The sequence below is a fragment of the Mustela putorius genome, unplaced genomic scaffold (assembly GCF_011764305.1).
Source record: "Mustela putorius furo isolate JIRA1106 unplaced genomic scaffold, ASM1176430v1.1 tig00003834_pilon_pilon_pilon, whole genome shotgun sequence".
NCBI lineage: Eukaryota > Metazoa > Chordata > Mammalia > Carnivora > Mustelidae > Mustela > Mustela putorius.
In genome coordinates, this window is record NW_025421987.1 from 97,209,269 (window position 1) to 97,341,646 (window position 132,378).

Below are 132,378 nucleotides of genomic sequence, written 5' to 3' on the forward strand. Positions count from 1 at the left end.
GCCTATTTGGGGGGTCATGTATTCTGCTCCCCCTCAGAATGAAGAGGAAACAGACATTCCTACTCTGTTTTAGTCTCCCCCCCCCCCCCCAAAATAGCGCTTAGCACTATGGCTTCCCCTGGTCGAATGCTTTGTCAAAACTTGAGCTCCCGGGCACCTGGGTGGCTCAGTGGTTTAAGCCGCTGCCTTCGGCTCAGGTCGTGATCTCAGGGTCCTGGGATCGAGTCCCGCATCGGGCTCTCTGCTCAGCAGGGAGCCTGCTTCCCTCTCTCTCTCTGCCTGCCTCTCTGCCTACTTGTGATCTTTCTCTGTCAAATAAATAAATAAAATCTTAAAAAAAAAAAAAACAACAAAACTTGAGCTCCTTTCCTCGTTCTTACACACTGCACAATGAGATACCAAAGTCACCAGCTTAGAGCGATTATCCTAAAGGCTCTTGGACCTAGTTTTTTCAGTATCTTGAAACTGGGAAAATGGCACAGGATAACCGTTACTAATCTGTTCCTGGGAATATATCCCTCTTGTGATGAACTAAACTTCTGATTTAAAAATACGTTTCCTGAGAATTTACCTAACATGAACAATCCTTGATAAACTGATGAAATAAATGTCTTTTGAGATTTGAGTAAAGGTCCTAGGTTTGGTCAGAGGAAGAGGGGAAAAAAAAAAAGATAGGGTCCTTGCCTTAAAAAAGTCCAAAGTCCAGTTGGGGCAGAAAGACATAGAAAGAAATAATTGTAAAATAATACGAGAAAGGTCTTAACATTAATTAACAAAGTGATATTAGCATTTAGACATTACCAACTGAGATTTTAAGGATGAATGGGAAATTCGCCGGGTGGGGGCGGGGCAGAGAATACAACCCAGGAAGAGCAAATTGTGTGTCATAGCTTGGAAGTATTTCGGCAGAAAGATCAGTCTCTCTCCTTGAAAAACTGATGACCAGACTTTGTATAGAAGGAACCCCCAACTAGCACACTGCCTGGCACACCGAGTGAGCATTTCCCATTAGGTTACCATAGTGAATGCGTGTCAAGGAAGCGGGTTCTGAAAATTCGGTACGAGAGGTTCGAGAGGTTCGTAGGAAACGATCAGAGATCGCCAGGGCTTTATGAAGCGCAACCGATTTCAAGCCACCCTTTGGCCAAACGCTTCACTTCCTCACTTCTCTCAGAACTGCACGTGCTAGCTTTTGCTTAATGTGTTACTCGAACTGCTGAAAGTTTTTTAATTTATAGCACCCGGAACTTTCCGGGTAAAAAAGTGGAAACGACAAGCCAGGAGGGACATAGGCTCGGACTATGTCAGACTAGGTCACACCGCGGTCTCCGATTTCTTCTAATTCAGTTTTTCTCTAGGCCTTCGCCCGCCGGAATGGTTCCAGTGTCTACTCTGCTCTTCCCCTTCTCTCCCTCAGTCAGTTCTCCCGGGTTTCCGGATCTCCAGGGCTAGCAGCTAATCCGTTCCTAAGTAGGAAAGCCTAGCCGCCTCCGTCCCGGGCGGAGAGCTTCGCGGACCTCAGTCCCCGCGAACCGCCGCGGGGCCGGGAGGCGGGGCGGGGCGGGGCGGGGCGGGGCGGGGCGGGGCGCGTTGCGCGACGGCGCAAGCGCATTGGAGCCGCCGAGCCAAACTGCAGCCATGGAGCAGGCACCTCGGGATCCCGAGCGGCAATTGCAGCCTGCGCCCCTAGAGCCGCTGGGCCACCTCGATGCGGGGCTTCAGTCTGCGGTCGGTGAGGAAGCTGAGGTGGCCCGAGACGAGAGCCCCGGGGAAGGCACGGTGAGGAGAAGGGGCGGCAGAGGCCACTGGGCCTGGTGTCGGGGCCTAGCGGGCCGGACTGGTTGGGTTGGGCTGGGCTGGCGGGGCCCGGTGGGCTCGGCCGGAAAGGCCCCACAGTGAGGGGACGGCAGGGTGGAAGGGCCGGGCTACAGGTGCAGTGAGGGGGAGGCTCGGTGGAGAAAGGGGTTGGGGGGGCGAATCCCTGAGGCTGCGGGACCAAGGGAAGGGCCGGGAGGGCGGCAGCGAAGGGAGCGGGGGGATGTGCGGGTGCGGTCCGATGGGCGTGGAGGTGGGAGCCCTGGACCCGCCCGGCTGGAGCAGGTGTGGTGTTCAGAGGTCGGGGGACCTGGAGGTTTGGACCAGAAGAGGAACACTGTTGTTCCTGGCTGTCTGGTGAGGGGTTGTGCAGAGGCGATGGCCGAACGGAGGCGCCGTGGAGGGTGGGCATTGGTGCTGGAGAAGGAAGGGAATGGGGGACTTGAGGAACTAGTTGGGGGTTTAAAAGGGTGGTTGGCTTGGTGCCACGATCAGGAAATTGAAAAGTGTTGGATTCAAGAAAAGGCAAAATAAAAGAAAATTTAAACTCCGTATTTGTAGTTTCTTCACTTGGAGGCAGTACCCTATTTCCCAGTTGAGGTTTGTCAGCTATATCCCATGCGCCTACCTGCCTTGTGAAGCCCCCGGTAATTAGTGATTTTCATTGCTTGAGAGGAGAGAATGCATCATTTTATATATGTAATTGTTTTCATTCCAAAGTGTTTTCACGCATAATGCAAGATAGTAGACCGGGGTAAAAGGAAGGGTTTCAAAAACCAGCGCGCCACATGAGACCATTCTACCCTAGAGTGTGCATTGATCATCCATTTTGCTTCTTTTTTTTCTGGAGCAGGAGTTAGTGCTAATATAAAACTGCCCATTCTTATGGTATATGGATATAGAAAAGTTAAAGTTGTTTGCTGCATGTACCTAGAAAGACTTTTTCAAGTTTAGACACCAGATAATTGGGAACTTCATACACAATAGTTGAAAGCGTCAGCTTCTTAGGGAAATGTCGAGATACACAGAGTAGCATGAAGACTTTTTGGGATGAGTTTTAAGTTTCTCATTCAATTTTTTCCGAAATGTAGAATTATTTGTGTAAAGGTCAGGATCTCATATTAAATGTGAAGAAGTGTGTGTATTCTTAGTTCATAAATTTGGCTCTTATGATTTGCTCTTTATGCAGGTTTCCATCTGTGACTTAGTTTTTGTGTTCGCCTTTAAAAAAAAAACTTATTGTCAAGTATGTCATCACAAAAGAATAAATATCTCACAAAATAATTGAAACCCTCACACGTTCTGGGTTATCGCTTACTCCCTCCACCACAGACGTAACCTTTGTCCTGCATTTTGCATTAACAATTCTTTTGCTTTTCTTATAATTTTACCATATGTATCTGTAATCGATATGTTGTTTTACTTGATTTTGAAATTTACGTAAGTGATATAATTTTACTATGACTTCCTCTCTTAGCTCAGTATATTTTTGGGATTCATCCAAAATGTGGCTTAATTCTCTTATATTCATGACTCTGTAGTCTGCCATTTTATAGATATTCTACAGTTGATTTCTTCTTGTGTTTACAGACATTGGGGTTATTATAAGATCCTTGCTTATTTCTAAAAAATTGCTATCATTAACTTCTTCCATATCTCTTAGTGCAAATGTCTAATACAAATTTAGGTGTGGGGTTGCTGGATTGTAGGGTATTAGCACATTCAATGCTAGTGGGTGGTGCCAGATTGCCTTCCAAAGTAATTTTGCCAATTTATTTTCCCATCACAATTTTTTTCTGTCTTTAGCAACACTTAATATTTTCAGACTTTAAAATATTTGCTAATCTCTTGGGTATATGTTAAAGCAGTTTTAGATTGTTTCAAAAGGCAAGGATCATAGCTTTTGTAGACAACATCATGAGTTTAATTTTGATTTGATGATGATGATAAAAATTTTCGTGGGCACCTCGCTGGCTTGTCCGTAGATAAGCGACTCTTGATCTCATGATTGTAAGTTTGAGCCTCATGTTGGGTGTAGAGATTACTTTAAAAAAAACTTTTAAAAAATTTGATTTTGGTAATTTTTTTGTGAAAGCCTTTAGATAATTAACTAATAGGAAGTCACAACTTTAGTATAAACTCCATTTATCTTAATTTAAAAGTGATTATAAATACCTTGTTGAAAAAAACCTATGTGTATTCAGTGTAAGATAGTTGAAAACCCAAAGATGCCATCATACAGTAAAAGTCATATTACCATTCATCAGTGACCAAACTTACTGGGTTTCCTAAAACAGCTTCCTAATTTTGTGGTTCTAGAGACACAAGCCATTTGGACAAATATTTTCAGTCTCAGTTATTTCAGAATCATGAGTATAAACATACATATTCAAATGTACTCTGTATATTGCCTATTCTCTTCCAAAAGCCCCTAGCTTATCCTTTGAGGGCCATCTACTCCCTTTCCCTCTTTTTTCTTTTATTAAGATTTTATTTTTAAGTAATCTCCACACCCAAGGTGGAGCTTAGACTCGTGACCCCGAGCTCAAGAGTTGTCATATACTATACCAACTAAGCCAGCCAGGCACCCCTACCTTTCCCTCTTTCTATCCCCTCTTTTTTTCCAGTCCATTTTCAATTGAGAAGTATTGTGGTAACCATAACCATGTTGTTACTGGTATTGATAGGAACGTGGTCTGAGCAGAAAGGTAAGTTAGATTTGTGGTTTGTGGGTGCTATGCGCAGTAAGCTCTACTTTTCATTTAATTCTGTAAATTAACCCCAAAAGATGGGGTTCCAGAAGAAGTAATTTTGCCAAGGTCACAGGCTAGTCAGTGGAATGGCTGGGATTTGAGCCCAGGTCCTCCTGGCTTTGAAATCAGTGCTCTTTCCAGTAAGCTATGCTGCTTCCATCAAAAAAAAAAAGTTAAAAATAGACTTGTTAATTGCTCCAATACTGTATTTAAATTTCTTAGTTTAAGTTGCAATTTTAAGAAGAAAAAAAGTATAAGAAATGTGTTGATTTATCAAGCACTTTTTCACCACAAAAATATCTGTGCCGATGGAGTGTAGAGATGCAGAAAACTTGCCTCATCAGCCTTATTCTTGACTGCAGATTTAGGCTGAGAGTCACTTGTACCATTTGCCCTACACCCAGGGGTAATTGAAGCAAGCACGGACTCACAAAACTCCTTTGGTTTTAAACATCACTAATTGGGATTCTTTAAATTCTGCTCTCAGCTCTTTCTTTTGTGGTCTCTTATTTTTCTTTCTGTGAGTCTTCAGTCCTTTTCCATTGTTTGATGAGAAATCTCTTTTTTCCTTTCATACTTTTTCACCTGTAGGGAAGAATGCATTCCTTTTTTCCCCCCTTAGTATTGTCAGTTCTATGTAAAATAATTTAGAAAATGGAAAAAATGAGAGAGGAATCCAATCTCCAAGAAAGTAGCAATTAGTCCTGGCCCAAGAAAGATGAAATAGCAAGGGAATGGAAGCAAGAGAACTTTTTAGACTGGAAGATCCCACTGAGTTGGTAATTGTTTGTCCAGAGAAAAACCCTTGCCTGCAGGAGTCAGGAGTGATTTTTCAGGGAGCACGCTCTAGGCCTGGGAGGACTGGTGGGGGCGAAGAGTTCATGGACAACTGGTGCTTACTGCTTAGCAATCTGTGTACTCCGTGACAACTTCACTGATTGGCAGCAGAGAACTGAGTAGAGTAGGCTGACACTGTGGGCAAGTTTTGAAGCTTTTGTGGGTGAGAATAACATGAAAAAGGAAAAGGAAATGTATAGGCATAGTTACAGAATGTATCAGTTTAGAAGCAGGTGATTAAATCACATTCAAGTACTTTTTCCTCATTTTTCTGCCTCAGCAGCTCGCAGAGTTTTTTAAAGGTGACTCAGTACAAAATCCATTTTCTACAATCTAACCAGCATACATATCCTTCCATACATAAATGTTGTTCGAGGAGGCAATACTTAATCATTACTTCATGTAGTACTCTCTGACATTCTTCTATTTATTATTAAAAAGAAATATTGATCACAAACCACCAAACTGATTTCATGAACCATGCATATGTTGTGACTCAGTGTGGAAAACTGTTCAAATTTATATATTTTATTTTTAAATAAAAATGTTTTCTGAATTACTGTTTTATTTTTGAAATATATATTTTATAGATAAAAAGTGTAAGAAAACAGGTCATGTATTAGAACTGTATTTTTCTTATTTATAACTGAAGTAAGCTTCACTCCTAGGCCTCATTATTTAACTTAATACCTGTTACTGTTGACTGTTGTAGACATATCCCCCTAAGAAAAGTAAACTCTTTGGGTAGCTCTTAAACTTCAGATCTTTAGGGGCGCCTGGGTGGCTCAGTGGGTTAAGCCTCTGCCTTCAGCTCAGGTCATGATCCCAGGGTCCTGGGATCGATCCCCCCATCAGGCTCTGCTCAGCGGGAAGCCTGCTTCTTCCTCTCTCTTCTGCCTGCCTCTCTGACTACTTGTGATCTCTCTCTGTCAAATAAATAAATAAAATCTTAAAAAAAAAAAAAAAACAACCCTTCAGATCTTTGACCTATACATAAGCATCAAGTGTAGAAAAAAAGATCGTAAGGAAGTATACCAAGAGTGGTATATTAACAGTGGTTAGTGCTGGGTTGTGGGATATAGGTGATTTATACTTACTTAATTTGACCTACAGTTTTCAGTTTTTATATACTAAACATGTATTACTTTCACAATAAAAAAAAACTTAAAACTGCAAATAATAGGGAATAGGGAATACTTGAGCTCCTGCTCTACACCAGGCAACTTTTAGAACTCTACCTGCATTAACTCAGTAAATGTTCTGATAACATTATGAGGTAAGTACTCTAATCCCCATTTTTCAGATGAGGAAACTGAGGCAGAGAGATTAAAAAATTTGCCCAGAGTTACACAGTTAATCTGTGGCAGAGATGGGATACAGATTCTGGCAAACTGGTTTTTATTTTTATTTTTAAAGATTTTATTTATTTATTTGACAGACATCACAAGTAGGCAGAGAGGCAGGCAGAGAGGGAGGAAGGGAGACAGGCTCCTTGCTGAGCAGAGAGCCCAATGCAAGGCTCCATCCCAGGACCCTGGGATCATGACCTGAACTGAAGGCAGAGGCTTTAACCCACTGAGCGCCCTCGGCACCCCTGGTAAACTGGTTTTTAATCTGAGGGTGAATTGATCCTACAAATTTTAATTACAAACTTTTATTTTTTCCTGATTTCCAGTTATTTTATGTTTTCTTGCTTGCTTACTTGGCCTCATGCTACACTGATTTCTTTTCTTTTTTTTTTAAGATTTTATTTATTTATTTGACAGAGATCACAAGTAGGCAGAGAGGCAGGCAGAGAGAGAGACAGAGAGGGAAGCAGGCTCCCTGCTGAGCAGAGAGCCTGATGTGGTGCTCAGTCCTAGGGCCCTGGGATCATAACCTGAGCTGAAAGCAGAGGCTTTAATCCACTGAGCCACCCAGGTGCCCCTACCCTGATTTCTTTTGACTTCTGTTTACTTTATTTGTATTTGTGTTTGTCCCATGATGTGATTGTTTTGTGGTGTTTTAAGTCTTTCTCTTATTTACCATAGGGAATTTAAAACATTTGCATTATCCTAACTGGCTTTATTTTTAGTTGATTTTCTTCTGTGAGGTTTTATACTTTCTTATTTTGGTTTCTATTTTTGCCTTTTTTTTTTTTTTTTTTTGTGGACAATAATTTCTTCGGTTTTATCCTCTGTAATGATTTGGAAAGCATGTATCTTTGTTTTTTCCTTCCCCCAAACATAACTGAAACAAAAATTATTTATGTAAATATAAATAAGAATTTTTTGAAATAATCTCATTTACAGAAATGATATTAAATTTTATAAGCAGGGGCAGTATGAAGATCCTTTTTCCCATGAACTATTTGAGAGTGAACTGCCATCATGATATGCCCTCATCTCATTCCCAGAACTTTCACTGTGAGGGGTGCCTGACCGGCTCAGTCAGTAGAGCCTGCAGCTCTTGATTCTGGGGTCATGAGTTTCAGCCCCACGTTGGGTATAGAGATTACTTAAAAACCTTCAGTATTTAGGGGCAAAAAGGATATTGTCCTATGTAACCACAATACTACCATCAAAATCAGGAAGATAACATTGATAAATGACTGCTGTCTCATCCTTAAACTTTGTTTAAATTTTGCCAGTTGTACCAGTACTGTTCCTCAGAACAAAATGATCCAATCCAGATTATATAATTAAATGTAACACATGCATGATCCAGATGCATGTGTTGCATTTAATTATATTGTCTCTTTAGTCTCCTTCAATTTGGCAGAGTTTCTCAGTCTTTACTTTGGTGACTTAGATTCTTCTGATGATTAGAAAGCAATTATTTTGTAGAATGCCCTCAGTTTAGGTTTGCCTGATGTTTCCTTATGATTAAGTTCAGGTTATGCATCTTTGGCAGAAATTGCCACTAAAGTGATCCTATGGTCTAGTTCACACATGATTTGTTTTTGCCCAGTACTTTGGAATCACATTTTCTGCCAGTCTTCAATATCAAGTTACTCTTTTTCCTTTTGTAATTAATATTTTGTGGGACCTACTTTGGGATTGAAAATATCTTGTTCTTCATCAGACTTTCTATTTGTCTTTTCAGTATGGACTCATGGATTTTATTTTTTAAAAACTTTATTTTTTTCTTTTTTTAAAATTATTGACATATAATGTATTATTTGTTTCAGGGGTACAGGTCTTACACAATACACAGCACTCACCACAACACATACCCTCTCTAGTGTCCATCACCCAGCTATCCTATACCCCCACCTCCCTCCACTCCAGCAACCCTCAGTTTGTTTCCAGAGATTGAGTCTCTTGTGGTTTGTCTCCCTCTCTAGTTTCGTCTTGTTTCATTTTTTCCTCTCTTCCCCTGTGATCCTCTGTCTTGTTTTTCAAGTTCCACATATCAGTGAGATCATGTAATTGTCTCTTTCTGACTTACTTCACATAGCACAATACCCTCTGGTTCCATCCATGTCGTTGTAAATGGCAAGACTTCAGTTTTTTGATGGCTGCATAATATTCTTGTGTGTGTGTGTGTGTGTGTGTGTGTGTGTGTGTCTGTGTGTGTGTACACACACATATATATACACCACACCTTTATCCATTCATCTGTTGATGGACATCTGGTTTCTTTCAGTAGTTTGGCTGTTGTGGATATTGCTGTTATAAACATTGGGGTGCAGGTGCCCCTTCCGATCACTACACTTGTATCTTTGGGGTAAATACCCAGTATTGTGGTTGTTGGGTCGTAGGGTAGCTCTGTTTTCAGCTTTTTGAGGAATCTCCACACTCTTTCCAGAGTGGCTGTACCAGCTTGCATTCCCACCAACAGTGTAGGAGAGTTCCCCTTTCTCTGCATCATCTATCATTTCCTAACTTTTTAATTAGACCCATTCTGACTGGTGTGAGGTGGTATCTCATTGTATTTTTGATTTCTGTTTCCCGGATGCTTAGTGATGTTGAGCTTTTGTCATGTATCTGTTGGCTATTTGGATGTCTTTTTTGCAGAAATGTCTGTTCATGTCTTCTGTCCAATTCTTGATTGGATTATTTGTTCTTTGGGTGTTGAGTTTAATAAGTTCTTTATAAATTTTGGATCCTAGCCCTTTATCTGATATGTTATTTGCAAATAACTTCTCCCATTCTGTTGGTTGTCTTTTGGTTTTGTTGACTGTTTCCTTTCCTTGCTTATCTTGATGAAGTCCCAATACTTCGTTTTTGCCCTTGTTTCCCTTACCTTTGGTGAGGTGTCTGGGAAGAAGTTGCTATGGCTGAGGTGGAAGTGGTTGCTGCCTGTGTCTCCTCAAGGATTTTGATGGATTTCTGTCTAACATTGAGGTCTTTCATCCATTTTGGGTCTGTTTTTGTGCATGGTGTAAAGAAATGGTCCAGTTTCGTTCTTCTGCATGTGGCTGTCCAATTTTCCCAACACCATTTGTTGAAGAGATTGTCTTTTTTCCATTGAACATTCTTTCCTGCTTTGTCAAAGATTAGTTGACCATAGAGTTGAGGGTCTATTTCTGGGCTCTCTATTCTGTTCCATTCATCTATGTGTCTTTTTTTTTTTGTAGCAGTACCATGCTGTCTTGATGATTACAGCTTTGTAATAGAGCTTGAAGTCTGGAATTGTGATGCCACCAGCTTTGGCTTTCTGTTTCAACATTCTTTTGGCTATTTGGGGTCTTTTCTGGCTCCATATAAATTGTAGGATTATTTGTTCCATTTCTGTGAAAAAAGTTGATGGTATTTTGATGGGGATTGCATTGAATGTGTAGATCATTCTAGGTAGCATAGATATTTTAACAATATTTGTTCTTCCAATCCATGAGCATGGAATGTTTTCCATTTCTTTTTGTGTTCCTCAATTTCTTTCATGAGTACTTTATAGTTTTCTGAGTACAGATTCTTTGCCTCTTTGGCTAGATTTATTCCTAGGTATCTTACGGTTTTGGGCACGGTTGTAAATGGGATCAACTCCTTAATTTCTCTTTCTTTTGTCTTGTTGTTGATGTATAGAAATGCAATTGATTTCTGTGCATTGATTTTATACCCTGACACTTTACTGAATTCCTGTATGAGTTTTAGCAGTTTGGGGGTAGAGTTTCTGGGTTTTCCACATAAAGTTTCATATTATCTGCAGAGTGAGAGTTTGACTTCTTTGCTGATTCGGATGCCTTTTATTTCTTTTTGTTGTCTGATTGCTGAGGCTAGGACTTCTGGTATTACATTAAACAGCAGTGGTGATAGTGAACATCCCTGCCATGATCCTGACCTTAGGGGAAAAGATCTTGGTTTTCCCCATTGAGAATGATATTTGCTGTGGGTTTTTCATAGATGGCTTTGATATATTGGAGTAGGTACCCTCTATCCCCAAACTGTGAAGAGTTTTGATCAAGAAAGGATGCTGTATTTGTCATTGTCAAATGCTTTCTCTGCATCTGTTGAAAGGTTCATATGGTTCTTGTTCTTTCTTTTATTAATGTGGCTGGTTTGTTTATGTTGAACAACCCTTGCAGCCCAGGAATAAATCCCACTTGGTGGTGATGAATAATCCTTTTAATGTACTGTTGGATCCCATTGCCTAGTATTTTGCATCTATATTCATCAAGGATATTGGTCTGTAATTCTTCTTTTTGGTGGGATCTTTGTCAGGTTTTGAGAGCAAGGTCATGCTGGCCTCATAAAATGAGTTTGGAAGTTCCCCTTCCACTTCTGTTTTTTGGAAGAGTTTCAGGAGAACACGTATTAATCCTTCTTTAAGTGTTAGGTAGAATTCCCCTGGGAAGTCATCTGACACTGGGCTCTTGTTTGTTGGGAGGTACTTGATTACTGCTTCAGTTTCCTTGCTTGTTATGAGTCTATTCAGGTTTTCAGTTTCTTCCTGGTTCAGTTTTGGTAGTTTATACATCTCTAGGAATGTATCCGTTTCTTCCGTATTGTCTTGGCATGAATAACTTTATTAAGGTGTAATTTATATACCATAAAATTCACTTCTTTTAAGTATCTAATTAAATAATTTTTAGTAAAATTACAGAGTTTTGTACCCATCACCACAATCCAGTTTTATTTTTTTATTTTATTTTTTTTAAAGATTTTATTTATCTATTTGACAGACATAGATCACAAGCAAGCAGAGAGGCAGGCAGAGAGAGATGTGAAAGCAGGCTCCCCGCTGAGCAGAGGGCCTGATGTGGTGCTCAATCCCAGGACCCTGAGATCATGACCTGAGCTGAAGGCAGAGGCTTAACCCAATGAGCCACGTAGGTGCCCCAGCACAATCCAGTTTTAGAATATTTCTATCATCCCCCCAAATCACTACTGATTGGGGAGTACAGTTTAATCCCAGAACCTCAAGATCATGACCTGAGCTGAAGTCATGCTTAACGGACTGAGCTACCCAGGAGTTCCCCAGGTGCCTCTCTCTTAGGGTCTCTTGAATAGTAAGTTTTTAATTTTGATGGAGGTCTGGTATATCACTTTTTTTCCTTTTTGGATTGTGCTTTTAGTATTATATCTAAGAACTCTTTGCATATCCTAAGATCACAAAGATTTTACTCCTGTGTTTTTTCTAGAAATTTCTTTCTTAGCTCTATATCTGGGCCATTTTGAGTTAATTTCTGTCTGCAGTGTGAGTAAAGGGTCTAAATCTTTTTGGGGGGTCATGTGGACATTTAGTGGTTTTAGCACCATATGTTGAAAAGACTCTATTCTCTATTGACTTGCCTTGGTGTGTTTGTTTATTTCATTGTTTCAAATCAGTTGACCTTAAAAAAAAGAAAAGTCAATTGATCTTAAATGTAAGGGTTTATCTCTGGATTCTCAGTTCTGTTCCATTCATCTCTCTTCTTTCTGCCAATACAACACTGTCTTAATTACTTTTACTTTTTGGTAAGTTTTGAAATTGGGTCCTATAACTTGTCCAAAATTGTTTTGGCTATTCTAGGCCCTTTGTATTTCCATATAAGATTTAGGAATAGCTTATTAGTTTCTACAAAAAATCCTGCTTGATTAATTATTTTTGAAGGACCAGTATATTAATATGTTTAAATATTTTCAAGCATGTTCTATGCATGATTCTCCTTTGTCATTTGAAATTTATTGTAAAGTCTAAAGCAGATTTGATATTTATTCTTTTGTAGGGGTGTTATTTCTTATTTTTCTGCCTTAATCTTGTTGGAGTGTTTAGCTTTTCCAGTTCATTATACATGGACCACATGCCTTTCAGTTTGAAGGGTTATAATTTTTTTCCAGTCCAGGAAAGATTTGTTTGTTTGTTTGTTTTTAATCTTTATTTTTTAATTTTTTTTTATAAACATATAATGTATTTTTATCCCCAGGGGTACAGGTTTGTGAGTTGCCAGGTTTACACACTTCACAGCACTCACCATAGCACATACCCTCCCCAATGTCCATAATCCAACTCCCTCTCCTGACCCTCCTCCCCCCAGCAACCCTCAGTTTGTTTTGTGAGATTTAAATAATACAGATAGGGACACCTGGGTGGCTCTGTTGGTTAAATGTGTGCTTTTGGCTCAGGTCATGATCCCAGGGTCCTAGGATTGAGTCTTGCATCAGGCTCCTTGCTCAGTGGGGAGCCTGCTTCTCCCCACACCTGGTCTGCTTGCTGTTTCCCCTGCTTGTGCATACGTGCTCTCTCTCTGACAAATAAAATCTTTAAAAATAAATAAATTAGGGCGCCTGGGTGGCTCAGTGGGTTAAGCCGCTGCCTTCGGCTCGGGTCATGATCTCAGAGTCCTGGGATCGAGTCCCGCATCGGGCTCTCTGCTCAGCGGAGAGCCTGCTTCCCTCTCTCTCTCTCTGCCTGCCTCTCCATCTACTTGTGATTTCTCTCTGTCAAATAAATAAATAAAATATTAAAAAAAAAAAAAAAAAAAAAGAAACTTTAAAAATAAATAAATTATACAGGTGATTATTGTTTCTGTTCTTTTTCTTCTAATTTCTTCTTTAAGGACTAACATTGTTTAAATGTTGGTTCTTTGGGTTTTTTAAAACCATATTTCATCATTTTTACCCTTTTTGGTCTTTTTTCCCTCAGCATTCTACAGAAGCTTTGTAACTATGTTATGTTCTTACTGATTTGATTTCTTGCAGTGTGTTTTACTGTCCAATGATATCTTATATTTTTTCTTTGCATTGTTTCTTTTCCAGTTAGCTCCACGTTCATCTCAATTGGCCTGTTTTTTTTTCCTATAATTCTCAATATAACAATAAGTGTAATTTATTTTCTTTAGTGTTTGATTTAATAAATAAGATTAAATAAGTCAAATCCCATAAACACTAACTCTTTTCATCTATAATCCTAAAAGTTATATTAAGGTTAGTTTTTAGTTTTTAGTCTTAGAGTGACTCCATGCGGGCTGAGAATTCTTCATGCAAGCAGTGAAGGCACTGGGTTTCATCTGTCTTTCCATCCCTAATGATTGACATGGTAGATACTCAAGACATATTTATTGAATTAATAGTTGCTTTTGTCACTTTATCTCCTTTTGTGCTTTTACTATTTCTTAGTGGTTTGCAACATTTTTAAAACTTTAGATTATATTCATTTTATTATTTTTATTTTTATTTTTTTATTTTATTATTATTTTTTTAAGATTTTTGTTTATTTGACAAAGAGATGACAAGCAGGCAGAGAGAGAGGAGGAAGCAGGCTCCCTGCTGAGCAGAGGAGCTTGATCCCAGGACCCTGAGATAATGACCCGAGCCGAAGGCAGCGGCTTAACCCACTGAGCCACTCAGGCGCCCCGATTATATTTCATTTTAGATAATAGATTATATTCATCTTTGAGTTGGAAATAATTTCATTAGCCTTTTAAATATGTTCTTCTTCTACATTTATTTAATCCTAGATAGTAAGTCTGAATTCAGGTAGAAAGTTGTGATTGACAAATCATGCATCTATGTTTGGGATGTTACTCCTTTGTTCTTTCTTTAATGATATTCTTTACTCTGATGAGAAGTTGGCTTTGAAGACATGTCAACTAGTCTGTCTCTCAAACATGTCCCTGGGCTCATCTTCTAGTCAAGTCAGTCCATCTCTAAATTTGCTCAATGTATCCTTTTAACAATTGTGCTTCCAGTTGGGTTATTCTTGGTACTCTTTGTGTTTTACTGAGAGGATAAACAATTTTATATCATCTTCCAAGTACTTCTGGTATTATTGTTGTGTTCCTTTTTTCATTCTTTAGTTTTTATGATAGCTGGTTTTCTTCTTTTTTTTTTTTTTCCTCCTTTGGATGGTAGGAGGGTAAATTCATGACTCAGATGCATTATCTTTTTGGCTGGGGATCTGATTTGCTCTATTAGTCATGTGTTTCCAGTATTGGAATTTTTCACTGGCATAGATGGTGGTAAATCAAAGTGTTTGGCTATGGGCCAAAATTAGAATTATATGTGTGTGTGTGTGTGTGTGTGTGAGAACCACTGAGGGCTTCATAATCTTAATTTTGGGTGATTTGTGCTTATTTCTTGAACTTTATTTTGGTTGAAGTATTTCCTTATTTTTTTCTCTCAGTAGCTAAACATACAACTTATACTTTATAAAAATGTTTTACTTGACAACTGAGTGTTTCTGTTTTTATTGACTAATAATTCTATTCCATTGGGTTAGCTCTTAGTTCTCTGCCCTTTTTACCATCTTTTAGCATTTTTCTTCAGCATTTTAGGGGTACTTCCCAAATTTAGTCATCATTTTAGGGGTACTTCTTAAATTTAGCATTTTAGGGGTACTTCCTAAATTTAGTCATCATTTACTTTTTTGCTATACCACATAGTCTTTTCTCTTCTCATAGCACCAAGGTTTAATTTTCTGTATAAATCATCACCAGTGGGTTTTACCATAGTTTTTTCTTTTTTCTTTTGGGGCATCCATCTTTCTACTTCTGTCTCTTGTTAACCTGAAAATAAAGAGACACAGTGAGAAGCAAACAAGTGTTTATTTGGGATTAAAGAATTGCAATTTGGGGATTAAGATTCAGGTAGAAACCCAAATAATATACTGCTTCTAGGGTGAAGATAAGGGGTTTTTATAAGGAAAAAGAAGGGGGGGGACGGGTACAGGAGTTAAGATAAAAAAAGGCTCAACCCTTAGTTATACATTGTTTTATTACAGATTCTGTCTTCAGAAAGTCCATAACCTATGGACTTGTGGACAGGATACTTGTTCTCCTGAATTCTCAAGCAGTTGCTTAAAACACTTGCTGTTTTCCCTAGTCCAAAGGTTTTGGTCTGGTATGAGCAGAAGCGCAGATAATGCAGTTATTCTGCAGTGGTTTCTTGGCTCCCTTTTAAAATCACTCCATTCAGGGACGCCTAGGTGGCTCAGTTGGTTAAGTGTCTGCCTTCAGCTCAGGTCATGATCCCAGGGTCCTGGGAGCAAGCCCCTTATCGGGCTCCTTATTCAGTGGGGAGCCTGCTTCTTGCTCTGCCTGCTGTTCTTCCTACTTGTATTCTCTCTCTGTGTCAAATAAATAAAATAGAATAAAACGGTTCCATTTATGTCAGTTTTTGACATCCTTCTTTACGAACTGCCCTCAGTTATAATGTGCAGTGTTTGTAATTAAAACCACCTCCGACCTCTGAGAAAGAGCAAGGGGGAAAAACCCAAAGCACAGCAGTTATCACAGGGTCTCACTTTATCTTCCTTGTTTAGACTTGGAGTTACTTCCTCAGTGGCACACTTTCTTCACATACGGCCTTTGAATTACTGGTGGTGGTTTGTTGTTGTCGTTGTTGTTCTTTTTTGTTCTTTATCATAGACCTGGGGATGTTTTAGCAAGAACAGAGAGGGGTCTGCTGTTAAACCTTGCTGCTGTCTGACAAGTGGAGCCTATTAACCACTGCCAAAGCGTTTAGGCGAATTTCACATTGGATATAATTAAAAAAATAATAATAATAAAGTTGAATTTAAGACAACTTTTTTTTTTAATTTAACTTATCTGCTGAAAATCTTGCCTTTTGGCATATGTATAGTATTTTCTTTTTGAGGGACTGAGGTTTAACTTTATTAAAACAAAAAATTAGATTTTAGGGGTGCCTGAGTGGCTCAGTTGGTTGGACGACTGCCTTCGGCTCAGGTCATGATCCTGGAGTCCCGGAATCGAGTTCCACATCGGGCTCCCAGCTCCATAGGGAATCTGCTTCTCCTTCTGACCTTCGCCTCACTCATGTTCTCTCTCACTGTCTCTCTCTCAAATAAATAAATAAAATCTTAAAAAAAAATTAGATTTTAATATCGAGAATTATTCATCTTTATATAAAATGTTTTTAGATTTTTTTCTTAGGCATTTTATATTGATTTATTCTTGGTCACTGAGACAGAATGTTTGTGTTTTAATAATTAAATTGTGTGATATATGTTAAAATAGCTTTTGGAAAAGTTTGGTGTGCTACAAAACGCTGCTAATGAGACGTATATCATTTGCTGCTGTCATTTAGTAACCCCTAGCAACTTAAGAAACGGAAGAAATTTGCTTGAAATATGTACTAACAATGGATTCTATTATAATAGCTGTTTTTTTTCTTTTTGAATACTGTCTTAAAAGTTTTGTGGTTCTTCTTCTATTTGTTTTTGTCCAGATGACTGAAAATAATTTTTGGTTGAAGAAGATAGAAATTAGTGTTTCAGAAGCAGAAAAGCGAACTGGAAGAAATGCCATGAACATGCAAGAAACATATACTGCTTACCTCATTGAAACAAGGTGGGTGATGAGAATTAGATAGAAAAAGCTTTGTCTGGTAGCTGTTGATGCAAATTATGTTGCTTAATGGAATTGTTTATAAGTCATTGTCTTTTTAGGTTTTGGGTTTTTTTGTTTGTTTTCAAAGAGAGCGAGATAGTGTGTGCATGCTGAGTGGGGAGGGGCAGAGGAAGAAGGAGAGAGAGAATGCCAAGCAGGTTCCACACTCAGTGTGGAGCCTGACATGGGGCTGAGTCTCAACCCTGAGATCATGACCTGAACCGAAATCAAGAGTCAGATGCCCCAACTGACTGAGCCACCCAGGCGCCCTGTTTCTTTACTTTTTAACAGTTAAACAGTTGTGTCTTTTTCTATAGTACTCTTGGTAGCTCTCTCTCTCTCTCTCTATATATATATATACACACACACACACACACACACACACACACACACACATATATTTTTTTTTTGTAGAAGGTTAGTGGAATACTTCTGGGATCTGAAATGTTACTTGATACATGCTTTGGAGGAGATTTTCACATTAGATATAATAGTCCTTGTGCGATTTTGGGAAAGGAGATCTGGTTCCCAGGTGTGTATGAAGTGGACTTAGGTAGGTAAGATGGTTAGCAGAGAAGTATAGGAGGAGAGAATGACAGTCTAAATGCTGTCTCATAGGAAAGAATTGATTGAGACTAGAACTTTAGGCTCAGATAAAATTGAAGAGTAAATTGTGAAATAAAACTCGGAGCGGGCACCTGGGTGGCTCAGTGGGTTAAGCCTCTGCCTTTGGCTCAGGTCATGATCTCAGGGTCTTGGGATTGAGCCCTGTATCAGGCTCTCTGTTCAGCGGGGAGCCTGCTTCCCCTTCTGACCTTCCCCCTCTCATGCTTTCTCTCTCTCTTTCTCTCTCTCTCAAATAAATAAATAAATGAAATCTTAAAAAAAGAACAAAAAACAAAACAAAAAAATACTCAGGATACCTGCGTAGCTCAGCTAAGGTCATGATCTCAGGGTTCTGAGATTGAACTCTGCATTGGGCTCCCTGCTAGGCAGGAAGCCCGCTTCTGCCTCTCCCCCTCCCCCTGCTTGTGTTCCGTCTCTCACTGTGTCTCTCTCCATCAAATAAATAAAATCTTAAAATTAAAATTCACCAAAAACATTGTCTTTTATCTCATTAAGAAAAAGTTAAAGGAGATAGACTGTTTTGCCTAGAGAAAGGCAAGACAGGACTGTATTTTGCCAGTTACAGTTTATATAAAGGTTATATACCAACTAGTTCTTTTCTCTCTGTGAGACTGAGCAGAAATGCTTTGTGTTAAAATAAAGACATGAGATTTTTTATAGCCAGTAAAATAAAGTAATAGAACATGTAGTGTTACATTAGTTTCAGGTGTACAATGTAGTGATTCAGCAGTTCGATATAGTGCCTAGTGCTCATCACAATAAGTGCCCTCCATAATCACCTGTTTAATCCATCCCCCCACCAAAATAAGGTCATTTTGTGACGTATCTACATATGTGTATCACAGAGATTTTTTCAAAATTAATTAATTTATTTATTAAGTAGGCTCTTCACCTAGCTTTGCTCACAACCCTGGGGCTTTGCTCACAACCCTGAGATCAAGAGTCACATGCTGTGCTGACTGAGCCAGCAGACACCCCTCACAGAGATTTTTAAAGTAATTAAAAAAAAATATGGTCCCATTAGAGGGTTTTGTTGCCGTTTCTTTTTATTTAAGTTAAATTGGCTACTTAAAAAAAAAAGAAATCATACTTTAGAAATTAGTGTTAACTTTAGATTTTTAAGTAAATTATTTTTTCCTGATTTTTTTTTTTTTACTATGAGGTAAAATTGACCTATAACATCATAAGATAATTTCAGATACACAACACTACCTTGTAGTATCTGTACAGATTGTAAAGTGATCACAAGTCTAATAAACTAACATCTGTCACCATACAGTTACAAAACTTTTTTTCTCATAATGGGAACTTCTAAGATTTACTCTTAGCAACTTCCACTTATGCAGTAGAGTATTATTAATTATACATGCGGCAAGTTCTTAAATATAAAACTTAAAAGGATATTTTTATTTTTAGTATGTGAGTATTTTATCACCCAAATAAATAATGAAATTTACTGTTGATTACTTTTACCGCTGGAAGAGAAATCTTGATTTGAATAGAATAATTAATTGTTGTTTACTTTTGACTTTGAACTGAATAGAGCATCATAATTTATAATTCGGAGTTAGGAGTGTCCATATTTGAGTAATATAGCTATACTCTGAATGAATATTTAAGTGGATCATCAGTAAGTGTGTGGTACACAAAATGATTATTGGGTTGACTTTCACAATTGTATTTCTTTTTTTTTTTTAAAAGATTTTATTTATTCATTTGACAGAGAGAGAGAGAGATCACAAGCAGGCTGAGAGAGAGGGAGAAACAGGCTCCCTGCCGAGCAGAGAGCCCGACCCGGGGCTCGATCCCAAGACCCTGAGACCATGACCCGAGACGAAGGCATAGGTCTAACCCTCTGAGCCACCCAGGCACCCCTGTATTTCATTTTTTTAAAAAAAGATTTTATTTATTTATTTGAGAGAGAGAACATGAGCAGGGGGAGGGGCTACGGGTGAGGGAGAAGCAGACTCCCTGTGAGCAGGGAATTTCCACACAGGGCTTGATCACAGGACCCTAGAACCACTACCTGAGCTAAAGGCAGATACTTAACAACCGAGCCACCCAGGCGCCCCGGGTCACTGGTTTTTAATTTCTCTAGAGATTTTTGGTTTTTCGTTCATAGAATAAGAACTCTTTTAAAGTAGATAAGAATATGCCTCTTTCAGAATTGATGGTTTAGGAGCAGTATGAAGTTTTCTGATTCATAAAATGGGGCTAATGATATAGTCCCTTCTGAGCATTAAATGTTGCATGTAAAACTGGGTATATGCTATTAAATAGTTGTTAAATGAGTGGATAAATGTGTCAGTTTTAGGTCTCTCCTAAGTCTCTCCTATGTGTTTAGTCAGTCTCCAAAAGCTAGACTTGGCCTTAAATGGCCTTAAAAAAAAAAAACAACAAACTTAATCAGGTCTTCTTTCTTTCTTTTTTCAAAGATTTTTATTTATTTACTTGACAGAGAGAGAGAGGGAGAGAGAGTGTATGAGCAGGGGGAGCGGAGGGCAGAAGGATAGGGAGAAACAGGCCTCTTGTGGAGCAGGGAGCCTGATGCGGGGCTTGATCCCAGGACCCTGGGATCATGACCTGAGCCGAAGGCAGATGCCTAACTGGCTGAGCCACCTGGGTGCCCCTTAAGCAGGTCTACTAACAGCCTTGTAGGTCTATTTCTTAAAGGCTATATTAATAATCTACATTAATCTGTTGATAGCAAGAAGTAGGTTCTGTTGGTAATGATTTTGAATAATTTGAAACTTGATATTAACCCACATATTTTTTAAGCTAAAGTCTGAGAATCTGAATTGGAATAGTATTAGTCATAGCTAATGTTTGGGTTAACTCTTTTTTTAATTTTTAAAAATTTTAATAGTATTTTTTTTTAAAGATTTTATTTTATTTGACAGAGACAGAAATCACAAGTAGGCAGATTAGTAGGCAGAGAGAGGGGCTGAGCAGAGAGCCCAATGTGGGGCTCGATCCCAGGCGCCTCTGAGATCATGACCTGAGCTGAAGTCAGAGGCTTAACCCGCTGAGCCACCCAGGTGCCCCTTAATTTTTAAAAATTTTTATGTTATTTTAAGATTTTATTTATTTGTCAGAGAGCACAAGCAGGCAGAGTGGCAAGCAGAGGCAGAGAGAGAAGCAAGCTCCCCACTGAGCAAGGAGCCTGATGTGGAACTCCATCCCAGGATCCCAGGATCATGACCTTAAGCAGAGGTAGCTGCTTAACCAACTTAGCCACCCAGGCATCCCAGTGGATTAACTCTTTAAGATGAATTATGATTTGATAATTTGTGTTTTTGCCATGGGTGCCATTTGTACATTTGAATTTCCTGTTTTGTTTCTTTTTTACTTATATGCAATGATAAAATTTAGTGGCAGACCTAATATATAAATGATAAAAACACTGAACATCTATTGTGCTGAGCATGACATGATGTATATACTTTCTTAAAACTACTTTATTCCAAGACGGATTTTTAGCTTCTGTGCCTTTATGCCCTAGTATACACATGAACATTGCGGTGATATGTGCACTTCTTGGAGGGCCTGAAAGTTACTGTTAAGCAACCAGTTAGAAAGTAGGAAGGTCCCAATAATGTTTAGAAGACTAATGCTCTCTAAGAATGATTATACTAGTAGAAATTTTTTTTTTTAAGATTTTATTTATTTATTTGACAGAGACTACAAGTAGGCAGAGAGGCAGGCAGAGAGAGAGGGGGGGGAAGCAAGCTCCCCACTGAGCAGAGAGCCCTGATGGGGGGATCGATCCCAGGACCCTGGGATCATGACCTGAGCCGAAGGCAGAGGCTTTAACTCACTGAGCCACCCAGGTGCCACCAAACTGACTTCAAATATCTTTGGTGTGATTTTACCTAAACTTCTCCCCAACTATAAGTGGAACTTTTATATGGCATTGCTTACAGCTCTCTATGTTAAAGATAAGACTAGAAATGAATTTTTACATCTCCCCCTCCCCCCCACTCTTTCAGAGTTAACATTTTGCCTTTGAAGATATTTCCTGGTACATGGATGCATCTGATTTCTTTATAACTTTGAATCAAGGTCTTTGCGGTGTCTTGGTCTTTAGCATGAATGTTGTTTCATTGTGGCAGAAATGTAATTAAAAATACTTTTTATTAAATGAAACCGTAGTTAAGCCAGATTTTACCCTATTGTAAAATCAATTACTATACATTAACTGAATTATTGTACATTGAGACTTTTAGTATGTGCTTAAAATAATTATTTCTCTGGAATTCAGATAGGTTTTCTGTAGCAGAAGGGAAAGTGGTTAGGAGTAAGGGCTTTGGAATCAGATAGATTTGAGTGCTTTATCTAGAGATCTCTGTGATTGTAGGAGCAGTAGCTACTTTCTCATCTATAGCATGGAGTTAATAATCTATGCTTCACAGGCTGGTTAGGAGGATTAAAAAAGATACTACATGAAAAGTTCTTCACTGAGTGCCTTGTTCGTAAGCATTTAGTAAATGGAGTTACAAATCTTGGTGGAGGTTGTGTGGTTGAATTTGTATTTTTAAAAAAAGTAATAGAGGTCTTATTCTGTTCCTTTTCAGGTCAGTTGAACATACTGATGGTCAAAGTGTCCTAACAGACTCACTGTGGAGGCGGTATAGTGAATTTGAATTGTTGAGAAACTACCTTTTAGTTTACTATCCCCATATTGTTGTGCCACCTCTACCAGAAAAAAGGGTAAGAAATGAAACAGCAGTGTAGTTCAGAATTAGAGAGTGCTGAGACTGTTCTTCATGACCGTTTTGTTTACCTAGGCAGAATTCGTTTGGCATAAACTCTCCGCTGACAACATGGACCCTGATTTTGTGGAAAGACGACGGATTGGCTTGGAAAACTTTCTCTTGAGAGTTGCCTCGCATCCCATCCTTTGTAGAGACAAAATCTTCTATTTGTTTTTAACACAGGTATTTTTCTTTTATTTATTAGTCTTTTAAAAAAATTCATTTTTTTTCCTTTTAAACTGTAGAATCCTTAGGCTTAGGTATCTCTTTGCAGCAGCTTTAATATACATTTATTCATGTTTTTCAGTTCATTTTGATTTTTAAAATTATTAGGTTACATCACTCAGCTGACATTTTTAAAAATAATTTTTTAATTTTTTTTGTAAACATATAATGTATTATTAGCCCCAGGGGTACAGGTCTGTGAATCGCCAGGTTTACACTCTTCACAGCACTAACCATAGCACATACCATCCCCAATTCAGCTGACATTTTTATACTTAGAGATACTAAAGACAGTACTTTCTGGCATCACTTAAATGATATCAAAATTAGTCTTTAGTTTTTTGAAGCCCAGATTTATAAAATCTTGGGTCTGTCTTTTGGTAATCTTTTGGACTCTCGATTATATGCTTAATTTTGAAATGGATTCTTTTTTTGAACCTTTCTCCCATCTTCCCTGAAAGAACAGAATAATAGATACTTTATTTAATTTGGAGTATTCTTTATAGGTGGTTTTATTTTGCAATGATTCCTAAAATTAACTTTAATTTTTAGGAAGGTAACTGGAAGGAGACCGTGAATGAAACTGGGTTTCAACTGAAGGTAAGAATATTTGTATGAAATAGTTTGACAAGTTCCTTTACAATTCCAAGCATAATGCCATGCACTTAGTGGATATTTGATACTTATTGAATGTGTGAATGTTGGGAAAAGACTTTGCTTCTAATATCATTAGGAGGGTTTTCAAAGAAACACTGTGAATTCCCTTTGGATTTGCATAATTTTATTATTGATGAGTCTAGAGTGGGCATATTTATGAATTTCATTCTGTTGGGAAAGAATGTTTTGAATCAGTAATTTAAGATTTTTATTTATTTATTTATTTATTTATTTGACAGACAGGTCACAAGCAGGCAGAGAGGCAGACAGAGAGAGGAGGAAGCAGGCCCCCCGCTGAGCAGAGAGCCCGATGCAGGGCTCGATCCCAGAACCCTGGGATCATAACCCGAGCCGAAGGCAGAGGCTTTAACCCACTGAGCCACCCAGGTGCCCCTGAATCAGTAATTTAGACATAAGTCGTAGATTTTTCCCACACTATGCCCATAGGCATTGTATCTTGTTTTTTTTTCCTTAACCCTCTCTGCCTTTACCACTGCCACTCACATTTCTTGCCCACTTACTTGCTCTTTTTTATCAGATAGGAAAGACACTTCTGAAGAATTGAGCTTGGCATTCCTAATCATAGCAGACTAAAAGATGAGCCAAATGTCATGCTTCTGTCTGCTGGGACATGGTGGTCAGTTTTGAGTGGGCATATGAGTCATTTTCAATTAGTGTCTGCTAGTGATACAGCTTTTCAGATTTAGCCATTATAATTTGTCCTTGGGGATGAAATTACTGTCTAAAAATTGAAAAGCATGGTATGGTGTGAGGCCACCCTGACTCCTGTCTGCTCTCCCTGTTGGCTCCAAAAGTAGTGTAAACACAGGTTGTTGGCAAATTTTCGAAAGTTTTTATCTCTTGTGTAAACTGAACAGGTAAGTAGAAAAATGTAATGTAAATTGATAGGATATATAGAATGATGAACAAATGAAATGATAATTCTAGGTCTAGACAACAAGAACAAAATGTCTTTACAGTAGTTATGAAAATACCTCTTAGAGATTTTTGTATTGGCAGTTAGGTATTTGAAATTTAACGCAAAAAACTAGGAAGATAAAATTTGTGCATGGAAAATATAATCGAGTATCTAACTATATCATAACCTGATTCCAATGAATCATGAAAAAATTAGAATTTTCTTGGCTATAATTTGTTACTTTATGGCACTCAGAATATTGGAATTTTAATTTAGAGTTGAATTTGAGATAACTCAAAACTTTAAAAAAAATGTTTTTATTTTGATAGGTTTTCTGAGAACTAGTCTAAGATGTTAGGATCTAATATTAAGAAAAAGAGAAAAGTAAAACAATGGTTTTGGTGACTTCTCTTTATGTAACAGTCACAGATTTAGTCATTAGTTTAGTAACTAGTTAGCAGTTCTTTGTCTTTGAACCCAGTATTTGGCCATGACTTTGGTGACCCTGAGAGAGCCCTTGAATTTCTTCATCTATATAGATTGTGCTGTGTATTTAGTGCATTGAATCTTCTGATAGGTGCTATTTAAGAGTTAAAATATTTCTATTTGGGTTGCCTTATGGTGAAACCTTAGTTTCACTTTTCACTTTGAAAGGTAATACTTTATGCGTGATGTTAATAATTGGAAAAGTCAGACTTTAGTATATGTGCTGCCGAAGCGAGCACGGAAAAGTCAGACTTTAATGATATGGAACAGAAATAAGATATATGAAGAGAGTTTGGAAATCCTTGTATCCTGCTGTATTCTTGTTTTGTTGTGGCTGGTTCTTGTTTTAAGTCCTTTCATCAGTGAAATGGAATCTTTTTTAGACCATCTCACACATATATACATGCATGCGTGCATGTATGTAAGGTTCATGTGCATACTTGTTACCATCCCATATTACCTCTCCTTTTTGTTATAAATTGCATGTAAAAATGGTTGGTAAAGGGAGTATTGGAAACTAGTCTGTGAAAGTGAGATTGTTCTGAATCAAACCAAATGTTTATATTTTATAAGAATATTTGATGTTATGAGGCATCTGGGTGGCTTAGTCAGTTAAGTGTCTGATTCTGGATCTCAGCTCAGGTCTTCATCTCCGGGTTGTAGGTTTAGGCCCCGCACTGGGCTCCGTGCTGGGTGTGGAGCCTACTTCAAAAAAAAAAAGGAGAGGGTATTTGACTTTGGCCCTTGGTTTTTGGATTGTCAATCAAATTTAAACGTCAGCTTACTTAAATTTTCATTATTTTTAATTTCCTTTTTTTTTTTTTTGACTAAAGATTTTATTTATTTTAGAGATAGAGAGAGCAGGGAAGGGGCAGAGGGAAAAGGAGAAGCAGACTCCCTGTAGACAGGAAGCCCAACATGGGGCTTTAGACCCTGAGACCAGGACCTGAGCCAAAGGCAGATGCTTAACTGACTGAGCCACCCAGATGCCCCTGATTTTCCTTTTTTCACACATGTTTGTTTAATTTTAGTTTTGGCCTACTAGATTAATATTATCTTAAATCATTTTAGAGTAATTACTATACTCAGGAAGATAATTATATAAGTCTCTTTTCTTTTTTTTTAATTAAGATTTTATTTATTTATTTGAGAAAGAAAGAATAGTAGTGGGATAAAGGGAGAGGGAAAGAATCTCTAACAGACTCTCTTGAGTGTGGAGCCTGATGCGGGACTGAGTCTCATGACCCTGAGATTGTGACCTGAGTTGAAATTAAGAGTCCATCACTTAACTGACTGAGCTGCCCAGGCACCCCAAAAATCTAGTTTCTTTTTTATCACTGCTCTATTTAATATAAACATGAGCAGCAACTCTTTTCATCCCTGCATTATATTGGCATTTTTGTCTTGAATATATATATAAAAATTTGTGTTAACCAATTTAGTGAAAGGAGAGCAAAGAGCTTTTCTAGAGTAATGAACATATAAACTAGTTACTTTAGTATAAAGTAGTACTCTTCTAACTCCTATTAACTCAGTAAGTTACTTACAAGAAAGTGTCATCCATATACCCAAACCTTACATGAATTTACATTGACTCAGAGGAACCCAGAACCCTCTTTGTTGCTTGGAGTACAGGCTGCTGGTGTCCCAATCTGGATTTTTTAAGATCCCTGCTAATCTGTGTATTACAGAGAAATGTCGAGAGAGCCGTTGTGATAAATACCGGGTGCCTGCAGAGTGTCAGGTGCTTTGCCAGGTGCTGTGGAAACAGTAGCGGATGAGCTGGAAACCTTCATAAACTCCCATGTTCTTATGGAGCTTATATTTTAGTAGTTGGAGACATTAGATTAACATATAAATAAGATACTTTAAAATAGTTATAGATAATCTTTGTTAAAGAGTATGACAGCAGAGATTTTTTTCCAGAGATTATTTGGAGATAGATGACCGTAAAATTTATTGTCCAAATGGGGACACTTTCAAGAGTGAAAAGGGGCACTATTAATAATGAGTCTAGGACAGTAAGCATAAACCAGGACTGTCCTGGATAAATTGGGTCACATGGTTGAAGAGAGAACATTAGAGCCGAGACAGGAATAAGAAACCTGCAGTGGAGTCAAGCTGGGAGCCATTGAAGAGGAACGTGAGAGAGGCCCAAGCTGGGGGTGGTGGGTAGCTAGGCAACATTTTGGGGAAGAGAAGAATCAGAAAATGAAGTCACCCAGGGGAAGACAAGATCCAGGACATGTAAGGTAAAATATGGAATAGGAACCGGGAAAGGGGAGGAAGTGGGGACTGAAGGAGAACATGGGAAGTAAGGTAGGAACTTGGGGCTGGAGAATGGTTGGGTTATTTTTCATTCAGCGTGTTTGTCTTGTGCAGGCTTTGTGAGGCCCTGGGGGTACAGTAGAGAGCACAGGAGATGGAAGTATTGTTGGGGCTGTCGTTGTGCAGTTCCCAGGGGCACTGTGCGCAATGTGCTTTTTAAAATGACTCTTCTATTCTAGTGGATAGTTGAGACAAGTGAACAACTAACGATTCCAAGTTGTGTTGTTTTAAAGGAGATAAAAGAAGATGGTATGAAACAGTGATGGGTCAGGGGCTTCTTTAGATATTTAATGGGGATTCTGAAAGAGGGTTGGTAAGCTGTGTGGTTTGAAGTAGTCCAGGTGTATTTTACGAGATCTGGCTTTGGGGACATTTTAGGCAACTTCTGAAATCTTGTGGAATCTTGCGAAATGGTAAGCATACTGAGTTGGATGTTCTCATGGAACTGACCTGACCGGTTGATGGGTAAGCAAAGTTTAGGGTGGTGATATTTAACATTCTATATGACTTCTAAATTGGTAAATTGTTGACATTAAAAGTAAAAAATAAATTGGTGTTCTTAAGAATTTGAGATTCCAGGAAAAGTACAAATGAAAATATCCTTCTTTCCTCATAGTTTTAATGTAATTTCATCCTCATTTAAAGAATCACGTTTGTATGTAAATATAGAGTCTTCAACACTTTGGTATTTAGTTATTTTAATTAGTTAGTAGAACAGAAGGGCGTGATATATGCCTTAAATTAATAGGTACATATATATATAAGGACTTTCACATGCACTAGCTTGTTTGCCCCTAAGAAGTGAGAAAGGTCCAGAATTGGTGAAATACTGATTTTAGAGATAAGAGGATCCCCAGAAATCAGTGATAAATTAAGTATCTATATATACTCATGATAGCTTTTTGAATAACTTGTAGTCTGAAGTTCTAAGAGAGGCTTAGTTTGTGGAGTAACGTATTTGTTGCATTTGTTTTTTATTTTCTAAGCCAAGTAATTTGGGGAGCCCTAGAATTGGTTTTGTCTTATTTTATTAATTTGAGAGTATATGTAATTGTTGGTTGGAAATTGGAGTAATGTGAAATTTTCAAGCTGATTGTAAGTTTCCAGCTATATTATAAAATTAATTTTTGATTGAGCCAACTCTTTTGAATTCTATAGTTTCTGTGCCTGGTCAGAAAAGTAATTCAGTGTTTTTTTTCCTTTTCTCTCCTTTCATTTTCATTTTCCTCTTCTTTCCTTTTCCTTTTCCTCTTCTCTTCTTTTCTTTGTGAGAACTTAGATAGGATTTGGATATATTAAGTGTACATTTTATAGAATTCAGTTATTGCTTAGTGCTGATCCCTCTGTTCCTCCTTTGAGAGCAGTTATTTAAAATAAATAAAAATAGTTAAAAAGTTAGCAAAAAAAGATAGTTGAAAAGTTGTGTTGTCTTGTGACATTTTCTATCAGCCAGATAAAAACTAATTTGATGTCATCTTGTTTTACTTTAGTGTACAGTATTTAGTTCAGGTATTTCCATATTTCTTTTTTAAGATACCGATCATGACAGTGAAAAAACCAGTGTGTATTTGATTTGGATTCCATCTGGGAACGACCTGCAGTAATGGATGTGCTTTAGAGCAGTAGTTTTATTTAGTTTATCATTGCTTTTCTTGATTTAGAGAAAGGTAAACTACTTTTCTCTCATGACTTTTTCTGACATGTGGTAATGGAGAGGTATATATATATATATATCTGTTAGTGTGTTGATGTTTGTAATTGTTTTACTTTGATACCATTGAATGCCATGTATTCATTTTATTAAAACATTGTTTTTGTAGTGTTTTCAAAAATAACTACTAAGCCTTTTTCTTTTAGATATGTTTAATGTGTTTGACACAAATGATATGAAGAAAACTGTACTCGAGCATCTTCTAAAGGAAAAGTAAAACTGTTTGGATTTGTAACCTGAAATGTAATTGTATTAAGTGAATAAATTATTTTTTCCAGGCAGATTCCAGGTTAAAAGCGCTTAATGCAACATTCAGAGTGAAAAACCCAGACAAGTAAGGTTTTGTTTTAATAACAATTACAGTGTTGTTTTGAATGATTTAATTTTTCATTTCTGAATGTATGCAGTTTATTTGCTAACTATTTTAAAAAGTAATTTACATTTAGTGAAATCCTCTTACAGTCTAAAACTGATTTTGAGATTTGGTAACTTAATTAGGTTTAAGGTTACAAGTAACTAAGGTTTTAGAAAATTAAACCACTGCTTTTTTCTAGAAGGATTTATGAAAATGTTGAAGATATCAGAAAATTAAGAGATATAATTTTAATTTCATATGAAGTAGTTTTTCTTAATGACTTTGCTTGTCAAATATGTACAGAGTTCAAGATAAGATTATTATATGTTACGTATATATTTAATAATAAACTACTTCGTCTACCAAGAAAACTTGATAGATAAATGTATACTAGTATAATAATTTCATGGAGATGTATTTATATGATAGCTGATTGACTTCATTAACATCAGTTTGGTGTTTTGAGACCATTTCTATAATAAAGGAAGCCTGTGCATTCAGAAAAAAATTTCCTTAGGATGGGCCCTAGGCCTTTCTCAATATTTTGGTTTTACTCATTCTCTGAATTGGGTGGATAATTTAGGCTCCTCATCATATGGACCTTTACCTGGTCTTTGATTCAGCTAAATTTTTTAGTTAGAAAGTTGCTCAGGCAGATGAGGCTTTTCCATTTTTGGCTACAAAGGGCATGATGTGTGTTAGAATTTCTCTAGTTAGGCCTTCAGCATTAATTTCTTTGTGATGTAAATTCTTACCAAATGCCAGGTTTGCATAGTCTGATAATGTATTATGCCTGACTTTATAAATCATAACACATTAGCATAATGCCTTTAGCTTTTAATATAAATATTGAATATATAATATAAATAAATATTTAAAGTTTTGGTGATCAGGAAATTGTGATGGTAACCATTGAGGGTTTTTAAAATTTTTTATTTTATTTTACCTTACTTTTTAAAAGATTTTATTTATTTGACAGACACAATGAGAGAGGGAACACAAGCAGGGGGAGTGGGTGAGGCAGAAACAGACTCTACAAACGAGCAGAGAGCCCGATACAGGACTCAATCCCAGAACCCTGGGATCATGACCCGAGCCAGAGGCAGCCACTTAACGACTGAGCTGCCCTTAGGTTTTTTGTTTTTTTGGGTTTTTTTAATAGACTTATTTATTTATTTAAAAAACATTTATTTATTTGGGAAAGGGAGAATGAGAGCATGAGCATGGGCATGATAGGGGCAGAGGGAGAGGACAAATGGAGAAGCAGGCTCCCCGCTGAGCAGGGAGCCTGATGTGGGACTGCATCCCAGGACCCTGAGATCATGACCTGTGCTGAAGTCAGATGCATCCCAGGACCCTGAGATCATGACCTGTGCTGAAGTCAGATGCTTATAACCAACTGAGCCACTCAGGTGTCACTTAATTGACTTTTTAGAGGAGTTTTAGTTTTACAGAAAAATTGAATGGATAGCACAGAGGTCCCATATTTACCCTCTGCCCACACACATGCACAGTCAACCCCACTGCTAACGTCCCCCACCAGAATGGTACATTTGTTACAGTTGATGAATCTCTTTTGACCACACTATTATCACCCAAAGACATTAAGTTAGGATTCACTCTAGACAAATTTATAATGACATTTATTCATCACTATCATATCATGCAAAGTATTTACACTGTCATGGGTCTTATGGCTGGCTCAGTCTATGGAGCACATGACTGTTAGTCTCAGGGTCATGAGTTCAAGCCCCATGTTGGGCGTGGAGCATACTTAAAATTAAAATAAATAAATAAAAACAAAAATAAACAACAAAAAACCCCAAGTATTTTCACTGTTCTAAATAAAAATCCTCTGTGGTCTGCCTATTTATCCCTCCATCCCAACCCCTGGCAACCAGTGATTTCCATAGTTTTACCTTATCTAGAATGTCATATACAGTATATAGCCTTCTCAGATTGGCTTTTTTCACTTAGTAATAAGAATTTAAGATTCCACTGAGGTTTCATTATGAGGGTTATAATGACATGCATGGTATATAAGAGATGTTCTCTAGGTAAAGAACTAAAATTTTAAGTTAGCCTCCAAAAAAAGCTTTGAGGAACCTAGTAAGCTAGTTTTATGACTTTGGTGGATGTACATTCATTTGAGGAGCAAGTAGATGAGACTGTATTTTAATTATTTTAGTATTTTGTCAGTTGAATGTCTTTCAGCTTAAGAGTTTAGCAATTGAATGAGGCCTTCCCTTTTCTGACCTAACCAGGTTTCTGGATTATAAGATTTTATTTAATATCCATATTATATATAGAATTTTAAGTTTGATATGACCAACAACATAACCAAGGCAGTTTTTTGCTTCTGTTCTTACAATGTGTAACTAATATATAATTAGTAATTAGTAGAATTTGTTTGCCTTAAGTTCTAGATAAGAGGATTGTCTATATCATTCATTGTCCTTTTTTTTTTTTTTAAGTTCTATTTATTTATTTTTAAGTAATTTCTACACCAAACATGGGATCTCATGACCTGAGGGTCAAGAGTCAGATGTTCCTCCAACTGAGCCAGCCAGGCACCCCCATATCATTCATTGTTAAAACAGAGTCTTCACATAGAGAATCTCTGTTCTAGTTATATCATATATTATATATTATATATATTTTATATACTGGGTCTAGGTGGTCCAATATATAATTATTATTCATACTATTACTAAAATAGTTTATATCACTAAAATATTTTTATTCTGTCCTTTCTTAAAATGTAGAAAACATTGTTTTAGAGGGATTATCAAAATGATGCTAGCTTCACGCATGTTTATGTTTCTTCAAACTGGGGCACCTGGCTGGCTTAGTCAGAAGAGCATGTGACTGTTGATCTTGGGGTCATGAGTTGGAGCTCCACATTCAGTGTAGAGATTACTAAAAAAATAAATAATAAACTTAAATAAAATAAGCTATGTTTCTTCAAACTAGTCTGTTAAAGAGCAGTTTAGAAATGGGCCTTGAGTCTTCTACTTTTTGTGGCATATTTAGAGAGTATTTGGGCAATATTTAGGACGTAGACCAAGAGGTAGATTAGTAGAATGAGTGAATGAGGCAGAAAATACAGACGGCACCCTAGTTTCAGTCTGTGGAGTGTGAGGGAATACAGGGAAGAGAGATTTGGGAGGGATAGGGGAAGATAAATTGAGTTTTGGGTATCTAAGCAAGTAGAAATGTCAGCTAGTCATTTGGGTGTTATAGATCTGGTGGTTAGGAGAGAGATTCGGGTAGGAGGTAGCAGTTTGGAATTCAGTAGCATGTACATTATAATTGTAAAGCTTTGTGAATGATAAGTCACGTAGAGTGTGTAGATTGAAAGATTGATTATTAAGTTGACTGAGGACCCAGGGTGGTACTCTAAGGATTACCAACACTTTGGGGGTATTTTCCAGAGTGTAATCTGAGGATGAGTAGCCTCTGAATCCTGTGGGTTGGGCATGTTAAACATTCAAGCATCCTGAGTCCCACTAGGGCCTCCGTGCACAGTTTGCTTGTTCACACCCCTTTCCTACTGAGAAGCCCTTGGTAGCGTTTCTAACAAACACTTTAGGGGTTCTTTGCACACTAAAGTTGGAGGTGTAACAAGTGGGTGAAAGAAATGTGAACTGCCAAAGAGACTTCAGGCATAACCAGACAGTATAAGGAAAATCATGAGAAAATAAAACCGATAGCAAGGGAACAAATTTTTAAGGAGGGTGACGGTAGCTGCTACATTGTTGAAAGGACCAAGAAAGATGAAGCCTAAAGGATATCCTTGGGTTTTAGCAACATGAGAATAATTAGCGATTTTTTCAGGAGTATTTCTGTCCTTGGGTGCTGGAGGCGAAAGTAGACTGCACTGGGCTGCACAGTGAATGGGAGGTGGTTGTCACTTGAGAGAATGCCTTGTCAAAGTGTATGTGTGAGAGACCTGGGTATGAGAGGGTGTTGAGAGTTGGGTGTATTGTCAAGGGAGTGTGTGTAGGTTTTAAATATAGGAGAGTTAGTTTATATGCTAAAGAGAAGGAGCTTATAGAGAGTGGAAGTTAGAAAGTAGGAATCTGGGGTATAGCTAGGGTAGAATATAGAGTATTGATGGGAGGAAGGACCCTTGGGGGAAGGAAGAAATAATAGAAGTAGATGTGTTTGCTGGCAGGAGATCCTACTAATGGCTGTGTTTAATGTGTGAAACTTGGTTGGAGAGTGACAGGTGGTAGTATCAGAAGTTTCATATCTTTTTGCAGAATGGTAGTCACTAAATTAGGGAAACAAAGATTACTGAATAGCGTAAAGACTGAGGTTAGAGGGCGCCTGGGTGGCTCAGTGGGTTGAGCCACTGCCTTCGGCTCAGGTCATGATCTCAGGGTCCTGGGATCGAGTCCCACATCGGGCTCTCTGCTCAGCAGGGAGCCTGTTTCCTCCTCTCTCTCTCTGCCTGCCTCTCTGCCTACTTGTGATCTCTCTCTGTCAAATAAATAAATAAAATCTTAAAAAAAAAAAAAGACTGAGGTTAGAGACCAGGAGTTTAGCACCATGAATTTTTTCAAGTAATTTTTCAGATAATTTTTTTCTCTATCTCAGTTTCACAGTAAAAATTATGAAGTATGACATCTTTAAAAATATCAAAAGCAGAAAAAATATCAAAAGAAAATATGGTTGTTTTAGAGTTTTTTGAATTTGTATTGGTGTGTACATAAAGCCAGCATATGGTCAAATAGAAGCAGTTTCATTGTTCTCAGGAACTCCTGTTTTGTCTTTCAGTTTTTGACTTGTTTTCATGAGAAAAAAATGATGTTTTATTTATTTCCTGTTTCAGGAGATTTACAGAACTAAAACACTACAGTGATGAACTACAGTCTGTCATCTCACATCTTCTTCGAGTTAGAGCTGTAAGTGGTCCCCAAGAGTTTTTCGACACACATTTATAAGGAAATGTTTTTAGATAATGGATGGTATTTATGATGAATAGCTGATTTTTGCTTTCAGATTTGGCTTATTTATCATCTAAATTGCATTTTTAAGAAAATGTGCAATGTTTCATGGCATAAACAACTTGAAGGTTTTTAGCCTGTTGTTTTCTCTGTAGATTGTGTATGGTTGTTTGACTATCTTGTCAAAGGCCTACCGTTTCAATGTTGGAATAAATTTAATTAAGTAAGTGTGGGAGTTTAGATCTATATGTAATGATATCCTTATACTTTCAAGGTTATTTTTTTCTTTAATAGTGAAATAGCTTATATATGTTAGGCCATCCTGTGCCTGTGCTCTTAAATTCTCCTATATAAACTTATTTGGGGTAATGGTCTGCCATGACAAAATAAATTAGAAATGGAGGGATAATCACTGAATTTAACCATGTGATTGACTGTGGTAGACAGGGAATCCTTAGAACTTACCTGTGCTAAAGACTTAGAAAGGGGCACCTGGGTGGCTTAGTTGGTTAGGCATCTGCCTTTGGCTCAGGTTATGATCCTGGAGTCCCAGATCAAGCCCCAAATTGAGCCCTGCATTGGCTTCCTGCTCAGTGGGGAGTCTGCTTCTCCCTTTCCCTCTGCTTCTCCCCCAGCTCATGTTCTTTCTTTCTAATAAATAAATAAAATCTTTTTCTTTTCTTTTCTTTTTTTTTTTTTTTTTTAAAGATTTTATTTAGTCATTTGAGAGACAGAGATCACAAGTAGGCAGAGAGGCAGGCAGAGAGAGAGAGGAGAAAGCAGGCTCCCAGAGGAGTGGAGAGCCCGATGTGGGGCTCTATCCCAGGACCCTGGGGTCATGACCTGAGCTGAAGGCAGAGGCTTTAACCCACTGAGCCACCCAGGTGCCCCAATAAAATCTTTTTAAGAAAAAGTGAAATGTTTTTCTTAAAAAGAAACATTTCTTAAATGTTTTTCTTAAAAATCTTTTTCTTAACAAGATTTTATTTATTTATTTGACAGAGAGAAAGAGAGAGATAGGCAAGTAGGCAGAGAGGCAGGCAGAGAAAGAGGGGGAAGCAGGCTACCTATTGAGTAGAGAGCCCAAGGCAGGGCTTGATCCCAGGACCCTGGGATCACGACCTGAGCCAAAGGCAGAGACTTAAACCACCGAGCCACCCAGGCGCCCCAATAAATAAAATCTCAAAACAAAACAAAAAAAACTTTGAAAGATACTGGGATACCAGGTCTAGGATCATAACTTACACTGATTGGAAACCTCTTAAAATGCATTATATGGGATTTGTTTTAATGAGATCATCTACTGGTGAGGAGTGGAAAGTGGGGGCAGTTTTAGATGAAACTAGATTGGCCATATAATAATTATTGAAGGTAGTGTTGGGAAGTGGAAGTATGTTCTGCTGTTCTCTACTTTTTGTATATTTGAAGATTTCTATGATAAAAAGTATAAAAAAATAAGGGAAAAAAATCCTTTTGAATATATTGGCCCAGTCTCCTATTTAACCATTTAGAATATCATTAGATTCCCTGAGTAAATTATGAGATACTTCCTAATAAAAGAAAAGGACCTGTGAGAATTCTTGGACTAGAGTCTACATCTGGGTCATTAGACAACAGTTCTTGTGGAAAGTTGGGGGTGGGGGGGGACAGAGACTCCCCAGAATACTGGAAGAATAATTCATACAGCTTTGCCTTTATACTAGAAACCTTGGAGAATCAATTTAAGTTAGAGGTCTGGCTGGTTGTGAAAGATAATATCCTTTTTAAAGACCTTCAACCAAAGGGAAGGGAGGGGGGAACACTGTAGAAAGCCTTGTTTTAGCAGGAAGGTTAACAGTTCTGGGAGTTCGATTAGGCAGAGGTATATTACTATGCACTCACATGACAAACCCCAGGTATTGAAAGGCTCTCAAACAGCCTTTCAGACCCAGAAAAAAACTAGAGGACAAAGCAGAAAAACCAGCTAGAATCTGATTTATGAGGAATCTTCGAGAAGAGCGGTGAATTGAACAGAGTTTAACAGCTAAACACTCAGAAAAGCTGTGAAGTATAGGTAATAAATTTAAGTGAGACCTGAAGGAGGGAGACATGATTGTCATTGTCATTGCTGTGAGACTTTTTATTTAGCCTGAAGAAGGTATACATACATGATGGCTTTCATAAAACAGTAAGAAGATTGTCACAGGGCAAGATAAACCATAGTGATTATATATTGTTTTCTGCTGAAAGTATATTTTTAAATGTGATTTAATATTTAATAACCATTAAAGATTATGGTGAAATTTAGCCATATCAAACTTGTTTTTGCCCTAGGACTTTATTTGTTCTTCCTCATGCCCATATCACTTTTCCCACATGCCCCCCTTTAAGAACCTCTCTTGACCTATTTTTTTTTTTGTCATTCATTTCTCACCTCAAATGCCTCTCTCTGAGAAATCTTTCCTGGGCATCTTATATAAAATATGATGCAATTTTCTATTATTTTCTGTCATATTCTGTCATTGTTATTGTCTTTATATTAGCCCTATCAGACATTTGTGTTCTATTTTAATTTGTTAATTATCTTCTCTACTAGTATATAGGGGTTGCACAAGAGCAGCTTTATTTTTTCACTGCTAAATCCCTGGAATCATGTCCAATTCCTAGTATATACTCACTATATATATAGTCATTGAATGAATGAACAAATGAATGTATATGCTGACACTTTTATGTTTACGAAAGATCTGAAAAAGTAGAGAAATTGCTTCTTTTATTTTAAATTCCAGTATAGTTAACCTATAGTGTTATATTAGTTTCAGGCGTACAGTATAGCGATTCAACAATTCATACATCACCCAGTGCTCATTACAGCAAATGTGCTCCTTAATCCCCATCTCCTGTTTGACCCATCCCCCACTTACCTCCCCCCTCTGGTAACCATCAGTTTATACTCTGTAGTTAAAATAAATTGCTTCTTGGGGCACCTGGGTGGCTCAGTGGGTTAAAGCCAATGCTTTCACCTCGGGTCATGATCTCAGGGTCCTAGGATCGAGCCTCACATCAGGCTCTCTGCTCAGCGGGGAGTTTGTTTCCACCGTCTCTCTCTGCCTGCCTCTCTGCCTACTTGTGATTCCTGTCTGTCAAATAAATAAAATCTAAAAAAAAAAGAGAGATAAATTGCTTCTTGAATTTAATTATAACCAACCAGGAGAACTGGTCAGTAATGTATATGTGAAAAGAACCTTTGAAGAAAACAACCTTTTCATCAAAGAGTTTGTAATACATAAGTAAGAGAATTCTGGGTGTAGATATTTATCCCAAGCTTTTTGTTTGTGTGTTTTTGCTCAAGATTCTATTTATTTATTTGTTAGAGAGAGAGTGCGCACACCCGGCAGGGGTGGGGAGGAGCAAAGAGAGAAGCAGATTCCCTGCTGAGCAGGGAGCCTGACTCGGTACTCAATTCCAGAACCCTGGGACTATAACCTGAGCTGAAGGCAGATGTTTAACCAGTTGAGCCACCCAGACATCCAAGATTTTATTTAAAAAATATATATGTATAAATTGGGGCACCTGGGTGGCATAGTCGGTTGAGTGTCCAACTCTTAGTTTCAGTTCAGGTCATGATATCGTGGTTATGGGATCAAGCCCCAAGTGGGCTCCCTGCACAGTATGGAGTCTGCTTCAGATTCTTTCTCCCTCTCCTTTGTCCCTCTGTCCCTCCCTGTCCATGTTCTCTCTCTCCCTCAGGTGAATAAATAAAATATTTTTTAAAAATTATTTAAGTTTTTTTTTTTTTTAAGATTTTTTTTTTTTTTGTGTTTATATGTCAGAGAGAGAGAGGGAGCACAAGCAGAGGGAGTGGCAGGCAGAGGAAGAAGCAGGCTTCCTGCAGAGCATGGAGCCCGATGTGGGACTCGACCCTGAGCCAAAGGCAGATGCTTAACCAACTGACCTAGGCCTCCCTAAGATTTTATTTTTAAGTAATCTTTGTACCCAGCATGGGGCTGTAATTTACAACTTTGAGATCAAGAGTTGAATGCTCTGCAGACTAAGTCAGCAACGCACCTCATCCTAAACTTTACGAAAAAGTCTTCAGAAACTTTATGACATTGAAGATATCTTGAGCTCTTGAAAGGAAAGGCAGCACTTGATCTGTGAGTCAAATTGAAATTCTGAGTGAGTGAATGAAGGAATGATTAAATGCTAGTGAACAATATAGGATGCTTTCTTTCTTTTTTTTTTTAAGATTTTATTTTATTTAAATGACAGAGGCAGTGAGAGAGGGAACACAGCAGGGGGAGTGGGAGAGGGAGAAGAAGACTTCCTGCTGAGCAGGGAGCCCCATGTGGGGCTCTATCCCCAGGACTCTGGAATCATGACCCGAGCCAAAGGCAGACACTTAGTGACTGAGCCACCCAGGCGCCCCTATAGTATACTTTCTGATTAGCTAAAATTCTGATTATTCTGAAGTTGGGAAAAAGGCTATTTAATCATGGACAGTAACAGAAAAGTAAAAATGAAAGGTTTAAGCCCCAACACAGACAGAAGCCTATAGACAACACAAAAAGCACCACAGGGAGGGCCTTTTTGTAACGTTCAGAATGTTAGGAGAAGAAGGCTTAAGTGCTGTTTGAGACAGATGATGAATTCTTTTTTTAATTTATTTTATTGTATTTGATTTTTGAGACAGAGGATGAATTCCTAACAGATGAAGGGAAAATAGATATGACTATCTTTTCTGTCAAGAATTCTTTTGAAAGTAGAAAAGGTAAAAAATAAGTTTTAGATTGGTTAAAGAGTTAAATATTTAAGAGATCAAAACAGAACAACCCTAAAGAGTGGATGGCTCAGTGGGTTAAAGCCTCTGCCTTCGGCTCAGGTAATGATCCCATGGTCCTGGGATCCAGCCCTGCATCGGGTTCTCTGCTCAGCGGGGACCCCGCGTCCTCCTCTCTTCCTACCTGCATCTCTGCTTACTTGTGCTCTCTGTCTGTCAAATAAATAAAATCTTAAAAAAAAAAAAAAAAAAAGAGTGGGTGGCTGCAGACAGAGAGGAGCTGGCTTTGGACAGTGTCTCTGCCATTTATTGGGTCCTTCAGACAAATCTAGTAACCTTTCAGGGTGTGTTTCTTTGCTAAAAATTGGGAATATCTGCCTGGGATGTAGTAGGTACTGAATAAATATTTGTTATATGAACATATATAATATATGTTATAGAATTATGAGACTCAGGTGAAATAATTTGTGTCTTGTAATTAATAACAGAACGACAATATTGATTGCTAACATTCACCACTGTGTGTCAGCCAGTCAAGCATATTATAATAATCTTACCAAGTTCCCACAATAGCCCTTTAAAGATAGGTACTGTTACTGTCCCCATTTTGTAGATTAGGAACAGAGGCAAAGGAAAGTAACTAAATGAAATTAAATAATTTGATACCACACTATACTAGATGTGTGGAGCAAAAATTTCCACTTTTTTTTTTTTTTAAAGATTGTATTTATTTATTTGACAGAGAGAGACACAGCGAGAGAGGAAACACAAGCAGGGGGAGTGGGAGAGGGAGAAGCAGGCTTCCTACTGAGGAGCCCATGTGGGGCTCCATCCCAGAACTCTGGGGTCATGACCTGAGCTGAAGGCAACCACTTAACAGCTGAACTACCCAGATGCCCCCCAAATTTCCACTTTTGTCTGACTCTAGAGCCCATGCCCTTAACTACCTATAAATGGCATATTGACAGAGGACATAAATTCAGGTAGACTGAGCAAGAAGAGAACTGGCTTTCATTGAGTCATCCCCCTTATTGCAAGGACCCTCACAAATGTCATCTTATTTAATCCTTACAAAGTTATATGATGGTCATTTCCACCTTTCTAGAAGAAAGGTGTAATAACAAGGGTTGGTTTCGTTTACTAAATCTCCAAAGTTAAACCCTAAAGTAAGAAGGAGCTGGAATTTGAACTCATTCGTTTGACTATAAATCCTGTATTTCCTCTGTAGTACATGCTGCCTCTTTAGGGAAAAATCACATTTAAAAGCAAGGGGGGAGTAACTTCACAAATACTGTGAAAATGCATATTATAATTATTAAGATACTACTTGACATTTGTAGTCCTAAAGATGGTACTGTCTAGGGTTTGTGAGCTATTTAGTGATGATGACAGTATAAAGTACTACGTGCAGCTCGTTTGGGAACCATTGTAGCAGTAAGTAACAAGAGTTTACTCTCATCATCTTTGAGTCCTTAGGAAATAGTTCAAAAGAAAAGAAAAGCTATGTGTGTCTAGGATCATCCAAAGAATGTCCTGAAACTGTCCATTTTAACGTTTAATCAGCTACTACTTCAGTGAGGACAGAAAAGGCATTCTTATTGCTCCGAATGATCCTGAGCTGGGTAGAATGATTGGATGAGTCTGTCACATTTCTTCTGCTGTCATAGAATTTGCTAGGTGTCACTTTTTCCCTGTCAGTTGTCAGATGATCAGTTTTCAAAAGACTCGTCAACAGAAATGGAATTGGCAGTCTGGCTTCTTTTCCTTGTCACCAATGACCCATGAATTAATTTGGTTTTAGGTTTTCATCATTCCTGTTTTATTTTTCTGCCCTTTTTGCTTTTCCTTTTCTCTAGAAATGATAATTTTTGGTTATAGTTTTTCTTTGTTTCATCTTCTTTCTCACTGCCTGATTACCTAGGTACAAGTCATTTCATGTTTAAGTTGGCTGGATCCGTTTGTTTCCATGAATAGCTGATAACAAACGCTGGCCTCATAACAACTATTGTGTGTGTGTGGTCTAGTTCGTGGGTAGGTTGTTCCTTATGTGGTTGCTCACCTTTTTGGTATAGGAAGACTCTTACCTCTTTTGGGCATGCTATGTGGGCCAAATTATTTTTCAGAGTTCTAATTGTGGTAGAATATCCTTTTGTACCAGCTTCCAGGAGTGAGATACTTTAAAGAAATAAACTTTTAATCCTTGGAATTTACAAACCTTTTTTTAAAAAAGATTTTAATTATTTATTGGAGAGAGAAAGGGCATGAGCATGAGTAAGGCGAAGGGTAGAAGGAGAGGGAAGCAGACTTCCTGCTGAGCAGGGAGCCCAGCAAGGGGCTCAGTCCCAGGACCTGAGCCATGACCTGAGCCAAAGGCAGATGCTTAATTGATTGAGCCACCCAGACGCCCCCAAACTTTGTCTTTGAACATTTATTTTGGATCTGCATTTTGTACTTAAGTTGCTTGTAGTTTCTGTTCTTACATGGTTAATAAGTGCTCTTCCTCTCTTCCATACTTAATATCTTAGTGGGTGATAAATGCTCAGCTTTCCAGAAGAGGTTTGATCTTTAAAGCACAAAGATCTAAGAGAGTTAGTGGTTTAGAATGGCATTTTGCCAGTTCTGTATGATGTTTTCTAGTGTAAACCATATCTCTCTTGAATAGTCATGATTCATGTATGGTGGTAAAGATCCAAAAAGTCCTGCGTAAAAGAAAAGTGTTAAATTTTGGGATGCGTGGGTGGCTCAGTTGGTTGAACAACCACCTTTGGCTCAGGTCATGATACTGGAGTCCAAGGATCGAGTCCTGTGGTTGGGGGGCGGGGAAGGGGGTCTGCTCCCTCTGACCCTTCCTCCCTCAAGCTTGCTCTCTCTCAAATAAATATCTTTTAAAAAAAAGAAGTGTTAAATTTTATTATATCAATGTTTCCCAAACTTTACTTGATGATGGAACAACTTTAAAAAAAAGCAAATAGACTTTGACACTCTATATAGGACTCAAAAAATAATTGGGAAATAATATCCTTAGAGAAATTAGTTGAGAGGTCTGGGGACAACTCTGGAGTGTTTCAAGCAGAATGAAGACTGTGAGTTTTGTCCTGAGTCTAGTGTAGGGATGGATGGACTTTTATGGAAGGCCAGATAGTAAATATTTTCAGCCTTTTGGGCCATATGATCCCTGTCAGATCTGTTCAGCTCTGCTGTGAAAGCAGTCATGGACCATGCTGACATGAATGTTCTAATGAGGCTTTACAGAAACAAGTTGCAGTCCTGTGGTGTGTTGCTCCCTAGTCTAGTGGCTATGCGTTCCTTCAAGCCAAGCCAAGGAGAGATGGAAAACATTTTATGTTCCTCTTAGACCTGCTCCAAGTATTCATAATTCTGGTTCCTTCACTATAAGCTGGTATTGAAAGGGTTAGGATTTGTTGTATGGTTAATGCCTAATTCCTCAGATTATTCACGTTTGAGTAAGAAATTAGGAACATAATTTATCCTAGGGTTTACATTTAGAAACTGTGTACCAAGAATTTTTTGGTATCCCAGGAAATTTTTTTTTAGGGTTTAGGGTTTTATGTGGGATTACCTTTTGGCCTACAGTTCACGTCCATAACACTTTGGAGGATAGTTTGTGGTGTTTTGTCTTTTGTAAAATTTGTGTGACTAGCTAAGCAGTATATATTTCATCTCAATCTAAATTATAATTCTGTTTTTATTAAAATATCTAACGTGTTGGTTAGAAGGAGTTTTCGTGAAAAAGTAGCATTGAAGTATGTTGCATGTATTTAGCATTTGTATATAAAACTGTTAATAAAATTGAAAATGTTTATTTTTCCCTCTGATAAATGCCAGTTTGAGGACTTTATCATAAAGAAACAATTGAAATTTAGAAAAAACTTTACTCTCAGATCTTTATTAAAACATTATGTATAACACTAAAAAACTTAGGGGTAGCTAAATATCCAACAAGGAGTGTTTTTGTATTTTATACACTGCTACGTGGAATTTTATGCAATTATTTAAAGTGGTTTTTATTAAAAGTAATAGTAGCCTGCTGGATAAAAATATTATCACCTTTAAAAAAAATTTATATATTTGAGCGAGAGAGAGCATGAGAGGGGAGAACATCAGGCTCCCTGCTGAGCGGGGAGCTTGATTAAGGAGTTGCTCATGGGACTCCGCAATCATGACCTGAGCTGAAGGCAGTTGCTTAACCGACCAGCTATCCAGGTGTCCCTATCACTTTTAATATAGGAAATTTTTAAACAGTAATGAAAACGTGTTTATATATGTTCTTTTTCTTTTCTTTTCTTTTTTTTTTTTTTTTTTAGATTTATTTATTTATTTATTTGACAGAGATCACAAGTAGGCAGAGAGGCAGGCAGAGAGAGAGAGGAGGAAGCAGACGCCCTGTTGAGCAGAGAGCCCGATGCGGGGCTCCATCCCAGGACCCTGAGTGAAGGCAGAGGCCTTAAACCCACTGAGCCACCCAGGCGCCCCATATGTTCTTTATTTTTATGTGTGTGTATGTGTACATGTATGTACACACATATATACATATATACATAATATACACACACACACATATACACATAAAAGCAGTTACATAAATATGATGGCAGCAGTATTCCCCTGCCCCCGCATAATGAGACTTTGGGAAATTAAAGTTTTTTCTTTTTCTTGTTTTTGAAGTTTATTGTACTAAGCATTTTTTAAAATGAGGATAACGTTTCTCTTTTTTTAAAGAATAAACTGTGTATAGCTTTGATCTAATATTAATTTCTTTTAAAAATTTGTTCCAGAGAGTAGCAGATCGACTGTATGGTGTATATAAAGTACATGGGAATTATGGGCGAGTTTTCAGGTGAGCATTATATAAGCTTCTAAAATAATTGATTAGCTCTAATTAGCTTTTTGCCTGAGAACTATAATTCCTGAACATTTATGGGTCTGAAATGTAGAAGTTTAGTTTTCATTTATTTTTTATGTTACGGCGTAATTAGTTAATGTTTTATTCAAGTGTACTTAACATCCAGTGTTATATTAGTTTCAGGTGTACAGTGTAATGATTGAAAAATTCTATACATTTCTCAGTGCTCATTAAGATAAGTGTACTCTTAAATCCCCTTCACCTATTTCACCCATTTCCCAACCCCCTCCCCCATACCCTCCACTCCCTTGGTAACTATCAGTTTGTTTGTTTGTTTGTTTGTTTTTAAAGATTTTATTTATTTATTTGACAGACAGAGATCACAGGCAGGCAGAGAGGCAGGCAAAGAGAGAGGAAGGGAAGCAGGCGCCCCACAGAGAGCCCAATGTGGGACTCGATCCCAGGACCCTGAGATCATGACCCGAGCTGAAGGCAGCGGCTTAACCCACTGAGCCACCCAGGAGCCCCTACCAGTTTGTTTTTGGTATTTAAGAGCCAGAGGGGTTTTTTTTTTGTCTGTCTGTATTTTTGTTGTGTTTCCTAAATTCCACATATGAGAGAAATCATATGGTGTTTGTTTTCCTCTGTCTGACTTACTGCACTTAATGTTATACTCTCTAGGTCCATTCATGTTGTTGCAAATGCAAAATTTTATTCTTTTTTATGGTACACACACAATGGATAAAGAAGATATGAGCTAGATATATATAAGTATAAATATACATAAATATATAAATATATTTCTAGCTCAAATCTTTATCTGTTCACCTATATATGGACACTTGGGTTGATTCCATATCTTGGCTATTATACATAATGTTGCAATATACATAGGGGTGCATATATCTTTCCGAATTTTTTTTCTATGGGTAATTTTTTTTTTCTATGGTTTTTGTTTTCTATGGGTAAAGAAAATCTGGGTGAATTCCTAGTAGTAGAATTACTGGATCATATGGTAATACTGTTTTTAATTTTTTGAGGAACCTCCATACTGTTTTCCAGAGTGGTTGCACCAGTTTGTATTCCCACTGACAGTGCAGGAGGATTCCTTTTTCTCCACATCCTCATCAACACTTGTTACCTCTTGTCATTTTGATTCTGGCGATTTTGACAGATGTGATACCTCGTTATAGTTTTGATTTGCATTTCCCTGATGATTAGTGATCTTGAGAATCTTTTCATGTGTCTCTTGTCTGCTTGTATGTCTTCTTTAGAAAAAATGTCTATTTAGGTCTTCTGCCTACTTTTAATTGGATTATTTGTGGGGTTTTGCACAAATTTGTGTTGATCTGTACAGGTTCTTTATATTTTGGATATTAACCCTTTATCAGATACATCATTTGCAAATATCTTTTCTTATTCGGTAGGTTGTATTTTCATTTGGTTGATTGTTTCCTCACTGTACAAACGCTTTTTATTTTGGCTTTTGTTTTTCTTATCTGAGGAGACATATCTAGAAAAACGTTTCCTTTGGCTGATGTCAAAGAGGTTACTGCTTATGTTTTCTTCTAAGAGTTATGATTTCAGGCCTCACTTTTCTGACTTTAATTCATTTTGAGTTTTTTTTTGTGGTGCAAAAAAGTGGTTCAGTTTCATTCTTTTGCATGTAGCTGCCCAGTTTTTTGTTGAAGAGATTTGTTGAAGAGACTCCATTGTAATTATTTTTTTTTAAAGATATTTATTTATTTATTTATTTATTTATTTATTTATTTATTTTTTAAAAAGATTTTATTTATTTATTTGACAGAGAGAAATTACAAGTACACTGAGAGGCAGGCAGAGAGAGAGAGAAGGAAGCAGGCTCCCTGCGGAGCAGAGAGCCCGATGCGGGACTGGATCCCAGGACCCTGAGATCATGACCTGAGCCGAAGGCAGCGGCCTAAGCCACTGAGCCACCCAGGCGCCCCCTTATTTATTTATTTGACAGAGAGAGATCACAAGTTAGGCAGAGAGGCAGGCAGAGAGAGAGGGGGAAGCAGGCTCCCCACTGAGCAGAGAGCCTGATGTGGGGATCGGTCCCTGGACCCTGGGATCATGAGCTAAACCGAAGGCAGAGGCTTAACCCACTGAGCCACCCAGGTGCCCCTCCATTGTATATTGTTGCCTCCTTTATTGTAGATTGACCACATAGGTGTATGTTTATATCTGGGCTTCTATTCTGTTCCATTGATTTATGTATCTGTGTTTGTGCCAGTGACATATTGTTTTGATTACTACAGCTTTGTAGTATTTCTTATAATCTGGTATTGTGATACCTCCAGCTTTGTTCTTCTTTCTTAATTAAGGTTGCTTTGGCTGTTCGGGGTCTTCTATGATTCCTCACAGATTTTAGGATTATTTGTTATAGTTCCATGAAAACTGCTGTTTGGTGTTTTGATAGGGATTGCATTTAAATCTCTAGATTGCTTTGGATAGTATGACATGTTTTAACAATACTGGTTCTTTGAGTCCATGAATATGGAATGTCTTTTTATTTGTGTCCTCTTTAATTTCTTTCATCAGTTTTTATAGTTTTCAGAGATGACAGGTCTTTCACCTCTTTGGTATTTTTATTTTTAGTGATAGTTATAAGTGGTTCTTAATTTTCTTTCTGCTGCATTATTAGTGTACAGAAATGTAGTAATTTTTTGTATATCAATTTTGTGTCCTGCAACTTTACTGAATTCTTTATTGGTTGTAATAGTTTTATGATTGGGTCTTTAGGGTTTTCTGTATCTAGTATCATGTCATTTGCAAAGAGTGAAATTTTTACTTCTTCCTTATCAATTTGGATGACTTGTATTTCTTTTTCTTGTCTGCTTGCTGTGGCTAGGACTTGAGTCCTGTTAACAGTGGTGAGCATTGACATCCTTGTTCCTTTACTTATCTTAGAGGAAAAGGTTTCAGTTTTTCAGCATTGAGTATGAACTGTGGGTTTTTCATATATAGCCTTTATTAATGTTGAGGTATGTTCCTTCTAAACCCACTTTGTTGAGAATTTTTATCAAGAATGAGTGTTGGACTTCATCAGATGCTTTTTCTGCATTTATGGATGATTATATGGTTTTTATTCTTTCTCTTTTAATGTGATATATTATGTTGATTGTTTTGTGAATATTGAACTACCCTTACATTGCTAGAATAAGCCCCACTTGACTGTTGGAAAAGATCCTTTTAAGTATTTATTGTTGAATTTGGTTTGCTAGTATTTTTTTGAGAGTTTTTGCATTTGGTCTTGGTATCAGGACAGTGCTAGCCTTGTAGAATGAATTTAGGTTGAGAATAAGTATTAGCTCTTTTTTTAAAAAAATATTTTATTTATTTATTTGACAGACAGAGATCACAAGTAGGCAGAAAGGCAGGCAGAGAGAGGGAAGAAGCAGGCTCCCTGCCGAGCAGAGAGCCCGATGTGGGGCTCGATCCCAGGACCCTGAGATCATGACCTGAGCTGAAGGCAGAGGCTTTAACCCACTGAGCCACCCAGGTGCCCCAGTATTAGCTCTTTCTTAAATGTTTGGTAGAATTTACTTGTTTAGCCATCTGATCTTAGACTTTTGTTTGTTGGGAGTTTTGTTTTGTTTTGTTTTTTAAACTGTTTCATTTTTATTGCAAGTAATCAGTCTGTTCAAATTTTCTATTTCGTCCTGATTCAGTTCTGGAGGCCTCTATTTCTAGGAATTTTACCCATTTCCTCTAGATTGTTCAGTTTGTTGGCCTATGTAATTTTTCATAATATTCTCTTGTAATTCTTTTTATATCTGTGGTGTTGGGGGTTTTTGTTATTTCTTGTGGGTTTTTTTTTTATTTTAGCCATACTGATATATATAAGGTGATACTTCATTTTGATTTTGATTTACACTAGATAATTTATTCTTACTGATTTTTTGGGGGGGGGGGTTGATGTTGGTTTTTATTTCTTCTCCTTAATTTCTGATTTTATTTGGGTCTCTTTTTTTCTTGAGTGGCTAAAGGTTTACCAACTTTATCTTTTGACTAGCTCCTTATGATATCAATATCAAAGAATTTTGTTTTGAAATGATGTCTTATAATAGTAGTTTTCAAAGTTTGTTTTAAAGTATTTCTTAGACAATTATCATATGATCTCTCTGATATGAGGAATTTGAGAGATTGAGTGGGGGGTCGTGGTGGGTGGGGAGGGAAAAAATGAAATAAGATGGGACTGGGGAGGGAGACAAACTGTAAGAGACTCTTAATCTCACAAAACAAACTGAGGGTTGCTGGGTGGTGGGGAGTAAGGAGAGGATGGTTGGGTTATGGACACTGAGGAGGGTATGTGCTATGGTGAGTGCGGTGAAGTGTGTAAGCCTGATAATTCACAGACCTGTACCCCTGAGGCAAATAATACATTATATGTTAATGAAAGATTTTAAAATAAAATAAAATAAATTATTTCTTTCAATAAAAAATAAGAAATCCATTATGTTGAGCAGATAAAAATGAAACTACCCTGAAGCTATGACCAGTGCCCTTTATTTTGTTGGCAGAATGCCCAAGAAGATTCCATTGGAAATCACTGTTTTATAGAATTAGTGATACTCTTTTTTTTTTCTTTCTTGGTGTTACTTTATAATTTTTGAAGGATTTTGCAAGAGAGTTTTTCAGTCTTGGGGTAGCTTTTGTGTTAATTAATTTAGAATATCTACTTGTGTATAGTGCTTGCATGTTGTGGTTATTTTTGAGCCTTTTGGATTCTTTTTTGTGTATTAATTATTTTGGTTTTGCCATCTTAGAAGTTGTTATCCAAATATTTTTATAGAAAATGTCTTGCTAATGTTGCATTATAAGTCCTTTTGATTGGATTAATTTAAAAATGATTCATTTTATATTTTTAAATAGGTAATACATTCATCTGGCACAAAATTCAATAGGAATAAAAGCTTTTTACAATGAAAAGTCTCCCTTCTCTGTTAACTACCCAGGTCTCCTCTGAGACAGCCAATACAGTTTTCTTATGCATCCCTGTAGTAAAATGTAATTCTATAAATATATTAATATACAAACACAGTTGGGTGCTTAACTGACTGAGTCATCCCTTAAAAATATTAAGTAATCTTGACACCCACTGTGGGACTTGGACTTACAAGCCGGAGATCAAGAGTTTCATGATCTGACTGAGCCCACCAGGCTCCCCTATAGTTCATAGATGGACTTCAGGTTGTCAGAAGTTTCTGAAATTCCATGCCAAATTTTGTTTGTGATTTTTTTTTTCCTTCTTAGGGAAAAGGTCCATAGTTTTCATCAGTTTCTACAAAAGAGCCAAGGCCTTTTTTGATCTGATTCCTCTGTGACAATTCCCTACCCATTAAGTACTTTAAGATTCAGTTATTCCTCTTATAATGTTGACGTTAAATCTAAATGTTGATGTTAGAAACTACCCTTTAATAGTTCCTTGTATGTTGATGGTTTCCTCCTCTCCACTTTAACCTGGTTAGCATTTCCTATTTCCAATCCTAGATATATCCTTGGACCCCAGGTTAGAACCTTTTGTTTAGTAGTGCTTCTTAAATTTTAATGGGCATATAGATCACCTGGAGAACTATAATTGAACTATATATATCAAATTTAAGGTGACAGAGGTATGGAAAATGAATATTTTGGTGCAATAGATCTGGAATGGGTTCTGTGATCCTGCATTTATTTATTTATTTACCTTTTATTTTTTAAGATTTTATTTATTTATTTGTCAGAGAGAGCAAGCATACGCGCAAGCAGGGGTAGTGGCAGGCAGAGGGAGAAGCAGGCTTCCTGCTGAGCAAGGAACCTGTTGTGGGACTTGATCTCAGGACCCAGGGATCAGGACCTGAGCTGAAGGCAGGCACTTAACAATCTGAGCCACCCAGGCATCCCTGTGATCCTGCATTTCTAATGAAATTCTAGGTCATGTGTTGCTAGACCACAGTTTGAGTAGCGGAGGGCTAAGACTTATACGTACCTTGAGGTCTTGTGCTGTTACGTAGAATCCAGTATAGTTTCCCTCCTCACATTTATTAATTCACTTATTGCTTCATTTTTTTCATTTTACCTGCAAGCTGTAAATACCATGTATTTATCAGGCTCTAAACTACTTAATAGGCATACATAGGTGATAAAACATGAGTCCTACTTCCTTAAACTAGTTTTTGTCTTGTTTGGTAAACAAAGGAACTAAATTGGTTATGTTGGCCTTGAGTTGGTGGTACATAGTAAGGTGCTCAAAGATTAATTAAATGGATGAAGTACTTTTGGGATAGCCAATAGACAGTTAATCTGGACTGTTGATTTTTTTTTTTTTTCTTTTAAGAGAAAGGGGGACAGAGAGGCTAGGGCAGGGAGAGGGGCAGAAGAAGATAGAGAATCTTACAACTCACACAGGGCTCAATCCCACAACCCTAGATCACGACCTGAGCTGAAATCAAGAGTCAGCTGCTTAACTGCCTGAGCTACCCAGATGCCGCATAGCATTAATTCTGGTAACATGACCTACAGTTACATTAAATATGATCACTGCATTTCATTTTTGGCTAGTTGTATTTGTCATCTGCCAAAAGCCTTAGGTTCCTTTCTCATGTGAAGAACAGGGCTTTGGATATATTGAATTTGAGGTGACAGAGTTGTATAAAAGCAGAATTGTCCTCTAGGCATTATAAATAAAGCTTTAGTTTAAAAAAAAAAAAGGTTAATTTGCTATTACTATCTTGAGAGTAGTTACAGACATATAAAGAAAGAACAGTGTTAGAGGGAGCCTTACCTATTTTGTTTTTTAATCATAACCATAGTGTTGCGTAGGTGATTTATATGTTTGTTTTGCTTTGACAAATATTAAAAATTATGAGGTTTATTTCCTTTTGATACTGTAAGCATATAATCTGGTATTTCAACAACATAAAAATATATATATAAAAAACTACATGGTAACAAAATAATAGTGTTTAAATGTTTTTCTTTTATGATACAGTGCAATTGAAGAGGCTTATGTAGAAATGACAACAAAGGGCGCCTGGCTGGCTCAGTTGGTAGATCATTTGACTCTGAGTCTTGGGGTTGTAAGTTCGAGCCCCATGTTTGGTATAGAGATTACTTAAAAATAATAAAATAAATCTTTAAAAAAAACCCGAAATGATAAAATGATCTATGGTTCTAATAGACTTTCTCATCAACTTTAGTACAATTATTGAAGCTTTACTGTGTACCTAATGTTTCTGCACAGTCATCTTTTTTGTTAGCTTAAATGTGTTCATCAGAATCATCCATGGAGCTTTAGAAAGTACACATATCTCAGCTCCACCCCAGAGATTCTGATTAAGTAGATGAAGAACAGGGCTAACACCCATAGTTTCTCAAACCTGCTCACTTGACTTGACAAATTGACTTAAATAGGCACCCTACTTGAGAACGTTGTCTGTAAGCAGATGCAAGCTATTTTGTATGATACTTAATTTGAACTTAGCAGCAGCTGATAGCAACTTTTATTTATTTATTTTTTTTTTAAAGATTTTATTTATCAGAGAGAGAGAGAGCAAGAGCAAGCACAGGCAGAGTGGCAGGCAGAGTCAGAGGGAGAAGCAGGCTCCCTGCGGAGCAAGGAGCCCGATGTGGGACTCGATCCCAGGATGCTGGGATCATGACCTGAGCCGAAGGCAGCTGCTTAACCAACTGAGCCACCCAGGCGTCCCTGATAGCAACTTTTAAACTAACAATTTAAAGCTTTCACTTGCATTTAGTTGTTAAACTTAAGGGGAAAGCAGCATATTTTTTTTTTAAGATTTTATTTATTTGACAGACAGAGATCACAAGCGGGCAGAGGCAGACGGGGTAGGGGGGGGAAGCAGGCTCTCCTCGGAGCAGAGAGCCCAGGACCCTGGGATCATGACCTGAGCCGAAGGCAGAGGCTCCAACCCACTGAGCCACCCAGGCGCTCCAGGAGAGCAGCATATTTGAGTCACAGAAAATAAATCCAAATACAGATGCTTTATTGTTTAAAAGGTAGCTAGGAAAGAAACCTTATAAAATATCCCTTTTGAAAATATTCCATATCTAATTCATGGTGTGTTTGGTTTTATCTTTTTCTCCCTAGTGAGTGGAGTGCCATAGAGAAAGAAATGGGGGATGGACTGCAGAGTGCTGGTCACCATATGGATGTGTAAGTACCTAGAACAGTTAAGGTAAAACCTGGCGTGAAGTCTAGTAGGAAAATGTTAGTGATTCTTCTGTTTTTATCAAGTTTGCTGGCTTTTATATTATACACTGTGGATCCAGATCTGACTTATACAAGTTTATTTCAGGAATGAAGGTTAATTTTAAAACATTCAGAAATCAAATCAGTCCAGTTCATGTATTAGTAGAATAAAGAAGAAAACCTGCATGTTAAGTTCAGTTCATGTAGAAAAACACTTCAGCATCCACTCACAATAAAAATGCCCATCAAACCAAGAATAAAAGGAATTTCTTCAGTTTAAAACTTAAAACTAGTATTGTACCTAATAGTGAAATATTAAAAATGAAAACTTAGAGATAATACTGTATTTAATAGTGAAGTATTGATGCTTTTTCCAAGGAATAAGGCAAAGTTGTCTGCTCTTACCACTTCTTGTAAACTTTGTACTAGTAAGTCCTACTCAGGCCAGAAAAAAACAAGTAAGAGGCATTAGTCTTAGAAAGGAAGAATTAAAACTATCTTTTTTTGTAGTTAACAGGATCCTTTACATGGAAAATCAGAAAGAATCAACCAAAAATATAATAGAACTAACAGCTGAATTTAACAAGGATGCCAAATATAACATCAATGTATTAAAAATAAAACTGTTGGGTTGCCTGGGTGGCTCAGTGGGTTAAGCTGCTGCCTTCAGCTCAGGTCATGATCTCAGGGTCCTAGGATCAAGTCCTGCATCGAGCCCTGCATCGGGCTCTGCTTAGTAGGAAGCCTGCCTCCCCCATTCTCTCTGCCAGCCTCCCTGCCTACTTGTGATCTGTCTGTCAAATAAATAAATAAAATCTTTAAAATTTTTTTAAAAAAAGCATTTTTATATACTAGCAACAAATTGAAAAGCAATACTTTTCATAATAGCATCAAAACAAAGTTTTACAGATTAATAAAGACTTCATATATAAACACTGCTGAGAGAAAATTTTAAAGACCTAAATAAATGGAGAGAATTAATGTATGTCTTCATGGATTGGAAAACTCAGTAGTGTTAATATGTCCCTTCTTCCCAAACTGCAGTCCCAGTCAAAATTCTGATAACTTTTTAATGGAAATTGTTATACTAATTCTAAAGCTTACATGGAAATTCAAAGGACCTAGAGTAGCCAAAACAGTCTTAAGAATGAACAAACCTGGAACTTATTACCTGATTGATTTCTTTCTTTCTTTTTTTTTTAGATTTTTTAAAAAGATTTTTATTTAGGGGCACCTGAGTGGCTCAGTGGGTTAAGCCTCTGCCTTCAGCTCAGGTCATGATCTCAGGGTCCTGGGATCGAGTCCCACATGAGGCTGTCTGCTTGGCGGGGAGCCTGCTTCCCCTCTCTCTCTGCCTGTCTCTCTGCCTACTTGTGATCTCTCTCTCTCTGTCAAATAAATAAAAATCTTAAAAAAAAAAAAAAAGATTTTTATTTATTTGAGAGAGAGAGCATGAGAGGGCAGAAGGTCAGAGGGAGAAGCAGACTCCCCACGGGGCTGGGAACCCGATGCGGGACTTGATCCTGGAACTCCGGGATCATGACCTGAACGGAAGGCAGTTGCTTAACTAACTGAACCACCCACGCGCCCCATATTACCTGATTTCAAGACTTTCTATAAAGATACAGTAATTATCAAGATAGGATTTGGTATAAAGGTAAACAGATCAATGGAACAGAATAAAGTGCAGAAATAGACCAGCATTTAAATAGTACATTTCAAGAAGTGGTTCTGGAATAACTGGTTATCTACATGGAAAAAAATTAACCTTGAGCTATTTCTCATACCTTACGTAAAAACTAATATAATTTGGATAATATACATAAGTATAAAAGCTAAAATTACAGCTTTTAGTAGAATGCATAAGAGAATATCATTGCAAACTTCAAATTAGCAAGGATTTCTTAAAGAGAACATGAAAAAAATGTTTAAATGGTGAATTGTCCTATATCAAAATTAAATATTTTGCTTATCAGAAGATACTATTATAGGTGGGTAGGAATGTGGGTAGTTAGTGTTAGAGAAGATGAAGGCGTTGTGATGATAGTGGTTAACGTTTGCAGAACAGTGTGAATGTACTTAATGCCACTTAACTACATGTAAAAATTATTAAAAAGTAAATTTTATGTTTATTTAACACACACACACACACACACACACGATACTATTAAAATAATGAAGAGATAAACCAATGAGTAGGAGTAAACATTTCCAAGCACAGTAGATAACTACAACTCAGTAATAAAGAGACAGAAAATACTTATTTTAGCTAAATATTTCTTTGGGCCATATTCAAGCTAACTGGCTACTTTCCAACCAATTTGCTTAACCCTAAGAAGTTTTCCTGTATTCTGTTGATTTAGCATTTTCAGGAATTTAGGATTATCCCTTCAGTTGATTTTTTTAAAGCATTAAATAAAATTAATTTCAGTACTGCTATCTAAAAATCATTACCACTTATATTTTTTTACCCAAGGATGTGCCGTTTATCTGTTCACTGTTTCCTGTCTTCAAGCCACCAACCCTGTGGTTCCTCTTTTTTGTTTCCTTAACATGAACTCTTTGAGAATCACAGATTTATGAATTAAAGGCAGTTTTTTCCACTCTTACCAGTGATTCTCAAGACTTTCTTCAGTCACATAGAAGAAATTCCATACAAATACAAGTTTGTAATTACAGAGTATGTTCTTTGCCTGTTTTATAAATCCTTTAAGCACATAGCTTTTCAGTGACTCTTAATGTAGGTTTATTTATTTTTACAACTCCAGTAACTTGTTTTCTTGCCTACATAAAGGAGGTCTGGAGACACAGTATATATTTTTCTTTCTTTCTCATGCCAAGAAGTCAGAATTAATTTGAAAAAAGGACGCCTGTTACACCATATAGAAATAGTACATGACATAACCCATGTCCTTATGGAATTTGTAATATGATTGAAGAAATAAAACCAACACATGACACAGTTGATAAAATATAAGTTGTGAATTGTTGATAAAAGATCAGAAGTGGGGGGCACCTAGATTGTAGCTCAGTGGATTAAGTGGCTGACTTTGGCTAGGTCATGATCTTGGGGTTCTGGGATCAAGCCTTGAGTCGTCTCTGCTCAGCAGGGAGCCTGCTTCTCCCTCTGTCCCTTCCTGTGCTCATGCACACTGTCTTTCAAATAGATAAATAAATAAAATCTTAAAAAAAAAGATCAGAAGTAGAGTGATGACTAAGGACTAAAGTAGTCTGGGAAGATTTCCTAGAGGTGCTGAGATATGTGCTTGTGGGATTTGGAGAAACTGTGGAGAGCTGCCAGATTTCTATACGAGGAAGGCTCAGGTCCAGGAAAGAGAATGGCATGACAATGAGGGCCTTGACCAGATCAAAAGCAGAAGTTGCTATTGAGAATTAGTATAAAATAAGGCTTCTAAAGTTTTTTGTAGTCTTACTCTATTTTTCCTTTTGTAGCTTTTAGGGATACTGTATGTAGTTGCTGCCAGGAACATCTGAGCACCAATTACACTAAACTCTTATTTTTTCCACAGATTTTGTAGCCCCTTCATAAAATATCTGAGCAAAAGATATTATAGTCTTCTGGTGCTGCTTACACTACCTGAGAGAAGGACCTTTGTTTGTTTGTTTTTATTTCCAATCCATTGCTGATTGAAACATTTTGGTAAAATTAAGTAAAATTTTCATAGTAATTAAAAATTGCCATGTCTGAATGCTTATTCTCGTTTTGTGTACTTTTGTTAGGGGTAGCAAATAGCATTGCTTTTGATCATTAATACTTTGTATCATGATAAAAGTTTATATGCAATGTTTTTTAAACAGGTATGCATCTTCTATTGATGATATTTTAGAAGATGAAGAACATTATGCAGATCAGTTAAAGGAGTATCTGTTTTATGCAGAAGCATTGCGGTAAGTATAATAAATGTTCCAGATGTAGTCGTGTGGCTGGCTGGTCACCACTCTTCATATGTTGCTAGAAAGTAAAGATAGTAAGGTGATTTTTAAATGAATTCATTCCCCAAATATTGAATGAGGTCTCATTGTAATCCTTGGTGTTGCAGAGTGATAGGCATAGACATTTAAGACAAGCTCTGTTCTTGAAACAATATTGATAAAACTTGTCAGTCTCCAACCTCGGGTTTGTTTTGTATGTTGTTCTACTTTTTTCAGTTTGTAGATTGGATGCAAAATACAGATTGAGTGTATGTAGTCTTGTCACTAGGCAGTATGTTACCATTTTTTTGGTAACTCTGTAATTCTTTCCATGTCTGCTTTTCTTCTTGCTAAGTTTGTGTAAGTTCTTAATATCAGCACTTTGTCTTCTGTTTTTATGGTATCTCTTACAGAGCCAAACAGAATTCTCTGGTGTATAGTTCTATTTAATAAAGAAGAAAGTAGTATACTTTTTCTGTCCAATTTTTAAAAAAAGAATCGTGTCCTGGAATAGGTGGCATTTGGTCATAGCCACTTTTGGTGGCTTTTTTTTTTTTTTAACCTAAATATCCCATCATTTTATGAGACTGACACGCTGCTTACTGCGCTAAGAAGGCACTAATATCCCATCATTTTAAAAGCCGTATAAGAATTCTGTTAGGACGGGACGCCTGGGTGGCTCAGTTGGTTAAGCAGCTGCCTTCGGCTCAGGTCATCATCCCGGTGTCCTGGGATCGAGTCCTGCATCAGGCTCCTTGCTCAGCAGGGAGCCTGCTTCTCCCTCTGCCTCTGCCTGCCATTCTGTCTGCCTGTGCTCGCTCTCTCTCCCTCTCTCTCTCTGACAAATAAATAAAATCTTTAAAAAAAAAAAAAAAAAAAAAAGAATTCTGTTAGGACACCACAGCACCAATTTGCCATTAGCTCTTCGGTAACTGGTGTGAAAATGTCCACACATTGTTAGCCTTGTTCCTTCTAAGACTTTGAGTCGTCAGGAGTCCAAGGTCACATTACAAAGCAAAAGAAGTTGCTGAATGCAGTGGAATTCTGCACAGTTCTTAAGCACTGTAGGAAAGATTAATGTATATTGATATGTCCATGGTACATAGTTAAGTAAGATGAGATGTAGAATCACTTGAGGCATGTGCATATGTGTATTTGTAAGTGCCTACCTATGGTCTGTCAGAATATGCACCATCTGTTCATATAGATTTTGTTTGGGAGTTAGGGAAAAGAAAGAATTCTTAAAACTTTTTTATTTTGTGCATTCCTGTAGTAGAATCTTTTTTTTTTTTCATGCTGTGGATTTTATGATAAAAACGAAGGCATTTTTTTTTTTTCTGGGATTTATTTATTTGAAAGAGAGAGAGGGCATCTGTGCAAGCAGGGGGCCAGGGCAGGCAGAGGGAGAAGGAGAGACTCTCAAGCAGACTCCCTGCTGAGCACAGAGCTTGGCCTGGGACTCAGTCTCATGAGCCTGAAATCATGACCTGAGCCAAAGTCAGGAGTAGGACGCTTAGCCAAGTTAGCCACCTAGGCACCTCACAACTAAGACATTTCTGTATAAAAAAGAAATGTTGAGAGATGTTTTCAAAGAATATTCAGTTGGTTTATAAGATTCCACCATTAGTTTCTGAGTTATACAAAAGATTTTATTGTTAATGTATGTAGTAATCGTGAGTTTATTGAAAAAAATGTTGCAGATATCTAAAAAGCAACCCTTTTTGGTTAAGTATATGTAAAAATTTTATGCTTAGGTTTTGCTAGATTTAATTTTTAATATTGGGCTACTACATTTTAAACTTGAAAATTCTATCTACACTAGTTCTGAGCCTAGTAAGACATTCTGAATGCTTCCCCTCATCCCCTGAAAAAAATTTTAATATGTTAAAAGGGAAGCCACAAAACTTAAGTGGCAGCACTTTTTTTCATCCCTAGGGCTGTATGCAGGAAACATGAACTTATGCAGTATGACTTGGAGATGGCTGCTCAGGACCTAGCATCCAAAAAGCAGCAATGTGAGGAACTGGCAACTGGGGTGAGTGTTTCCATTTGGGTATCTGCATCATTGCCACAAGCCATATAAGGAAGTAGCTGTAGCTATAATACTAAGGATGCCTGTAGCTTTTATAGGGGAATAATTTATGAGCAACTTTATAATTCTTTGGGTTGTGATCTTGATATAAAAAGACATAAGCCATTAAAACATTGTATTTATATGGCATTTTAAGAAATTCTGCCAGGGCACCTGGCTGGCTCAGTTAGTGGAGCATGCAGCTCTTGACCTCGGGGTTGTGAGTTCAAGCCTGACATGGGGTGTACAGATTACTTAAAAATAAAATCTTAAAAAAAAATTCTGCCAACATTGCTCTTTGTAGTATCTTTTCATTTATGGTAAGTCCAAATGAAAAAACATTCTTTGTGATTGAAATAATGACCTTTGTCAGGTTTACTTTTATAAAATGTATTAGAGATATTTTAGTTTACTTTGAAAAGCCTTACCCAGTTAAAATTAGTGCTTCTCTGCTAAGAAGGAGCTTTTGGTATACAGTCAATATTTTGAAGAAAATTCCATATCTTATTGTATGAACCTTAGACCATTTTTATAATCAGTTTTCCACTGTCCAGCCATTTTCTTGGAATAAAGTATAGTGAGAATACACAACCTGGAAATAATGGAACAGTGACAGTGCCACCATTTATCAGCCGCTTCGTAGTTAACAAGTACTTTGGTATGTCTGAAAAGCTGCAGATGTATGTGGGAAAAGACTCTTGGCCACAAAACATGTATACACTCGGCTTGATTTATTTTTAAAACTCGGGAACTTCCCAGGCCATTTTCAGGGAGCAGGGTTCTCTACTCCTCCATGTGAAGGGAAAAATGTTTCAGTTAGCTATGGAGAGTGAAGAGGTGTTGAAGCTGCAATGCTTGAGGCTTCCCTCCAAGCGAAGGCATCCTATTTTATAGATAGATACCCAAGTTTCAGTGTGTATTATACAGATTTAAAATTTTTTTTGTTTCTTTGTGTGTGTTTGGTCTATTTTCTTTATTGCCTGTTGAATTTTATCTATTTTTTAGTGTCCTAAAGAAATACAAAAATATGACCTCTGATCTAAAGAAATAACTTGCCTAGTACTTCACATAGAAGTTCTCCATCTGATAAGAAGTTCAGTTAGAATTTTTTTCTTTTTGACTATTCCATATTATTCCAGTGTTAGGAATCATATTAGGAGCCCCTTGGTTATGACTTGAGAGGCTTCTGTCTGAGGTATGGGAAAATGCCAAAAGGTTTTGTTTCTCTCTCTCTTTTTTAAAAGATTTTATTTATTGGGCACCTGGGTGGCTCAGTGGGTTAAAGCCTCTGCCTTCAGCTCGGATCATGATCCCAGGGTCCTGGGATTGAGCCCCACATCAGGCTCTCTGCTCATCAGAGAGCTACTCTCTCTCTCTCTCTCTCTCTCTGCCTGCCTCTGCCTATTTGTGATCTCTATCTGTCAAATAAATAAATAAAATCTTAAAAAAAAAAGATTTTATTTATTTATTTGACACAGGGAGCTTGATATGGAGCTCGATTCCAGGACCCTGAGATCATGACCCAAGCTGAAGGCAGCGGCTCAACCCACTGGGCCACCCAGGTGCCCCTTTGTTTCTCATTTTTTAAAAAAATGTTTAATTGTGGTTTAAATATACATAGCAAAATTTGTCAGCTTAACCATTTTTTTAAACTGGTTTTTTCTCTTTTTAAACTGGGGGTTTTCTCTTTTTCTTCTTCTCTTTATATATGTATATATCTACCTATCTTGAAAGATTTTATTTTTAAGTAATCTCTACACCTAATGTGAGGCTTGAACTCAAAACCATGAGATCAAGAGTCACGTGCTCTGCCCGCTGAGCCACCCAGGTGTCTGTATTTTTCTTTCTTTCTGTGTTTTTTAAAAGATTTATTTATTTATTTGACAGACAGAGATCACAAGTAGGCAGAGAAGCAGGCACAGAGAATGAGGGGAAGCAGGCTCCCCACTGAGCAGAGAGCCTCATGCGGGCCTCGATCCCAGGACCCTGAGATCATGACCTGAGCCAAAGGCAGAGGTTTAACCCACTGAGCCACCCAGGTGCCCCTGTATTTTTCTTTTTAAAGTCTTATGATTTCAAGCTTACAAAATAGTGGGAAAAATTAGTACACCTATTGAATTTACACTGATATGAAAAGTTTTACAAGAGCAGTTTTACAAGAGCATGGGTTAAAGAATGCTTATACTAGGGGGCACCTGGGTGGCTCAGTGGGTTAAAGCCTCTGTCTTCAGCTCGGGTCATGATCCCAGGGTCCTGGGATTGAGCCCCACATCAGGCCCTCTGCTTGGTGGGGAGCCTGCTTCCCCCCCTTTCTCTGCCTGCCTCTCTGCCCACTTGTGATCTCTCTCTCTCTGTCGAATACATTAAAAAAAAAAAATGGTTATACTAGGGATCATCTTAACCATTTTGAAGAGTATGGTTCAGTAGTAGTAAGTACATTCACATCATTGTGCAGCCAACCTCCAGAACTCTCTTCCTGTTGAAAATTAAAACTCTGTACCATTAAACATCAACTATCAATTTCCCTTCCCTCCAGCCCTTGGCAATCACTGTTCTGCTTTCTGTCTCTATGACTTTGACTGCTCTAGATACTTTACATTTAGTGGAATCATACAGTATTTGTCTTGTGACTTATTTATTTCCACTTAGCATAATGTTCTCAGGTTCATCCTTGTAGTATCATGTGTCAGAATTCCCTTTCTTTTTCAGGCTGAATAATACTTCTTTGTACATATGTGCCACATTTTGTGTATCCACTCACCTGTTTTATTTCCTTTTAGACCGTGAGAATGTTTTCTTTGAAGGGAATGACTACCAAGCTCTTTGGTCAAGAAACTCCAGAGCAGAGAGAAGCCAGAGTAAAGGTGCTAGAAGAACAAATAAATGAAGGAGAACAACAGTTAAAGTCTAAAAATCTGGAAGGCAGGTAAAAATGCTGAGATGTGTAACAAAGCTAGACATACATACTACATGGCAGATTTTTTTTTTATACCTTGTCCCTACCTCATTAACATTGCTGCGTTATAGCCTGTTCTTCCAGGGCATTAGTTTTTAAGATTTTATTTTTAAGTAGTCTCTATACCTAGTGTGGGGCTTGAACTTACAACCCTGAGATCAGGAGTCACAGGCTCCTCTGACTGAGCCAGGCAGGTGCCACCATAATGGTTCTTCTAAACTGTAGAGATTGAGGGGAACCTGGGTGGCTCAGTTAAGTGTCTGTCTCTCAGTTTTGGGTCAAGTTGTGATATTGCAGTTTGGAATCGAGCCCCGCGTCAGGCTCTGTGCGAGGCATGGATTCTCCCTCAAATTCTCTTGTCCCTCTTGTCTCCCCCTCTCTCAAATAAATAAATCTGTAAAGAAATAAAATGTAGTGATTGAATTCCTAAGGAATTTGAATGATCGAAAATCATGTTATAGAAACATTTTTATTATGGGGGAAAAGAGTAAGAAGACTTTCAACTTATAATATTGAGTTCCTGCACATTTCCTAATTTCTGTCCTTTGCACATACCTTTCACCCTTTCTTCTCCGTCACTTGACAAAAGCCTGATCGTTCTTCATTTCCCAGCTCTCATGCTGCTTCCTTTTACTGCTAGCCTCATAGGCTCTCATAGCCCTTCGTTCATGCCACGATAGCATGGCAGTTTTGTTGTGGGTGGTCAGTTGTTCTCTGTGCTTGTACCTGCCTAAATTAATTGCCTTTCAAAGCCAATGACTGTGTCTTTTTCATCTTTATGGTTTAACATCTTTCATTGGGCTTGGCATGTAATTACTTCATAAATATTTCTGGAAATGCTGCTATCAAAGTTCTGGCATCACTTTTTCGCTTATTTTCCTTGCTGTTGTTTTTCATCTGATGATCAGTAGATGAAGGCAGAGCAACAGTGTATCTATCATTGGTGTTGAGGTATTTTTGTTAATTGTTAGAACTGTTTGTACCAAATAAATAAAAGCAAACTTTTATGAATGGAATTTAAAGAGACAAATGCCTCTCAGAATTTTTAAAACTCTGGTTGTTTAAAGCAAGTTTATAGGGGCACCTGGGTGGCTCAGTTAAGCATCTGCCTTTGGCTCAAATCATGATCCTGGGGTCCTGCTCAGGGAGAAGCCTGCTTCTCCCTTCTGCCTATAGCTCCCCCTGCTTGTACGTACTCTCTCTCTCTCTTTCTGTCAAATAAATAAATAAAATCTTGGGAAAAAAAACCCAACTACATGAAGTTATTTTAAAAAAGGGCAAGTATATAATAATTATGATAGATATATATCTTGTCAAAAGAGTATATGTTTTCTAGTGACCCCAGGAGGACTTCACCTGGCCTCTTTTAGGCTTGTGAGCTGGTTCAGAGAGCCATCCACATCTGTTTTAGAGGAATAATTTAAAGCTGGGATTCTTATGGCAAGAATATTGATTATTAAAATGTAGACGAATGTATGACAGTCTCTGCTGCTTCTCCCAGTATGATTTTTGGAAGAGAAAAATAGAATATCTTATACAGACGATAGCTTTTTCCTCCATATAGATAAAAACCAATGCAAACGAGAACTGGTTATTAGAATTTATAATATAGTGAGCTGAATTTGAATAAGAATAATAATGATGACTACACACTTTATTTCAGAGAATTTGTGAAAAACGCTTGGGCTGATATTGAACGCTTCAAAGAACAAAAGAACCATGATTTAAAGGAGGCCCTCATAAGCTATGCAGTCATGCAGATCAGTATGTGCAAAAAGGTAGGTGAAGGTACAAGTATATTCAGAAGTGCTTGCAAATTTCTTTAAAACTGGTTTCTCTTATTTGGACCAGAGTGATTATTATTCTAAAGCCCATTGTTCTCCCCTTTCCAGAATGTTTTCCAGTTTATTTACTTAACTTTGAAAGAGTATGATAACCAGAATGTTAACTATTAAGTCTTCACTCACCTGAAGTTCCAAATTTATATGCCTGTTTATAGCTAGTATTTGTAAATATGTACCAACAATGTTACTTGGATTATATGATTTTCTATATGCTAACGGACATACAGGTAGATCATGGATCTTAAAAAAGAAGGAATGTTTTTGGGGCACCTGGGTGGCTCAGTGGGTTAAAGGGGGTAAGATACTATTCCTAACAGTGATCTATAGTACTATGATTGGAAGATAGCTTAAACATTGTTTGGGGGAAATATGGTTATGATATGGTTTGTTGTCATAGTAAGTCTTTCATGTGACTGATACCCATAGTAGAATAAGAACATGGAAGCTTATTCTGTTTAAATAAGTGTTTTGACAATGCTGAAATCTTTAAAACACTATGGTAAGAACAAAATACAAAACATTCCTTCTTTTTTTCTTTTTTTAAAGATTTTATTTATTTATTTGACAGAGATCACAAGTAGGCAGAGAGGCAGGCAGGGAGAGGGAGAAGCAGGCTCCCTGCCGGGCAGAGAGCCCGATGCGGGGCTTGATCTCAGGACCCTGAGATTGTGACCTGAGCCGAAGGCAGAGGCTTTAACCCGCTGAGCCACCCAGGCGCCCCAAAAACATTCCTTCTTTTTTAAGACCCATGATCTACCTGTGTGTCTGTTAGTACCAATGCTTTACATAATGTTTAGCTCGTCACCATTTACCAAGAGCTTTAACATGCATTATCTCTGTAAATCGTATAACAAGATGATTTCTCACAGTTACAAAGACCTTCTTAGAGGGAAAAATCATACTCATATAAACAGTTTGTGCTTTAATTCACTCCAAATGTGTTTTTTCTAGCTAGACATCATCACTTCCCTAGCTCTTTCCACTTGGTATCACCAGCAGTAGCATAGAGAGCAAAGACATTTTAAGATGTAAATACCGGACTCTAGCATTACACGTGGGCTCCTTTAGTATTGGGCAAATTCATATTTGTGCTCGAGTTCAAGTGTAAGTTACTTCACATAGTGGATCTCTGAGGTCATTTAAGAGACGTTAAAATCATGAGTGATCCATCTGCACATGCCCATGGGTGAGTGTGATTGCAGCTTGATAGTATGTGTGGGTTTTTTTTTTTTTTTTACTTTATTTACTTACTCATTTATTTATTAGAAAGCAAGCAAGCAAGTGTGCGAGTGGGAAGGGGAGGAGCAGAAGGAGATAGAGAATCCCTGACTCCATGCTGAGCACAGAGCCTGACACGGGACTCGATCCCATGACCCTGAGATCATGACCTGAGACCAGATCAGGAGTAGGGCACCTAAGGACAGAGCCACCCAGGTGCCCCACAGCTTGATAGTGCTTTTATCTGTTGCTTTTCCTGCCAACTCCTGCTGCCTCCCTGCTTCACAGATTGCTTCACATTTAATCCTTTTTGTAACCTTTCTTTTTTTGATCTTGGGAGGTCTGAAAGGTAATACCAATTTTTTGAGTTGGTTTTGTTTTGTTTTTGTAAAAGACTTATTCATAAACTCCTTGCAATCTTCCGTTTGCTGCTTTTACAAAGTAAAATGCAGACTATATAATGGCTCAAAGGACTTTTCTCCCCCATTTTACCTAGGGTGGGATGGTTGAGGGTGCTGAAAATTAATCTCTGAATAAAAAAGATAACACTGTAGGTGTATTTGAATATACCATTGCATAGCTTGTGTATCTACTCATGTGTCCTGTGATAACTATAGGAAGCCAGTATATGCACATGAGATTAAAAAGATGTGTATTCACTTTGTTTCCCAAGAACAGTACTATAAAGTTTCATCGTGTATTTTTTCCTTAAGTGGAATAGATTTTTATATTTGAAAATCTGCAGTGTTCTTTTTTTTTTATGAACTTAAAATTAAGTAGAAGAGAAGATTAATATTAGTTTTTCTCAGATGGATATGGGTATCTATATTTTGTTTATTTTACTTGAGTATTAACTTTTCAGATATACCATACTTCATTATAATGTCAGCTATCCAAAGTGGCAATTGCATGTAATCAAGTGACTAAATTGTAGCAGTAGTAAACCAAAACAAAATACTTACAGGGATGCCTGGGTGGCTCAGTTGCTTAAGTGTCTGCCTTCGACTCAGGTCATGATCCCTGGGTCTTGGGATCAAGTCCCACATGAGGCTCCCTGCTCAGTGGGGAGCCTACTTCTGTCTCGTCTCTGCTGCTCCCTCTGCTTGTGCTTGCTCTGATAAAAAAGTAAATAAAATCTTTTCAAAAATTTACATAAGTATTAATCCTAGCACTTAAAAATCAAGGATCACTTTTAAGTGTTTTCTTGGTTAACCTTTTTGGTAGTGAATTTTCTAATTTGTTGAATCAAGAAATACTTGATTAATTTTTAAGCTACTTTATCTTTTTAAATTTTAAGAATTGTCATATGGAAAAAGATGTTCCATGCAAATGGAAATGGGGAAAAAAGCAAGGGTGGCAATACTTATATCAGACAAAGTAGACAAAACCAACTTTAAAACAAAGACTGTAACAAGAGACAAGGAAGGGCATTACATCATGATAAAGGGAACAGTCCAACAAGAGGATAGAACACTTGTAAATGCTTACCAGACACTGGAACACTGTGAAGTAATATTAACAGATACAAAGGGAGAAATTGATGGTAAGACAACAGTAGTAGGGGATTTTAACACCCCACTTACATCAGTGGGTAGACCATCAAGACAGAAAATAAATAAGGAAACAGTATCTTTGAGTGACACTTTAGCCCACATGGCCTTAACAGATATATATATATAGAATATAAACTCCCAGAGCAACGGAATATATATTCTTTTCAAGTGCACATGGAACATTCTCCAGGATAATCACACATTTGGCCACAAAACAAGTCTCAGTAAAATTTAACAAGACTGGGATGCCTGGGTGGCTCAGTTGCTTAAGCCTTTGGTTCAGGTCATGATCCCGGGATCCTGGGATCAAGCCGCACATTGAGCTCCTTGCTCCCTCTCCCTCTGCTCCTCCCCCTAGCTTGTGCTGTCTTGCGCTCTCTCTCTCGCTCTCTCTCTCGATTCTTTAAAAAAAAATTTAAGACTGAGATAATACCATTTTTCCTGACCACAATTGTATGAACTAGAAATCAGTCACAAGAAAAAAACTGGAGGGCGCCTGAGTGGCTTAGTTGGTTGAACTCAGGTCATGATCTTGGAGTCCTGGGATTCAGTCCCATGTCTGGCTCTCAGCTCCACAGGGAGTCTGCTTCTCCCTCTAACCTTCTCCCCTCATGCGCTCTCTCACTTTCTCTCTCTGTCTGAAATAAATAAAATCTTCAGCCAAAAAAAAAAAAAAAGGAAAAATGCAAATATGTAGAGGCTAATAGCATGCTACTAAACCTCCAGTAAGGAGTCAGTGAGGAAATCAAAGAGATATTCAGAAAATAACATGGATACAAGTGAAAATGAAAACACAATGGTTCAAAATCTTTGGAATGCAGCAAAAGCAGTTCCAAGAGGGAAATTTATAGTGGTAACAGGCTAACCTCAGGAAACAAGAAAAATGTCAATCTGACGTTGCATTTAAGGGACTAGAAAAAGAACAAAGCCCAAGATTAGTAGAAGGTAGGAATTTAATAAAGATCAGAGCAGAAAAATTAATTATCATAAAACTAACATACTCTTATTGCAAAAATTATGAAAATCCAGAAACATATTAGGTAAAAATTCTTCTCCTCCTGCACCAACTCCCTTTTGAAACCTCACCACTGTTACAGACTTCATGTGTATCCTTCCAGATGTCGTTGTACATTTATAGTCATTTAGAAAATACACACTTCCCTCTTCCCCACAAAAACAGGACTGTGTTACATGCTCTGCGGTGTCGTTTTCATTTGCCCATTTGATGTCTCATGGAGATCTTCCTAGAACAGTGCGTTAGATCTCTTAGCCTTTCTGACAACAAATACTCTCATCAGATACTACTTTATCCAGCCAGTTGGAGATATTTTAAAGGATTTTTTCTTAATTTGCTTTTCGTATTTCATCAGGAGGAGAAAAAAGATTCTTGGTTTTATTTTGTGTTTGAAGCCTTGATAACTTGGTAAATATTGACATGCTTTAAGTATGAAAATATTGCTTTTTCATGAATTAGCAGTCATTCGAGAATACGTGTCTTGTTTGCTAAAAACAAAAAACCTTTGTTTCTACCACTTTGTTAGATTTTACAGTTTTATTTTTATATGCATGCATTTTTGTTTAAGCATATTAAGTATATTATATTAACTTTGTGCTAAATAGCGTGTTAGAACCACTGAGAAGAATTTGATAATTTAGCCTGTTACTGGTTTTTATCAAAACATTAGTTGTTAGACTAATAATTTAATAAGCCATTAATTTTTTTTAAAAATCTGCTAATTTCTATTTATTTGTTAAACTAATAAGGTTTTTTTCCTTTTGTTTTAAGTATTACATAGAAAAACTGCCTGAAAACTTGTTTGGTTTACAAATAGAAATGATGCAGTCATGTGATATGAGTAAATGAGTTTATGAAAAACTCAGTTTTCTAAAACTCAATTTTCTTGAAAACTCAGTTTTCTAAAAAGAAAAGTTGTAGTAGCTCTTTCCCCGTCTTGAAGATAGGCTATGCAGATAATTCTCTTTTGTCAGAAGCATTAGACATTCACTTCTATTAGCCATCGCCAGAAGTAGTGTCATATTTGCTGGACTTTTTAGTTATTCCAGAAAGTGAAATTTAGCATACTAGTAAGCCAGATACTTTGGCTTTCAGAATCCTTCCAAAATCACATTTTAAAGTTTTCTTTTCTTTTCTTTGTTTTTTGTTTTGTTTTAGGGAATTCAAGTTTGGACCAATGCTAAGGAATGCTTTAGCAAGATGTAATCTTGTGAAATGAATTTCTCTTCAATCAAAGTGCCCCAGAACAGAAGCACAAGTAAATAAAAAAAAACCTTAAGTTGCTACCCAGTATACACAAAAATATATATAAGTTGAGTCAATTCAACTTTCTTTAATTTGATTGTAGTTGTGTTTATACAGCACAAAAAGGATGTATTTTAATGAATCTTAAATATTATAATTTGAGGTTTGGGGGACTGGTGCTGATTCCAAAAAGTTAATTTGATAATATATACCAATAGATCGTTTGTCAGGCTTCTGAACCAATGACTGAATGTTAAAATGTTAGGTAATTTGTTTGTTTCATTGCCAGTTGTTTCCAGCCTGTTTATGTAGGGAGTTTTTTCCTAATAATAAATTCTTATCTTTACTTGGTAAGACCCACTAATCTGTTATAGGGGGTTATTTTTTCTTGCCTTATATTGAGCTATTTGGTTTGACAAAGCTCAGCAAAAACTGAGTGTGAAATTTTAAGATTTTCTTCCACATTCATTGATGCCCCCCTATAATATTTGCATACACTAGAAAATGCCTTCAATTTGTGTTTTGCCACAATTTTGATACTGGTCAGAAATTTTATACTGCCAAAAAAGAAGATTCAACTTCTTCGATATATAGTGAAACACATTGTTATGATCCAGGAATTGCTATATAGAAAGTTTGAATTGAATATGTTACATATAAGCACTAAATTCTTCTCTGATAATTCTTAACCTCAGTGATGAGCCTAAATTTACTCTGCTTGGCTCTCTACACATGGCATTTCAGGGTACAAGATGTAGCATTTCAATGTATGAGATATATGTAGTGAACATATGTGTTAGTATCTTCATTATTAACATCCTTCTTTTCTATTGCTTGGCTGTAATTTTTGTAAAGATAAATTATATTGTTTCTGTGCGTGTGTGTGTGTTTATGTGTTCGTGGTATATGTTCAGAAGCCAAGCACCCTTATTTTGCTAGCTTTGCAGTATTTTAAATGTGTTCTCATTATTACTAATTATGTGAAAAAAATCCCCAGTACTGTTCAGCATTTGACTTTTTTACATGTTTAAAATGTTGCTGGATTTTTGTGCTGTTTGCCAAACTTATACAATAAATAAATGAAGTATTGTGCTGATTTTCATATGATTTTTGTTATTTTAACAAAGTTATCTATACAAATTAGTATCTGATGCCCTGTGAGAAAAGAATAATATGTGCTATATTATGTTTTGAAGTGTTTGATTGTTTAATTTTACCAAAATATTGGGTTTTTCAAAAAATAAGATGCTGAAATCCGATAAAATTTTTTACTTTTTAAAAAAATATTGCTAGAAGCAAAGATCATCTTTTTTTTTTTTTTTTGCAAAGATCATCTTTATAGGTACTAATTTCGTTCCACTGAATTGTATCATCTCTTGACACATGACATAGCTTTTCATTTGGCATTTAAAAATCAAAACCTTCTCTCCAAAACTAACTTTAAACTAAATGTAAAATGTACTAGTTTTTTTTTTCTACTGGTTGTTTCAGTTTGAGAAGGCCATAATTACCTATGTTTTAAAAGATTAATTAGGAAAAATATTTTTCTAAATCATGCAAATACTCACTATGTATATTTAGGAATATCTTGACTTGGGTTGACTTTTTAAAAAGTTTCGCTTGGGGGGCACCTGGGTGGCTCAGTGGGTTAAGCCACTGCCTTCGGCTCAGGTCATGATCTGAGGGTCCTGGGATCGAGTCCCGCATCGGGCTCTCTGCTCAGCAGGGGCCTGCTTCCCTTCCTCTCTCTGCCTGCCTCTCTGCCTACTTATGATCTCTCTCTGTCAAATAAATAAATAAAATTCTTAAAAAAAAAAAAAAAAGTTTCGCTTGGTAGCTCAAATCATTCCTTTATAAACAAAACAAAACGGGACGCCTGGGTGGCTCAGTGGGTTAAAGCCTCTGCCTTCGGCTCAGGTCATGATCCCAGGATCCTGGGATAGAGTCCCGCATCGGGCTCTCTGCTCAGTGGGGAGCCTGCTTCCTCCTCTCTCTGTCTGCCTCTCTGCCTCCTTGTGATTTCTGTCTGTCAAATAAATAAATAAATCTTTAAAAAAAAAAAACCCAAAACAAAACTCTTGAATTTGATTTTTGTTTTAAGTAGGCTCCATGCCCAATGTGGGGCTTGAACTCATGACCCTGAGATTAAGAGTTTGCATGCTCTACTAAGTGAGCATGCAGGCACCCACCCCCTCAAAAAAACAAAACAAAAAACTCTTAAAGACGTTTTATGACGGAAATTATTTTTCATAATATCCAGAATAAGTATAAAGAAAATAAGTGCAATAACCCTTTTCAAAACTGTTTAAAAATCAGAATGCTAAAATGAATTATTAAAGAGGAGTTGGGTTTAAATCTGCAAAGCTAAATATAAAAATACAAGGAATGACTGAAGAAAAATGACTCATTACATTAATGTAAATAGTAACAGAGGAAGATTTCATCTTGACAGTGTACTAGTGATGCAGTTGGTATAGTCAAAGCATTAAAATTAACTGAAGTCATACTTAACCTTCATTTACATCCAAAACTTGAGTATGTCTGAATGAGTCACTGGTAATTACAACATAGCATCCAAAACAGGAACTGCGGGTTCTTAAAATTCAAGCGTCTTTAGAATAAACACACACCCAGCTTGGACTGGAATGAAAAACCAAGAGTTATGTAACGGGAATGCTAGGCTTTTTATATCCTTATAATCCTTCTTTAGATTTATATGCATACTCTCCCCCTGTAGAATTTACTGATTCCTCAAAGAAAGTTTTCCCTAAAAGAAGAAAAAAAAAGATTTGGAAATTTCTTTCAAGGGTGAGTAACCCAGAGAAATAAAATAATAAAGATCAAATCAATAGAGTTATACTTGCTTCCTAAATTATATAGCTTTAAATTAAATACCTATATATTTGAAAGGAAGGAATAAGCTATTGAAAAAATGAGCAAATTAAATCCAAAGTAAGTAGAAGAAAGGAAGAGCAAAATTAATGGTACTGAAAATACGATTATAAAGGCAAAAGTTGGTTGTTTAAAAAGACTAATAAAATTAAACCTCTAGCAAACCTGGATGGAAAAAGAAAAAGTATTAATTATTTCTATCAAGAATGAGGTGAGAAATGTTATTATAGATCTTAAAGACATTACAAGAATAATAACCAATATTATGGGCAACTTTAAACCAATAAATTAGACAAAGTCAACAAATTCCTTTAGAAATTTAGCTTACTAAAACTGATACAAGATGAAATAGAAAATCTGAGTAACCTTATACCAAAGAAATTTAGTATCAAAAATACTCCTACAAAAGAAAACTCCCATATCTTGATTGCATTATTGATGAGTTGTATCAAACATTTAAGGGAGAAAAAGCTTTAGTTCTACACAGACTTTCAGAAAATAGGGAAAAGGGAATACTTCCTTCCCATTTTTTTTTCCTTAATGAGAACAGTATTACCCACAGGTAGCCAAACTGGCCAAAGACTTTTTCAAGAAAAGAAAGTGATGTATCAATATACATCATAAACATAGATGAAGAAATTGTTAAACCATTAGATGATTGGACCCAGCAATATGTAAAGAGTATAGTATGTCATGATCCAGTAGTGTTATCTCAGAATGCAAGGTTGGTTTAACATTAAAAGTCAATTCCTATAATCCATCATACTAGTAGAATCCAAGGAAGTACCTTATGATCATTTTGATACATATAAAAAAAGATGCAACACTGATTTATGATTTAAAACTCAGCAAATTGGGAATAGAGGGAAACGTACTCTTATAAAGGGCATCTGTGGAAAAGCTACAGCTAACATACATAACATTCAGAAAGTCAAATCCATCATAGGACAGCTGCCTACCAGATAGTATATGTCCCCATTTCTCCCTCCCACCATTGCTAACATTTGGCAGGCTTTCACCCCAACCTTCCTGCAACTGTTCCCATCCCCTGTTGATTCCTGTGCTCATTGCTGAGGCTTTTTCTCAATAATCATTGAACTCTGAAGCTCGTGGATGCCCTAAAGTGAAGCTCAGAGAGCATGTTCACCAGGTGAGCAGTCGCCCAAGTGGAGAAGTTTTAGGAGAGCTATTGATCCAGGAGATAGTTATAAAATTCACCCCCAGATGAAGGTGGAACTAGTTGATTCAGAAGCATAAAGTCCAAATGAATAAAACATTCCTTTTATGTAACTGTGTGCTAGAAGCACCATTCAGCAGAAGACAAGGAGAAACTCCTAAATCTTCAGTTGCTGGGTTCTTGATTTCAGAGGCTATAGATTAACATGCATCAAATGCTTACTGCTAGAGCCAAAACTGGGGCACAGCACAGTGACATGACTTGCCCAAGGTCCCGCAGCTAGTAACTAGTAGAGCCAGAGTTTGGACCCAAATAGCACGGATCCAGAGCCTGTACTTTTTCAGGCTTTTGTTTTTTCCTCCCCTTTAGAGGAGCAGGGGGCTTTAGGTGTTAAGATAACCTAGAGGAGACAGACCCATGAGGGTGGGGAAGGGATGGGAAAGGTAACTTTCCTGATGCTCAAACTGCAAGATACTTGACAAGAAAATGTCTTAGGTACTACCAGGAGTGGGAGCGGAGGAGGATACAGAATGAGGCCATGTGTGGGGAAATGCCAGACCAGTTCTCCAATTTGAATTGTGTGCTTGTGACTTGCTGGGGGATCTAGTTAAAATGCAGACTCCTGATTCAGTAGTTTGGAGTGGAGCCTCAGTCTGCATTTCTAACAAGCTCCCAGCTAATGCCAGTGCTACTGGTCAGACTTTGAGTAGCGAGCTGTTAAAAAAAAAAAAAAAAAAATATATATATATATATATATATATACACACATAGGCATAAAATGTGAAATATCTCTAGCTATAAGCTCATGGCCTAGCCAAACCAAGACCCACTGAGAAACAATTATTTAGCAAATACAGAAAAATTAGCAGTTACTCAAAAGAAAAAAAGAATTAAGCAACACTGATTTCTTAGTTCAGTTCCAAGTTTACAAGTTTATTACTTTTTTAAGATACTTTACATTTATTTATTTTTTAAAATTTTTTTTTTAAAGATTTTATTTATTTATTTGACACAGAGAGATCACAAATAGGCAGAGAGGTTGGCAGAGAGAGAGGGGAGGGAGCAGGCTCCCCGCAGAGCAGAAAGCCCTGTGCGGGGCTCGATCCCAGGACCCCGGGACCATGACCCGAGCTGAAGGCGGAGGCTTTAACCCACTGAGCCACCCAGGCGCCTACTTTACATTTTTTTAAAGATTTTATTTATTTGAGAAAGAGTGCTTGAGAGAGCAAAAGCAGGGGGAAGGGCAGAAGCGGCGGGGAGAGCAGACCCCCCCCACGGAGCAGGGAGCCAAAGGAGGGCCTCTATCCCAGGACCCCAGGATCTTGACCTGAGCCAAAGGCAGACACTTAACCAACTGAGCCACCCAGGCACCCCCAAGTTTACAAGTTTAAAATATGTGAAGCCTTAATGATAAAGATGAGTAGATGGGTAATTATGATAAAAATGTAAGACTAAAATTCAATAATAAGGTAATAGCAAAAATAGTATTAATGAGGCTTTCATCAAATATTGTGGAAGATGTCAAATACAGTCACAAGTTTATCTTTGTGCCTTCTCAAAATTCCTCTAAAACGATGGGAATTTGTTTGTTTTTATTGTTTGTTTTAAAGTACCTTTCAAGGCAATGGAAGAAAATACAACTGTGTACAATAAATGTGCACAGAATTTTATAAGATAAAAAGATGGAGGAGATGCTAAATGACTTAGTAAAATGGTGGCCACTGAAACTTACATACCAGTGACCAGGACTATTAATGAGAAGCAAGCTACTTTACACCACTGAATCTCACAAAGACTCAGGAATGAGAGGAAACAGCATACTGGTAAGAAAGAATAGTGTGAGGTTAAAAAAGGTGGGGAAAGGATTGGTTGAAAGTCTGTACCAGGGGGCACCTGGGTGGCTCAGTGGGTTAAGGCCTCTGCCTTCGGCTCGGGTCATGGTCCCAGGGTCCTGGGATCGAGCCCCACATCGGGCTCTCTGCTCAGCAGGGAACCTTCTTCCTCCTCTCTCTCTGCCTGCCTCTCTGCCTACTTGTGATCTCTGTCAACTAAATAAATAAAATCTTAAAAAAAAAAAAGTCTGTACCAGGAGCAATTCGATTATATGTGGAATCTAAAAAACAAAGCAAACGAATAAACAGCAGAAACAGACACGTATATATAGCCAACCGATGGTTGTCAGAGAAGTGAGTGGGGTGATGGGCAAGGTGGGTGAAGGAGAGTGGGAGATACGGGCTTCCAGTTATGGAATAAAACAACAGTTATATGCCTAGGTCCCAGCCCTTTCTGCATATGCTCAAGAGACCACCGCTGTGCATTACTGTGAAATTTCACATTAGTAAAATGTTTGAGGTAATGTTAATATACAAAGAATTGCCATCAGAATACCATCAGGCTTCTCAAGGGAAAAATTTCTTGGACTCCAGAAAAGAATAGAGTGGTATCTTCAGAATTTTGAAGAAAAATGATAGCCAACTTGATGGCCATATTATCAATCAAGTGTGAGGCAGAGTGAAGGCATTTTTGAATATACAGTCTCAAAAAATTCCCTTCTTAGGCACCTTTTCTCAAGAAGCTCCTGGGGGGTGTGCTTCACTAAAACAGGAACAAAGATAAAAAATCAGAAATCCATGGGTTATAGAAAAGAGGAGATCTAACGTGAAAGATGAAAGGTCTGCCCAGGGTATGGTGAAAAGGAATCCCAGAAAGGACTCCTCATCCAGAGTGGAGTCAGAGTTGAGGGACTCCAGGAGGAAGATCACCTGGAAAAAAGCTGGAATTACAGGCTGAGGTATAGATTCCGCAAATACGGAATACGTTTGTAAAATACGTTTGTAAATTTGGAGGCCACTGCAGTAGGGTGATGTAGCCATAGAAAGAAAATGAAGCAACAGACACAAGGCTATTAAAATACTCAGGAGAAAGGGAGATGTTTTGCACGAAGAGAATCAGACTTTACTACATGGCTCTGCAGTTAAAAATGGATACTGAGCACAGGTGGCTCAGTCGGTGAAGCGTCTGACTCTTGATTTCAGCTCAGGTCATGATCTCAGAGTGGTGAGATCGAGCCCCGTGTTGGACTCCATGCTGAACAGGAAGTCTGCTTAAGATTCCCTCCCCCTCTCCCCCTCCTCCCCCCTTGCACCCTCTCTCTAAAAAAATAAATAAAATTTGAAAATATATTTCCCTAACTATAATAATGGAAACATGACAGTCAGCTCATCCAAACATGGTGTCACTACCTCAGGCAAAATGGCCCAACAGGAACTTCAACAAAATTGGTACGGGTACTAGACAGTGGGACACAATGAACATGAACGGAGGTGTGGGTAAGGAAAGTACCAAGGGCACACAATTCACCAAAAGTGGCTCCCAAGGTAATTGCAACTAAAGAAAGTCAGGAGATTCAACAAATCCTAAGAATTAGGTTATCAGCAAAATGTGGCTCCAGGGCCAGAAGGAAAGGACAATGTCCACACCTGCCTCACTCCACTGATCAGCAGGTAATTACGTACACTTGTGGTTTTTCCTAACCACAGTGAGGTACACTGTCTGCCTGTCAGGAACGTACCAGGTGCAGGCAGGAAGCAAATACAACTGTGGTTGGTCACAATACGTGTAATAAAAATGTAAAGCAAATTCCTTCTTCTACTATTTTTTTTTAAGATTTTATTTATTTATCAGAGAGAGAGAGGGAGAGAGAGCGAGCACAGGCAGACAGAATGGCAGGCAGAGGCAGAGGCAGAAGCAGGCTCCCTGCCGAGCAAGGAGCCCGATGTGGGACTCGATCCCAGGATGCTGGGATCATGACCCGAGCCGAAGGCAGCTGCTTAACCAACTGAGCCACCCAGGCGTCCCCCTTCTTCTACTATTTATAAGAAGTAGAGAAAAAGGTAGAGAATAGGGTTGTGTTTTTTTTTTTTTTAAAGATTTATTTATTTTAGAGAGCATGGGTGAGCTGGGAGAGGAGGAGAAGAAGAGAGAGAATCTCAAGCAAACACCCTGTCAAGCATGGAGCCTGAAGCGGGGCTCGATCCTATGACCCCAAGATCATGACTTGAACCCAAATCAAGAGTCAGATGCATACCCAGCTAAGCCACCCAGGTGTCCCAAGGTAGAGAGTAGTTTTCAACAGCAAGTACGTAAAGGCAAAGGCAAGCCAAATAGTGTTCCCTCTTCCTCACCCAGGGAAGTAAAAGAGGTCAAATTAAAGGGTCACAGTATTAAAATCAAAGACTCCATAGTATTATAAACATATATGGTAAAAGACATAACAGAGTCTCTTTTAGACTGTGAAATCTGTACTTGACATTTCCATAGAGCATTAAAAATTTCTTTAATATATGAAGCTGGTAGGGACACCTGGGTGGCTCCGTTGGTTAAGTGTCTGCCTTCAGCTTGGGTCATGTTCCTAGAGTCCTGGGAGCGAGTCCCACATCAGGCTCCCTGCTCAGCGGGGAGCCTGCTTCTCCCTCTGCCCGCTGCTTCCCATATTTGTGTGCTCTCTTTCTGACCAATAAATAAAGAAATTAAATATGAAGGTGGTAAAAAATTTTTTTTTCCAAATAGTGCTGAAGGCCCACACATGAAAAATTGTGTCCTTCCCCTCTCAGTCCCCACCTTTCTATCTCCCTGTTTTTCTCCACAGAGGAAACCACCACTGTGGTCTCCCGTGTGTCCTTCTAGAACTAGTCTTTTACATGTGTATACATCTCTCCACACTCAGAAACGAGAGCTTACTGTTTAATCTCAAAGATTGCCCCATGTCAGTACATGCGCCGCAGTCTCTTTTTGGCCATGTGGTATTCCATATAGACCATAGTTTATGGTTTGAAGGATCCTTCTTGAAACTGAGCCCCCAGAACCACGTATGGCTCTCGGGAAGTCAGCCCAGCATCAGCAGGGCACAGGAAGTCGGCTCATGGCCAGTGATTTGGCACCAACCACATCCTCCCATCAGCAAGCTGAAGACCCCTAGGTGAACCAGAGATCTTCATCTCTTCCCTTACACCCCTAAAAATTCCCCAGAACCCAAACTACGTTTTATCATATAATTTGCTTTTTCTTGACTCACACACACACACCCCTATATAAAATACATATAAATATACATATGAAGAGAGAGATTGCAGTGTTCCATCTCTAGATCTGTCTGTAGGTAGATCTATAGGTATAGACATACACACATACACATAGGTACTGAGGACTGGCTTCTCAGTAGGACTTATTAGCATATCAAAAACGTTGGTCCAGCTTGAAGGAAACACCATTGTCCCCCTCATCCTGCTTGTGTTGGTTAGGGGGGGTGACTGAAGAATTGTCCTATTGCTCCAGGTCCTGGCGGCAGCCCCTTGTGACATCTCATTTCTGGTCCACGGCTCAGCAAAGGCTCAGGGCTTCCCACGTCGGCTTCCTTCCATCTCACAGCAGCCCAAAGTCAATGGAAGGGATGATGTCCTCTGACTGAAAACGGGCTTGACTGACCCTTAAAATAGACCCAGTTCTTTTCCATGGTTGGATCCCAGAATCTTCAGTTGGAAATGAGATTGGAGGAAAGAAAGAAAGAAAGAAAGAAAGAAAGAAAGACAGACAGAAAGAAAGAAAGAAAGAAAGAAAGAAAGAAAGAAAGAAAAGGAAATGACCTTAGAGATGATTTCCTCTCCTTTTAAAAATGAGGAAACAAGACCAGAGAGGGGAAGTGACTTGCTGACAGTAACACAGCAGTGCAGATTCGCGACTTCTGGACAGGGCTCCTTCCTGTTAGTTTTCTCTTTCCATATCTGTCTCCTGAGCTAATGGGCCTGTCTGGCCGTCCCATGTCATCTCCTGGTCTGTAGCCAGGGAGGGGGACCGAAAGGGGCATAAAGGGAGTCCCTGCTCTGGATCAAGAGGAAGGATGACCGTCTTTTGGAGCGATGGGCCCAGGAAAGCAGGTTTGGGATAAACTGCATTTCAATCATCCAGAGACTTCGGACAGTTACAGTTGCAAACACCTCTAGAGTTCCCTCCTAAACATGAGCCTGTATGTGACACCTTGGACAGCAAGCAGGAAGCCAGTGATACCTCTGTTTGACTGGTGGCCGGAGCCCTGGGGCGCTCTGTGTGAGCTGGATCACACCGCATTGACTAGACTGGACCTGCGAGGCCTGGATCCCACTTTGCTCGGCCCAACCTCCAGAGAGGTCTTCAACAGCTCATTAGGGGTACCCCACAGAGGATGGGCAGAGGGTTTCTTTAGCTGTTGGCAGAGCCTCGGGAGTCCTGTGACCTTCCCACCCGCTGTGAGCTCACCAAGCCTGCCTGACACCTGAGCTCCAGGTGGCTCCTTTTCGGGCCCAGCTCATGTTCCTTTCTGGGGGACATGCCCCTGCTGGGAGGTAACTGAAGACCCCTGTCTCCTATTAGAGAAGGAAACTGAGCCATAGCTTTTGGTGAGGCCCTGGATATTCATGACAGGGTCACTGCTTGGAAGCAGGTGAAGAGAACTTGGTATTATGGAGAGCAAGGGATGTTCTTTGCCATTCTCTAAACTCAGTTGCTTTCATTTGCTTCAGGACCCTTGGACCTGCCGCTTCTTCTGCCTGAGGTGGGCTCAGCCCCCAGCCCCAGCTCCTTTGTCTGGAGCACTATCACACTATCCTCACAAACTCATCTTAGCCATAACCACCTCTGGGAGATCTTCTCTAGGCTTCTAACCAAAAAGCCTCTGGCTCCTAAAACTGCCTATTCCTCCCCGTCTTAGAATTTAGCACCAAGTACTGAAATTACCGGTTTCTATGTGTATGTGACCAAATTTTATAAATGTCCCATGTGTATTTGAAAACATGCTAGGGTGCATGAGTGGCTTAGTTGGTTAAATGTCTGCCTTCGGATCCAGTCAGAATCCCAGGGTCCTGGAATCAAGTCCCTCATCAGGCTCCCTGGCTTCTCCCTCTCCTCCTGTCTCTCCCCTGGCTTATACTCTCTTTCTCTCTCTCTAATAAATAAATAAAATCTTAAAAAAAAAAAAAAAGAAAATTCCTTCTTCAGCTGTAGTGTGCAACATATCATGTAGGACCATCATATTAAGCTTTTATTTTTTTTTAATATAAAGATTTTATTTACTGATTTGTCAGAGAGAGGAAAAGCACAAGCAGGGGGAGTGGCAAACAGAGAGAACCAGGCTCTCCACTGAGGAGAGAGCCTGATGCAGGACTTGATCCCAGGATCCTTAGATATGACCTGAGCTGAAGGCAGACACTTAATTGGCTGAGCCACCCAGGTTACCCTATATTAAGCTTTTAAATTGTGGGCTTCCGACCTTTTCCTTACTGTTTTTTGTTTTTGTTTTTTTTTTTTTTGTCTGCTTGATCTAGCAATTACTGAGAAAGGTGTATTAAAATCTCCTGTTCAATGTTGGACTTGCCAATTTATCCTTATAGTTTTGTCAATTTATGTATTACACAAGTTGAAAGCTATCTTATTAGGTAGGCAGGCTTTTTAAATTTTATGTCTTTATTTAATTGAAACTTTTGCCAATATGTTATTGTCCTCTATTTCTTTTTTTTTAAATTTTTAATTAAATTTATTTATTTTCAGAAAAACAGTATTCATTATTTTTGCACTACAACCAGTGCTCCATGCAATCCGTGTGTCCTCTATTTCTAATTATATCCTAATTTACCCTTCCTCCTCAACTTATCTAATGAGCATTTTCCCTTGGAAACTTTGAAGGACACGTATGGGTACTACATATGGCTAAATCACAATTTAATGAACTTGTCCTCTATCATTAGACATTTATTGTTTACAGTTTTTCACTTCTATAAATCACACTGTAATCGGCATCTTTGTATACAGTTATTTCTGATTATTTCCCCTGGGTAGATTCCGAGTAGTGGAATTACAAAGTCAGGGCATAAGAACATTTTAATGGCTTGTCATGTACGTTGCTTCTTCATAGCTGTCAGTCAAACTGGAATTTTCAGTGCAGAGTCATCCAGCGCACTCTCATTGAACTATCTTTTCTCCTAAAACCCCTCCGTGTCTTTGGCTTGGTCTCTATGGTCAACAAGGCATCCCCCATATATGTACACGTGGCGGACAATATATGCAATTTAGAACTTACATTATCTCTGCTAAACATCCCGCGTTAGATGGGCCCATCCATTCTCACTTGCCAGTATCTCCGGCCTCTGATTTGGCGGTGACCGCCACCAATGTGGGGTCTGTGTCTTCTGTAGCTTCACTCCAGTCAGGATGAAAGTGATGAAAAGAGAACCGTATGGGGATATCGAGTTCTTTTCCAATGAGACTAATAGTTACAGTTTATTAAACATTTACTACGCACTAGACACTCCACATTCGTTAACTCATTGAATCCTCACACACCGCACCTCCCCCCACCACCAGTAGCTATTATAGTCTCCGTTTTAAGCTGTGGATATTGAAATTCAGAAAGAGGAATTCCAACTGGTCATCCTGCTCTGAGTGAGCGGAGCCGGGATTCCAACCAGGGACTCCGGTTCCAGCTGCCCCGAACCGCCGCAGCCCGGGCCTGGAGGAATCTACCACCAGGTGGCAGTGTAGCCAACGAGCCCGGGGACCTCGCTGGGGATAAACTGCATGTCCCGCCCCCCCCCCCCAAAATCAGCACTGACTCTTATTGACATGCCTAAAGCTAGATTATTCAATAGAATAAACATTAACCCAGCCGGCACATTCCTCGGGGTAAAAAGATAATAAAATAAACAGACCTTTGAACTTGGACCTTTCTACCCTATGTTTCATCAATATAATTCTTTAGGGGAAAGTGTCTGTTCCTAAATCATCTCCCCACTCTTTTCTGCCCCTACGCATCTCCACGCCCGCACTAGTGCGCCCCAGCACTAATCTCGCCTACAGGGCAGTCCTCCATGGGGCGAGCCATCACAGTCTGGGGCAAGGGTTTAGAGCAGGGGGCCTTCTGGTTGAACCCCAGGAGGGTTGGGATAGTCCCGGTTTGGGAGAGCATCCCTAGCTCACCGCTATGCAACCGCCCACCCTTCTTTCCACCCGGCTCATAGGAGTGCCTCTTTCAGACCTCGGAGTCCACAAACCCCTCTGATTTCTTCAATCTTCCAGTTACAGTTTGTGAATTTTCTAACTTTAAATAAATAAATAAATAAATAAATGATTTTTTTCTTTTCAGAGTTCCTGAACAAGTATGAGGGGTTTTCTCTCTTCCCCCCCCAACCCCCCCTTAATTAGCAGCGTATTTTTCAAACTATTTGAGCACAAACACATGCCCATATTATCGAACTGTACTCTATTTTAACAGCAACAGAACATAACAAGAATGTTGTTAACATTCCAGTACACACAGGTTCTGCCTGGATGGTCTGGAGTTGAGAGCTCCAAGCCGCTCCCAGCAGAGTGCCTGGTTCGGATTTGACCACCTCCTCACGCTTGGGGAGGGTCTCCCGGGTCTGCAGGCAGAGTGACTTACCCGGGAGTTAGGGATCTGGGGGGAAGGGTGGGGGGAAGGGGGCTGGACCTGGAGAGGCAGCAGGAGGAGGAGAGAGGCTGGTAGGCTGCAGTCCAGGGGTTCCAGAGAGCCCTGTTTGAACCCCTAGCTCCGCCTTTTACAAATTCTGTGATTTCAGGTAAGCTATCTGAGTCTGCTGAGCCTCGATTTCTTTTTCTTTCTTTTTTTTTTTTTAAGATTTTATTTATTTATTTGACAGACAGAGATCACAAGTAGGCAGAGAAACAGGCAGAGAGAGAGGAGGAAGCAGGCTCCCTGCTGAGCAGAGAGCCCACCCTGTGATTACGACCTGAGTAGAAGGCAGAGGCTTTAACCCACTGAGCCCCCCAGGCGCCCCTGAGCCTCACTTTCTCAGGTGAAGTGTGGTTGGGTATAGCACTTACTATACAAAAACCAAAATTTTCTCAAGTAACTAAATGTCTTGTTTTACCGGCTCAAATGAAAATTAGGAGCTATTTTTTTAAGGTCCGAAAAAGTGATTCCAAGCAGTCAATGTACTACTTCTTAAGAGTGTCTTCCCACTATTTATCAAATATAGCATCAGTAAAGCTTTTGAAAAAAATACAATTTTTAGGGGCGCCTGGGTGGCTCAGTCATTAAGTGCCTTTAGCTGGGCTCATGATCCTGGCATCCTGGGTTCTAGCCCCTCATCAGGCTCCCTGCTTGGTGGGAAGCTTGCTTCTCCCTCTCCCACTCCCCCTGCTTCTGTTCCCTCTATCCCTGTGTTTGTCAAATAAATAAATAAAATCTTTGAAAAAAATACAAAATACATTTTTTAATTAAAAAAAAAAACAGTATCTACCAGGACCCAGGGTGCTTCCCAGTCATGGTCATTTGAGCTCTGAGCAGAAACGATTAGGTCAAAAGGGCCACTCTTCTTGGGGCTGCTGCTAGGACAACAGGTGGCCTAGCAGTGTGAGGCCCTGTCTGCCTAGGGAAGCTCCCAGACCACTGAGGCTTCTTCCCCAGCCACAGGTGTGTCTCAGGGCTGGGGACTGGGACGAAGACTCCTCTCTCCGAGGGCTTGTGGTCAGCCTGGTTTCCCACAGAGATGGTGTTTTAGAGCCTGAGCTCTTTGAACTTCTCCACATACAGGCTCTGGTCAGCCTGTGCTGGTTCCCCCATAGCTCAGCGAGAGAAGCTTAACTTTGAAGCATGAGGCTTGTCCCTCACAGCACCTGCTAGCAAAAAAAAAAAAAAAAAGAAAGAAAGAAAGAAAGAAAAAAGAAAATGAGCATCTCAGGGATGCTATGAACCTCCTTCCTTCTAGCCAGGATCAGCTCACCCTCATCATCATCATCCCTGCCCTCCTAACACCCAGGTTCATTGGCTAAAACTCCAGAGGAAGTCCTTTCTCTCCCGGTCCCAAGGGCCACCGTCGCTCCTGCCTGTTGCCTTCAGGAGAAACTACCATCCTGTGGCCTCTCTGTTCCCACCCAGCTCTGTGTTCCGATGAGGGAGCTGAAACCTGAGAGAGGTGAGCAGCTGCCCGCTACGTCACTGGTCAGTGTGCCAAGCCCACAGGTCCTGACACCCTGCTTAGAACCCTTTCCCCAAATTGTAAGGGGCCTAGGCTAGCATGGTGAAATTGCAGGGAAGAGGGAAGGGCCAGGGGTCACAGGTCAGAGGTCAGGAGCAGGTCAATTAAGTCCAGAGGATCGCAGAGCCTTGAGTAGGCGGTTGAGATTGCTGTGGGTGAGGGTGGAGGTGACGAGGGGCCCCCGGGAGGCTGGTTTTCATTTTTAGTAGGAACTTCCCTTAAGAGTTCCTCAAGAGTTGTGCAATTAGATGTTTAATGAATCAGAAACACTTTTTTGAGGATTAGAAAGAAATACCCAGTTCAGGTTTATGGGCTGTGGGGCTGTTTAAAAACCCAAACCCAAACCCAAACCATGAAGTCTGGGGACTGCGAATTCTGCTCATTTGCATGTGAGCAGCCATTAATTTGTAGATTGAATTTGGGGCCCTAACAAGGCACACATAAAATTAAATTAACTCATTAGTGCAAATGACTGCAACTGCTCTCCGGACAATTACTCAAGGAGGGAGCAGTGAGAACCTGGGGATTTTAAAAGCAGGCTCCCCGCCTCTCCACCCCCAGACAGCTGCAGAAGTGCGGAGTTGCAGAAGGCCCAGACCCAGAAGCCACCATGCTGTTGGGCAGGGTCCACAGGGAGCCGGCAGAAACCAGAGAGCACACCTGTCGGTCCCTGGTAAGGCCCCACCTCTCCATGCTGGACCCCTTCCCCAGGAGACTCTTCTTTGTTTAGACTGGGAGCAGCTTAGGATGCCTGGCATCAGGGGCTTGGGAGCAGGCGGGCAAGGAGAAATTAACTCTAGGTTGGGCGTCTTAGGGAAAAAGTGTGAGGCATCTCAGCAGCTCGGAGCGCTTCCTTACAGACCTGTGGGGAAGAAATCTAGGGGGGCTGTTGCTCAGGGTGCTGGCTCCTCCTTCCCCCTAAGGCCGTGGGTCTCAGTATGGTGCTGGGGCCAATCTCTTCCAAGTGAGTTTGAGGTAAGAGACTTGGCCCTGAGATTTCCTGGAACCCTCCTAACTTTGTGTCTGAGCGTGTAGGCTTTCCCCAGACTTGCGGCATGTGTCCCAGCTCCAGCTTTGGGTGGGTGGGACCAGGGGGAGGTCCGGCAGCGCCTCTGGTAAGAGAGCCCTGCCTCTCTGGGCCTTGAGAGCAGTTCATCCCCCATGAAGGAGACCCACTGGGGCCCTAGTCCCAGCCCTGTCTTCCTTCTGGATGTGTGGGCAGCCTTGGACCCGACAGAACCGGGTTCTGCTTCTACTGGTCTGAGGTGGAGCCTGGGAATAGGCCTTTCTTTCATTTCGGAGTTGAGTGACCATGAGAGTCCGCTTGACTTGGAGATCCTTGGCTTCACGTCTCTGCACGTCAGTTTTCTAGCCTGTGAAACGGGGTGAGAGTATCTTTCCTGTGGGGTTCTTGTGGGGATTAAACAAGAGAATGCCTGTGGAGCACTTGGCCTCTGTCTCAGATGCAGTAAGTGCCCAACAGCGGTGGCTGGTGGTGAAGGAGGAGTCCTCTGGCTGGCGGGGGGTGTGGGGTTGTGGGGCGGTGGGGGGGGTGGTGCTGACCTGGCCTCTGTTCCCCCAGCAGCGGTGTGTCCGGCCTTCCCCCACCTGGTGTTCATCCTGAGGGGGAGGGGTGCCTGCACTGACGCTGCCCTCCCCAGGCGATGGGACCCAGGGTGGTCTGGACACCCTCTAGAAGAGGAGCTGCAGGGTGTCACACAGTGACATGATGTGGCACCAGGCCCTCCCCCGCGCCCAGGGAGGAAAGTCAGTGGGGCTCTTCTCTCAAAACACGAGTCAGAATGAAAGGAGAAAGGGCTTCTACTTGGTCTTGTTAAATTCTCATTACCACCTGGGATTTAGGTCGTGTCATCTCGCACATGTGACAGAGGAAGAAGCTGAGAGGCAGGCAGGTTCGAGCTGCACCAGGCCTCTGGCATGTGGCCTTATGTGGTGGTGATCAAACTGTGCTCCATGGAACCCAAACTGCTTATGTCACTCTGGGGGGCCCTGAAGGGACAAGGAAGGGAGCCAGGCCTAGCTGGGACCCCCACCCCTTCCTCAGCTGTGGCAGAGCCTTTAACTGGTTTGGGCCTCTGAGATTCGGCCGGATTTCCCGACTGACGAGAATGTTGACAAAATCCCTGCCCTAAGCAGCGGCCTGCCTATGCTCAGGTGTGTGCGTGTCCCAGCAGGCAGCCCCAGACCCCACACCCCGGAACCTGGGCAGGACGTGCTTTGGGGCCTCAGCTTTAACTGGGGAATTCATGTGAAAGCTAGGACCCATCCATGTGAATGTGAGGCAGAATTCCTACACATTTTGAATTTACAAAGAAATGGGAAGAACTCGTTCCACATCCCTTGCGGTTCCTCAGTCTGAAAATGGGTTAGTGTGTGGGGAGAGAGCTTTCCTCAGAGTGATCTGCTGTCCTGCCCAATCCTTCATCCTGCCCAAGTGAGTAGGAAAGGCTTCCACGGGGCTACCTGGAGAGCTTACCAGGTGTCTCAGTTGCCTATTGCTGTAAAACAAACCACTGCAAAAACCAGTGCCTTCAAATGATAACCACTGATTTATTCATAGTTTTACAATGTGGGCCAGGCTCAGTGTGGACAGTCGGACTGTTCTGCACAGGATCCACTCCAAAGTGACTCAGTCATCTGGCTGGCAAGTTGGCACTGACTGATAGCAGGGAGGTCAGCTGGGATTGTGGGCCAGAGGCTTTGGTTCTTCTCCATGTGGCCCTGGGCTTCTCACAGCATGGAGGCTGGGTGCCAACAGAGAGGAAGGGGGAGCAGCCAGTCCTCTACGGAGGGGCCCAGGCCAGTCCCAGGGTCCTTTCCAGAACACGCTGTTGGGTAAGCCGTCACAGGCTAGCTCAGATTCAAGCGGTTAGAGGAGTAGATTCCTCTTCTTGCTAGCCAAGTGGGCATGTGTACAAAGGACAGGAATGGATGGCCATCTTTGAAGACTGTGACCACACCAGAGGACCTCTGGAGTTGCAGGGGGCATAAGGTCTGGCAGCTGACCCCCTTCTCTGGAGTCTGACAGACAGTTGTGCTGGTTCAGGGCTTTGGGGGGCAGAGCCAGGATCAGAGGAGCAAGTCTACAGGGCCCCAGGAGAAAGTGAGAAGTAAGCTCTCACAAGTGGCCACCCAGAATACCGATGCATCATGTGGGTCAAAGGAGGAGGGTCCAAAGGGTGGGAGTCTTTGAACAACCCATCAGAGCACCCGTAGCAGAAAGGCTATGCCAGCCCCGAGGGTGGAGAGCTGCCACGTAGCCTGTGGCCAGTCCCCTCACCTCCTCTCTTGCCCTTTCCCTCCTCTGGTGGTGATGGGAACAGCTGCTGTGAGGTGGGGACATGACGGGAGTGGGTTGGAGAAGTGTTTCCCAGAGGCGGTGGCACCAGCTGCTGTGAGAGGGGAGAAGACTGTTAAAAGAAGAGTGAAGAGTGACTAATGTAGAACTCCTGAATGGTGTCTTTCACGACTAACGTGACCATAAGGTATTCTATTACCTACGACTGGGCACACGAAAATCATGAGGGCTGCTGGATTTTCATCCTGTAGCAGAGGAAAAGATTTTCCCACTGACTACACTTTAAAGGGTAGTGGGAGACCAAACAATGAGTGTATTTTGTTACAGACCATGCTTGTTCCTCACACAGATGCAATCCATGAGGGGCGCTGTGGCAAATCCCAGCTCCAGGGCGGTGGGGAACACTTCCATGACCCTGCAACACTTCCATGACCCTGCAGCCCGCGGGCCCAGTGTGGTGCAGGATGCTTGTTCCTATGGCCTGGCTTTGCTGGGGGAGGAGAGAGGCCCACCAGAAAGTTCATATACATCCTGGGGAAGTCTTCTAGGGTAGAAAGGATTTTTGATTCTCTGCAGGGCTTCAGATCATTGGGATAGAGAAAATGTGTCCAGCCCTGTGGACTTTTTGCCCTGGCCTGGAGGTGTTCTCCATGTCTTTCTGCCTTGGGTCTTGGGTCTAGAAATTACCGTGTTCATCTCTCACAGGTACGTCCTTGGGTGTCTGCACCTATGGGCCTAGATCTCAATGGTGCCCAGATTCCTGGGCTGCTTTGTGGACAGCTATGGTTGTGGAGTCAAGCAGATTGGGAGTGGCCGCTGGTAAGGAAATGCCAGATACCTTCGTAAAATACAAGCCCGAAGGGCTCTGTCTAGTCACGAGAGCAGACTCTTGCTGGTGGGAGGGCAGCTTGGAGCTGGAGCCTAAGCTCTCCCCAGTCTCACTCCAGACACCCCTGCCCCCCACGCACAGCTTCCCCCTCGATGCCCCGTCCCAACTGTGGATACATCGCCCTTCTCTCACGATCTGGATAGCTGAGACATGACTCGCCCACTTGAACAGGTTTTACCAAAAGCTTAGGACATACAAATGAGAAATGAATGCAAAGAGTCATATGGAAGCAGCCATCTGGCTCCCAATGCAGAGCTGACTTGTGACTGTCTCCAGAGGTCCCTCTCTGACCCCACCGGCTCTGTAGGGTGGGATGCCACGTTGGCCACCTCTGCCAGCGAAGCCCAAGGTCAGGACAATGAGGCTGGTGGGGAAAACTGGATTCCCCCTTCCTCCTGCCTACGGCCTCATTGAAGAATTCATTTTCTTAAGTGAAGAAGGTCTTCTTCCCAGAGGGGATTAGCCTGGGGATGACATCATGTCAAGGAAGCGTGGTTGTTGTGCTGTCCTCACCACTCCAGAGGATTTCTGGATCAGGTTCAAATTAGGTTTCAATACCATAACCCTAAGATTCATGTAGCAAAGATTCATATAAACCTAACAGTAAAGCTTGGATCCAGAATTTATTTAACTCTTAAGTTGCCAGTAAAATCTCCAAGACTGCTTCTAGTCATTGGCACTATTCGCAACTGTCTGTGCTATATCTCCTGGCCACACTGGAGACTTTGAAGATAGGTGTAGGCATATATAATGGCTTTAAAATATCCATATGTTCTTTGAGACTGTCCCCTTCAGAAGGAAGGGCTTAGATTTGCCCAGAAGGTACAGACTGGAGTTCATGACTCACTTAGAATAAACAGAATACTCTGGAAGTGATGGCATCTGACTTCCGAGACTAGGTCATAAAAGGTTTTTGGGCTTCTTTCTTGGTTTCTCTCTCGACTTGCTCCTTTGAGGGGAAGCTGGCTGCCATATCATGAGAACACTCGAGCCGCACTTTAGAGAGGCCCATGGGGCCAGGAACAGTGGCTCTGCCGCCACCAAGTAGGTGTGTTCGTGAGTCACCTCAGCTCTTCCAGCCCCTGTCAAGCCTCCAGACACCTGCGCCATGGGATTTTGACTGCAGCCTCATGGGAGACCCGAGGCCAGAAGCACCCAGCTAAGCTGCTCCCGGATTCCTGCCCCCCCACACGGTGTGAGATCACCACTGTGTGTTGTTTTCCATTAAGTTTTGGTGGTGATATGCAGAAATATGTAACTAGGACCTTGTGACTTGCTTTGGTCTGTGAAGAGTGGACAGAAGTGCCATTCGCAGGGAGAAGCCTTAAGAATGAGGCGCAGTCCTCTGTGGTTTTATTCTAGTCATCTTCCAAGTGGTGGCTGCCTCATCAGAGGACTGTGTCAGTCGGAGGCTCGGCAGAGGAAAGAGGACGTAGCCTGAAGAGACCTTGAGGAGACTTCTGTAACAGAACCATCCAGAAGCCTGATCTCCTGCTAACTCTTAGTAGAAACCAACAGGGGGTGGTGAAGCCTCTCAGGCCAGCATTACCACCCCCAAACCTGAAATGGTAGGGGAGGGAGCAGTTGCCAGAACTGGGGGAGTGGCGTAGCTGGAGGAGACGGCTACTCGATCTCGAGGCAAAACACCCAACCTTCCCTCTGGCTGGGACTTTCCACTGACCAGCCTGTGGAGTCTTGGATGTTGGTGTTGCCTCTGTTTAAGTGACCCTTTGAAAAGGGTACCCAACAATTCAGTCTTTTAGCTCTGTAGGGATGCAATTTGTAGCTTACTCATTTCGATGGTTCATTGAGGGAAGTTTTTCTTAGAATAGCGTACCTCTGAGGCCGTTTCAAAGTTCTTCCATGGAAGGAGTGGACAGTACCTGCTTAGGTATCTTTTCACAAGGAAGGATCTTCTTCCTTGTTAGCTGGAACTTTGAGATGCCTGTTAGCCTCTACATGGGCTGCCCTCAAAGAGTTGTGCTCATGGAGACTGTGGCCTCCATTTCAGGACAGCACATCTTTTCCGAATGCTCTTGGGCCCTCATCCTTCCACAGACACACATGTTGGCCTGGTCTAGTCCTAAATCCAGCTAGAGGACTTGCACAGCCATATCCCTCCTTCCAGAGCTGCTTTAGCTAACCCAAGGCTTTTAAGACCCAGAAGTCCTCGCCAGAGAAAGGGCAACAGGACAGAGCAGGACAGAGCCTATAGGAAAAATGGGTCAGATGCAAAGTTCTGGGAGTGTGCCTGTTCTCACAGAGAATCTGTGCCCAGCTGGAGATTTCCAACCTCTCAGAGCTTTGTTAGTCTAGAGAGGTCTGTTCTTCCAAGTGTCCACCACCCAGATGTTCTTTCCCTGGACTTCGGGTGGGTCATGGTCAATCATGAGCCCTGGAGAGTAAAAGATCCTTCCTGAGACCTAAGTTTTGGCTCTTGCCTAATAGGGTCACTTAATGTTCATACCTGTGTGGAACGGTGGCTTTCCCTGCTGGTTAGATAGGAACGGCAAGTCCTAAATATTCACAGGGTATTGTCAATTCTTTTCTAGGGGAACTTTCAGTGAAACCTTATTGACAACTGAGGATAACTGATGGATTCATTTCCCAGGGACTCCGTAACAAAGGACTACAAACTGGATGGCTTAGAACAATAGAAATGTATTTTCTCACAGTTTTGGAGGCTGGAAGTCCAAAATCAAGGTCTTGGCAGGGTTGTTCTTGCTCTTAAGTCTGTAGGGGAGGATCCTTCCTTGCCTCTTCCAGTTCCTGGGAGCCCCAGATCTTCCTTGGCTTGTAGCAGCATCAGTGCTAAGTCTGCCTCCAACTTGGCTGTCTTCCCTTTGTGTGTATGTGTGCCTGTGTGGGCGTCTTTGCTTACGAGGGCGCTGGTTGTATTGGATTGGAGCTCACCGTCCACCGGCGTGACCTCATCCTAATTGATTACATCTGCAGCAACCCTATTTCCAAATAAGATCACATGCAGGGAGGGTTGGGACTTCAATGTATCTTTTTGGTGGACACATTCCACCCTTAAAAGTAGAGAACAATTTACAACTAGTACATAGACCTAGACCTGTCTTTAGAGCTCCTCGTTTGTTCTTTTAAAATGTCAACTTAGGGTGCCAGGGTGGCTCGGTCATTAAGGATCTGCCTTCCCCTCAGGTCATGATCCCAGAGTCCTGGGATCTAGCCCCGCATTGGGCTTCCTGTTCAGCAGGGAGCCTGCTTCTCCCTCTCCCCCTCCCCTTGCCTGTGTTCCCTCTCTCACTGTGTCTCTCTCTGTTAAATAAATAACATCTTAAAAAATAAAATAAAATAAAATTGGGGCCCCTGGGTGGCTCAGTGGGTTAAAACCTCTGCCTTCGGCTCAGGTCATGATCCCAGGGTCCTGGGATGGAGTGCCGCGTTCGGCTCTCTGCTCAACGGGGAGCCTGCTTCCTTCCCTCTCTCTGCCTGCCTCTCTGCCTACTTGTGATCTGTCTGTCAGATTAATAAAATCTTTAAAAAAAAAATAAATGTCAACTGAGAAAGAAAATATCCAGCAAGCAGAGCTTACATAGACCCCCCTTCTCTGTAGGTTAGAAGAATATACAGTGTTCTGTTCTAAGGACCTCTAATATCGGAAAGAAGCGGTCTACTAATCTAGACTCTGGGAGAACCGGCCCAACATCAAATTAAAGTAGGGGGCAGGGAGCATGGCAAGGAATACTCAAAGGGGATAAACACAGCCCATATTCCCGGAGCACCAATTTTGGTAGAGCTTTTAAGGGGGAAACACATTTTTATGTATAACACATTATGAAACAGACTGTAAAATTCACATGGATTTTAAATATAAATTGCAAATCTTCAAAGAAATTTTAGCTTACAGCTGGCCTTTTTGGGCTACAACCTCTTCTCACCCACCCCCAGCTGGTGTTCACGTGAGGGGGCTTTCATGGCAAAGCTGAAGAAGCCGGGGATCTGAAAGGGCCTTGCTGGTGGTAGAGCTCCACGTTTGAGAGGAAGACAAAAATATGACCAGAAGACAATATACCCGCACCCCACCTCTCGGCTGTCGGCAGAAGTACCTTCCCTCAGTGAGGAGCGGCTTTCTCGGCCTGTGTGTTTATGACGGGCTGCAGAGAGCCATTCAGGTGAATGGGTTTAGCCGGGTTTCTTTGTAAAGTGTTTAAAGATAGTAAGGGATCTGAGCATCAGTTCCAAGATGGTGGAGGGTAGGGGAGGTGTTTCCCCATACCAGTAAGCTGTTCTCCAACACCAGCTGGGCATGCTACAATTCAGCTCAGTTCTGACACTATCCCACAAGGCTGCCTCCTCCCACACCGGACCCCCAATCCCACCACTTCAGTCACCAGCCCAGGTTAAGCCCAGGCTATCCCCTGTGCTTTGGACTGACAGGCTATATACATTGGGGGTTCCAGTAATTCTTCCTTGGGTTCAATTAATCAACTGGATTGGCTCACAGAACTCATGGAAACACTAAATTTCCTGGATTACTGGTTTCTTATGAAAGGACAGAACTCAGGAGCAGCCAGGAGAAAGAAACGCAGGGGAGAAGATATGGCAGGGGCCACAGAGCTGCCATGCTCTCTGGGTGCACCGCTCTCCCTGAATCTCCACATATTCACCGACTCAGAAGCTCTCTGAACCCTGTCGTTTTGGGGTTTTATGGAGGCTTCGTCATCACATAGGCACGGTTGATTAAATCATTGCCCATTGGTGACTGATTCACCTTCCAGCCCCTTTCCCCTCCTTGAGGTCAGGAGGTAGGACTAAAAGCTCTAATCCTGTGGTTGGCTCCTTTGGTAACTAGCTGCCCCATCTTGAGCTACTTTCAGAAGTCACCACATTAACATAAAGTTGGTTGTGGTTGAGAGGGACTTGTTATGAATAATAAGATGCTCATTTCACCTCACGGCTCTCATTGAAGTGATTTCAGAAATTGAGGACCAGAGATCAAATATTACAACAAAAGATGTTCTTCCTTCTCTTATAGCTCAGGAAATTCCACAGATTTGGGCAGCTCTGTGCCAGAAATGGTGGTGAAGACCAAATAGACACTTTCTGTTATGAATCATGGTGTTACAGTCTTCAGTGTTCCTTGATACCCTTCACATGAGGATTTGCATAATCCAGTCCTGCTCCATCTTAGATCCCAGAAAAAGCTGCCTCCACAGAAGAATTGGTTAGAATTCTTTGTCTTATTGGACAATGAAAATTATATTACTTATTGTGTTTTTTTCTGTTTCATTGCCAGATATCTTATATTCAGATATAAGACCAAAAATTATGAACACAGACAAAAAGATAAGTCAGGCACTAGAGAGGAATAAGTAATGGACATTATTTTTAAAAAGGAAAATCTATGTACATTCACTTCTTTTGCTATTATAAATAATGTTGTAATGAATACCTATATGCGTAATTTTCTGATTAGTTCTTTAAGGTATATTTCTGGAATTGAAAGGATCACCCTGATGGCATAATGATTTTCAAGGGCAAATTGATTTGCTATGTGTAGTAGGGTGTTTGGGGGTCATCAAATATAACACTGTATAACACTGTGGCTGAGACTGGACTCCAGAGTTCAAATTCTGGTTCCACTGGGTTCTGCCTGAGTTCAAATTCTCATTCCACTACTGAATAGAATTAAAAGTTTACCTTGGGAGATAACAGTAAACACAATGATGTATTCAGAAAAAAAATAAAAAAGGAAAATAGCAAGGGGACATAAAAACTAGAAAATCATAAGACAAAATGAAAGATGCAAACCCAAGTAAAACCGGTACGAAAACAAATGTAGATGGGTTAATCTGGCCTTGAGTATAAGACAGTGATTCTCAAATTGGGTCAAAAGTCAAGTGAGAGATCAACTGCTTCTTCACCTTCAGCCAACTCATTCCTGTGAAATCTAGCCATCACATCCAGCTTACCCGTCTTTGCTCTTGTCCTGGCATGAAGGTAGTCACTCGACCCACTGGAGTCTCTTCAGCCCTTGTCTTTCTTAACCTCTTGGAACTATTTGGTGCTATTAGCCACACTCTTCCTCCTGACACAGACTTCTGGAAAGTTGTATGTTTCCTGGTTTTCTTCCTATCTCTCTGCCTACCCCTTCTAAGTGTCTTTTTCCTTTGGCCATCCCTTAAATGTTGGTGCTGTTCCTTGGGAGTCAGCCCTAGGCAATTTTCTTTCTCCCTCTATATACTCTTCCTGTAAGCACTCCCAAAGCTTTGATTATCACTCACATGCTGATGGATCCCAAATCTAGAACTCCAATCCTGGTCTCAGGAGAGATCTTGAGCTCAGATTTGTCCAACTGCGGAGTGGATATTTCTATTTAGCAATTTTGTAGGAACCTCAAACTCAACATTGCCCAACTAAATTTGTCATTTCTCCCATTTCTTTCTTCTGTTACTCTTAAATGGCACTACTTGATTGCTAAGGTCAGAAACCTGGGATCCAGTTTTGAATCCCTCTCCCTTAAACACCCACATCAAATGGACCAACCTCTTCTAAATATTTTCTAAAGTCCATTTGCTTCTTTGGGATCTCACTGCCAACCCCCTTTTCTGGCCCACTGCCTTTTCCTGCCTGGCCTAGTAAACAGCCTCCCTACCTCTAGTCACATGCCCCATGTCCACTGTGCTCCAGAGTGTTGCTTCTGCCACAAAAACATTGGCCATGACACTTCCATGCTTAACGTCCTTCAGAGAGAAGTCCCTTTGTGACCTGCCACTGAATTTCTTTTGTCTTGAGTGTGACTTGCTCTTCTCACACTCAGGCCTTTGCACATGCTGTTCTCTTTCTCTGAAATACTGTTTGCAATTCTCTCCTTAGCTTTCCTCCTCTCATTCTTCAGGTCTCAGGTTAAATGTCATTTTCTCAGAAAAATCTAAAGTCATTTAGGCTTTCTGGCTTTGTGCTTTGTTATCACCATATGCTTTCTCTACCATTTATTGTAAAACTTTTGACATTTCTTTTTTTTTTTTCTTTTTTTTTTTTCATTTAAGAAAGAGACTGAGAGAGCACAAGCAGGGGGAGAGAGAGAGGGTGAGGAAGAAGCAGACTCCCTGCTGAGCTGGGAGCCTGATGTGGGGCTTGATCCCAGGACCTGGAGATCATGACCTGAGCCAAAAGCAGATGCTTAACCATCTGAGCCATCCAGGCACCCCTGCTGACATTTCTTAATTGTTCTGTCTCCCTGTTGAAGTGCAAGGCTCATGAAGACAGGAACTATGTGTGTCTTTTTTACCGCCATGCGCCCTCACATTTAGCACTGTGCCTATCATTAGATGTTCACTAAACAGTTACTGAATACATAAGAAGATGTACAAAGATGTGTCCTCTTGACGTTGCTCGAAATGGCAGACAACTGGAACATACATAATTTTCTAACATGAGGGGTAAGTTCAATGAGGTATGACCCTTCATATATTGGATTACCCGTGCAGTCCAATCACTAGGAATAGCACTGTAAAAAATCTTCAGTGACACATTGAAAGTTGTTTCTCATACACTGTTAGGTGAAAATTACGGTATTACATACCGTATAGTCTGATCATGTTTTTGTTCTTATGTTTTTAATTTTCCCTGAGAAATCTTTCTCTTTTACATCTCCCTTTTCATTATTTTGTTATTTTTATTTGCTTGTTTTCATCCTGTGGTTGTCTGCTCATGTTTCCTTGTTATTTTTTTTAAGGTTTTGTTTATTTGAGAGAGAGGGACAGAGATAGCGAGAGAGAGCACAAGAGCAGGGAGGAAAGGGAGAAGCAGGCTTCCCGCCGAGCAGGACACTGGGATCATGACCTGAGTCAAAGGCAGATCACTTAACCAACTGAGCCACCCAGGTGCCCCTGTCTGCTCATGTTTTATGAAAGACAGCTCTTCTTCCATTCTATCAAGGATGCTAAACAATTGCCCAATATTTTCTTCTCGTATCCTGCAATAGCCTGCATTTTTGGAAATTTGTCCCTTCCTCGTGTTCATTAGGGAGGAAAGGATATGTCCTTTCTCTTACTCAGTAGCAGTTTTTTCATGGGCTCCATTTTTTTCTCTTTTTACTTACTTGGATTGAATGAAACAATTATCTTCTGCTTGGGAGATAATAGCATCCTTTTCTTAGATCAACAGCTTGAGAGGAGGTTGGTGCGAATGGTTCCCAGTCAAATTCTGAGTTCTAGAAGACTCTAGTACAGCTTTGCTCACCAAGGTGACATCTTCAACACCTACTGCCTGGCCCTTTGATTCTGTGACCCCGTATGGTACTGAAAAACTTCAATTCCTTTTCCATTAAAAGTAACCAAGTCTTCTAGGGGAAAAGGGCGATTACAGATCTAAGTTGGAAATATACAAAATAAACCTGAACATCACATCTCATCATACCAGATAGCGAAGATTCTGCACCAAAAAGACTCAGGAATTGCTCGCTTCCTTGGAGCTGCCTGCGGAGGTGGTGGCCATCTGTTACTGGGCATCATGGCTGCCCTCAGACCTTTGGTGAAGCCCAAGATTGTTAAGAAGAGGACCAAGAAGTTCATCCCGCACCAGTCAGACTGATATGTCAAAATTAAGCACAACTGGTAGAAACAAAAAGGCATTGACAATAGGGTGCTCAGAAGATTCAAGGGCCAGATCCTGATGCCCAACATTGGTTACGGGAGCAACAGAAGACAAAACACATGTTGCCCAGTGGCTTCAGGAAGTTCCTAGTCCATAAGGTCAAGGAGCTTGAAGTGCTGCTGCTGTGCAACAAATCCAACTGTGCAGAGATGGCTCACAATGTCTCCTCCAAGAACTGCAAAGCTACTGTGGAAAGAACAGCCCAGCTGGCAATCAGAGTCACCAATCTCGATGCCAGGCTGCGCAGCGAAGAAAATGAATAGACAGCTGGTTGTGCATGTCATATTTGTGTTAATAAAACCATAAAACTTCAAAAAAGGGGGGGATTTAGGAACCGATCTGAAGGGACTTTTAATGCCAGTGATGGATAATTTGAACATCAGTGAGGATAATTGCAATGGACCAAAACACATCACATAATTAAATCCATGCATTCACAATACTACCACCCCCTCCAAGCCCTACTGGTCTCTGTGGGAGGGTGCTAGGTATCAACTCATTATTTTAAATCAAGGTAGGACATCAAGCATTTATGTTGCCTTTCCTGTATGAACCATATCACTGAGAAACCAAATACAGATTGTAGGGAATTTCTTTTTATAGGAGCATTACAGTCAATACATGAAGAAGGAAAGATAGAATTACAGCCATTTTGCCACCCGTAATGTAATAACACATCTAGGCTTTAATCATCAACAGCTACTAACATGACACAAAAAGAGATGCCAACAGACATTAAGGGACTCCTGGTGGAAGAAAACAGCAGCACCTAAAAAGGAGTCTTGCCAAAAAAAAATATCAAACAAACCTGGTCAAGCCTCTGGACTCAATTCCCTTTTAACAGGAAATTTGGAAGATCATAAACATGCTGCACATTTGACCACCAGCAACATGAGGATGCAGTCATCAAAATCCAGATTGAAGGAAACTCTTACCTGCTTCCCTCAACATATAATTTCCTAGGGGACATATAATGGTAAAGGGAGAAGGTGTAGAGTCTAAAAAGACATATCCCCAATGTATGGACCTTATTTGGATCCTGAGTCAAACAAACTGTCTTAAAAAGTCATGATATTTATCAAACAATTGAGAATTTGAGCACCGATAGGATTTCCTACAGTATTAAGAAATTATATTTACTGCTGGGGTGATAAAGAACTGTGTTAATGTGAAAAAAGTCTATTTTTAAAGATACATGCTAAAATGTTTACGGATGAAATGATAGGATGTTGAGAATCTGTTTCAAAAGTTATTGGGGGGGTAGAGATTGGAATATAAAAGAAACCATATTGGCCGTGGATTGATCATTGTTGAACTGGGTGATAGGAACACCCCAGAGGTTATTATATTGTTATACTCTTCTGCTAATTTTCCATATCTGGTATTCTCTATAATGAAAAGTTTTGAGAACTGTAATAATCCAAAAGCATTCAATGAAATAACCTCCTAACCCTTGACTCTCCAATACATAGTGCCTGTGCTTCTACTGTACTTGGGAATCCTCCTAGCAGAGTGGGACCTGCAGGGGAGGCCATCTGACCCAGTTACAGGCTTCAGTCCGCACCCGTCACTAAGGTCAAGCCAAGTCAAAATTTACCTTGACAATCCTTTAGCTTTCTCACGAAATAAGTAAATAAGGTACTGTGCATAAATCTTGTAGAGTGATTCTTATTTATAGTTGGATTTGAAAAACACAGAGATTGGGGGTGCCTGGGTGGCTCAGTGGGTTAAAGCCTCTGGCTTTGGCTCAGGTCATGATCCCAGGGTCCTGGGATGGAGCTCTGCACTGTGCTCTCTGCTCATCAGGGAGCCTGTTTCTCCCTCTCTCTCTCTGCCTACTTGTAATCTGTCTGTCAAATAAATAAATAAAATCTTAAAAAAAAAAAAAGTAAAGAAAACACAAGAGATTGGATGCCTGGGTGGCTCAGTCGGTTAAGTGTCTGCCTTTGGCTCATCTGATGATCTTAGGGTCCTGGGATCGGGTCCTACTTTGGGCTCCCTGTTCAGTGGGGAGCCTGCTTCTCCCTTGGCCTGCCGCTCCCCCTGCTTTTCTCTTTCTCTCTGACAAATAAAGAGAGATTTATTAAATAAATAAAATCTTTTTTAAAAAATGAAAAACACAGAGGTAAATAAAAGGAAGATCCAGAAACTTGGAATACTTTCTCCACTTGTTTTCCTGGACAACACTATTTCTTGATTCTCTTCCTACCTAGCCAAGTCTTTGTTGTTTTCCTGTCACCCCCCTCTCAATGTGGGAGTGCCCTGGGGATCAGTTCTCGGATGGCTTTTCTATCTACCATAACTTCCTAGTGAATTCATCAAGTCTTATTGCTCTAAATACTGTCTGTAAACTGATGACTTCCAGATTTCTATCTCTAGCCCAGAATCACCCCCCTGAATGCCAGATTAATTTATCCAATTGCCTACTTGACATGTCCATCTGGATGTCTAATAAGCATCTCAAATTAACGTCTTTGAAACAGAATTCTTGATTTCCAAATTCTTCCCATCTTGCTCCCCCTCCAGTGCTCCCCTTCCCTATAAATGGCACCAGTTGCTCAGACCAAAAGCTCGAGAGTTATCCTTAATGCCCCCTTTTCTCTCACATCCCACATTCAATCTTTCATTTCATCTGTTTTGTTCTTCTTTAAAATATATCCAGACTCCAATCACTTCTTACCACTTTCACCTGGATTACTTCCGTCATTTTGCAACTGCTCTCTTGGCTTCCACCTTGTCCCGCTGCCTGTTTGTTCTCAAACCTAGCAACCGAGAGGCTTTGCAGAGATCATGTTACTGCTCTTCTCCAAATTTGTCCATTGTGTCCCATCTCAGAGGAAATCCAGAGTCTTAAAGTGGTTTACAAAGACTTTCAAAGTATTGGATGGTGAACTCCGCTACTTTCCACCACCTGACTACTCCTCTGACCCTGTGTCTTTTACCTGTTTCGCTGATGTTGCTCCAGCCCCATGGACTTTGCTGCTGTTCCTTGAACATGCCAAGCATTCTGCTATCCCCAAGACCTCTACCTTCCTTTGCTTCTTCACTCAGTTGTCACATTATAACCTTCTGCCACACACACACACACACACACACACCCTCTTAGCACTTCCTCCCCCACTTATTCTGCTTTATTTTTTCTAGAACACTCATCCTCTGGTATACTATACGTTTCTTATTTATTATCTGTCTTCTCTATGGGAATGTAAACTCTCTAAGAATTGGAAATATGTTTTGTTCGCTCATTTCTCTACTACCAATACCTACAATAGTTCTTGGTACATTGAGCCGCACGGAATTACTTGAGTGGATAAATCAGTGAAGGAAGGGACAAGAAGAAAGTCTAGATGCTGAGGGGTAGGCATGAGACATTTAAGACATGCCTCAAATCTCAGTGGCGGGTAGGGGATGGGTGAGGAATCTGGAAGCGCTCCTGCTTGTCTCCAGGTCTACTCCGTTGTGTCTTATTATTAAAACTCCTCAAAAGCTACCATGTTGTGACATGCTCTGTGGAGAGACTGATGTCTCAAGAACCGGAGGGATCCCTAGTCCAACAACCACTAGAAGCCAAATCCCTCCAACAGCCCTGTGAGTGAGGAAGAAAGTGGGTCGGTTGTTCCTCGTTGAACCTTAAGAGGACTATGGCTTTGTGAGAGACCTACAGCTGGGGGACCCAGCTAAGCCATTTCTGGACTCTGACCCACTGCAACTGCGGGAAAAGAAATTGTGTTAAGCCCCTACGTTTTGGGGTAGTTTGTTACACAGCAATAGTTAGTAAGACGGAGTTTGGTTTAGTGACTAGACCAGAAATTCCTTGAAAGCAGTGACTGTTTACTCAGTGCTTGCCAGACGAATATTTTTTCAATGACTGGATGACTTAGAGTTTTAATCTTTTTCTGTGCCTGTGTGTATTTTAGGGGAGAGTTGGGGAAAGCTACATCAGGCGGCTGCTAACTAGATGCTACTTTAAATGTAGTGTCTCTCTCAGTCCCTAATCCCACCATCTCCACTAAGTGAACCTCTCAGAGGTTGTGGTGATGCAGATGGAGCGGGGTGGGAGGGGGTTCCTTTTTTTTTTTTTAAGATTTTATTTATTTATTTGACACAGAGGGAGAGAGATCACAAGCAGGCAGAGCGGCAGGTGGGGGGAGGAGCAGGCTCCCTGGTGAGCAGAGAGCGCCACGGGGGGCTTGATACCAGGACCCTGGGATCATGACCTGAGCCAAAGGCAGAGGCTTAACCCACTGAGCCACCCAGGTGCTCCTGGAAGGAGGTTTCTTTTTTTGTTGTTGTTGTTTTAAAAGATTTTATTTATTTATTTGACAGAGGGAGATCACAAGTAGACAGAGAGGCAGGCAGAGAGAGAGGAGGAAGCAGGTTCCCCGCTGAGCAGAGAGCCCGATGCGGGACTCGATCCCAGGACCCTGAGATCATGACCTGAGCCGAAGGCAGCGGCTTAACCCACTGAGCCACCCAGGCGCCCCTGGAGGGAGGTTTCTTAAATGAGCATCACTTTCCAGCCCATGGAGGATGCATATTTCAGAGCCAGACATAAACAGAGAGGAAATGATTATTATCAGTGACAATGGCCCCTTGATTAGAAATTTGAATGCTGCTCTTCTTCAACCGTAACCTGTAGTTAACAATCGCAAGTTATTGTTACAGATCAAGTTGCTTGAATATTTCCCTCTCCAATTAAGATGCACATCCCTACAGGTGTGGTCCACAGGAAACAACCTCCATGGTGTGGGTTATGTGTCAGGGAGGGGACATTTCTGGAGCCAATGATGCCAATGCCCAGGTCACCAGCATTTAATCCCTCATTTTGAATCTCAAGCAGAGAGTGTGACAAATGCAAGAAGAGGTTCAATACATTAGCTTTTGGGTCCAAGCATCTGAGGTTTCCACCTGCACATAAAACAGGCAACACCCACACGGAGACATAGCGAATTCCTTTCATCAGAAAGCTGAGCGAGCCTCAAAGTAAAAATTTTTTATTGTACCAGTCAGAGGCTCAGGGAGAACTGCTCGGCTCTGCCAAGTCATGTGGTCAACGGCCAGGCTGACAGGGAAACTAAAAAGCACCGGGTGTGAACATGTCCCTTTATACCCAGGTCTCTTCGAAGTGGTTGATGTGAAAGCTCCAGAGAAAGATGGTTAGGTCGGGATCTTTTCACTGAGTACCACATTCCAAATTCCAAGAAAGGATCTCTTCTCTCTATGGGGTGTGTTCTAAGGCCCTGGGGATTGGGAGAATGCAGCTGCTCGGCCTTTTTTTTTTACTCAAATTTGTATGCTTCTCCAGCATAATTGCTAACACTGCCAGGGCTGGACAAGCCTAGTTCTAATTTTTTGAGGTACAAAAAAAAAAAAGATTTTCTAATCTGCTTTCTCTGAGGAGGGCTTGGTGATGCATCTCCCAGCTGGGCAGGGCGGAGCGTTCCATCACTGCTAAAACTGGAATTATGCAAGGGCGTGGGGGGATGGGCTCGAGACCTGGAGCACAGGAAGTAGATTTGAGAGGGGCTCGCCCTGGAGGGGAATGGACTAGTTAGTATAGTTAGTAGCAGGAAACCCCTAGGTTGGGGGAGGCAGCGCTGTGGAGGTGGGGGGCTTCCATAATAGTCAGGCTGAAGGGTACGGAGGCTAGAGAATTCTGACAAGGATGGAGTTTAAGCTGAGCATTTAGGGGTAGACCCAGGACTTCATATGGATCGACCCCTCTTTGTCCTGTTCCCCTGTCCCTCTCCAGGTCCACATGTGAAGTCGTTCAGGTCTTCCTCTGCTGCTCCCTGAGCATTTCCATGAAGCTCTGAGGAAAGACTTTGGAAATCAGTTCTTTATTTTTAAGTAGTCTTGACAATTTCTGGAGTTCTGTCTGGGCCCTGAGTATGATTTGACTCATTTATTCGCGGATTCATCCTTGGACTAACTATCGTGAGCACCTCCTTTGTGTCAGAGGCTCCTCCATCAGAGCCGGGAAGACCTGTGAGGTCTGTATGTCCGTGGAGTTTACTTTTATGTGGGGATGAGATGGATTTAGCACCATCCAAAAGGATGGGTCCTGCTGGCTCATCAACTCCCATGGGCAGTTCTATTCTAATAGTCAGCACAGATGTGATTTTCCGAGTGGATAGCTATTCTTGAATATAAACAGCTGTGCATCAGCATGTCAAAAAGCTTCCTTAAAGGAATGCTTTCTCCTGCCTGATACTTTGAGGCTTCAGAGAAAGCCACTTTCATCCAGGCATCAGGAAACTGTTGACCAAGGGGCACCCAAAAGAAACTCTCAGAACACGTGGAGCTGAGTTTAGCTTGACTCTAACCCACCGGTTTTTTCATTAGGGATGTAAAAACATCCCTCAACCTTCACCCCACTCTCACTCTGTCATTGTGCTTGGGCCTATGGACTTGAGGCACAAGGTCCCCTAAGAATCAAAGCGACAGATTTAAGGAATTCATTCATTCCTCAATGGTGTTTCAGAATATGACAGAACTGATAAGCCTCTACAATCCAGGTAAACCAGCTTGACCTGAAGTTATGTCTGAGAGGGACATGGGGTCAAATGGCACCCCTTGAACCTTTGAGAACAGCTTCTTACCTCAGGCTATGCATTAGAATGAGCCAGAGAATTAAAAAAATTGCCAATGCCTGTGTCCAATGCAGCTCAATTAAATCAGTAGCTCGCGGGGGCGGGGGGTGGAGGTGGGGCTAAGCTGGGCATTTATTTTATTTTTATTTATTTGTTTTTTTTAACTCCCTGAGACGCTGATGTGCAGGCAGATTTGGGAACCACCGCTTTGGACTGCTCAAGATGGGAGACAGGCCTGATCTGTCCAAGAGCAAAGGTAAGTTAAACAGGCCGTTTGCACCTGCCAGAGGGACTTTCAAGCTCACCAGGAAGTCGGTCAATAGGTCTAAATTTCAAAAGCAAATTTCCAAAGTTCACGTCACTTTTCCTGTGGCTAGAAACCTTTAAAATCGTAAAAGCAAACTTTTAGTTCCAAAGCTGATTTGAAGTTTAAAATTTAAAGCGGGCAAACTGTGTCACCCTGCGGAAAGGAATATTTTAAATTCCTGGAGAGTATGTCAGAATTTCAAAGGATAATAATAATAGGTGAAAGCTGACTGATGTCTAGAGCCAAGCAGGCAGCAAGGTTTAACAGGCTCATAGTTCCCAAAAACCTCCCGACTCTCTCTCCATCTTCTTCATAGAAACAAACAATTATGGATGTGGAAGGCCAAGCCCTCACCCAACAAAAGAATCCTGTCTGGAACATCTCTGCTGGAGGGCCAGCTAATCTCGCTAGAACAATTTAGCTAAAGAGGCATGCACCAGTTCTTGGAAAGGTCTGTACTGCTGTAGCTGGGTTAGTGTGAGAAATGTGTGCCTTCGGGTTGGCCTGAAAATGGCGGGTACGCCTCTTCGCCTCAGTCCTGCACTCTTTCTGTGTTGGAGCACTGACGATGACCACACCCACTCCCCATGGCCTCTCTCCTCCAGCCCGTGTCCTCAGTTTCTCTGATATTGTTGGCATAAGATGATTCCCAGACCCCTCCCCAGCTGGTGGTTCTCTCCAATCTGTCAGTGTACATCTGGCAACATGACTCCCAGCACCAGACACTGCATGTAAAGTCCCAGATGTATCAAGAAGTGCTGTGGCAAGATTCACACGCAAAACCACTCAGTTTGGTCTCTCCGTGGTTCGAAGGGGAAGCGGAAAGTCCCGGCTAGGGCAGTGTGGGGACTCTGGCAGGGTCTGAGCTAGGCCTGTGAGAGGCGAGGATCTCAGGTGAGCAGAACTGTGTGGTCAGGGAAGGATAGACAAGCTTTAGCACTCGTTTGTAACCAAGGGTTATTTGTAACCAAGGGTTAGACACAAATACTACTTTGTGGTTATAGAACAGTTACTCCCTTAATTTATCTTAGTAAACATCATGGAAACACGTGATCTGCTCTGTGCATTGTCTCTGTGGTATGGGAAAGAGGGGGTCATAGATGGAGAGTAATGGAGAGCAAGGTAAGACCGTGCTCCCTTTGTGGTAGGCAGTGAGAACCCTACCTACGATGCTGGCTGGTGTCAGACAAAAGTGGTATGGGATGACCGGGTGGTCCCAAGCCAAAAGCTAGTAGAATAATCTGGAAGGCAGGAAGGGATGGAAACCAATAGTGGATTTTGGTATTAGTACCTTGTTCCCCTACGGAGAACCCTGGGATGCTCCGTGCTCTAGGAGAGCATGGTGGGGGGAGGCAGAGGAAATGGTCCAAACATATTCATCAAGTCATTCTTCTTCCAAAAGGAAGAAGACCAGGGTCTTAGCCCCCTTACACACCTGTTTTTGTCTTGTGCCAGGGAGTCAGGGCCTTAGCAGATGCCTTAAAGAAGGCCTTGTCTTCGAAAGACACAAGTTCAAAGAGCTTACCAAGGGTAAGAGACCAGAGGCGGCTCTGTCCTTCAGAAGGTGAAGGCTGCTGCTGGGAGAGCTGGCAGCCTGGAGGGGAGGATAAAAGCAGGCACACTGTTTCCTCATGTTGGAGCCAGGAAGAGGAATTGTAATTAGAAATGATGTAATCATTCTGCTTGCTTGTAATTTCTGCAGTTGTGAGAGTTGAACCTGGAGACGCTCTCTCCGCAGTGAAGACGTTCTGTGTCTGACCGCAGAACGGGCTTGTTTCTGAAAGAGACTCTGGGGAGGGCCAAGGTCTCAAGGCATCACAGGGTTGAGAGCGTCCCGCGGGGGAAAGGGGGAACTCCAAGCTAATGTCGGCACTGGCTCAGGCAGCAACCCCCAGCTCTCAGGCATTTTGTTTGTCTAGTTCTGAATACATCAGCACATAAAATAACTTTATAATAAAAGGCTTTCTGATTTTATGGGGTTTGATGCTTGCTGAGGTGACATCCAATCTGATTGTCTTCCTCTGTCTTCATCATCCTTCTGGATATAATCTTCTGAAATACAAAGTAGAGACAAGAGACAATTAATACATAAACTGAGGGTGTGGGTGGGTTGCAGGGAGGTGGTTTTCTGTGACTGAAGTATCTGGATTCCTGAGCTCTGTCGTGGCTTGCCTGACATCTGAAGTATTGTGACAGATGGCATTTGGAAACAAACACACAAAGAACTTCCCTGAATGGATATTTTTCTTTTAGGGGAAAAAGCCCACCTATTATTAATGTTATTTTTTTTTTAAAGATTTTATTTATCTATTTGAGAGGGAGAGAGAGAGAGAGACCACACACATGATAGGGGGGAGGGGCAGAGGAAGAAGCAAGCTTCCCACTGAGCCAGGAGCCCAATGTGGGGCTTGATCCCAGGATTCTGGGATCATGACCTGAACCCAAGGCAGACGCTTAAACGACTGAGCCACCCAGGCACCCCCTGACACTATTTCTTTAAACTGGAGAGAGTCACCATTCAACTTGAGTAGGTCCTCACAAGCTCCTCTGATAACTCGAACGAAGGACCTACCTACCGAGAGCCCAGTAAAATCCACAATGCCTCCAATGTTCCAGGGAATATACCATTCTCATGTTTTAGAGAAGAAGAAAGCAGGTTTGGAAATGGAATCTGTCAAGATGAATGTCAGCCTGCAAGGAACTGAGGAACTTATATGGCCCGAACCTGAGTAACTATCCAAAGTCACAGAATGTGAAAGGTGTTCCTTCATCTACTCGTTCATGTATCCATGGCATCATTTGTGTCACAAGTAATTTATTGAGTGCCCACCCTGCATCTGCAGTGTCTGTTTGGCTTTCCGGGTTAGGATGAGCTCTGCCATCAGGTTCTAACTTTGTAGGAGAGAGAGGGTCCATCCATGCTGGTTAATCTCCCCCCTGAACGAGGGGTGACCCCAGCTGACTAGTACCAGGTGGGCAAAGGGAACATCTCCCTTACATTTTGTGAGCTCCCAGCTGCCTTCCCATTTGGAGACACAGTCACAGAGGCAGATGATCTCACTCACATGACTGGGTTTGGGGCCACTTGAACCCCAGCTCGTTCCACTTCCCTCTTCTCCTCACTAAAATGTCTCTGCAGCTTTCCTTGCTGTCTTCTCCTCCCCTCTGGTTTCAGAGATAACAGTATCCAAGGCTGATCTTTCCAGCTCTCCTTGCCCTTTCCAGCAACTGCTCTTTCTCTTCTTCCTTCTTTTTTTTTTTTTTTCTGCTTTCCACGAACATACCTAGATCTCCCACTTTTGTTCAGACTCCCCTCTCTTTTCTGCTCTTCCTCAAACTGCCGTCATTTTCTCGAGTTCCAGTGAGCACCAACCTTCTCAGATAGCCCTTCCTCCTCTCAGTTCACTCCATCTCCCTGCAAACTCCCTAGAGCCCACTAGATGAAACCAACTGCAGAAGTGACCAATGACCTCTGTGGTAGAGACTTGTGTCTCAATAGCTGTCTGTCTTCTTCTTCTGTTAGAAAGAGAACCCATTGGGGTGCCTGGGTGGCTCGGTGGGTTAAACCTCTGCCTTCGGCTCAGGTCATGATCTCAGGGTCCTGGGATCGAGCCCCGCATCAGGCTCTCTGCTTGGCGGGGAGCCTGCTTCTTCTTCTCTCTCTCTGCCTGCCTCTCTGCCTACTTGTGATCTCTGTCTGTCAAATAAATAAATAAATAAAATCTTAAAAAAAAAAAAACCCAAACACCATGAGTTCCAGCTAAATACCAGACTTTCCCGGGCAACATGGAATCTCCCAGGTTCCCATGTATGTGACTTCTGGGTTATCCCCTTGAAAGCCCTTGAAAGGAAGGGGCATGCTATCTGCTATCCAGTCTTCCTTTTTACCTTCATCGTGGCCAGACTGTGGAGGGATGATGGGAACAGTGATTTTAGATCTGAGATAGAAACCTCATGCTCAAGATGGCAGAACAAAACAAGATAGAGGGAGCACGGGTCTGCACCAGAAAGGCATGGCTTTGTTAGCCCGGAACTGTTTAGGCTGGACTTCTTTATGAGAGGAGATACACTTCACACTGTGGTTTGGCCTTTATTACAGCAGTCAAATCTATATTCTTCCAGAATAACCCACATCTTTTCAATGCAAACTTCTTCAAAGTGCTAATTCCAGTGTCCATTTCTCAGACCCTACTCTTCTTGTGTTCTCTGTAGCACTGGGCACTACAGATTCCCTTTCTTCCAGAAGCTTTTTCCTCCTTCTGCTCCCCTGCTATCGCATAATCCTGATTCCCTCCCCACCCCTCTGATGGTTTCTTCTTTGTCCCTCTCAGTGGCTTCCCGTTCTCCATCCCTCCTTTAACCACGGCCATTCTCATCAACTTTCTCCTCTACATTTGGTGCCCTCCTCTGGTAAGTTGATTCCAACTCATTATTTCAGCCCTTTCTGCAGACCTTCCTTGAACTGCCCTGGTCTGCCCCCGGCCAGAAGTGTATACTTAGCGCCCAGCAATGTGGTGGGTGGTTCCGAGGGCAGACTGTCTTCTTGGAATCCCAGCTGTACCGCTTACTATGGGATCTTGGACAAGTTACTTAACTTCTCTCTGCCTCAGTTTCCTCACAGATGAAAGGAAGAGAATAAGAGAACTTACCTCAAAGGGTCATTGTGAGGATTAAATGGTTAATAGATGTTCAGGGCGGACAGCAGAGCCTGGCACCTGCCAAGTGCTTTGGGAGTGGTAATGCGTGTTATTGTTGGCACCCACACCTGAGGACACGGGTCCTGGTCCCTGACCAAGCCATGGCCAGCCCAGACATTACCTCAGAGTTACACTCACCTCATAGTTGCTAGAAACATGATTGGATTTTCTTGCCTGCCTGGATTCCTCATTTCCTCGCTGCTCTGGTCTCTGAAAATTGTAAGATGGCTTTCTTCCCCTCGGTGTCAGAGTTTTGGCCACCCACATCCAGGTCTGACACCTTACTGGAGCCCCCGTGTTGCCTCTTCAACAATCCGTGGCCATGGCACCTGGAACCCGTCTCTCACGTCACTGTCAGGCGGCCGGGACGGGCTGTGCTCACTTGGTGGAATCACAGGCTTTGTGCTATAGGACAGATCCGCTGTGATATTTCCCACAACAGTGCCAAGCATCTTTACTGGGAAGTTTCTCTTTCTTTCCCCTGGTTAATTATGACACCAGACTTGTGTAGATTAGTAGGGAGACCCAATTCGAGAATGACACTGACCCTGATTCAAATCCGAGCTACTCCACTAGCCCTGTGAGAATTACTAAACTATTCAGGGTGTGTAATACCCAACTCCCAAGTACATTCTGGTAAAACTGGGAGCAGTTGGGCGATGTCCACAGGGAACTTGGGCATAGGAGGCACTTAATACAGTTTTTTCTCTCGTATTTTAAAAGTGATGCTTATTGAATTTTATTTGCATTTTGCATTTATTTTCCTGTTAGCCTGTGTGAGAGCCCGGGGAGTTTGAATTTGCTCATCCTCTCTCTGTAGGGGGCTCGCTATCTGTGGGTGTGTGAGCAGTGCAATAATTCAAAAAGTTTAATTGTAAAGCCATGAATTTATATCAGGCCATTTCCTGAAATGCATTTAAGTGACCCTCTCACAGAGGTCAGCTTGCTTTCCTCCCTCGCGGTGCGAGGCCACCAGGCAAGGGGGCCGTTGTTCATTTGATTTTCCCCAGATCCAGCCTGGAGGGGACTTTGCTCTTTCTCCCTTTTTTACAGAATTTGTTACTGAAAGGTAGGTGCCTGCCCCCCAGCCCTGGTTGTTTTTGCTTCTGAAGTATCACGACTGATGTAGGAGTGGGGAAAATTAAGTAGTTGTTTCTATACCTGGCCCCTGAAGAAAATACAAAACAAAAATCAGCATAGGTCTAACAGAAACCAGGTAGGTCCTTGTGTCTCTCCCCAAGTAAGAGCTCGACTTCCTTAATAAAAATAAGCTAACTTCTCCAACATTGGCAGTATATCACATGAAATATACTTTTTAAAAAAGATATTTTATTTATGTATTTGAAAGAGAGTGACATAGCAAGAGAGGAAACACAAGCAGGGGACTAGGAGAGGGAAAGCAGGTTTCCTGCCAAGCAGGGAGCCTGATGTGGGGCTCGATCCCAAGACCCTGGGATCATGACCTGAGCGGAAGGCAGATGCTTAACAACTGAGGCACCCAGGCGCCCCCACATGGGATATACTTATACTGAAAGATTATTTATTATTTATCTGAAATTCATATTTAACTACAGATCTTGTATTTTCTCTGGAAAACCATAACTAGAAGGGGGTGATGGGTTCCACATGAGAAGGAGGGAGGGGGAAATACGGACACCATGAGCACACCAACGTCCACTCAAGGAAACAAGCAGAATCCCTGTGGACCCATGATCTCAGGACACGAGGCAGCTCTTGCTGGATCTGAGGCCAGGATTCTGCACCATCATGGGCTGGTGGGTTTTGTTTTTCTTGGCTTCCCTGCTTAGAGAGCGTGCCTGGTGGAGGTCTCTATCACTCCAGCATCCCCAGAGAGTGGGACTCTTCATTCACTCCAACCTAAATCTGTTTGTTCTTTGAAGCGCCTTTTGAGAAATGGAGCACTGGGGGAGAAAGAAGAGATATGCAGCAAAATGCCTAAAGTATAACCTAATCTGGGCCAAGTGTAGCCCACAGGATCCTAAAAATGAGACACGTGGGCACCTAGCCTCTAATTACACAGGGAGGATGACGCAGATTGGCCGCAGCTCGAGGTTGCTAGAGAGTATCCAAAACCAGACATTTCTTCTCTTATGGGAAATGAGGAAGCAGTCACTTTGAAGATGGCGGGGTGGAGAGAAGGCATACATTTAATTCTCAGGATGAACACAGTCTTTTATTTCTACCTGCCTAACATAGTTTTTATGAGATTGAAAGCATCCAAAATGATCTGTATGTTGTCATGTAAAATCAAAACAAAGGAACTCAACATCAGTAGTTATTAGGACAAATGCAAATTAAAACCGCAATACCGCCTCCTACTTTCTAGGATGACAAAAATTCAATTATAAAACAAAACAAAAAACTGACAACACCAAGGGCTAGCTAGGATGTGGAGGTTGTAGATCAAGGATGCAATGTGGAGGGGCACCTGGGTGGCTCAGTGAGTTGAGCCTCTGCCTTCTGCTCGGGTCATGATCTCAGGGTCCTAGGATAGAGCCAGGCATTAGGCACCAGGCTCTCTGCTCAGCAGGGAGTCTGCTTCTCCCTGTCTCCCTCTACCTACCTCTCTTCGTACTTGTGATCTCTGTCAAATAAATAAAGAAAAAATCTTAAAAAAAAAAAAAAAAGGATACAGCATGGTGCAGTCAATTTGGAAAATAGTTTGGCAGTTTCTTACCAATTTAAATGTGCATTCACCAGAGCACCCAGAAATCTCACTCCTGGTGTTGAATGGGTTTATTCCAAGAGAAATGAAATCACCTCCACACAAAGACCTTTATGCTAATGTTTATAACAGCTTTATTCATGATAGTCAAAAAACTGGAAACAACCAAATGGCGGCTAACAGGTAAATGAATAAACCATGGCACGATTGAACTATGGAATACAACTCAGCAAGAAAAAAGAACAAGGCTACTGATGCATGCAAAATCAGAGTGGAGTCACGGAAGCATTATGGAAGTAAAGAAGTCAGACTCAAAGGCTACACGCTCTGTGATTCCATTTACATGACATTTTGACAGAGACAAAAAAAAAAAAAATGACAGGGACAGAAAGTAGATCAATGTGGAGGGGATTTCTTCTATAAAAGGGTATGAGGAGTTTTGAGGCATGAAACTGACACCCTCATTCTGTGTGGTTACACAGCTGTGTACATTTCCCAAAACTCATTGAACTGTACATTTCAAAAGGGTGATTTTATTCTATGTACATTAACTCAATAAACCTGACTTAAAGTATAATTTTTATTAAGAAATCATTATCACCAAAAAACTTAAAAAAAAGAGAGAGAGATCATTATGACCTATGTTAATTCTAATACTTATGATATACTAATATACTAATATACTAATAATTAAATACTCAAGCTAACACTTGAGTATTTAATATAGGCTCATCAGTATGTCATACATTCTATATATTAGATAATTTTAATTATGTATTACATGGTCATTATATATATCAAATGTATTATTAGATTAAGAAATGAAGGCTCAAAGAGGTTAAGGAACTTGTTCAGACACATCAAGGTGCTACGTGGGAGAGCTGAGGTTTGACCCCAGGGGTGTCTGATTCCAGCACCATCACATCTTGCTGCCCTAGTCTGAGGTGTAGGCTTACTCAGCTCTCAGATACCTAGTTAGGGCTTCTCATCCTTGGAAAACTGACACTTGGGGCTGGATGGGTTTTTGTTTGGGAGGCTGCTCTGTGTGTTGTGGAATGTGTTGCGGCCTCGCTGGTATCTACCCATTAGATGCCAGTGATACCCTCACGGCTGGGACAACCCACACACTATCTCCAGACATTGCCAAAGGCACCCTGGGGGCAAAGCTTCCCTGATCTAACCCTGGGCTTTCAGCGATATTGTCCCAAAGAAAGACTCACGGGGAATACAGAAGATTGAGAGAAGATATCTGGCATATTTGGGTAGCTGGGGGCCGGACTTCACTCGAGCATTCGGGCTGTAGGTGAAGGCTCAGAAGTTAATTCTACAGGAAGCTCATGTGAAGAAATACATGTGCACACAAACATAGACACACAAGAACGAAACCATAAAGTTTCATGACAAACATTTGTCAAAATGCACATTTATCATCCTTACGCGGTCATCCTGAGAAGGGTTATGCTTGTGCCTGACACCCCGCATTTTTCAGGAGGGTCCTGGGGCTGCCCGTGAGAATGGCCTGGACTTGGAAATCTCTACTTAAGGCAGGTCTTCATCTTCCAGAAACAACTAGCAGTTACTGAAGATGGTGAATAAGGTGGACAATCAGTGTAGGTGATCTTTTTTTTTTTTTTTCTCAAAAAGAAGATGTGATCACAAACTAAGATCTTTCTTTGCATTTTGTTCAGTAACTATTGTGTGTTTAGTGGTTTTCCAAAACATATCATACAATAATACTACTAGCTGCTGGTCATTAAGAACTTATTCTATGCCTTGTGGTATGCAATATTCATTTTGTAGAATCATCGTAAGAACTCTGTGACCTATCACCCCACTTAACAATTAACTCAAAATACATCAACAACCTACATGTAACAGCTAAAACATACAATTTTAGAGCTCAAACTCTTAGAAAACATAGGCATATCCTTGTGACCTTATATTAAGTCATTGTTTTTCAAATGATGAAACCAATGCACACGCAATTTAGAAATTGGATTTTGATGAAATTTGGATTTCATCAAAATGAAAATCTTTTGTGCTTCAAAGGACACTATCAGGAATGTGAGAAGAGGGTCCATTGAATGGGAGAACATATTTGCAAGTCATGTATCTGCTAAGGGATTACAATCCAGCATATATGCAATATATATAATATCCAGTATACAACAAAAAGACAATCTGAATTTAAAATGGGCAAAGGAAATACACGCTTCTCCAATGAAGATAGGCAAATGAAAAATAAGCATGTGAAAAGATGCACACCATCATTAGCCGTCAGACACCTACAAATCAAAACCACTCTGAAATATCACATCACACCTACCAGGATGGCTTTGATTCAGAAGGACCAATCATACCAAATGGAGACAAAGATGTGGAACAGCTGGAACCCTCATACATTGTTGCTGGGAGTGTAGAATAGTGCTGTGGCTGCAGAAAAGAATTTGGCAAGGGATCCCTGGGTGGCACAGGGTCATGAGATTGATTTCAGGGTTGTGAGATCGAGCCCTGTGTGGGGCTCTGCACTTAGCACAGAGTCTGCTTAAGACTCTTTCTCTCTGTCCCTCTGCCCTCTCACCTGCTCATGCTTGCTCCCTCTCTCTCAAATAAATAAATAAATAAATCTTAAAAAAAAAAAAAAGAATTTGGCAATGCCTCAAAAACTTAAACAGAGAGTTACCATATGACTCAGCAATTTGACGCCTAGATATATATCCAAGAGAAATGAAAACACATGTGCACAACAAAAACTTGTACAGGCATGTTCATAGCAACAGTATTCATGGTAGCAAAAGGATGGAAACAGTCCAAAAGTCTGTCAGCTGATGAATGGATGATCACATTGTGATGCCCTCCTCCCATGGACTATTATTTAGCCACAAAAAGGAATAAAGTACTGGCACATGGTCTAACACAGATGAGCCCTGAAACTATTCTGTGATTCCATTTATGTTACGCGTCCAGAAGAGCCAAGTCCAGAGGGCCAGAAAGTAGGTTAGTGATCTCCAGGGATTGGAAGGGGGTGTAGGGTGTGACCACCAGTGGGTGTAGGGCTTCCTCATGGGTCGATGAAATGTTCTGCATTAGAGAGGGGTGATGGTGGCACAATTTTGTGAATCTATTAAGAAACTCAATTACATACTTAAAAGGGCGAATTTTCACGACATCTGTATCTTTGTGGTAAATACCCAGGAGTGCAATTGCAGGATCATAGAGAAGTTCTATTTTTAATTTCTTGAGGAATCTCCACACTGTTCTCCAAAGAGGCTGCACCAACTTGCATTCCCACCAACAGTGTAAGAGGGTTCCCCTTTCTCCACATCCCCTCCAACACATGTTGTTTCCTGTCTTGTTAATTTTGGCCATTCTAACTGGTGTAAGGTGGTATCTCAATGTGGTTTTAATTTGAATCTCCCTGATGGCTAGTGATGATTAACATTTTTTCATGAGTCTGATAACCATTTGTATGTCTTCATTGGAGAAGTGTCTGTTCATATCTTCTGCCCATTTTTTTGATATGATTGTCTGTTTTGTGTGTGTTGAGTTTGAGGAGTTCATTATAGATCCTGGATATCAACCTTTTGTCTGAACTGTCATTTGCAAATATCTTCTCCCATTCCGTGGGTTGCCTCTTTGTTTTTTTGACTGTTTCCTTTGCTGTGCAGAAGCTTTTGATTTTGATGAAGTCCCAAAATTTATTTTTGCTTTTGTTTCCTTTGCCTTTGGAGACATATCTTGAAAGAAGTTGCTGTGGCTGATATTGCCAAACTGTGGAAAGAACCAAGATGCCCTTCAACGGACGAATGGATAAGGAAGATGTGGTCCATATACACTATGGAGTATTATGCTTCCATCAGAAAGGATGAATACCCAACTTTTGTAGCAATATGGATGGGACTGGAAGAGATTATGCTGAGTGAAATAAGTCAAGCAGAGAGAGTCAATTATCATATGGTTTCGCTTATTTGTGGAGCATAACAAATAGCATGGAGGACATGGGGAGTTAGAGAGGAGAAGGGAGTTGGGGGAAATTGGAAGGGGAGGTGAACCATGAGAGACTATGGACTCTGAAAAACAATCTGAGGGGTTTGAAGTGGCTGGGGGGTGGGAGGTTGGGGTACTAGGTGGTGGGTATTATAGAGGGCACGGATTGCATGGAGCACTGGGTGTGGTGAAAAAATAATGAATACTGTCATGCTGAAAATTTAATAAATAAATAAATAAATAAATAAATAAAAGGGCGAATTTTGTGGTGAGCTAACTATATCTCAATTTTTTTTAAAAAAGATTTTTTTTATTTATTTGAGAGAGAGCATGAGAGAAGAGAGGTCAGCGGGAGAAGCACACTCCCAGCCGAGCAGGGAGCCCAATGTGGGACTCGATTCTGGGAATTCAGGATCATGACTTGAGCCGAAGGCAGTCATTTAACCAACTGAGCCACCCGGGCGCCCCTATATCTTAATTTTTATAAAAGAACTCTGTAGTGCTGTGAAGTGTGTAAACCTGGCGATTCACAGACCTGTACCCCTGGGGATAAAAATATATGTTTATAAAAAATAAAAAATTAAAAAAAAAAAGAACTCTGTAAAGTGACTATGATCTCTCTTTTACGTAAAAGGAAACTCATGTTCAGAGACAACAAGTTATTCCAAGTTGCTGAATAGAATGTGGAAATTGACATTTGCACCTCCAAATTCTTAATAGTTTGGTGGTGTACTTTCTTCTAGTCCTTTTTCAATGCAGGTGTGTGTGTGTGTGTGTGTGTGTGTGTGTTATAAATATATAAATATAAGTTGGGGCTCCCAGGTGGCTCAGATGGTTAAGCACCTGCCTTCAACCCAGGTCATGATCTCAGGGTCCTGGGATGGAGCCCCAAGTTGCAGCCCCAAGGCTCCCTGCTCAGTGGGAAGTCTGCTTCTCCCTGTCCCTCTGCCTCTATCCACCACCCCACCCCCCTTGTGTGCTTGTACTCTCTCTCTTTTTCTCTCTCAAATGAATAAATAAAATCTTTTTTTTTTTTTAAGATTTTATTTATTTTTCAGAGACAGAGGGAGAGAGCGCGAGTGAGCACAGGCAGACAGAGAGGCAGGCAGAGGCAGTGAGAGAAGCAGGCTCCCCGCCGAGCAAGGAGCCCGACGCGGAACTCGATCCCAGGACCCTGGGATCATGACCCGAGCCGAAGGCAGCTGCTTAACCAACTGAGCCACCCAGGTGTCCCAATAAATAAAATCTTAAAAAAAATAAATATAAGTCATCTTATACTTATTGTCAGACACTTTATTGGTTTTTTTAAAATTTTGTTTTATTTTAGGATTTGTCCATGCATATATGGACTCTATGCATAGAAAGAGAGATGAGACGAAGAGGGACAGTGAGAACGAGAGAATGGAGTTCCTTAGTATTTATTTCATAGGATGAACATGCCATATTTAATTACTTCCTCTATCGATGGCTATTTCAGCCCAACTATTCTGTAAATATTTTGTTTATTCCCCAGAATTTCATCTGTGTTGGCCCACCACTCTTCTCACTCCCACACACCCTCCCTGGATTCTCTCTATTTCCCTGGCATGTTACCCCCTAGCCAATGGGACCTACCCAGTACCTCTGTTTGACTTAGAAAGAGGGTCCTGCCCTGGATGAAGTGCTTTAGAGGTCCTTTCATGTGCTAACAGAGTGTAAATTAATTGAGGACTACCTAGGCACTGTTTTCATTTGGGATCCAGCACTCAGCCCAGGTACAATGTAACCCATATCTTTAAACATATCCTCTACCGACTAATACTGTTCAGGTCCCAGGGAAACACTTCTCCACGTGTTCCCCATATAAAAAGCAACTGCCTCCAAGTTTATGCTTCTGACATTGGAGATGGATGCTGCTTCTGAATTTGGAGAGGCTTTGAGCAGGGTAAGTATTTAGACAATTAATTTCTCAAATCCTTCTCCGACAGTATGAGTATAAAGGTTATTGTATAACAAAGTGTTTCTCAGTAGTGCTGAAAATTATTTTCTTGCTTCTCTTCACTTTCTTTTTTTTTTTTTTTTTTTAAAGATTTTATTTATTTATTTGACAGAGAGAGATGACAAGTAGGCAGAGAGGCAGGCAGAGAGAGAGGAAGGGAAGCAGACTCCCTGCTGAGCAGAGAGCCCGATGCGGGACTCGATCCCAGGACCCTGAGATCATGACCTGAGCCGAAGGCAGCGGCTTAACCCACTGAGCCACCCAGGCGCCCATTCTCTTCACTTTCTAAATTGTGGTCCTCTTGGTATTCACCATAGTTGCACAGAGTGATAGAAGAACATTTTATAATATTAAACAGTATTATTGTTATTAATTATATACTTATTATTTAATAGGGTTATTTTAAATTTGTGTATATGTAGTTTGTAGGTCTAGCATAACATGTGTGAAGCTATGTAAATAACCAACCAGATGGCTTATGGTAAATTGTTTTCAAAGACAGCAGCCAAGAATTCTTCCCATCCTTTTCCACTCCTGTCATTTCTCCCATCAAGAAGTGGAGTCTGAAAAAAAAAAAAAAAAAAGAGGTGGAGTCTGTTTCTTTTCACTTGAATCTGGGATGACCTTATGACTTGCTTTGACCAGTAGACTGGGGCAGAAATGGTGGTAACTGTTTGGGGACTGGGTCTTAGCCCTTGCAGCTTCTGCTTTCCTGTTTGAGATCCATCATGCAAGGAAGCTACATTCATGAAATGACGAGACACCAAGGAGAGAGAGAGGTTCCAGACTCTCAGCCATTCCCTCAAAGGCCTCACATATGTGAATGGGATCTTCTTAGACCCCTCACCCCCCACCCCCAGCTCTAGCTGAGCCACTCCACGACTACAGTCTCATGAATGAGCCCAAGAGAGACCAGCGAAAGAACCAGTCAGCCAATCCACAGAATGATGAAAAATTAAGAGATAATTATTTTTGGCTACTAAGTTTTGAGGTGCTTTGTAATACAGCAAAAGGTAACTAAAACATGACTATTGCTAGTGTTGATAATAATTCTATCTTGATAAAAATAATCAATGAGATTTAAATTGTCAGAATACTAAAACTTCAACTTTAAGTAGTTTTGGTTTAAATGGTTGATAGTAATTATAATTTGTCTTTTGCTTTTTTAATTTTAATACTTTTGAATAATTTAGAAGAACTTTATAAAATTACATGAAAGACGATTTTTAAAATTCTAATATTTCTTTGCTTTACATTTCTAATGACTACTTATTTAAAAATTTGTGGGGGCACCTCAGTGGCTCAGTGGCTTAAAGCCTCTGCTCAGGTCATGATCCCAAAGTCCTGGGATCAAGCCCCACATTCGGGCTCTCGGCTCAGCGGGGAGCCTGCTTCCCTTCCTCTCTCTCTGCCTGCTTCTCTGCCTACTTGTGATCTCTGTCTGTTAAATAAATAAATAAAATCTTTAAAAAATAAAAATAAAAATTTGTGTACTTTAGGAACACCTGGGTGGCTCAGTTGGCTAAGTGTCTGCCTTTGGCTCAAGTCATGATCCCAGGGCCCTGGGATCGAGTCCCACATTGGGCTCTTTGCTCAGCAGGGAGCCTGCTTCCTCCTCTCCCTTTGCTGCTCCCTCTGCTTGTATTATCTCTCTGACAAATAAATAAAATCTTTAAAAAAATTTTTTGTGTATACTTTGAATACACTTACATTTATTTTTTTAACTCTTTGAATCACACTATCAGTTGCATATAAATTATGTGAAAATCTTCATCATAAGCATTATTGAGAATAGTGCTAAAATGAAGGCATGAAAAAATAAATTTCATGGAGGAGCTAAATAGCAATTCATGAATTGTGTGTATATTTTATGACTCACCCCAACTGCCAACCCATCAAGAGAACTCCCAAGGTAGCTTGGCCCTTTTGCCAATGTTCAGTCATATAAAAGCCATTGCTTTATGCCTGATTTAAATGTTTTTGTCATCATGAAGATAAAATGTGTGTGAAGGTGACAGGAGTCCAAGCATTTTAATAGTAAGTTAGTGCAATTTATAACTTTTAAATATTGAGATATGTCTGTATGGTAACTTGTACTCCTGTCCCAGGTAGGGGGAAGGCCTGTCTCTGTCATGGCCTCCTTCAGCTATCTGACACACATACTTCTTTGTCTCCTAGACTGCTCCTGCTATTTGATGACAAGAACTTCAGAACCAGCTTATCCAAAATTGAATTTGCCACGTTTCTCTACCAGACCACTTCCCTCATCTGGTGATTTCTCTTGTCAGTCATCCAAGCTAGAGCCCTAGAAGGCATCCTGGGTTTCTTGACCATGTTACTCTCCCTTTACTTTCTGACTGGTTCTCTCATCTGCCCTAGTTTGGGCCATGAGAAGCAGTAGCACTGGAGCGGTGTTGCTCAAACTTCAGAGTTACTGAGTGTGTTAAAACACTAGTCACTCTGCTCCACCCCCAGAGTTTCAGATTCACTAGGTCTGGGGTGGGACTTGATCATTTGCATTTTTAGTAAGTTTCTGTTAGCTGTTGCTGGCAGTCTAGGGCTATACTTGGGGAGCTCCTGGCTTATAGGTTGATTGAAAATTTGACTCCTCTTATTTGCTCTGTGACCTTGGGTGATTTCGTTTCTTCAGGCCTGTTTCTTGGTCTATGTAATGGTGATAAACGTCTTACCTTTGAGAGTTGAATTAAATGAGATAATACAGGTAAAGCACTTAACGAATAAGCCTAGACAAGTAAGGGCTTAATGAAAGGTGGTTTTTCAGGTCGTCTTCATCTTCTAGACTCACTACTGGTCTTCTGCATCCCTTATCGAACTACTGGAGTGATTCGTCTCTAACTGACTATAATCTCTTCTGTTCTATTCATGCCTACCCAACATTTAAACATGTTCAAATTTCTTTCAACTTTTTAAAAAACCCATAATCAGGCTTTGACTCCATTCATTCCTTCAGCCACCCTATCTCTATCTTTTTCTTCATATCTAAACATCTTGAAAAGTTGCTAAGGATTGGTGTCTCTACTTCCGCCCTTCAAACTTCATTCCTCAGTGTGTTATGGTCTGGCCTTTGCTTCCATAGCCCTCGAGCCAGCTCTCTCTAAAATAACAAATGGCTTCCCCTCATTGCCAGATCTCTGGGATACTTGATCACTCTTTGACACCTAACACTGCTGACTTATCTTCTGTAGGAGGCAGTTTGGAAAATGGATCCCAGGGACCTCCACCTCCCGGCCTTCACTCCATTTTGTCATCCCCTCCCCTGCTGTGTGGGCTGAGCCTGGGAACTTTGTTCTAATGAAGAGAGTAAGACAAAAGTGAGATGGGATGATGTGGCACTTTTGAGGGTGAGTTATGAAAGACTTGCTTGCACTTTTCTCTGAGTCTCCTTGCTCATTGCTCTGTTGATGTAAGCTCCTAGATTGGGAGGTAGGTGAGAAGGTTTTGAAGCTCTTGTCCTAAGTGCTTAGAAAACTGAATCCTGCCAACAACTGGACCAGTTTGCTGACTGTTTGGAAAAGGCTCCCTTTCCAGTCAGCTCTTCAGAGGAGACCACAGCCTTGGCTAACACCTTGATTGCAACCTGGTAAGATACCCTAAAACAGAGGACCTAGCTAAGCAGTGCCCAGATTTGTGACCCACAGAAAGAGTGAGATATTAAAAGTGCATGGTTTTAAGTCACTAAGTCTTGGGGTAATTGTTCCACAGCTACAGATAACTAATATAGCTTCTTTCTTAAAACTATTTTCCCATGGACTTTCACACCTCCTGGTTTTCCTCCTCATTTCCTGGTTCCTCTTTCTCTCTTTGTTTCTTGGGCTTTTCTGATGGTCCTGTCTCACCTTCTACTGTTTCTCAAAGTTCTTCTCTTCTTCTCTACATACATTATTTTGCCTGTGACACCCACTCAAATGCCATCTACAATCCACTGACCCTCTTTTGAGCAGCAGGCCCATAAATGCAACTGCCTAAATGTCATTCCCACCTCAGTGTTGGTCTCAAAGACACTTAGACTCAGCATGTCCCAAACGGAACTTGTTATTTCCCACCAAATCCCTCGTCTTACTGTGTTTCCTGCCTCAGTGAGTCACCCTCCACCCAGTGGTTCAAACCAGAAAACTAAGAGTCATCTTTCATTTCTTTACTTAATAAACATTTTATGGGCCATCTATAATGTGCCAAGAAGTGTTATAGGCTCTAGGAGAGTTTATAGTCTTGTGGGGAGACAGACAGGGAAGATAATAAATTATATGCCATATTAGAATGAGATATATACCACCATAAATGCTAGTGGGGGAAACTGAGCAGGCAGAGCAAGGAATGTCATGGAGAGTGAATTGTGGTACTAGAAGGAGTGGTCAGAATAGATCTCATGAAGAAGGAGACACCTACAGGAATGAGGATTGTGCTATATGAATATTTGGGAAAAGAACATTTCAGGAAGAAAGTACAGCTAGTTCAAAGGCTTTGGCTAGGAATTTAACTGAGTATTTGAGGAACAGCAAGGTGGCCAGTGTGGCTAGACCAAAGGGAATGAGAGAGAGATGATTAGAGACGAGATCAGGGAGGTACCCAACCAGTGTGTAACCTTACTGCCATTGTAAGGATGTGGGGCTCTACTCTGAGTACAACAGGGAGCCTTGGGAGGGTTGGTGTGGAGAAATCCCATGATCACTTTGGTTACTATGTTTAGGGTAGGCTACTGAAGAAATTATTCCTCTTCTTCTTGTCTTTCAGCCCCTAAATCTATTTTGTGCACTCAGCCCTTTTTTTACCCCTCAAATATATCTTGAACTCATCTATTTCTTTTTTTCTTAAAGATTTATTTATTTAAGAGAGAGTGTGAACAGGGGAAGGGGCATGAGCAGGGGAAGGGACAGAGGGAGAGGGAGAGGGAGAGAATCTCAAGCAGACTCTCCTCTGAGCGCGGAGCCCAATGTGGGGCTCGATCCTATGACCATGAGATCATGACCTGAGCTGAACTCAAGAGTTGGGTGCTTAACTGACTGAGCCACCCAGGTGGCCTGAACCCATCTATTTCTCTTAATTTCTACTGTCACTCCTTAAATTGAGCAAACAAAATCTCTCGTTCATTCTTTCAGCTGATAGTATTTGAACAGCTACTATGTTTTAGGTGCTATTCCTGTTCTTGGGATACAGCAGTGAGAAACAGCCTGCGTGGAGCTGACATTTCTCCCTTGGATTTCTTGCCTTTAAAAGTTTGCCATCTTTGACTCTTAAGTCTAGGAAATAAACTGAGGGTTGCTGGAGGCGAGTTGGGTGGAGAAATGGGGTGACTGGTTGATGGGCATTAAGGAGGTCACTTAATGTAATGAGCACTAGGTATTATATGCCACTTATGAATCACTGACCTCTACCTCTGAATCTAATAATACATTATATGTTAATTGAATTTAAATAAATTAAATAAGGAAAAATAAAAGCTGGCCATCTTTTAAATTGTCTTATGTAGGCAGAAATTTCCTGTACACCAGGGGCATCTGGGTGGCTCAGTTGGTTAAGCATCTGCCTTCAGCTCGGGTGGTGATCCTGGGGTCCTGGGATTGAGCCCCTGTGTTGCATGGGGCTCCCTGCTCTATGGGGCATCTGCTTCTCTCTCTGCCCCTCCCCCATTCACTAATGTTTTTTCTCTCTTAACAAAAATGTCATGCAAAAAACCAAAATTGTCTTATGTATGTTTATGGTTACTCCCTCATTGTGTCCTCTCCTCGCCAATGTGCCAACCTTGTGGGCTCAAGGACATTATCTATTGTATTCACCAACTGTATTCTCAGTGCCTGGAACAGCTCCTTTCATACGACATGTGCTTAGTGCATCCTAGATGAGTGAGCGAAAGCTCCTGCAAGTGTGTTTGTCTGTGTGTGTTGTGTTATATGTGATGCTGTTTGCTATTATTTATTCTATTCCATTATGTTTCACTGAGAAACCCCCTGCCAGTTACAACTTTAAACTTGGTTTCAGAGCATGGACTTTAACTGAAGTTTGACAAATGCTACTCTAGCATTCTCCCCGACCAGTCTTCTTTCCAATCGTCCACTGGAACTCTGTTGGTCTTCAGCTGTTTTCCCCAAGCATCAGTCATCTATTTTGCTCATGTATCAACTCTAATAGAATATTTGGAACATTTGGGGCACCTGGGTGGCTACCTGGCAAAGCCTCTGCCTTCGGCTCGGGTCATGATCCCAGGGTCCTGGGATCGAGCCCCGCATCAGGCTCTCTCCCTGCTCGGGAGGGAGCCCGCTTCCCTTCCTCTTTCTCTGCCTGCCTCTCTGCCTACTTGTGATCTCTGTCTGTCAAATAAATAAATGAAGTCTTTTTTTAAAAAAAAAAAAGAATATTTGGAACATTTGTCTATTAATTGAATCATTTTTGTCACGTAGCCTCACCTTAAGCAATAATCTAAGAAGTAATATATCAGATACGTGAGTTATTTTTCAAATGCATATTAAATCCATTCACTGCCAACATAAAAAAAAAAATGTTGCTTTGTGTACCATCTAAACTCCTCTTGCTTACTACCCAGCCACACTTTGGGGAAACCTGCTCTCAGGATAAAGGTCATATGCCTCAGCTTGGCCTATGAGTTGATCTGGAACTCACTGGTGCTTTCCACCGGCACCATCTCTCCCTCTCTCTTTACCACTTCCTGCACTCATTCATTCTGAAACACCTGAATGCACTGAGCTCTCTTTGGCTCTGGGACTCTGTACTGCCATCTGCTTCCTCTGCCCAGAACTCCACCAGAAACCCCACTTCACCTCCTTCCAGGTCTAGCATAAAAGGCACCTTGGAGGAGCCCTCTTGGCAGTGGGTCTGGGATGCCCTGTTTGTCCCTGTCCCGGAGTGTATCACCCTGAAGCAAAGTGACTTCTTCATATTTGTGCGCCAAATGAAGATTTCAAGCTCCTTTTGGGGAGGAAGAGTATTTTATTTATCATAGTATTTCTGGTATTAAGTATAGAACCAGACATGCAGTAGCAATTTGGTTACTGACTAGAACAACAAATATACAGGTTTTTCAAGGAAACGAATGTCATTAAGACTCAACACAGTGTCTCACGCATACTAGCCTTGAGTGACTGAAAGCAGTGAGGGTTGCTCTTTGCCCTAGTGACATTACCCTTTGTTTTGCTGTTTGAGAGCTGGCCTCAGATTCTGGTCACATTATTCTCTCCTCCGGAAGAGATCATAAATGAGGTAAAATGTCTGTCTGTCGCCTAAGAGACTTTTGGTCCTTCTGGTGACAGAGGACAGGGTTTGGAGGGAAAGCCACAGCACAGAGGCAATCTAGATCCCATATGCTTTCTCACTCAGGGTGAAGTAGCTATAAAGTCAATAGTAAACTTTTGAATTAATATTAAAATCCATACTCCATGTGTGTTTTCAGTACATTTAATGTTATTTTATTATCTACTATGTCCCCCCACTATCTGGAAGTAGAGCATTCCCTTGAAAACTTTTGTAAGCTGAAATGGCATAAACCAAAGAAGCAATGACCATTCATGTATATGAGAAAAGTTCTGAGCATTCCCAGACCTGGAAAAAATGAGTTCTTTTGGGCTTTTCTGATACCTTAGGGCACATCTTGCTGATGGTTGCATGGGATAAGTGGATATAAATCACAGGTAGTCACAGATACGGTTCGGAGCTGTGGCAGCTGGATGCTGAGATGCTGGGTGTAGTTTCCAGGGAAGGAGCTTGGGGGGCCACTCTCACTGCTCCGGGTGCGTGCTGCCTCTAGGACAGCCCTGCAGCTTGCTGCAGAACAAACACTGAATGTTATTTTCACCTTTGCCATTTTTTGGTAAAAGTGAAAATCCCCTTCGGATTTCTTTCAGTCACTGAAAATAGGTACTAATATAATCTTCCATAAAAGCGAAGTGGTGTACTGTGTACTTTCAAAAAGCACCGATAATGATACCGTTATCCCCAACTTCTGAGATTCTACAATTTATGCAATGTTTAAGACCGATAGTAACAATGTTTCTTACAACAGTGTGTACCATAGATAATAAAGGTTTTATAGCAACTAAATTCTACTCAAAGACTACTTTTCTCTTCTGTAATGGCTCGACTCGCTGGCATCTCCGGGAGCATGGTATTTGGTGTAACTGGAACTTCCAAATAAATCGTGTTTCACTGGTAAACAACCAGAACGTTTTTAAACAAACAAACAAACAAACAAATGGGGAACTTTCCCAATATGCTGTATACTTCCTTGGCTTTTGAAAGAAAATGCCCCAAATATTAACAGTCCCATGCTAACGAGGAGCCCTCCCTTTGGACTCCAGGTTTTCGGATGCCATATCTGTCTGTGCTAGAGGACTGGGGAGCACACATGCAGACTCAGATGATATTGGGCCTGAGGCTAAACAGGTAATGACTTTAGCTGTGACATTGAAGCATTTTCTTATGAATAAAATTAAACCCCAAATTGACTGATTTCTGAGCTCTCTCTTTCCCCCTTCTTGATAAGGGAAGAATGAAGCCTATATAGTTATATAATTTCCTTCAGAAAGCGTAAAATGGTTGACTTTATGTTTTGTAATATCAGTTAGTGAACGAAAAGGTAACATAGCCTCCACCCAGTACTTTGTTCCTGTGTTCTTGTGACCTTGACTTTCACTCATGTCTTCCTTTAAGTTCCTTCAAACCATAGTTATCTCAGAGCTGATGAACTTTAGTGCAACCCTACACCTCTTTTACCTCTTTTGTTGAGCCTCACATGTGGGTTTGTAATAAATGTTTATAGTGAACATTGAGAGGAAGGAAAATGGTCACTTTTTGGAAAATGAACTTTCTTTGCCTTCGTCTCCACAATTGTTTAGCAACAGAGTAAGTTTTTTTTTTTTTTAAATTTACATTTATTCTTAACACATGGAACATATAGTATAAAGATTTTATACCGAATAAATGATACTCATTAAGCCCCCGCAAAAGGAAATAAGACAACTTTACTTCAAGTTTTAGCTGCATTGTTTGAAATACAAATATGCAGATTTTATCACTGAAAAAAAATCTCAGTTGTGTTTTTTCAGCAGGAACTTCAACTGAACCTACTGCTTTTTCACACTTCATTTAGCAAGAAGAGAAAAGAAAACAAAAACCTAGAAAAAAAAAACAAAAACAAAGCTGTAAGTTGATTGGCTGCTGAGATAGCAAGGACTTTTTTTTTTTTTTTTTAAGAATCTTTAATCATTTATTTGACACAGAGAGAGAGCAAGCACAGGCAGGTGAAGTCGCAGGGAGAGGGAGAGGGAGAAGCAGACTTCCCGCCAAGCAAGGAGCCCCAATCCCGGGCTGCATTCCAGGGCTCTGGGATCATGAGCCACCGCAGCTGAAGGCAGACGGCTAACCGACTGAGCCACCCAGGCGCCCCAGCAAGGACTTTTAGAGACCTGTACAAGACTGCACCAGGAGGGATGATGTCTGGCAAGAGATTAAATGACTGTGTCTCCTTTCGTGTGGGTCACCAGCTTGTTAACTTGTCATATGATAAAGGGGTAAACTGGGAGGGGGACCAAACTAGGGGGATCCAAGGGTGTGTGCCGTGTACAAGGTCATATGTATACATACGTGGCAGCGAAGCCGCTGCAGCTGAAGGTTAAAACAAGTTCTTTTTTTTCTTTAAGATTTTATTTATTTATTTGAAAGAGGGAGAGAGGAGGAGGCTTGTGTGTGTCCAGAGCAGGAGGAGGGGCTGTGGGGGAGGGAGAAGGAAAGAACCTTAAGCGGTCTCTGCGCTGAGCCCCACCTTGCCACCCTGAGATCAGGACCTGGGCGAAAACCGAGAGCTGGGTGCTCAACCAACAGAGCCGCCAGGTGCCCCTAAAAACTGTTCTAAGAGGTGATCTCAGGATTATTCATACAATCGAGGAGGCAAGAAAGGGTCAGGAGGCTGTAGGTTCACACAGCATACTTTGGGGGAAAAGATTTTTTCTTCTCCAAGCTTAACTAAAAACATTTTTAAAGATTACAGCTTGCTGCGGACCCAGCGTTTTCTCTGGTTTCCACGTGAGATGTTATCATTCCAGTATGTTAACAGTAGCCGGAAGCAGAGCAGCGCAGGCAAGGGTCTACCTCCACAACACAGGCCCTCCAGGGGACAGGCTCTAGCAACAGGGTAGCTTTAATATTTTCTGGGAAGTCCAGAATTCTGACATACTTTTTAGTTAAATTATAAGAAAATGGTCAAAACAAGAAAGAAAAATTCATCCGGGCACTATATTGCATTATCTGGCAGTAAGGTAATATTATGAAGTCGTTGAAAGCTCTAGAATCATAAAAACGTCCAATTGCCTTTCTTTCTTTCTTTCTTTCTTTCTTTCTTTCTTTCTTTCTTTCTTTTTAACGAAAATCCACAGCTTTAATATATAGAAGTAGCTAACTTGTCTTCATTCTGCTTAAACTTTGAGAGAAAAGAGGTAGGAATTTGATTTAGTGGTATTTACTGAATAGAAATTAGTGTTTTCACAATAGACCAATTTCATCATGCTTATAAGTAAAATTATCCAGGCAAAGATTATGCTCAGAAATAAATTCTTTGAATAATGTTGCATATTTTCTCTCCAGCTTAATTGCTTAGTTTTTTCCACTAGTTCCATCTAGCTATCATATAATCTTTTTATTCCCCATGCTAAACATTCTGTAAAATACTTTTCCACTTAAATCATTTTGGGGGAGTACTTGTATAGTTTCTCTTTTCCCCTGCCTCGATCCACTTGTAGTAACTGACTTTTTTTCCCTATTAAATTTTACTTTTAGGAAATTTGGTTCAGCATCATCCTTAAGTCCTTTTTAACAGTGATGATAACAATGACAAGAACAGGAACAGTAACACTGATCTTCCTCAGTTTACAATGAGATTAGGTCCTGATGCATTTTTCGTGAGTTGAAAATATCATAAATCATAAATGCTTTTAATGCACCCAAACTACTGAACATCATGGCTTAGCCTGTATTAAATGTGCTCAGAACACTTCCATTAGTCCACAGTTGGGCAAAACCACCTATCACAACAACAGCCCATTTTATAAGATGTTGAATAGCTCATGTACTTTATGGAATACTGTAGTGAAACTGAAAAACAGAATGGTTGTATGGATACAGAATAGCTGTAAGCGTACATGTTGTTTATTCTCCTGGTCTTGTGCTTGACCAGGAGCCGCTGCCCAGCATCACAAGAGAGCATTACACAGTATACCACTAGTCCTGGGAAAGATCAAACTGCACAATTCGAGGTTGGTTTCTACCAAATACATGTTGCTTCTGCACCACTGTTAGGTTGAAAAATCACAAACCACATGATTGGAAGTCAGGAACCATCTGTGTCCCCAACATATAGAACATTTAACTATGTCCCAGAAATTGTTCTAAGTCCCTGTATTAATACTTGCTATTCTTAACAACCCTAAGATGAAGTTACTATTATTAGTCCCATTTTCTAGATGGGGTACTTGACAGAACAGAGAAGTAAAGTAACTAAGGTTGCAAAGCCAGTAAATGATGGAGGCAAGATTCAAACCCAGGAGGGTTTAGTTGCAACTGTGGACTTAAACACCAGGATAACCTCTAGGTCCTATTACAATATTATCATTCTAATGTTGCTTTATTTTATTGTGTGTTTTTCCTTTCCCACCAATATGATTCTGCTACGAGGACTTCTTTTCATTCATTCTTGTGTTCTTTTACAGCTTGACTTTACACTCATGTCTTCCCTCGAATCCCTCCAAATGATAGTTATTCCTGGCTGATCAAAGTTAGTGCCACTCAAAACGCAGATGCTCCAGGGAGAGGAAGGGCTGCTTGTCTTGGTCAATTCAAGAATTCATTATCTAAACTCTATAACCTAAGTAGGAGAGAGGTGGCTATTCGTTGTGTTTTTAAGTGTTTTTTTAAACAGCTTTGTTAAAGTATGATTGATATAAAAAGAATTGCACATATTTAATGAGTACAATTTGCTGAGTTAGGACATATGCAAACCCTGTTGCTATCAACATAGTCAAGACAGGAGACATACCCAACACCTCTCAGAATGTCCTTGTCTGTCTCTCTCTCTTTTTTTGTGTGGTAAGAACACTTAAAATGAGATTTATTAAGGAAACAAATATGGAAATGCACAATATCTTATTGTTAATTACAAGCACTATGTTGTACAGCAGACCTCTAGAACTTATTCATCTTCTATAATCGAGACTTTATGCCCATTGAATACCAACTCCCTATTTCCCTTGCTCCCAAGCCCCTGGCATCCACTACTGTATTCTCTGCTTCAGTGAGACTATTTTAGATATCTGATATAGGTGGGATCATGCAGTTATCTGTTTTCCTGTGATTGGGTTATTTGATACAATGTTCTTGGGATTCACCCATGTTGTCACAAATGGTAAGGATTTCCTTCTGTTTAAAGGCTGAATAAATATTCTGTTGTGTATATACACCACATTTACTTATTCATCTGTTGATGGGCACTTAATTTGTTTCCATATCTTGGTTGTTAGTTTTAGAATACATCGATGATTTGGAAGTGCCCTTCAGTTCTGACGTAGGAACTCAGGGGGAGGTATCTCAGGAAAAGATGGCCCATGGGAACAGGAAAAGCCATGCCTTCCTGCATCTAGTGGGAATGACAAGATGTAGTAGGCGGCAGGCTCCCATGGCCAAACCTCTGACAACGCTATGGATTTAGAGCTTTGCAAAGAGAAGTCCAGTTTCCTCTTTAGGTAGAAACCGCCTTGACAAATAGCAGGTGCTACAGGCAACCACGTGGGTAGAGAAGATAGTACCTCTACATACTCCTGAGCCTGAGAAGTCCAGGGAACTTAGAAGATGGTTGGGTTTTGAAGACCTGGTGAAGTCTTTGGGGACAAGAGATGGTACATTCCTCTCCTAAAGAAGCCAGAGGCACAAGACTAAAGAGGACCATCCCAAAACCAGAGGAAAGGAAAAAGGCCTTGGGAGGCACTGAGAACCAATACCCTGTCAGAGCAGGGCAGCCAGGCCTCTTAGGGTTAGTCCAGATCAGATAAGATAGAATGATGGCTCTATGCGGGATCTGCCCCACAGACATGTTTTGTCTGACATGCATTCCTATTTTAAAGAACTGGAGTTAGCTGCCAACATTGATAGCATTAGTTGCCAACATTGGGGGAGTATTCACCCCAAAATTCAGATCCCTATCTTTCTTAATTTCCTGATCTTTACATTCTTACTTGGAAGTCATCGGCTGTAAATGAGTAATGGCTGTGACCTTCAGATTGGTGTGAGCTCCCTGGCTCTTCACAGTCCCTCCCACTGTCAATTGTCTTTGCATCTGGCCTGCTTCCTCTATTCATGTTACCTGCTTGGCTTGTTGGGCATTGAATTTTGCCACTTGTGGACTGTATCCTGAGCAGCTTAGTCTAATGTAGATCATCTTCCAAAAGTAATTCCTCGGCCCACTTAATGGATGTTTCCTGGAGCTACCTCAAAAAGGGTGTCAAAAAGACATATGCTAGGGGTACCTGGGTGGCTCAGCGGGTTAAAGCCTCTGCCTTCGGCTCAGGTCATGATCCCGCAGTCCTGGGATGGAGCCTTGCATCGGGCTCCCTGCTTGCAGGAAGCCTGCCTCCCCTTCCTCTCTGCCTGCCTCTCTGCCTGCTTGTGATCTCTTGTCTGTCAAGTAAATAAATAAGATACTAAAAAAAAAGATATATGCTATAAAAACTTAATATTTCAAGAAATTTAATAATGTACCTATGAGAGCTGTGCTCCTCTACAGTGGTATGTGATGAAATCCCTCAACAAAAGGGACCTGTGAGCTTGTTTAAAGCCTATCTGGGGGGCGCCTGGGTGGCTCAGTGGGTTAAAGCCTCTGCCTTTGGCTCAGGTCATGATCCCAGGATCCTGGGATCGAGCCAGCATCAGGCTCTCTGCTCAGCGGGGAGCCTGCTTCCTCCTGTCTCTCTGCCTACTTCTGATCTCTGTCTGTCAAATAAATAAATAAAATCTTAAAAAAAAAAAAAAAAAGCCTACCTCGGAAAGTAGGACTTACAGAGATGCCTTGCATCCTGTTCAGGAACCAGTTTGGAGGAGAGAGAACTACATACCTATTAAAATAGTTAAAACAAAAAAGAGTGATAATACAAAGCCCTGGTGAGGATGGGGAGAAACTGGATCGCTCATACACTGTTAGTGGGAATGTAAAATGACACAGCTACTCTGGGAACATTTAGCAGTTTCTTAAAAAATCAAATACACACTTACCACACGAGCCATCAGTCATACTCTCAGGGCATTTATGCTGGGGAAATGAAAACTTAAGTTCACACAAAAACCTGCACACAAATGTTCATATCATTTTATTTATGATGGCCAAAAAAAAAAAAATGGAAACAATCCAACTGTACCTCACCCGGGGCACAAATGAACAAACCCTGGTACATACAACAGAGTACTAGTCAGCAATTAGAAAGCAATGAAAGCTTGATACCTGCAACAATCTGGCTGGTCCTCAAGGGTATTATGTTTAGGTAAAAACATCATTTTCAAAGGTTATATGCTGTATGATTCCATTCATACAACATCCTTGAAATGACAAAACTATTGAGATGAAAAATAGATTAGTGGTCACTAGGGGACAGGGCTGAAATAGGGGAGATGGATTTGTGAACACTGGAAGATAGCATGAGGGAGTTCTTTTGCGGTGATGGAACAATTCTAAATCTTGGCTGTAGTAGTGGTTACACAAATCTATACATGGAATAAGACTGCACACACACACACACACACACACACACAAAGCAGGCTTAAGGAAAACTTAAAACTTACAGAACTTAAAAACTAAGTTCTGTAATCTAGTTAAAGGTAATATACCATTGTCAATTTCCTGGTTTTAACCTGCGTGTTAGAACTTTGTAAGATATCAGTATTGGGGGAGGCTGGGTGAAAGGTAAATGTGACTCTACTATTTTTGCAACTTCTTGTGAATCTACAATTATTTCAAAACGAAATTAAAAAAAAAAAAAAAGGAAAGGAAGGTATGCTGAAAGCCTAGGGCTGGCATTTGGGGAGGTGAGCAAGAGGGGCACTGAGAAGCAAACTGGGGCTGAGAAATATTTCCAGAAGTTTAACCTACAAAAGCCTTAATTTGGGTCTCTGTCATGACTCCTGATGCGATTACCTCTATGGTGCTGTTTAGTCAGCCATTGTTAGGCAGTGGTTTCGCTATTGTTTCTGTCATGGTACTGAGCAGAGAACTAGATCTATTCCTAATGGCAAACCCATCAATTTTAACCCACTGAGTGGGATTGCCAGGCCTTCAATCCTTTTCAGTTATTAGTTTTCCTATTACCTGACATTCAGAGACTGTTTCTTTGCTGCCAGAGGTGTTTTATATTTTAACATTTGAATTCAACATCATTGCAGATGCTAGAAGTTGCCAGAAGGCTGTCCTCCAGATAACTGTCTCTTGCTCTACCTTGTATCACGGTTTTGTTGCAATTAGCATTCAGATTATGCACTGTCATCTTATTAAAATGTATATTTTCTATTGGAGAAGGCACATGGTGAGTTGATTGTGGAACTGTGGCTTATCTATGCTCTTCTTAGTTACCTGTGTCTAAATTAAGCTAAACTTCTGGGCCTTAGCTATTTCTAAACACGCATAACGATTTACTAAGGTTAATGCCTGGGGGAACATTAACCTTGCAGACACTAATCTAATTCAGTGCCATCACAAGTGCATAATGCCAGAGTTTGGAGTTTTGCCAAAAAGCACTATTCAAATGAACATTCAGATGGCAAAGGGTGGGAAGGTGGGCGTGGACAAGGGAAGGAGAACTCCAGAAATGGTTACACAGACACTAACGTCTTTCCTTTCCCTCTCCCCTTTCTCCTCGACGTTATGTTTAAGTATTGCAGAGAGATGCTAAATAAATCTTCAGACTATTAGGAAATCGTGATGGTGTTTCATCCCATGGTAAGTTTCTGATGCTCATCACTCAACATTCACTGAGCATCTTTTACGTTACATTGCTGACCTTATGCTAGAATGGGGACACGAAGATGAGTAATTCTAAACCATCACCTTATGGGCACCCCAAGGCACCTTATAAATGTCAGTGGACTGAAGGCACCCTTACAAAGAGGTCACAATTTGGCTAAGGTCACTTAAAGGGCCTCCATGGTGATTCTAGCTCTGATGTATATAGATCATTCCTAAGTAGGTTTGGGCCCCAGGTGAGGCAAGAGGGAGGTATCTGTAAGACCCTGAGCAACAGGGTCCAGGAACAGAGTCTTTCTTTAGACTCACATCCTGCTTCTCAGT

General features: G+C 40.5%; 1 protein-coding gene, 1 long non-coding RNA gene and 1 pseudogene across 2 annotated transcripts; 2 read left to right on the plus strand and 1 right to left on the minus strand.

The window, feature by feature from the left end:
* Positions 1 to 1,589: 1,589 nt before the first annotated feature.
* SNX4 (sorting nexin 4) lies at positions 1,590 to 68,943 on the plus strand. Its single transcript, XM_004745398.3, has 14 exons — positions 1,590 to 1,779; positions 16,994 to 17,115; positions 22,356 to 22,491; positions 22,569 to 22,718; positions 23,313 to 23,360; positions 29,140 to 29,195; positions 34,054 to 34,126; positions 43,724 to 43,785; positions 51,905 to 51,970; positions 55,826 to 55,915; positions 57,875 to 57,974; positions 60,791 to 60,936; positions 62,630 to 62,744; positions 67,755 to 68,943. The coding sequence occupies exons 1-14, from the start codon at positions 1,639 to 1,641 to the stop codon at positions 67,800 to 67,802; spliced, it is 1,353 nt and encodes a 450-aa protein (XP_004745455.1). The 5' UTR covers positions 1,590 to 1,638; the 3' UTR covers positions 67,803 to 68,943.
* Positions 68,944 to 95,630: 26,687 nt separating this feature from the next.
* Positions 95,631 to 96,051, plus strand: LOC106005107 (annotated as a pseudogene).
* An 8,570-nt stretch (positions 96,052 to 104,621) lies between these two features.
* Positions 104,622 to 107,716, minus strand: LOC123394439. Its single transcript, XR_006609215.1, has 2 exons — positions 107,524 to 107,716; positions 104,622 to 104,740 (listed from the first exon to the last, which is right to left on the minus strand). It is a non-coding gene; the product is annotated as an uncharacterized LOC123394439 (long non-coding RNA).
* Positions 107,717 to 132,378: the final 24,662 nt, after the last annotated feature.

Bases quoted from the DNA above. Each gene is read 5' to 3' on its own strand.
- SNX4 (XM_004745398.3), top strand. From the start codon at position 1,639: ATGGAGCAGGCACCTCGGGATCCCGAGCGGCAATTGCAGCCTGCGCCC. The intron at 22,719-23,312 runs GTATTTTTCTTT...TTTAATTTTTAG, and splicing joins TCTATTTGTTTTTAACACAG to GAAGGTAACTGGAAGGAGAC. The intron at 43,786-51,904 runs GTGAGCATTATA...TTTTCTCCCTAG, and splicing joins AATTATGGGCGAGTTTTCAG to TGAGTGGAGTGCCATAGAGA.